Source organism: Eschrichtius robustus, chromosome 11 (assembly GCF_028021215.1).
Source record: "Eschrichtius robustus isolate mEscRob2 chromosome 11, mEscRob2.pri, whole genome shotgun sequence".
Lineage (NCBI taxonomy): Eukaryota > Metazoa > Chordata > Mammalia > Artiodactyla > Eschrichtiidae > Eschrichtius > Eschrichtius robustus.
The window spans coordinates 47,961,443-48,105,621 of NC_090834.1; the positions used below are offsets into that span (position 1 = coordinate 47,961,443).

The 144,179-nt window shown below is 39.4% G+C and overlaps 1 protein-coding gene across 1 annotated transcript; it reads left to right on the forward strand.

The window, feature by feature from the left end:
• The first annotated feature begins 22,560 nt into the window (after positions 1 to 22,560).
• RAB38 (RAB38, member RAS oncogene family) lies at positions 22,561 to 85,283 on the forward strand. Its single transcript, XM_068555534.1, has 3 exons — positions 22,561 to 22,799; positions 45,639 to 45,919; positions 84,479 to 85,283. The coding sequence occupies exons 1-3, from the start codon at positions 22,598 to 22,600 to the stop codon at positions 84,629 to 84,631; spliced, it is 636 nt and encodes a 211-aa protein (XP_068411635.1). The 5' UTR covers positions 22,561 to 22,597; the 3' UTR covers positions 84,632 to 85,283.
• Positions 85,284 to 144,179: the final 58,896 nt, after the last annotated feature.

Consider the following 144,179-nt stretch of genomic DNA (forward strand, 5'->3'; position numbering starts at 1 on the left):
CTGTAGAGAGCAACCAGACATCCAAAATAATAATCACAAAGGGCTAAAAACTAAAAAAAATGGCAGCGCAAAACATTTTAATGGAAGACAGAAAAGCATGAGGATTTACTAAAGTTTCTAAAGCTATTTATTTATCTAATTGACCATACTTGATAAAAAAATTACTATTTGGATCTATTTCATTTTAACAAATAATTATAATAGGTGAATAATGAAAATAAATAGGTTTGTTTGATTCTATTTGCTGTATCTTCATCTTGAAATACAGTATACATTTTAGTGCTCTAGAAATTGAGTATATCATATATTATCATATATTACATGTAGCATTTTATAAAGGATATTTTTGTATAATTTATTTGTTGACTATCACCCCAAATTCAATCTTTAATTAAAAAAAACTTAGTCTTTATCAAAATGTGTGAAATGCTTTGATGCATTCAAGATAAGGAGTGCTAAGTACTAAGTATAATTAGATGTAGAAAATTTGCATGTGCTAAAAATTATGTTCAAACACCACATTGATTTTTTTTTAAATTCACATTTTGGATGAACTCCGAAAATATATGAAGGATAATTTATATAGCTCAAGAAGACTATTTTTATTACTCCCTATTTAATTTTGAAAAAAAAAGCAGAGGTTTTATGATCTTTTGGAAAGGAAATGATATTTTCTTAACATGTCATTTCCTGTGATACATCACTTCCTACGTAATATGTTAAAAATAAGAAAAAAACTCATTAAGACTCTAGTGATGTTATATTTAACAAGCTCTATTTGGGTTGAAAAGTGATAATTTTCTAAGCTTCATCTTAGATACACTTTTAAGGGACAGTGATCTGATTGTTTGGAAAAAATGTATTTCATAAGGTTTGAAATGAAGGAAATCACCATTATGTAAACAAGCAGAATTAAGAAATCAAGGTATATATATAGTATTGTTATAACTGTATTTATATATCTACATATTACATATACATTCCAAAAATAGAAATTAATAATAAAAAAACATGCAATATAATGTTGGCAGTGATTGTGTTAGATGATGAAATTATGGCTGATTTATTTTTTCTACTTTCTATATTTGCCAAACTTCCTGAAAAATGCACCTATATGAATGTATAATAGAAAAAGAAAAATAGCTACTATTTGTCTCAGAGAGTGGTGAATGAAAATTCAACATTTAATGTATGTATTAGCAGAAGCATTTATGATTTGCTAGTAACTCTCCAAAAATAAATTTTCTTTTTGGTAATTATATTTTGTTCCTTCAAAAGGTGGACAATAGTATGTTACAGATTTGTGAAGAGAAGTTCAGAAAATTATTACTATTAAGCAATAATAGTTCATATTTTTTGAGTACCTACTAATTTAATGCATTAAAGTAGTACTCAGAACAACCATATAAAGTAGCACTATTTTTATCTCCATTTTACAGGGGAAGAAACTGAGGCACAGAGAAGTTAAGTGTCTTGCCCATGGTCACACAGCTAATAAATGGCAGCAGCAGAATGAACCCAGGTGGTTTGGCTCCCGGGTCAAACTGAACCGGTATCCTCTGCCTGCTCGTACCAAATGTCTGCTCTGTGCTCTGAAGTTTTGATTTTGCATCATTGCTTAATGGAAAGGATGAATACTTCAGATCTAGACGGTTCTGGGTTTAAATCCCAGTTCATGTATTTACATGTACTATATTTTTGGAAAAGGGATCTAGCCTCTCAACCTGGGTTTCTTCATAAATAAATGGCAATAATGGTACTAGTCAGCCATAAAAAAGAATGGGCTTGAATTACATACTGGATACAGACATGAGAAAATCTCCAAGACACATTGTTAAGTGACTTCCCCACGATTATACAGGTAGTGAGTGGTAGAGCCACAGTTCAAACTTAGGTCTGCTTGAGGCAAAAGCAGCATGTGTTTTAAACTTACAGAGGAGCTGGAGAATCAATTCTAGTTGGCAGAGTTCAGTGATGCTTTCTTAGGGGAAGTTGAATTCTTTTTGTCTTTTAGGTTTATAGTATGAGCTATAGAGTTCTTTTAGCCCTATAGCATAAGCCTTATATTTAGTTCTACAGCAGAGTATTGGTATTCAGTCTTATAGCAGAGTTCTTTTCCTGTTATAGTATGGGCAATAGGAGTACTAAGAAGTTATAACTTACTTTTGTATAGAGATCTCTTCAATTTCCTAAACGATTGCTTAGTCGTTTATCTGATTTGATTTTTACAGCCAGGGAGGATGATAATATTCATCAGATTTTACTGCTAAAGAATCTGAGGCTCAGAGAGATCCAATGATAGCTCAAGGTCACACTCCATGTGAGTTATAGAGCTGAGACTAGACCCAGTAATTTGTCTTTTTCAGTGGAATTTGAAGAAACATGAATGCAAAGTTGAGAGTTACCACTGGCCTCCCAACTTAGTATGCCCCAGGGATCTGTTATATATGTTTCCTTCTTTCAGCCGAAATGACCGTTACTTTCCTTGCTGGGACCCATAAATATAACCTTTTTAATAATGCTTGTCAGCCCAGTGTTCCAAATCTTGTTTTTCCTGGTTCTGATAACTTCTCTGTATAATAAATGCCAGGCAGCACTAGCTAATTAGCAAACAGCAGACAATGCACATTGATACATAACTCTTATTCTTCCAAGGCCCCTATTTACTGCCAGTGACTTGTGACCTCACTGTGAACCCAGATGCCATAAAGCTACCACTGTGATTGGGGTTAGAATACATGTAATCTTCTTAGCCTTAGTTGAAACTGTGAAAATCCCTTTCATCTTCAATTATTATTTATTTGGCCCATTACTCTAGAGGGCAAGGGGCTGTCTAATCCCCCAGGCTGAGCCTCAGGAGTCGGTTTTAGTAGGAAAGAATGCCAGCCTTGCATACCAGGAGCTTGGAAGACTGGGCCGTGGAGCAGAGAGGCCATGACCCCGATGGGCCTGGAGATGGGGAAGCTTCAGGACCTTGCTTGTCTGATGGATATTTTCCAAGGGAGCTCCTTTAAAAATGACTCAAGAAAAGTTCCTGGCAATGTAAAATTTTCCTAAATGGAAGAGAATTAACAAACTGTAAAACCTTTTGTTAAAATAACAATGATACATAAACTGAGGTGCTAAGAGTGACCAAGGAGTCACTGGTTCAGGGGATTCAGCTGATTGGAAATACTTCCTTCCCAAAGGATCTCAAGTTGGCAAAGCCAAGGTGTGCTCATTGAAGATGCACAGACTCTATCCCGGAACAGCTGAGAATGTTGGAAGATGTGTTTAGCAAGACCATATGCCCAGATTGAATTACCTGGGAGGAACTCAGCTTTAATGAGTCAGTGGTAAAGGCTTGGCTGAAGTACTGTTTCATCAAATGGAGGAAGCAGCAGCAAAAAACCCAACACTTGTCCTATGGGGCCTGGAGTTTTAGAGGTGTATGGCCCTGATCTTCCGGAGACTTCTGGAGGTCCTCGTGCCATTTTATTTTTGGAACTTATCATGGAATTGTCAGCTTCAAGAAATCTAACAGGCAAGTCTGGGGGGCCTCTCATCCTCCTTGTGTCTCTGTTCTCTATAGCATAAGCCCATTTGTGCAACAGTATGCCTTACCTGGCGAAGATGATCCCACCTGTCTAGATAAGCATCTCTTCTCCAAGGCTCACTGGCTGAAGGAGGCTGGCACCAGTCAGTATGACTTCTGACTCAGGAACCCTGCTGCTGACAAAGATCTGGAATCCGAACGCTGATCAACAGAAAGATATTTCCAAACAACTTCACTGGTTAGACTTAGTCTAAACAGACCAAAGCTAAGAGTTTTTTGTTTGTTTGTTTGTTTTTTTGGTAAGAACAACAACAAAAACAAACTCCCACCTTTCGCCATTGTCACATTTTCTGTATTTTCTTTGAGTTCTTCCTAACCCAACTTTCTGAAATAAAGATGGTCATTTGATGCTGGGGGTGGGGGGGGGGGGTTGGTGGGCAAGGGGTTATTGGGGAACAGCAGAAACAAGTCACTTTTTCCTGCCTCCCAGCTTGCCCCAAGTTAAGTTTACCTCAATGAAAGGGTCTTCCAACAATAATACAATTTAAGAATTCCTGCTCCCCACAGGCCATCTATTACCTGTTTCACAGAACACCTAGGTTATTGCTGAGGCCTGGGCATGTTAGGGCTTGCACGCCTATACGCAACCTACAATTCCAGTGCTGTTTAAACACTTCCAATGTGGTGCACTGGTGGGTGGGAAGTGCTGGGTAGTAAATTTTCCAATAATTCTTAGGAAGCTGCCATGAGATTGCCATGGGAAATCAACTTAATTGATCAAACTGTATATTTATGTTTTAGGAAGCTGTCACATTTCTTAAAAAAAGTAGGTAAATAGATCTAAACATCTCTTGGAAATCGACTAATAAAATACTCTCAATGGAAGACTTGGAAAAGCAAGCTGAGGAAATCCTCCAGAAAGTAGAATAATGAGACAAAAAGAACAAAACAGTAATTGTAAAAAGTCTTAATAATGCTGGTCTAGAGTTAGATTAGTTTTAAAAAGGCAGAAAAAAATGTCTAAGAAATAATGTAACAATGCTTCTGGAAAATCACGTGCATGAGTATCTAGGTGTCAGAAATTACTTAGTGACTTAAACAAAGGTATATTATGTAAAATTTCAAAATGCCAAAAGCAAATAACAATAAATAGTAAATCCTAAAAGATTTCCAAAATAATTATACATTAATTTTCACCAATTTTTAAGTCAGTATATGTATATTGTAGAGAATTTAGAAAAGCATAAAGAACAAAAATCACCAATAAGTCTATCATTCATATTTTGTTAAGTTTCCTTCCAGCTATATGTATAATCATGCACATATGTTTGCAAAATAGGGATGAATATATATATGTATATATGTATATGTACATATTTGTTTCATATGTAATTTTATACTTTGCTTTTACAAAATAATGTTATATTCTAAACATTACATGGCTCTAAATATTCTTCATAAACATGACGTTTAATGGCTGTAAATATTAAATTTTATGGATATGACATTGTCTTTTAACCAATTTTCTATTCACTGGTACTCAGATTGCGCTAAAAATAGTGCTGCTTTAAATAGCTAGTGCATAGATCTTTGAAAGACTGATTATTTCTTTAGGATGGATTCTTACAAGCAGAGTAATTGTTTAAATGGCATTAACTATTCGTTGGATAATTATGCCTATATTTAGGACTCAATGCATATGGCCAGGTTATCTTTGAGAAGGTCTGAACAATTTAGAGAAGATATTCAAAGGGGGTTGCAGGGGCGTGAGATGAAGTGACCAGGTTGACTTGGGAGTTAGTAGCAGAGTCACAAATGGAACACAGTCCTTAAAACTTCCAGTCCAGCAGACTTTGGACCCCCCGCCCCCTTCCCATTGCTTTCTGTAGAAGCTGGCAGCAATGCTCAAGTTCCTTGTAGAAAAAGACAGGCAGCATATAGCACCCAGGACTCAGAGTGTTTGGCAGTAATATAAGACATGGTTTCACATCGTTCGTATTTTCCATTGTCATTAAAACATTTACTGAGAGTCTGTGCCAGTCAGGTTGTAACCGAAAGTGGGGTCCGGCTGCTCGCTGCTCAAAAGCCAATAAAGAGGCCAGGTTGGTTGACTCCGGAGGAGGACCTTCAAGATGATGGAGGAGTAAGACATGGAGATCACCTTCCTCGCCACAAATACATCAGAAATACATCTACATGTGGAACAACTCCTACAGAACACCTACTGAACGCTGGCAGAAGACCTCAGACCTCCCAAAAGACAAGAAACTCCCCCACGTACCTGGGTAGGCAAAAGAAAAAAGAAAAAACAGAGACAAAAGAATAATGATGGGACCTGCACCTCTGGGAGGGAGCTGTGAAGGAGGAAAAGTTTCCACACACTCAGAAGCCCCTTCACTGGCGGAGACAGGGGGTGGGGGGGGCGGTAAGCTTCGAGCCACGGAGGAGAGTGCGGCAACAGGGGTGCGGAGGGCAAAGCGGAGAGATTCCTGCACAGAGGATCGGTGCCAACCAGCACTCACCAGCCTGAGAGGCTTGTCTGCTCACCCGCCGGGGCAGGTGAGGCTGGGAGCTGAGGCTGGGGCTTTGGAGGTCAGATCCCAGGGAGAGGACTGGGGTTGGCTGTGTGAACACAGCCTGAAGGGGGCTGGTGCGCCACAGCTAGCGGGGAGGGAGTCCGGGAAAAACTCTGGAACTGCCTAAGGGGCAAGAAACCATTATTTCGGGGTGCGTGAGGCGAGGAGATTCAGAACACGACCTAAATGAGCTTCAGAGATGAGGTGTGAGCCCCGGCTATCAGCGCGGACACCAGAAACGGGCATGAAACGCTAAGGATGCTCCTGCAGCCACCAAGAATCCTGTGTGCAAGCACAGGTCACTATCCACACCTGCTGTCCCGGGAGCCTATGCAGCCCGCCACTGCCAGGGTCCCGTGATCCAGGGACGACTTCCCCAGGAGAACACATGGTGCGCCTCAGGCTGTTGCAATGTCACGCCGGCCTCTGCTGCCACAGGCTCGCCCCGCATTCCGTAGCCCTCGCTCCCCGCAGCCTGAGTGAGCCAGAGCCCCCTAATCAGCTGCTCTTTTAACCCCCTCCTGTCTGGGCTAAGAACAGACACCAGAGGGCAACCTACATGCAGAGGTGGGGCCAAATCCAAAGCTGAACCCCGGGAGCTGTGTGAACAAAGAAGACAGAAAGGGACATTTCTCTGTGCAGCCTAAGGAGCAGCTGATTAAATCTCCACAATCAACTTGAGGTACCCTGCATCAGTGGAATATGTGAATACACAGCGGATCATCCCAAAATTGAGGCTGTGGACTTTGGGAGCAATTGTAGACTTGGGGTTTGCTGAATGAGACAGACTAGTTTCTGATTTGTACGTTTATCTTTTTTTTTTTAATGTTTTTTTTATTTATATTTTTATTTATGGCTGTGTTGGGTCTTCGTTTCTGTGCGAGGGCTTTCTCTAGTTGTGGCAAGTGGGGGCCACTCTTCATCGCAGTGCGTGGGGCTCTCACCGTCGTGGCCTCTCCCGTTGCGGAGCACAGGCTCCAGACGCGCAGGCTCAGTAATTGTGGCTCACGGGCCCAGGTGCTCCGCGGCATGTGGGATCCTCCCAGACCAGGGCCCGAACCCATGTCCCCTGCATTGGCAGGCAGACTCTCAACCACCACGCCACCAGGGAAGCCCCCTATGTTTATCTTAGTATAGTTTTTAGTGCTTGTTATCATTGGTGGATTTGTTTATTGGTTTGGTTGCTCTCTTCTTTTTTTGTAAATTACTCTTTTTTTATTTGAATAATTTTGTTTTATTTTAATAACTATTTTATTTTATTCCTTTTTTTTCCTCCCTTTTCTTCTGAGCTGTGTGGCTGACAGGCTCTTGGTGCTCTAGCCGGGTGTCAGGCCTGAGCTTCTGAGGTGGGAGGGCTGAGTTAAGGACATTGGACCACCAGAGACCTCCTGGCTCCATGTAATATCAATCGTTGAGAGCTCTCCCAGAGATCTCCATCTCAATGGTAAGACCGAGCTCCACTTAACGACCAGCAGGCTCCAGTGCTGGACACACTATGCAAAACAACTAGCAAGACAGGAACACAACCCCACCCATTAGCAGAGAGGCTGCCTAAAATCATAATAAGTTCACAGGCACCCTAAACACACCACCAGACGTGGTCCTACCCACCAAAAAGACAAGATCCAGCCTCATCCACCAGAACACAGGCACCACTCCCCTCCACCAGGAAGCCTACACAACCCACTGACCCAACCTTAGCCACTGGGGACAGATACCAAAAACAACGGGAACTACGAACCTGCAGCCCAAGAAAAGGAGACCCCAAACACAGAAAGTTAAGCAAAATGAGAAGATAGAGAAATACACAGCAGATGAAGGAGCAAAGTAAAAAACCCACCAGACCAAACAAATGAAGTGGAAATAAGCAGTCTACCTGAAAAAGAATTCAGAGTAATGATAGTAAAGATGATCCAAAATCTTGGAAATAGAACGGAGAAAATACAAGAAACGTTTAACAAAGACCTAGAAGAACTAAAGAGCAAATAATCAATGACGAACAACACAATAAATGAAATTTAAAATTCTCTAGAAGGAATCAATAGCAGAATAACTGAGGCAGAAGAAAAGATAAGTGACCTCAAAGATAAAATAGTGGAAATAACTACCGCAGAGCAGGATAAAGAAAAAAGAATGAAAACAATTGAGAACAGTCTCAGAGACCTCTGGGACAACATTGAATGCACCAACATTTGAATTATAGGGGTCCCAGAAGAAGAAGAGAGAAAGAAAGGGACTGAGAAAATATTTGAAGAGATTACAGTTGAAAACTTCCCTAATATGGGAAAGGAAATAGTCAATCAAGTCCAGGAAGCACAGAGAGTCCCATACAGGATAATCCCAAGGAGAAACTTGCCAAGACACATATTAATCAAACAATCAAAAATTAAATACAAAGAAAAAATATTAAAAGCAGCAAGGGAAAAGCAACAAATAGCATACAAGGGAATCCCCGTAAGGTTAACAGCTGATCTTTCAGCAGAAACTCTGCAAGCCAGAAGGGAGTGGCAGGACATATTTAAAGTGATGAAAGGGAAAAACCTACAACCAAGATTACTCTACCCATCAAGGATCTCATTCAGATTCGATGGAGAAATTAAAACCTTTACAGACTAGCAAAAGCTAAGAGAATTCAGCAGAACCAAACCAGCTTTACAACAAATGCTAAAGGAACTTCCTTAGGCAGGAAACACAAGAGAAAGAAAAGACCTACAATAACAAACCCAAAACAATTAAGAAAATGGTAACAGGAACATACATATTGATAATTACCTTAAATGTAAATGGATTAAATGCTCCAACCAAAAGACATAGACTGGCTGAATGGATACAAAAATAGCACCCATACATATGCTGTCTACAAGAGACCCACTTCAGACCTAGGGGCACATGCAGAGTGAAAGTGAAGGGATGGAAAAAGATATTCCATGCAAATGGAAATCAAAAGAAAGCTGGAGTAGCAATTCTCGTATCAGACAAAATGGACTTTAAAAGAAAGACTATTACAGGAGACAAAGAGGGACACTACATAATGATCAAGGGATCAATCCAAGAAAAAGGTATAACAATTGTAAATATTTATGCACCCAACATAGGAGCACCCCAATACATAAGGCAAATGCTAACAGCCATAAAAGGGGAAATTGACAGTTACACAATCATAGTAGGGGACTTTAACACCCCATTTTCACCAATGGACAGGTCATCCAAAATGAAAATAAATAAGGAAACACAAGCTTTAAATGACACATTAGACCAGATGGACCTAATTGACATTTATAGGATCCTCCATCCAAAAACAACAGAATACACTTTCTTCTCAAGTGGTCATGGAACATTCTCCAGGATAGATCATATCTTGGGTCACAAATCAAGCCTTTGTAAATTTAAGAAAATTGAAATCATATCCAGTATCTTTTCCGACCACAATGCTATGAGACTAGATATCAATTACAGGAAAAATCTGTAAAAAATAAAAACACATGGAGGCTAAACAATACACTACTAAATAACCAAGAGATCACTGAGGAAATCAAAGAGGAAATCAACAGATACCTAGAAACAAATGACAATGAAAACACAATGACCCAAAACCTATGGGATGCAGCAAATGCAGTTCTAAGAGGGAAGATTATAGCAATACAATCCTACCTCAAGAAACAAGAAACATCTCAAATAAACAACCTAACCTTACACCTAAAGCAATTAGAGAAAGAAGAACAAAAAACCCCCAAAGTTAGCAGAAGGAAAGAAATCATAAAAATCAGTTCAGAAATAAATGAAAAAGAAATGAAGGACACAATAGCAAAGATCAATAAAACTAAAAGCTGGTTCTTTGAGAAGATAAACAAAATTGATAAACCATTTGTGAGACTAATCATGAGAAAAAGGGAAAAGATTTAAATCAACAGAATTAGAAATGAAAAAGAAGTAACAACTGACACTGCAGAGGTACAAAGGATCATGAGAGATTACTACAAGCAACTCTATGCCAATAAAATGGACAACCTGGAAGAAATGGACAAGTTCTTAGAAAAGCACAACCTTCGGAGACTGAACCAGGAAGAAATAGAAAATATAAACAGACCAATCACAAGCACTGAAATTGAGACTGTGATTAAAAATCTTCCAACAAACAAAAGCCCAGGACCAGATGGCTTCACAGGCGAATTCTAGCAAACATTTAGAGAAGAGCTAACACCTGTCCTTCTCAAACTCTTCCAAAATATAGCAGAGGGAGGAACACTCCCCAACTCATTCTATGAGGCCACCATCACCCTGATACCAAAACCAGACAAAGATGTCACAAAGAAAGAAAACTACAGGCCAATATTACTGATGAACATAGATGCAAAAACCCTCAACAAAATCCTAGCAAACAGAATCCAACAGCACATTAAAAGGATCATACACCATGATCAAGTGGGGTTTATCCCAGGAATGCAAGGATTCTTCAATATATGCAAATCAATCAATGTGATACACCATAATAACAAATTGAAGGATAAAAACCATATGATCATCTCAATAGATACAGAAAAAGCTTTTGACAAAATTCAACACCCATTTATGATAAAAACCCTCCAGAAAGTAGGCATAGAGGGAACTTACCTCAACATAATAAAGGCCATATATGACAAACCCACAGCCAACATCGTTCTCAATGGCGAAAAATTTGACAGTTTCTATGGAAACACAAACTACCCCGAATAGCCAAAGCAATCTTGAGAAAGAAAAATGGAGCTGGAGGAATCAGGCTCCCTGACTTCACACTATACTACAAAGCTACAGTAATCAAGACAGTATGGTACTGGCACAAAAAGAGAAATATAGATCAATGGAACAGGATAGAAAGCCCAGCAATAAACCCATGCACATATGGTCACCTTATCTTTGATAAGGGAGGCAAGAATATACAATGGAGAAAAGACAGCCTCTTCAATAATTCGTACTGGGAAAACTGGACAGCTACATGTAAAAGAATGAAATTAGAACACTCCCTAACACCATACACATAAATAAACTCAAAATGGATTAGAGACCTAAGTGTAAGGCCATACACTATAAAACTCTTAGAGAAAAACATAGGCAGAACACTCCATGACATAAATCACAGCAAGATCCTTTTTGACCCACCTCCTAGAGAAATGGATATAAAAAAAAAATTAAAGAAATGGGACCTAATGAAACTTAAAGCTTTTTCCTTTGCACAGCAAAGGAAACCATAAATGGGACGAAAAGACAACACTCAGAATGGGAGAAAATATTTGCAAATGAAGCAACTGACACAGGATTAATCTCCAAAATTTATAAGCAGCTCATGCAGCTCAATATCAAAAAATATCAAAAATGGTCTGAAGACCTAAATAAAGATTTCTCCAAAGAAGATATATACAGATTGCCAACAAACACATGAATAGATGCTCAATATCACTAACCATTTGAGCAATACAAATTAAAACTACAATGAGGTATCACCTCACACTGGTCAGAAAGGCCATCATCAAAAAATCTACAAACAATAAATGCTGGAGAGGGTATGGAGAAAAGGGAACCATCTTGCACTGTTGGTGGGGATGTAAATTGATACAGCCACTATGGAGAACACTGTGGAGTTTCCTTAAAAAACTAAAAGTAGAACTACCATATGACCCAGCAATCCCACTACTGGGCATATACCCTGAGAAAACCATAATTCAAAAAGAGTCAGGTACCACAATATTCATTGCAGCACTATTTACCATAGCCAGGACATGGAAGCAACCTAAGTGTCCATTGACAGATGAATGGATAAGGAAGATGTGGCACATATATACAATGGATTATTACTCAGCCATTAAAAGAAACGAAACTGAGTTTTTTGTAGTGAGGTCTATGGACCTAGAGTCTGTCATATGGAGTGAAGTAAGTCAGAAAGAGAAAAACAAATACCGTATGCTAACACATATATATGGAATCTAACAAAAAAAAAAAGATTCTGATGAACCTAGGGTCAGGACAGGAATAAAGACGCAGATGTAGAGAATGGACTTGAGGACATGGGGAGGGGGAAGGGTAAGCTGGGACGAAGTGAGAGAGTGGCATTGACATATTTACACTACCAAATGTAAAATAGATAGCTAGTGGGAAGCAGCCGCATAGCACAGGGAGATCAGCTCGGTGCTTTGTGACCACCTAGTTTGCTTTATTTTGGATGCCAGCAACCGGCGGGGATGGTGGATGCCTGTCCAAAGGCCAACTCCCCCCAAACCCTTGACAATCAGGGGGCAAGAGCTTTTATAGACAGAGGGAGGGAGCTACATGCAGAAACAATACAGTCAGCTCTGACAGTCATCTTGAAACTGGTCGTCAGTGGTTTGACCAGCGTCATCTTGATTGCTTAAGGTACAGTTAATATTCAGTTCCAGGGTCGGTTTGTTTCCATTTCTCTGAGGGCAGTTCTCGGAATTGTGGCAGCTTATGTCATGGCTACAGCCTGGTCATCATGTAGTTAACTTCTTCCACCTGGTGGGGGTTTCCGTGTCTGTGAGACAGGTCACAGGATACGGCTCAGAATATTACCTATAGCACTTAAGGAGGAGCTAAATGTCCTTGACTTTGCTTAATTACTAAACTATTTTTATTTGGTCTCCTTTGACTGTTTTCCTTCGTTTCTGCATTTTCTCACTTCTCTGATTAAACTTATTCTTTGACTAAAGTTTTTCCACAAAAGCAGGCTGAGGACTTGGGGTGGGGGGGAAGGACCATAGGGTCCTGCTCTGTTTCAAGGACATTTAATGCAGCCTAGCCTGAATGACAGAATGTGTCTTGAGCCCACAGGTGGGGCATGGCACGGGCTGTGCCAGGTGCTGGTAAGGAATCCAATTAGCAGGATGTAGACTGGGAAGAAATCTACAAAAAGAGTGTGTATAGGACATAGACAGTGAGAGGGCATATATATAAACTGCTATTACATAGGTGTACTTGGGAGGGAGATGACCTCTTCCTGTCTGACTCAAGGAGATTTATCATTTAGGATTTGCTTTGGCTGCATAGAACAGAGAACGCAACTCACCAAAGGGTTATACCTCATTGTAGTTTTGATTTGCATTTCTCTAATAATTAGTGATGTTGAGCATTTTTTCATGTGCTTTTTGGCCATCTGTCTGTCTTCTTTGGAGAAATGTCTATTTAGGTCTTCTGCCCATTTTTTGATTGGGTGGTTTGTTTTTTGGATATTGAACTGCATGGGCTGTTTGTATATTTTGGAGATTAATCCCTTGTCGGTCACTTTGTTTGTAAATATTTTCTCCCATTCTGTTGGTTGTCTTTTCATTTGTTTGTGGTTTCCTTTTCTGTGCAAAAGCTTTTGAGTTTAATTAGGTCCCATTTGTTTATTTTTGTTTTTATTTTCATTACTCTAGGAGGTGGGTCGAAAAAGATACTGCTGCGATTTATGTCAGAGAGTGTTCTGCTTATGTTTTCCTCTAAGAGTTTTATATGCAGCCTTACATTTAGGTCTTTAATCCACTTTGAGTTTATTTTTGTGTATGGTGTTAGGGAGTTTTCTAATTTCATTCTTTTACATGTAGCTGTCTGGTTTTCCCAGTACCACTTATTGAAGAGACTGTCTTTTCTCCATTGCATATTCTTGCCTCCTTTGTCATAGATTAGTTGACCATAGGTGTGTGGGTTTGTCTCTGGGCTTTCTATCCTGTTCCATTGATCTATTTCTGCTTTTGTGCCAGTACCATATTCAGAATGGCCATCATCAAAAAATCTACAAACAATAAATGCTGAAGAGGGTATGGAGAAAAGGGAACCCTCCTACACTGTTGGTGGGAATGTAAATTGATACAGCAACTATGGAGAACAGTATGGAGGTTCCTTAAAAAACTAAAAATAGAATTACCATGGGATCCAGGAATCCCACTCCTGGGCATATACCCTGAGCAAACCATAATTTGAAAAGATACATGGACCCCAATGTTCATTGCAGCGCTATTTACAATAGCCAGGACAAGGAAGCAACTTAAATGTCCATCGACAGAGGAATGGATAAAGAAGATGTGGTACATATATATGATGTAATATTACTCAGCCATAAAAAAGAATGAAATAATGCCATTTGCAGCAACATGGGTGGACCTAGAGATTATCATACTAAGTGAAGTAAGTCTGACAGAAAAGGACAAATATCATATGATATCGCTTATATGTGGAATCTAAAAAAATGGTACAAATGAACTTATTTACAAAAAGAAATAGTTACAGATGTAGAAAACAATCTTATGGTTACCAGGGGGGAAAAGGGGGAGTGGGATGAATTGGGAGATTAAGATTGACATATACACACTACTATATATAAAATAGATAACTAATAAGGACCTACTGTATAGCACAGGGAACTCTACTCAATACTCTGTAATGGCCTATATAGGAAAAGAATCTTAAAAAGAGTGGATATATGCATATGTGTAACTGATTCACTTTGCTGTACGGCAGAAAGTAACATAATAGTGTAAATCAACTATACTCCAATAAAACTTTTAAAAAAAGAAACAAAGGGTTAAATAAGATAGAATGTATTCCTCTCACACATAAAATAAGTTCAGAGGTTGTGAGTGGAGGAGTGCCCCACTGAAGTACTTTATTTTTAATGACGATTGAGCTGGGAATGGTGACAGGTCCAAATAGGGAAAATAGAGTGAGGGAGATATACTTAGGAAACAGCTACTTGATGAGATGTCAAGAAGGACTGAAAAGAACAGGACAGGATGAATGCGAGAGATTCTGGAGGGAAGAATCAGAGAATTGGTGTCAGAGTGGAAAAGTAGGGCACAAGCAGGAAGGGGAAAAAATGACATCAAGGTTTGGGAGGGCCGCATCTTTGGGGGAAGATAAGTTTCCTTTCAGGCATAAGGACCTTGTGGGGAAGGCTTCGATCAGTTTCTTGAGAGCTAAGCCTGGGCTGCTGTGGCAGTCACTCCAGGACAGTGTAGGGACCTCGTGTGAGGTTCTGGAGTGTCAGCCTGATTATGCCGCCCGTGAAATGGTGCTTTGGTTCTCTCGGGAAGGCACACCTCTCAGCACTGATAAGATAAGTGGAATCAGGATGAGAAAAGGTTGGCTGGAAAATTACTGAAACCTAAAACACTGACACTCTGTATCTACTGGAGAGACCTAGAAAAAAATCATTATGATGATTGCTGGGAATCCTCCTCTAAGACCCATTCAGTGCACATTCTATTTTTTTTTTTTTTTTTTTTTTTTAGTTTTGTTTTCTTCTTTTGAAAACAATAATGTTACCTGTAAAAATAAAATGAGAAATATAGAAAGGTAGAAAAATATATAATAAATCAAAGCAGTAATTTTATCATACAGAGATCATCTCTGATAACATATTGGTGTATGATTTTCTATATCTTTGTGTGTGTGTGTGTGTATGTTTGTATAATGGAAATTACGTATTTTATGCCAAACTGGGTATGTATTTTGTAATTTTTTTTCCAATTTTAAAGTGCTGTGAAAAAACATTGTGAATATCTTTCCAGGTAACTCAATATTTTTCTTAAACATCATTTATAAAGGTTGTATAATATGCCATCACATATTTAAAACATTGTAATATTTAACCTGATACATATTTAGAAAGTGCCTGTTTTTTTCCAATGATAAGCAACATTGTAATATGCATTCATGAAGTTAAATTTTTATAAATCTCTCTCTCTCTAATGATTGATTATCATAAATTCCTACAGATAGAATTTTTAGGTCAAGGGGCACATACATTTTTAAGGTTTTTTGATACATATAACCAAATTTCTCTCTAACAGCTTTTTCTTAAATTATAATCCCACCAGGATCATGATAGTGTCCATTTCTTTGCATCCTCATCGATATTGGATATTTTTAGTATTAAAACGTATTTGTCAATTTGAAAAGTGAAAAATATCTCATTATTGTTTAACTCTTCTACTTCTGTTACTGTGAAAAATATTTTTTACATTATTATTGGCTATTTGTGTGGCCATTTGTTTATTTGTATCCCTGTTCCTTTATCTATTTGGATATTTTAAAATATTTTACAAGAGCTTTTTTTTTTATATATATAGTGTATTCCCTTTTTGCCTGTCTCATATGTCAGACATTTAAGCAGACAAAAATCTTCCCCATTTTGCATTTGCTATTTGTCTTGCTTCTGGTGATTTTATATATATGTGTGTGTGTGTGTGTGTGTGTGTGTGTGTGTGTGTGTGTGTGTGTGTGTGTATATATATATATATATATATATCTATCTAAAATGCTTTTCCTTTTTATGATTTCTTCCTTTTGCATAATGCTTAAAAATCCTTTGCCCACAATAATATTGAATGGATATTCACCTCTATCTTCTAATAGTACTTTTAGGGAGTAGAAGAAATGCACTAAGGGATCTGAGATAGAATCAGAAGACTCAGGCTGCTGGGATGTGTGGCAATAAGGAGGCAGGAGTCAAGTATGACTGAGTTTCCAGGCTTGGTAGACTTTGGAGAGGGTGGGACCAATGACTAAAACCAGGAATACAGGAAAAGGAACAAGTCTGTTAGGGTAGATAATGACTTCAGCTTTGCACATGTTACATTTGAGATGTCCTCCAGAAAGCCTGGTAGAAATGCCCAAAAGGCAGCTGGAACAAGGGTGTGAAAAGCATGATTGAGGCTGGGGTCTTAAGTACAAATATAGAAATCATCAGCGGACACTTGATAGTTGAACAGCATTTTCTTTTCAGTGCATATCCTGGGCCAAACACTATGCCGAGCACTTCACTGCATTACTTCCTTTAGGCTTCTGACAACTTTAGGAGGTAGAAATTATTATCCTCATTTTATACACGAGGGGACAGGCTTACAGACGTTAGATTACTTTACTAAGGTATTACACCTGGTTAGTGGTGGGCCTCAAATGTGAAATCAAATAAGATGGTCTGACTGCTGAGTTTAATCTCTAGCCCGGTTTTCTCTGCTGTCACAGGAGTGGATGAACTCAAGCAGGCAAAGTCGGAGTCCCAAGGGTGGAGAATTGCTCTCTGCAGTGGTGGGCAGCAAGGAAGGGGAGAAGCCAGTGAAGGGATCTGAGAAGGAGATGGAGAGATGGAGGGCCAGGTGTGCACATGGTGACTGACACTCTAATCAGAATGCCCACAGTTTGATGACAAGGGCTTATATTTTATGTATTCCTGTAGATAAATGAGACCCCACTCCTGACCCTGACCCTCATAAAATCTGTCACAGTGCTTTATGCCGAAAATATTTCTTGATTGGACCCTGATGGTGTGTCAGTAACTTTCCTGAGTTATCCTCTGAGCGAGAGACCGTACCAGTCGCTGTGTCCCCACTTGTTATGAATGAGGGGCTCATTCGCAGGAGAATCTCAGTATTATTAAGCTATTGACTTCTCTGAGAGTAACAGGGGTAGACTCCTAGGTTTATACCCTCTACACATGCTGGGTAAGATCACTCCCACGAACGAATAGCATGCCGCTTTTTACTTGTGCTGCCCTTTTGCCTGAGTTGTTGAATGAGTGTGAGATATATCCTTGTAACTTTGAATCATACATTTTTCTTTTCCTCCTTTATTAGATATTTCCTTACATACTTAGGACTTTGTAAAATATACAGTCAATCCTATTTCCTTACAGCCTGAATATTTTTAGCAGTTTAGCAGAAACAAAGCTGGAGTAGAAGTCTGGGCCTGGATTTTACCACATGCAAAAGGAATGTGTTAGAGTAGGAAAAGCATAGATTTAGGAATTAGGAGTTATAATTTTCATGCTGTCACTTTTGGGCAAATTATTTAAACTCTTTGAGCCCCATTTCCTTTATTATAAAGTGGGGATTTATACTAACAGAGTGATTGTGAGGTTTAAATAAATTAGCCAAGATAAGTGGCTTGGCACCCAATACAAGGAAATTGAAACTCTGAGTTCATATAGAATCATTTTGCTCCATGTTCTTCTCAAATGCTTGCCTTTTGCCCATTCCATAGCTCATTTCCACTCATTCATGTTAGGTGGGTTAGGAGGAAAATGAGTCCTAACTCACCGCGTCTGTCCAATGCAAATCTAATGTGTGCAGCTACGGTACATAATTTTAGTTGTTGATAAATCTATTGCTGGAAATGATTTAGGGCATAATCTGGTTTTCTTGGTTCAGACTAATGGAGGGTTCAGAAACTCACTTGCAACCATTTTCTGATGATAATCAATAAATATCCTATTACAGCTTTTCTTTCTGGTGAAAAAGTCCAACATCAAAATTCCTGTAGACTGAAATGTACTCATTTCAAGCACTTCCCATACAGAATCCATCTTGGCCTCTTTCCAAATAATCTAAAAAGTGGTGTGTACTTCCAGACAACAGCTGCACCTCTGAATCAATACTGGATGTAACTCCCGTGGCAAGTTAGCACGGGTTTTAGACAAGCCTACTAGATAAAAGGGGAACTCTTTGAAGATAACAGAGAAATGAGCTTCAGCCTTAACTTGGCAGAACTATTTATTAAAATAGTGATTTAGGAGATTTTTCAAATGCCACTCTCAGTTGTAGATCTCATTTGAGAACTCTAACCCTCTGCTTCAGGTATGAACATTCTTTAGGACAGCCCTGGCTTGTTCCTGTGGTTTGGTGTAATTATTAATAGGGCCCCCTTTCACTTTCAAGAATCTTCGTTTGGATGATAAAAATTTATGGTCTCCTCTCACAGGCCTTTTCAGAGTAAAGTCCATCTTTTTGAAGACTGCATTAATCTAAGAAAAATTACCTTACCTGTCCTACAACAGAGTATTTGGCACTCTGTCTTACAGTCATTTAAGTATTTCTTCAGAACAATAATTAAGAACTACATAAGCTAATGAATAACTCCTTATGGCTCTCATTGCTGAAAGCAAATAAGGTAACTTCATAGGGGCTCACCTTACACAGCTGGTCTGGGAGGGAAACATGAGGATTTCAAGTTTATGTTTGCAAATCCACTTCCAATGATTTAAATTAGTTTTTCCACTTAATATGTGTGAGTATATGTCCCCACACTGGACAAAAAGGAAACGGAGTCTTAGAGAAATCCGACTCTGTGCCGTCTGGAATACCATTCATCCTTGAATTCTGAGCCTTTGTCGTCTCATTCCCCCTTTAGAGACTTGGGTCACCTGCCTTCCTGTTCTTCAGGAGAGGGTCTGCTGTGGTTTAGCAATTTGAGGGTAGTAAGATTGTCAAAACATCCCCGGAGATGCTTTTTAGAGTTACTGCGGAAAGCAGGTTTCCATGGTGCAGGGCGGCTGCTGGGAGGAGGAGCCACATGGCACAACCCCAGGTCCTTTCTCTCTGGAGAGAAGGAGAGCCGCCTTGTCAGGATAAAGCTGGGCATCCTTGCGGACAGTCTGAGGCAGATGGAGTCGCAGGCTGAGACAAATGGGTTCTTGTGAAGCCTCATAATCTGGGAGTAGAGGGAGGATAGGAAGACAAGGATGGTCTACCTGTTAGCTAATGCCCTTTTCATCTAAAGAAGCTCTAGCCTGAATCTAGTTTATATTCTATTCCCACCTACCTGCCTTCCTGTTTGCAACCTAGCTCTGAGTAAAGGAAATAGGTTCAAAGCAAATCAAGGGAGCACAGAAAGGTTTGCCTTCCAAAAAAATGTGCTTGGAGAGCCCTTATTTTGGGGGGAAAATATACAGCAGCTGAGGAGAGAAGAGAGCCATGAAACCAGAAGGGAACTATGGCATAATGTTTGCTTTGAAATGGCCCTTCCACAGCCTTTCTCCCAAATCTCCTTAAGTGGGGCTGGGGGGGGATGGAGTGCAGTATAGAAAACTCCACCTCTCGGGTAATGGTGCCTTGGTGGAGGTGGTTAGAAGGCTGGGGTATCACTCTTGCCGGAAGATGTCTAGAAGACTCAGAATTCTGATATTTTAGAGTCAGAAGTACTCCCCAGAGATCTTGCAACCCAACTCCCTCATTTTACTCAGGGTCTTTCAGGATTTTACTGAACTGCTAGCCTGGGGTGCTCACCAAGCTGCTTTAGTCTACAATATTTAAGAATTATAAACCGAGAGTCATTTCTTCCCACTGTGAAGCACTGTCATGAGACCTAAATGAGTGACTCTGGAAACAAACTGCAGTACTTCCTGCCTAGTCAGGGAGCTCACTCACCATGCTTGGAGACTGTCCCCAGAGAGGCGGTGAAGGAAAGCTGAAACTTCAGGACCCAGTCCTTAGTTTTGCATTCTTTTGCTTAAAGAGTCCCCTCCCCTCAAGTGTATAAGCTTCAGGTCCCAGAAAACCTGAATTTTGGGCTGCCTGCCCCACACAGTAAATCTAAGCATCTGATGCTCCAACAGGCTCCTCATCAGAAGACGAGACCAGGTGAGTGAGGATGACTCAGCTGGACCGGCTGGGAAAACATGCTGGGGCCTGTGAAGAAGTTGGATCAGGCATAGCGTTGGGAGCTGGCTCACATGATGTCTCAAACTTCCACCCCCTCCTTGCTTCGACCATTAGCTTCTTTGCTTTCTTTCCTTCTTTCTTTCTTTCTTTTTTTTGTTAACTTGTGAAAGCTTTACTGTTTTAAATTAATTTTTAAATACAGACCCAATCTCTAATCAACGTACAATGAATGATCTAGTTTTTCCATTCTGGGGGGTCAATTTTGTTAGTTGTGTTTTTCAAGGAATTTGCCCATGTTGCTTAAATTTCAAATTTATTCACAGAAAGCTGTTCATAATATATTTTCCTTATTGTTTTATGTCTATAAAACTGATACTGACAATTTGTGTTTTCTCAAATTAGTTCTTGATCAGTAGTACTAGGTGTTTGTCAGTTTGTTATTTTTTACAAGGAACCACCTTTTGGCTTTGATGATTTTCTTTTTTATATTTGCTTTTAATGCCATTGTTTTATACTCTCATCTTTATTTTTTATTTTATTCTACTGTTAAAAATATTAGCTTCTTGCCCAGACCAAACTTGTCTTTCAGATCTACAGAACCAGGATTTTAGATCTGGTGGGGTCTTATTTTGCCATTACCCCAAATTTTTTGCAGGCTCTCAAAATGGCTTAGGCACCTCAGGTTCCTGATCCGCCCACCCGCTCCCATCGTGAAGCCTCAGTGTTGGCTAATGCTGTAAGTAGATAGACTACGTGGTCCACTTATTAGATATAACCGGCCTGGTGTGTCCCTGTGTGGGTAGAAATCAACTAATATATTACAAATTGTGTTTATTTTTCATTTGTCTTGTCTGTCTCTACTCACAAGAAGGTTAAGCTTTTGAGACTAGGAATCTCTGTCTGTATTATTCCTTATCATCCCAAGCACAAATATATATCTGTTAAAAGAATAAATGGGAAAAAAAAAAAAAAAACTCTTTCATACTGAAAGATTTAAGTCTGAATCTGGCTTTCTCCTCATTAGCTGTTTGACCCTAGGTACGTTACTTAAAATGTCTAGGCCTTGGTTTCCTCATTTGTAAAATGGGAAGAATAATGGTATCTATTTTTAAGACTGCTGGGTCGATTAGGTGACATATGTATAAAACCTGGCACATAGCAAGTGCTGGATAGATGCTTGCTAGTATTATTATCACGTAAAATAATCTGACTAGTTGTTTAAATTGTCTTTCAATGCTGCTCAGAGCTTTTAGGGTAGGAGAGGCGGAGGCTAAAAGCATGGATGCCCTCAGCATTTACAGCCCAATTATCCTCCTGGTTAGACGATTACTAGTTGAATAGGTGTGAAGGTGCTCAGTGTTCACACTCCCAGGCTGCTGATAGGTCAGGATTACCATTACCAGATCGCCAAGGAAGAAAGGAGGCTGGGGCAGCTCAAATGACTTGCACAAGGTCACTCACCTCGAAAACCAGGGCGTGCCGGACCGAAATCCAGCTCTTATGCCTCTTGAAATTGTATTACCTGCTGCCTTGCCTCCACGCTCTCTCTGCCATATGGGATGGTGGCGGGGCCCATGGCCTCAAGAGCCCTGCGTTCACCTAGGCTTTTTACTACCGTCTCGGCAATTCACTTAATTTTTTGACGCTCTCGCTTGCAAAACTTGGAAAATAAAAACCACACCTCCAAGCTTTGTCGCCAAGATCACAGGCGAGAAAAGCACTTCGGAAAGATCACAGGCGAGAAAAGCACTTCGGAAACTGTAAAGTGCTGTACGAATAACCTCTGCAAAAGGCATTTGCCTTGAGGCCCCCTAACTTATCGGGCCCGGGAGTCGCTCGGGTCTCCACCCCTCTCCAAGGCCGCGCGGCGCGGGGTAGGAAGGAGGATTAACCACCGGGCTTCTGTCTGGGCGTTTCTCCAGGCGGCCGCGGAGGAGTTCCGCCCCTCGTCCGGTCCAGTCCCGCCCCGCCGCCTCCGCTCTCTCTCGCCCGCACTCGCGCTCCGCTAGTCTCTCCCGCCCAAGGCCCGGCTGCGCTTCCCCGGCCCGCACTGCATAGCAAGGCGCGGCTGGCGGGCCACCAGGATGCAGGTCCCGCACAAGGAGCACCTGTACAAGCTGCTGGTGATCGGCGACCTGGGCGTGGGCAAGACCAGCATCATCAAGCGCTACGTGCACCAGAACTTCTCCTCGCACTACCGGGCCACCATCGGCGTGGACTTCGCGCTCAAGGTGCTCCACTGGGACCCGGAGACCGTGGTTCGCCTGCAGCTCTGGGACATCGCAGGTGAGCAGCGGGGGAGGGGATCGGGGGCGGGAGCGCTTCGCAGCGGGTCTCCAGTCCCGGGGCAGCGGCTTGCGGCCAAGTGGGAGACCCAGATCTCCTGGGCGCTGCGCCGCAAGTGACTTTTCCCGGTGGGCTGGAAACTTGGTGTCAAAGAAAACAGTTTCTCTCTCGCGCGCAGAAATTTCAAGTGCATTCACTGGAGATTTGGGGCTGTTGCTTTATCTCCCTCTCACAGCCTCCCCTGGGATCTCTCGCCCCAGCGCGGGCCTCCCGGGGGACCCAGAGAGAGACTACCGGGAGTTGCATTCAATTCTTGGGCACGGGCAGCTCATTTTCCGGGCACGGGCAGTCCCGCCGGTGACGCGGCCCTGAGTGTCCTGCCCGCCCTTCTGTGCTCGGGCCATCGAGGGGAAGCCCCTAGACCGGTTCACAGCGGGAACCAGGAGAGTTCCAGGCTAGAGGAGTTTCCCAATTCCTGTTAACAATCGCTCACTGCATTCCAACTTTTGCTACCCCCCTTCTCTACCCTTCAATCAAGCAAGTTGGAGGTTCTCTGCTTTGAGAAAGCCGAGGAACTTTCTGTGTATGTATTGGGGGTAAAGTATTATTTCTCTCTCTCTTTCTTTCTGTCTCTCTGTCTGTCCCTCTCTCTCTCTGGCTCTCTGTCGTCTATGAAAAGGAGACTGAGTATATATTTTAGGGCCATTTTTGTCTAAGGGTCTATGACATTAGCCACAGATTTCTTGATTTGTCTCTAAAGTTTTCACTGAGAGGTCTGGAAAATGAGAAGCATCTTTACAATGTTTGAAATCAGAATTTGATTCCTAGGGTTTGTACCAGAAGTTAGGCCTTCAGTCTAAGCTTGGGGTATAAAGAGTGAGTCCTTGGACGGAGACTCTTGGCAACCTGGGCATGTCCAACCCCTCGTTACGGTTACTGGCCCTGCCACTCACTCACCTGCTCAGTGGCTCCAGAGAAGTCCCTTCAGCTCAGCTGCATCCCTGTTAAGTTGGAGACTGGTTGGACAATGACAGCTCAGGAATCTTCTTCCTGCTCAGAAGTTTTAAGGTCCTCTGGGATTCCCTGTGAACCCCTTAAAATGGTCCACTTCACTTCTGCCTATTTCATAGTCTGTGGCACTAGGAACCTTTATAAGTGCTGGACCCAAACTGGCCACTTCTCTTGCAGAAAATAGGTTCATTTCAGCTGGTGCGTTTGACTGGAAACTCTTTATCATGGCCTGAAGCGAGAACAAATGTGGAAAATTTTCGAAAGGGCGTTTCTGGTTCTGGGGACTCCAGTACCTCTTTAATCATGAGCTGCCAGGTCTTATGATAAAACTCTTGGCATCTGAACAGATTCATGCCTTTGGTGTCATTTTTAGCAGCTCTAGTAGCACAGGGGTTATCAGAGACAAGAAGATGTCATTGGCCACTGTCTGATTGGGCTTTATACCTAGAAAATCCTCTATGAGTCTGTGCATTTTGTTGCTGCTTGTTTTAGTGTCTGACCACTCTTCCGGCTGCATCAAAGTCTCTAGGACCCAGGTTTAGAATTAGCTTACTGTTTGAAAGGAGATGGAGCTGTAATTTAGATTTTTATGTGAAAAGCAAATAATGACGTGACCTCAGACATGTTACATTATGTCTGTGGGTCTCAGTGTCCTCACCTAACAGGGACAATAGTAGGGTATAGAGATGAAGAGCCTAAATTCCAGAGTCAAACTGCTTCTGTCTGAATCGCTGTTTTACCCCATATGTCCTGGGCGATTTTAGGCAAGTTCCCTAACTTCCTGGTCTCAGTTTCCTTGTCTGTAAATAGATAGAATGCTTTCTCTCAACAAAGGAGCAAACAAGAGATGAACAACCAGCAAATGCTAGCTAAACCCATTAGTACTTACTACCTAGGAGAGCTGCATGCATTGTTGTTACACTAGCTACCAATTTCTTTGCATGTGTATAAATGCTAGGCAAGAAGGACATGATATAAATGTGCTAATTAAACCCTATTAAATGATAATTCCTAGTAAATGATGAGCACATATAATCTATTCTAAACATCCAGCACTATTTTTCAGCTTTACCCATATTACAACATGCCGTCCTGAGCAATTTCATTCCCAAGCTTAGAAATACCTCCTGAGCCATGAGTCAGTTCTGAAGTTGCCATGGAGGCTATAGTCGCAGAAGTCTGTGTAAATAAAAAATCTGAGGAGCCTTGGAAAGTCGGTCCTATAGATACAGTGGCGTGCACCGTCTCTGTAGGGAAGCTTTTTTTTCCCGGAACTCTGATGTTCAGTGCTAACCTGTCTTTGGCAGCCTCCAGCTCAAAGGCCCTGTGGGCTGAGTTAGAAGTTGGGCAGCAGGCAAAGCTGGTTGGGGGGAAGTTGGGCCATTGTGGGAAAGGGTGACTGGAGCTCAGTAGTGACATGTTTCAAGCTGCGTAGCTGGCCCTGTGAGGAGTGAGTTCATATGGAATCCAGCCTCAACTCGCCAGCCAGACTTCAGTCAGCTAAGTGTGTCTTATAGCATCTTCAGATCAGCCTGTCTGTCTAACCTTGGGGAATGCTTCTCTGTCTCCTTTGTGCTCACTTCTGGTGTGTGTCTGAAAAGAACAGGTCGTGAAAGCTGGGGGACTCGCTTTGAGATTGCCGGGCGTGTGGATGAGGTAGGGGGGACATGCCCTGTCTTGGTAGGGTATCACATCCATCTGCTAGAGAGGGAATTTTTGCTCAATTAGACTTTTAATATCCATTTGGTTAAATGCCGAGTAGGGTCCTATTTGTTCAGCTAATTCCCATGATGTGTGTCTTGTGGCCACTTAGACAGGCCAGTCTGCTCCTGAAAAAAACTCCAAAAAGTACCTTTCAGGGCTTGTGAAGTAGACTTTTTTTTTTTTTTTTTAACATCTTTATTGGAGTATAATTGCTTTACAATGGTGTGTTAGTTTCTGCTTTATAACAAAGTGAATCAGCTGTACATATCCATATATCCCCATTTCTCCTCCCTCTTGCGTCTCCCTCCCACCCTCCCTATCCCACCCCTCTAGGTGGTCACAAAGCACCAAGCTGATCTCCCTGTGCTACTCGACTGCTTCCCACTAGCTATCTATTTTACATTTGGTAGTATATATAAGCCCATGCCAGTCTCTCACTTCGTCTCAGCTTACCCTTCCCCCTCCCTGAGGGCTTGTGAAGTAGACCTTTAAACCAGGGTGATGAATCCCACAAACCCCAAAGGGGACAGCAGTTGCCCTGTATCCCAGTGATTCTACCGTAGAGGAGCAGCTGAGTTAGCTCTGGGTTCAGAAACTCTTGATAGAGTCAGAGAAGTTAAGTCACTTTGCCCAAGGCCACCCAGCTAATAAGTGGAAGAGCTGGCTTTGAAGCAGGTCTGTCTGATTTGGAATCAAGCCATGCTCTTTATAACCAAAGGCCTGTGAGCGCCTGGTGCAGAGGTGGCCCACTGGGGTGATGCTTTCTTCCTTTTTAATGGCACTGCTTCTTTAGTAGATAGATTATCCTTGCCTTCTCGCTCCTATTTCTAACATGTTTTTGGATGTTAATCAGTACCACTGTGCAGAGAGTGGAAGGAACTGGAATGAAAATCTATTTCTGAAAATTTGATTCTTGGTTATAGGGTTTTTTCACTTTATAGAATTATCAAAAAAAAAAAAAAAAAGAAAGAAAAGTTCACACTTGAGACTCTCCTTTCCTACTTCTCTCCAAATCCTGATGCTATGATTACTCCATCAGCACTTTCAAAGAGAACTACACAATTTTGTCTAGAACTCTTGATGTGCTTTGGGAACTGGCAACTGGAATTAGGACAGTGATAGTAATAGTAGCTAACATCTTTTAGGCATTTATTCTTACAATTGTCTGTGCATATTTAATTTTTAATTTTCCAGTAAAATAGTTGGTTAAATGGTAGTGCTGGAATTTAAAACTTGGCCATTGAATCCAGCACCCAGGTTCCTAACAGCTTTGCTCTACTTCCCACAATTTAAAAATAGAATATTTTAGAATACTAATTAGAATACTAATAAATATATTATTATTTTTTCTATCCATAAATTATGGATATTCTAAAACTGTAATACTTGACATTGGGCAAATCATGAAACCTTGCTGGATCTGAGTTGCTCCATCTTTAAAATGGCAATTGTTTCATTTTCCTGTGATATCACATATTCATGCTGTGTTTTCTCTTGCAGTCTCTATCAGCTTTAATATAGTCTTACTGTGCCCAGTTAGTATGTGGCAGCTTATTCCAACTTCTTTACTTACTAGCTTTGTGACTTGTGCAAGTTACTTAACTTCTATTCCTTGGTTTCCTGTCAAAAAACTGGGGACAATAACAGAACCTGTATCTTAGTGTTACAAGAATGAAATGAGTTAATTCATATAAAGCTGTGCCCGACACATTTGGAACGTTGGCTATTACTCTCGTTGTTTTAATCGTTATTACAAACTACTTTCACATACATTTTCCTGCTTGATCTTCCCAACGTTGCTGAGGATATTGACAGAGCAGGTAGTGTTTAGCCTATTTTATATGAGATCAAGAATCAGAGACCCAGGGTCACAAGAGCTTGCACGTGGCGGAGGAGTATAGGAACAGCAGGTCTGTTTAACTTCATCTTTTATGCATATATATGAGAGAAATGACCAGGTCTGTTGGTCATCAGAAAACCCGATTCTAGACTTAACAAATACAGTAGAAAATAAATTAAGTTGGCAGGTAATTAAGAGAATGCTTCTTCCCCATGTGAAAGTTTCACTGCAAGACTCTCCTAAATAATAAATTCCCCTATATAGCTAAAACAAGATCCAGAAAAATATTTCCCTGCAGGGCACATCTATACTAACTTTCCCCACCTAAGCTGTGTGACAAAGAAGCATTGGAGGACATTAATTATCCAACAGGCAGAGTGACAGCGGCAGGTAGCCCGGGTCTAGAGTCAGGAGCCTGGAGACGCTGACTGCCCACGCCAGTGGCCGTGAGATTCAGCTGGGTCACACTGGTGTGTTGTTTTAGTGTTTGTAAAGCGCTTCCACATTGTGAAATTCAACTGAGGGAAGGGTTTGGACTTGAGCATCTCTTCAATATCTATTTCTAAAAGACTAATTCTCCAGGAAGTTTTAGAAGAAGGGTTTTAAATATCCACGTAATTAGATCTAAAAATGTAGAAAGAGCTAAATCTGGCAACCACTGTGTCAGGCCAAAAAGTAAAAACGCATGGCAAGTCTGGGCCACTTTCTGGTGGGCACTTTATTGCCTTGTTTCTAGCCTGGCTAATTATAGATTTTCTAAATACCATGTGGGTTAACATGCTATGTGCTTACAAGTAAATAGTATGTACACTGAAAAAAACAGTGAACTTTCAAAGTGAGGTGAGTGACGGGTGGGCAACACACCTCAGGGCTTCTTGCAGGGAGGTCATTAGAATCTCCATGTGTCACAGACACATGGGCATTAGGCCTGTGGGACAAGTCCCCTCATCTAGGCTTTAGAGGACTAGTTCCTCTAGACAAGAGGGTGCATAGCAGCCTGACCAAGGAAAGCTAAGTCATTTGAGAGAACGAGGGAATGCAGGCGGCAGCTCCTATGTGTTAGGCACTGTGCTAGGTGAGGGGAAAACAAAGAAGGCTAAAGAACTGAACAAGACTTGATTCCTGACCTCAAAAATTTCACAGTTTAGTGGGCATGACAGCACAAAAGCAAATCGTTGTAACGGTGAGTAAAGTGTATTGATATAGGTAACTCCAAAATACTCTGGTGATGCAGACGGGGTCCTGTCCACACCACATCCATCCATTCGCTGAGATTAAACCTGAGCAGGCTGAACAAAGCCTCTAGCTAGTGTGATCTTTCCTGTGTTCTTACCTAGCACCAGTTACTCCCTGTGAGGGACTTCAGGGCCACACGACCTGAGACAGAAGTTCATCCTCTGGCCCTCTTTAATTCTGTCTCCTTCTCCTGGGGAGCTCATGCATTCCTGAGGCTTTAAACTCTATGCTTATAACTCCAAAATTGTGCTTATAACCTTGCCTTCTCACAAGCTTCAGACCTACAATTTTGTCTTCCTGCCGGACATCGCCTTTATGATATCTCATATATATTGCAAGATCAATATGTCATAGCCAAGTTGTATAAAAAAAACAAGATTGTTGGTTTTTTCTATTAATAAAGTAATATATGCTCAATGTAGCAAAAATGGAAAGTGCAAAAGAAAACAACAACAACAAAGGAATACAAGCAGAGACTATCTACCATCACACCATCACCCCTTTTAATGAAAGTAGTAAAGGATGCTATTTGTAAACCTCAACTAGACATATCTCTCCACATACTGGTCTTCCTAGTTTATGTGAACTATACTACTTTTTACCCAGTCACTAAGACTTGAAACCTCTGCCATCTTTTCTCCTTCTCTTTTGAGCCACACATGCTATCAATCTCCATGTCAGTTAGTGATTATGGCTCTCCTGTCACGGCCTTAGACCAGGGACAGCACTATTATTATGTACCTGTCTTGCTGTCATAGCCACCTGGCTAGTTCTAGTCTCTTCGTCCTCCAGTTCTTATGTGTACTAAGGTCAAGTTTATCTTCCCACTTTGGTGGTTCCCCATTGCCAATAGATTATAAACATCGTGGTGAAAAGAATTAAAGTGGTTGGGATGAGGTGATTGGAGGGGTGATGACTAGAAGGAGGACAGATTCTAGGTTATAGCTATAGAGTGAGGAGTTCATGGGCTCCTAGAAAGAAGAAGTAAGTGGAGTCCTTGAGGCCTGCCCAGGTCAAAAGGAAACCCAGGATCTGTCTCATTCTGGCTTTGTCAGAACACAGGTACTCTCACTGAGGGTCAAAATGGTACTTAAATATTTTGCTCTATTTTACTGCATTTCATTTAAAAGTCGTTTTATTTTTTATTTATTTTAATTTTTTAATTTTTATTTTTTTTAACATCTTTATTGGAGTATAATTGCTTTACAATGATGTGTTAGTTTCTGCTTTATAACAAAGTGAATCAGCTATATACATACATATATACTGATATCCCCTCCCTCTTGCGTCTGCCTCCCACCCTCCCTATCCCACGCCTCTAGGTGGCCACAAAGCACCGAGCTGACCTGCCTGTGAGATGCGGCTGCTTCCCACTAGCTATCTATTTTACATTTGGTAGTGTATATATGTCCATGCCACTCTCTCACTTCGTCCCAGCTTACCCTTCCCCCTCCCCGTGTCCTCAAGTCCATTCTCTACATCTGCGTCTTTATTCCTGTCCCGCCCCTAGGCTCTTCAGAACCTTTTTTTTTTTTTTAGATTCCATATATATATGTTAGTATACGGTATTTGTTTTTCTCTTTCTGACTTACTTCACTCTGTGTGACAGACTCTAGGTCCATCCACCTCACTATAAATAACTCAGTTTCACTTATTTTATGGCTGAGTAATATTCCATTGTATATATGTGCCACATGTTCTTTATCCATTCATCTGTCGATGGACACTTAGGTTGCTTCCATGTCCTGGCTATTGTAAATAGTGCTGCAGTGAACACTGTGGTACATGACTCTTTTTGAATTATGCTTTTCTCACGGTATATGCCCAGTAGTGGGATTGCTGGGTCATATGGTAATTCTATTTTTAGTTTTTTAAGGAACCTCCATACTATTTTCCAAAGTGGCTGTATCAATTTACATTCCCACCAACAGTGCAAGAGGCTTTCCTTTTCTCCACACCCTCTCCAGCATTTATTCTTTGTAGATTTTTTGATGATGACCATTCTGACTGGTGTGAGGTGGTACCTCATTGTAGTTTTGATTTGCCTTTCTCTAATGATTAGTGATGTTGAGCATCCTTTCATGTGTTTGTTGGCAATCTGTATATCTTCTTTGGAGAAATGTTTATTTAGGTCTTCTGCCCATTTTTGGATTGGGTTGTTTGTTTTTTTGATATTGAGCTGCATGAGCTGCTTGTATAGTTTGGAGATTAATCCTTTGTCAGTTGGTTCGTTGGCAAATATTTTTTCCCATTCTTAGGGTTGTCTAAAAGTCATTTTAAAACCTCCGGATTTGAGAGTTGTAAGATCTTGCCTGGGAAAATTTATTCATTCACTTGATAAGCATAAGGTTTTAGAGGGGAATGAGATGGACATTGGTATGGAATCTGATATTCTGGTGGAGCATAAAGATATTTAAAGAGAATCATGGAGATAATTATTGACTGTTTTGATAAGTGCCCTGAAGGAGAAATGTCAGGTGCTAAAGGAGGTCAAGTCATGGCATCTGCCATAGCCATGGTGTGGAGGTGAGGAGACGTGGTGAGGGCTGTGGGTAGTCCGGCATTGCTGGAGATTACAATGTAAGGAGGGAGGTGGTGAGAGGGAACAGCAGTCAAATTAGGAGAGGATATATTTGCTTAGCCAATGGTTGAGTGATAGTTCCTTACATTTATCAATTTATCAAAGTAAACTTTGCAGTTTAAACAGCACAGTGATTCTGCCAAACGGGTCATATTATTTCCAGTTTTATAGGTGAGGAAACTGGGCCAAAGGTAAGTAGAACATGGTGCCTGGTACATTATAGTTGCTCAGTAAAAGTGGTTTGGCGTTAAATAGCCAGTGGGGTTGGACATTAGAGTCATTGCTCACCTGAAAACATTTTGAAGAGAGTTGTCTTGTGGTAGGTTTAGAGCCCGATTTCTCCCTCTTCTGAGAATTCACTTTGGGAAGCCCTGCTTTCAAACCATTGAGAACCCTTTTTATTTTTTTACTCTCTTTGATTCTGGGATGGATATTCCCAGATGGATATGGTGGCTCCTGGGGTGGAATTCGGGTTTATTCTATCAAGGGAAGATCCTCATCTTCCAGGTGGGTGTACTAGAGTAGTCTCCATCAACTTGGCAAAGTCAAGTCTGAGACTCTACCCTGGGGTTCCAAATTATTGAGTTCCACTATTTTTTTTCAGCTGTTTAAGAGCTTCGTTGAGAAGTTATATTATCTTAAACTATTCATGGAAAATAACACAGGTTTTAAATTTCACCATTCCCCACTCCCTTTAGTTTTCTATTCTCACATATTAATCAAATCCTGTCTTTTCTACCTTGACAAATAACTCTATCTTATCCCTCCTTTCAGTAGCCATGTCTTCTTCACAACTTACCTGAACTACTGTAGCATTGTCCTAATGCTCATCCCTCCCTCAAGCTTTCCCACCCATCAGCTTGTAATCTACAGAGGTGAGGCTTCTTAGCACGGCATCATTCTCCAGTTAGGTGTTCTCCAGTCTGGCATCCTCATCACTTTCGGAATGAAAGACTAAACATTTTAGCATGAAATTCACGGCCTTTCATGATCTGGCCTCTGTCACCCATTCCAGTCTCATCTCTCATATGTATGATTCTTGACCATTCTGGATAGCGTATAGTGCCTTCAGTTCAACTACCTTTCCCTTTATACTGTGGCTCATACAATTGCCTCTGGCTAACTACACTTTCCCTCTTCTTTACTTAGATAGCTTCTATGGGTCCTCTGTCCCTTATCCATCTCACCTCCTTCAGGAAGTCTCTTTAGAGTCCCTGTGACTGAGGGAGATACTGTTTGTCTGCTCTCATAATATACCATGCTTACTTCAGATTAGAAGTCCTCTACTACTGCATTGGAATGCTTTTTCCTTCCAGCTGTAGCCCTAGTACTTGATACTAGTGGGTGCTTAATGAGTATTTGTTCAATAAAAATTTTCAGTCAACTATTTCATCATTGCTCTAAAAATTTCTTTAATAAACAAAAGAAACTTTTTGTTTATGAACAAAATAAAAGTTTTTTCATGCTTGAAAGACTAATTTTATGAACATTTACATATGAAAAATGCATACATTTTAGAATCGATAAATATGGTGATCACTTTTCTTAAGTTGGCATTCATTTTATTTTTCACCATAAAAACTGGAGAGTGACCTTAAAGACCATTCTTAAAAACTGTGCTTCTTCATTTAATAAAATCTTCATAATTCAGAGTAAAATGTCATTCATTTGGAGGTCAAATGACCAAACTGTTTTTCTTTATGATTGTTGGATAGATTAGATGAAGTAATAAAGGTAATTTTCACAGAGTTAAAACCTTGAGGGTTCATCAAACCAAATCCTTCATTTTACAGATGAGGAAGCTATGCTCTGAAAGGGGGTTCGTATTAGTTTCTCAGGCTCAGAGAGCTAGTTAGTGGTAGAACTAGAACCAGAATACAGGCTTCTCTGGTTTATTAATGATGGGATTTGAAGAATTAAAAACTTCTTTTTGAACACCAGATGTCTTGCTGTTGTCTCAAGTACTGGGGCACAAAAAAAATGAACTTAGCATTCATCCAGCTATGAGAATTCATGCCATAAAGAAGAGAGGATGGTGGTATGGAATTGGGGTGAACCAAAGTCACCCACAGTTTGGCTTCAAATGACATGCCTAATATAATTTCCCCCAGTGCTCCCTTATGAGGCTTCCAATGTGGCCATTTGGACTCCTTGCTCTTATTCACACCCTGTGTTTGTTTCCTCTGTGCCTTTGCTCCTGCCCTTCTTGCTAGTTCACATGCCCTGTCCTTTATTTCAACATATCCAAAACCTACTTGATGTTTAAGACCCACCTGAAAGGGCAACTCCGCTACAAAGATTTCCTTAATTCTCTCCTTCCAGTGGTAACCTCTTCCTCCCTTGAATCCGACACAACTTTACTCCCTTCTGGCACATCTCCCTTCAGCAATTCATTAGAGTTATGTTGTACTTCTCCAGATATCCTTTCTGATTTTTAGCAGAGCTTGACACAATTATTTGTTACGCAATTTAATGAAAAGACTGTGGAGTTAGCAAAGAAGTAGAAAAGGAGAAAGTACTATGGAGGAGGAGAAAAAAGCAAAAGCAGGTTTTGGATGCAAAGGGAAGAGAGTTCAGGAAGAGGATAGTCAATCATTTCAAATGTCTGGGAGAAATCAGAATTATTACTTTTTGCCCCAAGTCGCTATTTTTTGTAGTCTGTGTTATCCTGATACATGATTTAACCTTTCTTCCTCATCAGCCTTACATACATCTGCTCTCTCAGGAAGAACAATGGAAAACTTAGCTTCTTGTGTACTCCTCAGCCTATTGGAGACCAAGAAATTATCTACAGTGTGAGGGATTCAAACACATTTCAATCTAATTTGTAGGGTGAAGTTGAAAACAAATTGATTTAAATTACTTGTTGGGAGGACTGTTTTCCCCCTGCAATATAACGTGTTATTAATAGCCACCATTTATTGGGTGTTAGGCATGGTGCTGTGCATTTTTATGTATCATTTTATTTACTGCTCACAAGGAACTGATCTGTAGGTACTGTTACTAACCCTATCATAAAGAGGAGAGAGCTATGCTTATACAGGCTAGAAAACAGATAAACGCTCAAAACTTTTCAAAAGTCACACAGAAGGTAAGAGATGGTGCTGGGATATGAACTGAGATTTGTCTAGTTACAAATTCTATTTTGTAACCACTCCACTCTACTATTTCCTATTGTGTAATATAACATTGCAATAGTTTTCACGTATCATGGATTAAGTTGCATTTTGAAGATGCACGTTATTTATTTTAAAGGAATATTTATTATTATTTTTAACCTTTCTACTTTGGACAGGGCTAAGAATTGGATGAGTTGAGTTCTTTGCACACATCATTGCTTAGACTATGTCATTGGTTTGGCTTAATAAGAACCATACTAATATACTACTTTAGACAGGAAAACCACAGTGCCTAAGGGACACAGTCTGTAGTTTGAGAATTAAAGATAAGAATGGCTATGATGCTTGATGTTATTGGAATAAAAAAAGTCTTGTACGGTGGTAGAGGGGTGTGTGTATGTGTGTGTGTGTATGTTTTAAACTTAAAGAAAACGATCCTCCAGATTAGACTTGGGTGAGGGTCTCAAACTTCCACAGTTCACAGAACCTTTGGCGTCAAAGTAATTTTTTCAAGGTGCCTCTAAGACAATAGAAATACCTAAAAGCTCTGTTTATTAAATAGTTAGCACCAAACAATTTAATAAGTATTACAGTTTAATAACTTAATAGCCCTTTGGAAAAAATGGAAAACAGAAATTAAAAGAAAATGATTTTTATTTCACTTTTAATAACTATATTTATTATTGGCATATGCATTGCTTTGGGCCATGGAATAGTATCTCAAAACTTTGAGTCATAGTGGACACCCCCACCCTCATTTCCTGTTTCTCATTGATTTTCACATGACTCTTGCTTTTTATCCCACAAACTGCAAAAACCCCAGCTTCAAAAAGATATGATCACATCAAAGGGAATGTAGTACAATCTAATGTTAAAATTTTGAACTGCCTCTAGCTAGTCGTTCCTGAGGTGTCTGATTTATCTTGAGCACCACTGTGCTTGCCTTAAAATTTAAAATTATCTTGTTGTAACCCTGTGAGTTCACTGAGGCACCCCCAAAGCACGTTGGCACACATTTGGGGAATTTTACCTCTGAAGGAATCTGGAAATTCTTTAAGAGTGAAACCCTTAGAGTCCAGGGTCCCTTGTGAGTTATTTATAAAAGTATCTTTAAAGGTTACTTAGAGGTGATGGCTCAAATGGTAAGTAATTCAAAGATAGCTTTTTATTTAATGCATTTGAGCTTGTAATTCAGTGGACGTAGTTTTAGGTTGTTTGCTAGGTATTTGTTTAGGTTGTAATTGGTTTAATTAAAAACATGAGATGCTGATCCTTCTATCTTGATTCTTGCCAACCTCTCTTCTGTGGCGTGGTTTCATTCCCTCCCTCCATCCAGTATTGGACACCGCATTACTATATGATCTTGTTTCTTCTCTATCCAAGTGAGTTATTTCATTTAAACTGAGTAGTGTCAGACCCTAGTCAAAAATAATTCTGAAAAAAAATCTCCTGAGGTACTGGGATACTCATTTTCACACACACACACACACACACACACACACACAGCTTTAAATTTAAATATAAATTTAGAATTTAATGAGAATATTTCCAAAGTTTAATTTAAACATAGATCACTATAACCCAGCCACCCTTGCTATCTATAATGCTATTGCTTATGGACCCTAAGAAACCAATTGTTACTTTTTATGCCATCCTATTCTCTTGCACACTCTAGCTAAATTCAATACACTGCATCTGGCTTTACCTTCTTGTTAAATAGAGACAAGACTTGCGTATAAGACGTGACAACCAGTAGTAAGATGAAATGAGAGCCACTGTTTCTAGGGGAACTAAAGAAATTGTGGAGAGGCAGTTCTGAACTGGGGACAGATTTTTTTCAGAGTGGATTTTAAGAATGAGCAGGGGGCTTCCCTGGTGGCGCAGTGGTTGAGAATCGGCCTGCCAATGCAGGGCACACGGGTTCGAGCCCTGGTCTGGGAGGATCCCACATGTCGTGGAGCAACTAGGCCCGTGAGCCACAACTACTGAGCCTGCGCGTCTGGAGCCTGTGCTCCGCAACAAGAGAGGCCGCGATAATGAGAGGTCCGCGCACTGCGGTGAAGAGTGGCCCCCGCTTGCCACAACTGGAGAAAGCCCTCGCACAGAAACGAAGACCCAACACAGCCAAAAATAAAATAAATAAAATAAATAAAGAAGTATTCTGCCTAAAAAAAAAAAAAAAAAAGAACCCATTCACTAAGTTATAATTATAAAAAAAAAAAAAAAGAATGAGCAGGAGTTTAGTAGGCATGGAAAGTAAATGAGTTGCATTAGAGATCTTGCTTTATTCAGTCCACTCCTCTCCCTGCTGGGGCTCCCTCTCACAAATAAGAAATCAATATTAATTGCTACTTTATTATGTAAAGAGTACTTGTATTACCAGTTCCATTTTATTTCGCAAGACCATTGTGAGCACTGACAAAGAGGCTCTCAGAGTGCATGTGCTATGGAGAGATAGGGGACAGTTTTGGAGGAATTCAACAGTGGGCTCAAGGAGTCTACAGTGTAACCGGGGACAGGGTCTGCGGAGGTTTGCAGCATGTAAAAAGCAGTACGAGGCAGGGCCTGATTGAATGGGCGAGCAAGTGATACATTCAGTCAACACTGTGTGAGTATAGGGGAGGAAAGAATTGAGCCCGGGGCCAAGTAGTCAGAAAAAGCTACAAGAAGGTAGGGTTTGGTACAACCTTGAAGAATACGTAGGATTTAGTTAGGCAGAGAATCAGAGGTAGGGTATGTTCCAGTGAGGATGGGAGTGCCATGGAATGAGTGTGAACGAAAGCAAGAGGCAGAATTTAGCAGAGCCTAGCAAGCCATAGTTTGGGGCAGGACCCTGACCTCAGTCTGAGGATTAGCCTTTAACTCGTAGATTGAGGTATGCAACCTTAAAAATCCCATAGGAGCCCAGAGGGTAAAATAAATGAACTCTTTTCTCTACCTGGCCAACATTTGTTTATCTTTCGAGGTCCTCTCTGAAAAATCTGTTCTCACTTCTGGACCACGCAAGCTACTGCTCCTTGTTTCCCTACGAAATGGGCACAAAACTTCCCCTTAATCCTGGCTCCCATTTTGTTTCTCCACAAAACGTCACATACAGCTAGATGGATGTATTAGGAATGAGGCCAAGTGTGTTAAAGAGTATTTTGATGCAAAGAAACAATCATGGGATCCTATGTAACCATCTATAAGAGACTTAGCATAAGAAAAATGGATCAATGGCAATGATTTATTTTAAAATAAAACTATATAAATTTCATTGAATTCTAAATATTTTGTTAGAATTATTTTAATAAAATGGATATAGATACATAAATTTAAATTTAGAGCAGTTTTTTGTGGTATCTAACAATGTCAAAGGAATAGTATCTCAGCCAGCTTTTTCTCTTTAACATTGAGTGTTTGGTACTGATCAGCGCAAATGAACTTGACAACATTATTCATATAATGCAGACCCTGGATTTCTGAATATTCTGAGTTTTTAAGACATTCCAATATTTGTATTTATCTTCCAATTTATAACTGTTGGGAAATAGCTCAAATTGCTTTAAATCTTGTGTGGGTCACATAACATGTTAGCCGCCTAACCTCCAAATTTTGGCATCTGTTTTAGGCAGTAGTGGGTTTAAGTAGGCAAATGATAGCGTGAAAAGAGGGCTTTGGATGGTGAATCTGGCAGAGGTGTACAGAAATTAAAATACAAGGTAAACCTCCGGTCCTGACCCCCCGCCCTGGAACTTCAGACTCCTATATCCAGCTGCCTATTTGACGTATCTATGTAACAGACATCTCAAACCTAACATGTCAAAGTCCCAATCTACTTCCACAAAACCTGTGCCTCCAAAAGGTTACTCCATCTCAGCTAATGGCAACTCCATACTTTCAAAAATTCAGGTCAAAAGCTTGGGGATCATGCTTGAATCATCTCATAATTTATAGCCCACCTGTCTTCTCTATCTCCAAATATATCTAGAAAACAACCAATCTGGACCATCTTCACCACTACCACTTTGGTCCACATCATTATCTCTTGCCTGGATTATGGTTTCCCTACTTCCGACCTTGACTAAGTCATTCCTCAATGCAACAGCCACAGTTATCCACTTGGTTCTGTCAGTTTATGTTTCTCATCTGCTCACAATCCTTCAGTGCTTTCTTCTTTCATCCAGAATAAAAGGCAGCATCAGTATAATAGCCTGAAACCGTCTACAGTCTGGATCCTGTGATCTGCCTGCCTCATCACAGGCTACTCTTCCCCTTGCTCAGCCCTCTCCAGCCAACAGTCTCCTTGCTGTTCTCCACATGCTGGCCAGACACATCTGTGCCTCTGCATCTTTGTACTTGCCGTTCCCTCTGTCTAAAGCCCTCTTCTCCTAAACATCCATATGACTTGTTCCTTTACCTCTTTTTAGTCTTTACTCAAATGATACCTTCTTAGTGAGCCATCCTTATCCATCCTGCTTAACTTTACCCTCGCCTCCAGCATACCCGTTTCTCCTTTGCCGCTTTATTTTTCTCCGTAGTACTTTTTACCAGATAACGTAGTATTATATGTATCTTACTTTTTTGTTTACTGTTGATCTCTTTTTACTAGAATGTAAGCTTCATGAGGGCAATGATTTTTAATTGTTTTTTCTTAGTTGCTGATTTTTTCTAGTTGCATGTTTCTAGTGTCTGGAAATTAATTGGAGTTCAAACTTTTTTGTTAGATGAATGAAAGAAATGAGGTGAGATGAGACAAACTTAAAGTGATTTCACTGGGAGTGGAAAGATAGTGATGATTGCTAGTGACATGGCAGAGGATGGCTCTTAAAGACTTGTTAAGCCTGCCAGTAATCATCGGGAGGGAGTAAAGTATTAGGGGTTATTTCTTAACTCAGCAAAGAGGTCTTACTGAACACTTACTGGGCACACAGAGCAGTGTTTGTCATGGGGCTGCAGAAACTTGGTCTGGCTAGGGAGAGAGGTTGGCAGTTTTGTAGGGGGAGATTACACAAGGTTAATTCTAGAATAGAAGCCTAGATGACTTGGAAAAATGGTGATCAATTGACACTTTTCTATCGCTGGTTTGGCAGAGCAAAGAAGTGAGGAGAGAAGATGAAAAAGTTTCAGAACCACTGCCAGAGGGTCAGATGGGCTCTTAAAAACTGGAGAAAACCTTTCTTACCAGGTTGTCGACCTGACTCTGATCCTAGTCTGTGGGTTTCCCTGAGCCTTTAAAACCAGCTTATGCCACTATAAGTTCAGTGGCCGTTTGATCATCATAGCAATTGGATAGTTTTTTTTTCCTTCAGATCTTTGTTCAAAACTCATATTTACTTTTGGTTTTATTTTCCTGCTTTTCAGACCATTACTGTCTAGAAATAAAGAGCATGCCTTGGTGGTACTTTTAGCTCTACTGATTGTGCCATGACCCCAAAAATATATGTTTAGAATAGAGTAAACTGATTCCAAGAGATTATTTCTTAAGAGGATGAGAATGATTACAAAAACATAACATTCCAGTCTGAAACTCGTTGCAACAGATATGCACATATAACCCTGTTAGAATAATGTTAATTTTCTCCATCAGTGAACATCTATTGATTATTTGCTGAAAACAAGAGCAGAATATAAAGTGCATCAGTATGTGGCATTGGCTCATGAATACAAGACAACGCTGTAATTTAGAGGAAGGAGGAATCTTAATTTCAGTTTATTTCTACTATAGTGTCGTGAGCTACACCATATCCAAAAAGTGGAGAAATAGGCCGCGGATTTACAACCTTAAAATGTGACCAGCCTGTTTTTCAGGTTTTTCCAATGCCACGTTGGAGAGAGAAGCATGAAGACACAGCATGATAAGAGTGAATGGAATAGGATAAAGAAAATGCTATGGGGTCGTGAAAAAGGGAGCCATGGTTCCAGCTGGCAGGATGTGTGAGATTTCAGGGCACAATGATAGGCTGCATAGGATTTGATTGAAGGTGAGAGGGGAGATGGGGAGGCAATTCAGGCTTTGGGAACAGAGCTGCAAAAAGGCAAGAAAAGCCAGGGAGTAATGCAGGATGTGTTTCAGGAAGGACAAGTAGTCCGGTGTGGCTTGCCTGTGGAGCACTCTGAAGGAAGGGACAGGAGAGGAGTTTGGAAGGGTGGTTGGAGCCAAAGGCTCCAAATGTGTAGTCTTCATAAAAGTGTAACGTAAGAGTCATTGGAGGGCTAAAAGGGCAGAGCATCATGGTAATATTTATATTTTGAAAGTGGATTCTGATAGAAATAGAAGTTTTAAGACTTCATCTAGGGAGGGCTTTAAAAAACAGTTTCCTGGGTCCCACACAAAACCAGTACAATAAGAATCTCTGAGGAGGATGCCCTGGGAATGGGTGGTCTGTAAATAGCTCAGATGATTTCTTTTTTTTTTTTTTTTGGGGGGGGGGGTTTTAATTCAAACAGAAAGTCACAAAAATTATAATCATCCTCATCAGTTCACTCAGTCCCATGTAATTAATTCTTTTTTTCAGCTCAGATGATTTCTTTCCCCCCCCCCCAGCTCTATGGAGATATAATTGACATATAACTTTGTGTAAGTTTAAGGTGTACAACATGATGACTTGATATATGTCTATATTGTGAAATCATTACCACAGTGAGGTTAGTTAACATCTTTATCACCTCACCTAATTAGCTTTTTGTATATGTGTCTGGTGAGAACATATAAGACTTAGTCTTTCAGCAACTTTCTATTATGTAATACAGTATTGTTGACTATAGTCACCATACTGTACATCAGATCCCCAGAATGTATTCATCTTACAGCTAGAAGTTTATACCCTTTGACCAACATCTCCCCATTTCTCCCATCCCCTAGCCTCTGGCAACCACTGTTCTACTCTCTGTTTTAACGAATTTTGACTGTTTATGGCTTTTTTAGATTCCTCACATAAGTGAGATTGTACAGTATTTTTCTTCCTCTGACTTATTTCCTTAACATAATGCTCTCATAGCATTTGCGCATGTTGTTGCAAAAGGCAGGATTTCCTTCTTTTTTTATGACTGAATAACATTCTGTTGTACATGTATATAGTTGGTCTTCCGTATCTGCAGATTCCACATCTGCAGATACAGAGGGTGGGTGTACTAGGTCATTTTATCAGGGACTTGAGCACCCTAGGATTTTCGTATCTTTAGTGGGTCCTGGAACCAATCCCCTGTGGATACTGAGAGACGACCGCAGCACATTTTCTTTACCCATTCATCTGTCGATGGACATTTAGGTTGTTTCTATGTCTTGGCTATTGTCACTAATGCTGCAAAGAACATAGGTGTGCAGATATCTCTTCAAGGCAGTGATTTCATTTCCTTTATAGATACCCAGCAGGTGATTTCTTATGCTGCCTGAATGGCAACTGTCTAAAAACCTGTGTTATACTTACATTTATTTTAAGGGAGAGAGGGAGTGACAAAAATTGAGATGCTGAGAGCCCCAATTAGGAGCTTTCAGCGGTCCAGATGAGGAGCAATGAGGGCCTGAAGTGCATCAGTGGCAGTGCTGATGGAGAGGAGGGGGCAAAGTCAAGAGCCCCTTTTGAAATGGAAGTGTCGATAGGATGTTGGAGACCCTTTGGATATGGGGATGAGGAAGGCGTTGGAAGATGACTTGAAGGTACCACTCTGGGTGGCAGTGTAGATGGTGATGCTGTGAACCAGCGTGGGGAACACAGGAGGGATGCGAGGTAGAGAGCTGGATGCCTGCATACTGGGGAGGTTGATCAAGCGGGGTTGTCAGAGGTAGTAGTGAATTTAGTTTACATATCCATTCCAGTTCTTTATTTTTACCAATGAGGAAACAGAGGCTCAGAATGGTGAAGTGTCTAATCTGAGGTCACAGAGCTAGTTGGTTAATAGAAAACCCTCTTGTTGTTTTTATGCCGTCTAGAAGGTACACTGCTTGGTTGTGCCCGCTGAGAGCATCTGGATAGTACTAATTACCAAGTGAAAAATATTAAATACACACTATGGCTATGTTGCTGGTGTATGTTTTTAGCTGAGTCCATGACACCAAATGGGCCACTTCATGCAGTTGGAACAGAGGACCAGATGTTGATTTAATGGTGGTATCATAGGGGTAGAAGGCATGAAAACAGAAAGGGGCTGTAGGGATAGGCCAGGATAACTTCATTTTACAGATGAGAAAACTGAGTCTCAGGGAGAGAAATTTAGTTGTCTAAGACTGCACTGGTAACGAGGGATTAAAATGAAGATGCCCTGTCTTCTGACCCATCAATTTAGTGCCTTCTGTGGGAGGTTATCCAAATTATTACCACAAGCTTTGTACTAACGTTTGTGAGGCAGTTGATTGCTCTGTCGTTTAATATCCCTTGAGGCTGAGAACTGAATCACGAGCCGCATCTACATGGCTATGGAGTGTGTGCTTAGAGACTACAAGAAATGGGGACCTACGTAGTGACCTGTATCATTTTTGGTCCATGCATCCAGTATAACACTTCTTAGTTTCGAAGTTCCTCAAGGACAAAAATTCTGTATCTGCAGCACAAAACACAGAACCTGGATCGTATTATTCAGTAAATGTGTGTCGAATCAGTGATTTAACTCCAATGGCATTTTTTTGAACTACAGTCTTTTTTTTTTTAAAGTAAATCACCTATGATAGTTTCATCAGGTCTGTACTTTGTCCATATGTAGGCACTCACGAAGAGTCACATGGTTCTCATTCTTTTCTTAAGAAACAGCAGACAGGGCTGTCAGCTGACAAAGGCAGGATAAAATGAGTGCTGGAAAGGCCCTGGGCTGAATGTGACCTCTTGCTGGAATGCCAAAAATACAAACTTTCCAAGTCTCCTGGCCCAGTGACCTCAATATACAAAGGTCTTTTCTTTCTAGAAACAAACTTTTTTCTTCCTGTTTCTGATCTGACACACATACCCTCACAAACTCAAACACACACACACACAATCCCTGTGAAGGTGTAAGCCTATAGTGTGCTTTTTTGCATAGTCTTAAAAATGACCTTTTGCCGTATATTTGAAATGTAAAATCTTTCTTCTTGAGGGCTGCCTTACTCTACTATGAAAACCCCTGGACAAGCAGATTATTGAATAACCCATGACTTTGCCCTTCATCTGATTAGTTCCCTGAAAGGGATCATAAGACATCCTTAAAAAGCCTAGAGGCCTTCAGAGTTCTGAATGATAACAGAGGGCCTTTTTCCCCTATCTTCCTGAAATGTCATGGCCACCCTGATCAGTATCAAAGGGAATCACTGTATGCATAAGGAACTAAAAAAAAAAACAGAAAAAGGAAAAGAATGAAATTAAGAACTCATTGGAAAAAATGAAAGTTCATCTGTGGGTTTTGTGTCATATGAGGAGTATTATACCACTTTCTTTCATTGACTAGATGACTGTGGGAAATTTTTTTAAATGCTGGTATAACCCATGTAAGAAATATTTTCTGATGGACATGAGCTGGCCCAGACAAAGTGTTCTTCTTTCCAGTGATACATGCTTGAGCACACAGGCTCACACACTAGGATAGGAAGCCTTGACCTTCATGCATTTTCAATAAGTGCTTATGGATCAGTTCCTCTTACAATCCGCAATGCTAATGCCAGTGTGAACATGACCTACAAAAGAATTCGATAACTTGAATTAAAACTCACCGTCACAAAACCTTGAACACAAACTTAAGTGTAAAGTGTTCTTAAAGGTTTGTTGACCTATATGTTCTTAGATACATGCCAGTTTCAGCATTTTATTTTTTTAAGATAAGTTGGCTTATTCAATACACACTTAACTTTGTTTTAATTTTTAAAACTTCATAAGACTCTGAACACAAAGAAATTCCCAAATCAGAATTAAAAAACTTTGGTCATACACTTCGGGAGTTTTGGGTTCAGAAAATATAAACCCAGTCTTCAACAGCTCCTGTCTTCAGCAACTACTAGTGGATAGACTTACAAGCAATAGGATTTTGTTCATTTTGGTTGATCAGCTCAAATTCCTGTAGTTTTCTTTCATAAACTCTGGTCTAGAACTCTGATTTCACTACCTTTGTCATATTGTCTTTCATAATTTTTAACATGCTGAAGAAAGGGAGGGAAAACTCAAGTACCAACGAGTTGTAAGGGACTGTGCTGGATGTTTCACATGTGTTAATTCAGTTCATCCACATAACAACCCTGTGAGGTGCATATTATTACTGCCATTTTGCAGATGAGGAAAGCTAAATTTAGTGTGTTTAAGAAATTTGCCAATATTCATTTAGAAAATTAAGAATCAGAGCAAAACTGATTCTAGCTGATTGGTCTAAGACTAATCCATTTATTTATTTCTTTGTTTGTTTATTTCTATGTCAGAGTGCTTTCCTTATCCCATAGACTGTAGACTAGTTAAGGTTATGGGCCCTCAGGTTCACTGTCATAATCCTAGCATGTAGCTCAGAGACTGGCATTGATGCGTAAGTATGTGTTATCTGTTCAGTTGAGTTGAATGGGACACTCCTGGTATATAAACCTGGGGGAGAGATAGTATAAGACTATGGCTCAGTGGTTGAGAGTATTCAATGTTGGTAAATGACTATGGGCTCTGGATTCAAAAAGCTCAGATTTGAATTGTAACTTCTTAAGCTTACCATCTGTATAATTTGAACAAGTTACTTAGCCATATTGGTCTCAATTTTGTCACTTTAAAATGGGGCTAATAATTGTACCTTAATGATTATTTATGGGAATCACATCACTGATGGTTAGTGAACATACAATAAATGCTAGCTATTACTGTTATCCTTGATTGACGTTGACTGTGGATGCCTTTGTAACATTCTAATCTATCGTCCCACTAAAATGTAAGCTCCATGATGGTAAGGATTTTCATGTTTTAATCATTGTATCCCAAGTATTTAGAACAATGTTGTCCAATAGAACATTCTGTGATAATGGAAAAGTTCTATCTTGGAGTGTCTAATACTGTAACCACTAACCACATATGGTCATTGAACACTTGAGATGTAGCTAGCTAGTGTGACTGAGGAACTGAATTTTAAATTTTATTTAGTTTTAATTAATTTAAACTGAAGTAACCATATGTGGCTAGTGGGATACTGTATTAGCACAGTTCTGGAATGTTACATGGTGCACAGACATTTCAATAAATACTTATTAAATGAATGAATCCCCTCGGGACTCAAAGATCAAAAACAGAGCTGCCTGACTGCATATTTAGTGCATTCTTTAAAGATAAGCAATGAAGCACTTTACTGAGTGGTCTGCTCATATGAGGTCTTATTAGGTTCCCATATATGATTCAGTTTACAACTGTAATGTGTTTTTGATTTCTATTTCTTTTTGGTGATAGGTCAAGAAAGATTTGGAAACATGACGAGGGTCTATTACCGAGAAGCTATGGGTGCATTTATTGTCTTCGATGTCACCAGGCCAGCTACATTTGAAGCAGTGACAAAGTGGAAAAATGATTTGGACTCAAAGTTAAGTCTCCCTAATGGCAAACCAGTGTCAGTGGTTTTGTTGGCCAACAAATGTGACCAGGGGAAAGATGTGCTCATGAACAATGGCCTCAAGATGGACCAGTTCTGCAAGGAGCATGGTTTCGTAGGATGGTTTGAAACATCAGCAAAGGTAATGTGACCTTAAAGGATAAACTTATTGTAGGCAAGATTCACAAAGAAAATGGCATATAATCATCGTCATTATCATCATGTTAACAGTATGTGTTTGTTTAGTGATTTATAGTTCCCAAACTGCTTTAAGCTCTTTCTCATTTCAAGGGGATGAGTGGAACTATTACCCACAAGTTAAGATGTCTTTGGCTAAGGCAGCAAAGCAACTTATGCATGATCACATTGATAATGTTTAATAACCATGTTCATTTATTGAGGGCTTATTTTGTGTCAGGCATGCTTTTTGTGCATTTTCTCATTTAGTCCTCACAGCAACCCTGTTAGGTGAGTGTGGTTTTAGAGTCAATGAAAGAAATGGGCCTCACATTCAGTGTCACTGCTTCATTCAAGTACAAATTAGTTTACCCCAGCAACACTTATTATGTTCTTCTGTATGCTGGGGATTGTGCTTGGCCCTAGAAATGAAAAGATGGCAAGAACACAGAACTAGCACACTGGGAATACTGGAAGAGTGGAGTGAGAGAGTAAATGGCAAATACCAATGTGAAGAACATAGTGTGGCTTGGTACTGCTCACTCTCCTGGGTGGTAGAGGAGTAGCAGGCAGTGGGGGCAGAGTCAGGGCTGGAAGATGCAGAATCCAGTGCGGCATGGTGAGGGGTTTTACTCTTCCCATTAGGCCCCATGCTGTTATCTGACGTGTCGGGGGCACAATTTTTGCTCTACTCCCTCTTGTCGCTGTTTATATTTTTGTATCTCAGTATCAGAGAGAAAAATAGTATCATCATAAATTTTGAAAAATTTTTTAAAAAGCATGAATTAAAAGTAAATGGTTTACTACATCTTTCTGAGATTTTCTGTGCGCATATAAATATATATGCACATTTTACATTATTAAGATTGCATTCTGCATAGCTTTATATCACGATTTTTCCATTTTTATTTATTTGTGGAACACACATATTAAATACATGTGGGAGCGCAGGCACTGCGCTAGTTGTTTGGGATTCAGCTGTGAATAAGATAGGCATTGTCTCTGCACTTATGGAAATTCACACTTAGGCCTTGTTGTGAACATTTGTGCGCATCACTAGAGAATGGTTGGAAAATATAGCTTGAATGGACATCATTCAAATAGGCTGTGGAGGAGCCTCTGACTGGTTTTACAGAGGGCAGAATGCTCAGATTTGCCCTGGGGACTATGGAAAGGTAGATTGGAGACAAGTAAACCTGGAGACAGAACCACGTGGTAGTTATTGAATTCTTACGGGAAAATGACAAAGCCTTGAATTAAGGTAATGGCTTTAGAGATTACAAAGAAAAACCTGACATGAGAATATCACTAAAGTGTAAACACCAGCAGGAGTAAGCAGCCACTTGGGGTGGGAGGTGATGGAGAAGGAGGAAAAGGTGGTGGTGCCTCTTTATTTTGTCATAGTTGGGATGTTCCTTTGTTTCAGCTGTTTCATGGAGAGTCTCAGTGCCTGCCTTCCCTCAGGGCTATCTCTAAATTGGCCTTATGTTTAGAAATGTTTACTTCTCAGTTCCTTGTTTTCCTTCTTGAGGCCCCAGTGTGCTTGTATGTTTTTCCCCTTCTTTCCTTTTAAAATCCTTTTGTTTCCCCTGTTTTTTTAGGATTTTTTTCCCTTTGATTCAGGACACAGTATCTGTCATTTTCTACTTCTTGGCTCTCGTTGAACCTTTTTGGTTTGTTTGAAAAATTTATTGTTGTAAAGAGAGATTGGTCAAGCAACATTCGCAGATATGATTAAATTATAGAACTTTAAGAAATATTACATTTTTAATAGACTGATTCTTGGGTGTTAGTCCGGCTTTTTAAAAAATTCCATAATCTGGGTGAATTCATCCATTCACCTATTCCTTAGCCCCATAATTTGAAGCCTCCAGGCACAGGGGTAAAAGAGTAGAATTTTGGAGAACTCCTTTTCTTAATTGGTTATCTTACATCTGGAGGGCAGTCTATATTGAATGGCTCATTTATTTTTTATTTTTTAATTTTTCTTGGAGTATAGTTGATTTACAATGTTGTATTAGTTTCTGCTGTACCGCAAAGTGAATCAGTTATACATATACATATATCCATTCTTTGTTAGATTCTATTCCCATATAGGTCATTACTGAGTACTGAGTAGAATTCTCTGTGCTATATAGTAGGTTCTTATTAGTTATCTATTTTATATATAGTATATAAATAGTATATATAGTGTGTATATGTCAATCCCAATCTCCCAATTTATCCCCTTCCTTCCCCCTTGGTAGCCATAAGTTTGTTTTCTACATCTGTGATTCTATTTCTGCTTTGTAAATAGGCTCATTTGTACCATTTTTTTTTAGATTCCGCATATAACCAGTATTGTATGACATTTGTCTTTCTCTGTCTGACTTACTTCACTCGGTATGGCAATCTCTAGGTCCATCCATTGAATGACTCATATTTATATGAGGAGGGGAGTCTTCCATCATTCATTCATTCAACAAATGTTATGGAACACCTGTGATGTACCAGGCACTGGGAATAGAGAAACTTACAAAACAGACAGAATCCTGACTTCATGTATAGCAGTAACAACAAAACATAAGTAAAATCTGGGGTGGGGGGGGGGGGGCGGTGGGTGGCGGATGGATAGCCAGTAAGTGCTAACAGGAAAATAAAAGGAAGGAAGACACCTATAAATTTGTGGGGAGGGTTGAAATTGCTTGTGGGACAAAGGACGTTCTGGACATTTTCTTTCACCTCACTCTGACATTCCTTGCACAACAATTACAGTGTCAAACTCTGCTTAAGGGCATGATGTTCACTAACTTAAGGCCTGGCTGACCCGCCATGTACTTAGATACTGGATTTCTAATCCTCTAAATCCCTGCAAGTGTAAACTTTGAAGAGAAGCTTTGTATGGAGAGAGGGTGGAGGGAATTTCACAAGGCTAAAGTGCACTGAACTGCTAATATGACCAAGAGGGTACAAGGCCTCATTGTGAAAGGTAGAACCCACATTTCTCTTTCCTCCAAACATACTACTATTGAAATTGTCCTTCTGAATGTCTTAATAATGAAAATGGCTTCCCGGTGCCAAGTTAGTATTCAAAGTTGACACCTAGACACGCAGGAACAATACTGCAGCATTGACAAGCTGGAGTGTCAAACGGTTCAAAAAGTCTTTTTTGAAAAAAGATCTCTGATAAAGCTCTACTTACTTTCTGAGGATAGTATTTCAGCATGTACAAAACAGAGGCCCAGATCAAACCGTCTGCCTGAAGCTAAGATGGCAGCATTTGGAGACAGCTACCAATTCATTTGTTGATTACCTTTGGGATCAGGGAACATTTCCCATAAAGATCTTTCTCTTAGAAAGTGAATCTCCTAACAATGAAAGTCCTCTTGAGTGACATCATAGTCGGGCTGGTGATAAACACCTGGTTTCCTTTTTTTTACGTTTCCAAAACTTCTAATGAGCCAAAGTCCAGAACGTCTGGCTTTGTCCTCATGGGCACATCCTGGAGAAATCCTGTGGGTATATCAGCTCGGCCATACCTGAAGCTGAAACTAGCAGGGTGTTGAAGGAGTTTGTCACTGAGACCAGCCTCCTTCTTGCTGCTGACCCCACTGCCAAGGGAAATTTACCCTCTTGTGCTTCAATCTTCTAAAGAAACTTTCCCCAAGAATTTTCATGCCTTGTGCTGTTGCTGGAATAATCATGGTAGCCTCTGGCTGTGAACTAAGAAAGAAAAAATAAAAAATAAATGTATGCTAGCATCTCTGGTTTTTCACATCACCTCTTCAAATATTAAAAACCAAAGGAAAGAAAGAAAAAGAGTCTCAAGTCAGATTTTCTTTAGTTTTCAACCTTTGCATTCTTTCCTTTTCTTAGCTGTGTTTAGTTGAATTCTGCCTGGGGATTCACTAGGGCCAGGAAATATATATCTGGGGTGATCATATGTCCCATTTTATCGAACATTCCTTGTTTATGCCTGTGGTCCTAGCATAATTATTAATAACCCCCCCATTTCTGGTCTGTAATTTAATTTATATGGTCAGCCTATAGAGCTCTGATACATCTATCTCACTGTTCACATCATATTTAACTCTAATCATGGCTCTTTTATGCATTCCTGTGCCCAAGCTCAGTCTTTATAATATGTTTTGGCAGATTTGTCTATTTAGAATGAGGGCCCTGGTCTGCTCTTGTTGGTGCATTCCCAAGATCGAGAATCCTGTCTTTCGGGTCCATCTCAATGGCTGATGGGACCCCGAGACCTTCTGGCCCATTTACCTGGTGCTCTCTTGGTGCCCATTGCCTGAATCTCCACCAGCTACTTCCTTTGGATTCACTCCATGGCCACATCCAACTACCTTTTAGAGTTGTTGTGAGATTAAGTGACAGAATGTACGTGGGGTCCCTGATGTGTTACGTCTGATCCCACCACACACACATACCACATTATCGCTGTCACCTGTCCCCACAGCCCATCTGCCGGTCTGGGTGTCCCCATCTGTACCTGGCTCTGGTGCACACAATACATGCACTCAGAGGAAGGGTCTGTTCCTATATCTCAGCCCTTCCCAGGCTGCTCCATCCTGTTCTTATGCTGTGGTGGTTCCCATGTGGTTGTGTTCAGAAACAGGACACCAGGAAAATGCCAGTGTAGATGGGAAGTAATGGGGCAAGTAGGATCTACCCAAGCGGTGATGAGAACAACAATCACAGAGAGAACTGCAGTGCCCTCTAGTCATGTAGCCTCCACCTCATTGCCCTACTCCAGGCAGATTTCCTTGTCTGTTTCTACCCTATTTATAGTGACTTTTAGGCCCACCCTCCATCTCAGAATGTTCTAAGATCAATGGGTGCCCTAGAAGACACTTTCTAACATTAAACTCTATTGAAGTTTCGTCTCTTCCCTGGAGCTAAAAAGAAAGATGTTGATGTGTGTCCTGCTAAGGGAAGGAATATACCCACTGGTGTGCTCTGTAAGAAGTTATAGTTTCTAGAGGGAGGAGTAGGTGTTTCACAGTGTAGTGGACATTTTTCATGTGTTTTGGGTTTCCAGTAACTGTTAAACACATTTGCTATCTTTGGGGAACTTCTAGCCATGGGAGGCTCACCTCCCCAGGAAGAGTCCATAAAACTTTCTTCCTCTGCTTTATTTGCAGCTAGGGCACAGGCATATGACCTAGATTCCACAGATCATACTGATTCAGAAGTGAGCAACTAGAGGAAGAGGCTGCAATGCAGAACCCATTTTTTTTAAAATTTTTATTTATTTTATTTATTTATGGCTGTGTTGGGTCTTCATTTCTGTGCGAGGGCAAGCAGAGGCCACTAGTTGTGGCAAGCAAAGGCCACTCTTCATCGCGGTGCGCGGGCCTCTCACTATCGCGGTCTCTCTTGTTGCGGAGCACAGGCTCCAGACGCGCAGGCTCAGTAGTTGTGACGCACGGGCCTAGCTGCTCTGCGGCATGTGGGATCCTCCCAGACCAGGGCTCAAACCCGTGTCCCCTGCATTAGCAGGCAGATTCTCAATCACTGCGCCACCAGGGAAGCCCCAGAACCCATTTTTTTTCTGGGAAGGGTGGTGGCAGAAAAGACCTCCATCCTTGGGAGATAGCGGAGTGTGCTGAGTCCTCTGCTTGACACAGAAACAGGATCACTGCTGGCCCCAGGAACAGTTGCATTCAGGTTGAGCTCCTCGGAGATTTGCAGATTACAGGACCTAGTGCTCAGTGGTAGCTGGCAGCAGGGGCCTCATCACGCCTGTTCTATGTAGGATCTGAGTTTCTGGAAGCTTAGGCTCGATCCGGTTTCTCTAGACTACTGTTTCTGTAGCCTACTGAGTAATTCTGCAAGCTACCCAACATCCCTTGAATCAATGATTTCATGTTTAGCCAGCATCGGCTTCTGAATCTTGTGACTGAGAATCTGGATTAATATACACGGTGAAATGCATTTAAGAAAACCAGCTTCACTGTCCCCCTTGCTGTAGGACTTCTCAGGCCTTTGATATCCTATGTGCATTCTGAATCTCCAGTAATAAAATTGGCTATGTTTCTTGCTGTTTGCTGTACGTTAACTTTGTGTAGAGATTTTTACGTGTATGAACTCATTCAGTCCTTAGCATGATCCTATAGAATAGGTTATTATTTTTGTTACCATTTAAAAAAAAGTTGAGACTTAGGTGATTTCCCTAAAACCATAGAGTTACTACCTTATTTCTTTGATTCTAACTTATGCTTTTTGTTCCTTCCTATGTTAACATTTCAGAATCAAGGTATGTCCTCTAGTCAGTGTGTATCTCTAAAATGATGGTGTGTCATTCATATAATAGTTTTTTCACTATCTCCTCCAAAAGGGGACCATACCATGCAGCAGTTTGTAAATGTTTTTGGCCACATAGAACACTTAACAAACTAATAGAACACGCTTAGGAAATACTGGCCTAGAATTATCTTTTAAAGGGAAAGTTTTCTGTCTTCCATTGTTTAGTGAGCTTTTTCCATTATTATTATTATTTTTAAATTACTATGAAAGCTAAAATATGCAGCAGTTAAGTAGCTAGTTTTCTAGAAGCTGCTTGAAGGGTAGGATCACACATCATTTCTTCTTATAGGCTTTTAGAAAATATATATAAGCATTTATACAAACTGGAAATGCATAGATAATTGCACTTGAGTATGGGTAGACAGTTATTCTAAGTCCTTTTTTAATCATTTTTTTAAATCTTTTCATTTTTAAGTTGGGTAGTAGGCCATTTCTGGTTATTCCCAATTTTTAAATGTCAATCCATGAAAAAATTCTTGATAGTCACTGGTGCATTCATTGATTCAACACAATTTGTATTGAATGACTATTCAGGTCTGTGCTGTGAACAATGTGTATTAAGCCTTTTCTGGATTCAGAGCATACTATTAGGTGCCTGTTCCTCTTAAAATTCCAGAATTCCCTAAGGAATTAGCACATTTTAAGGGAAGTAGTTAGGCCACGTTTTAGGCATCCATCTCCAAAGACTTTAGATGGGGTTGTAGGATGTGCCTCCCCTGACTTAACTGGGACACAGCACGTTTAACCTTATTTTTTTAGCCTATCTGCTTAGAGCTAGTTGTACTTAGGATCATAAAAGGAAGGGCCCAATCTAAAAATGCAAAATCAGAGCAAAGTTAGAAGGTATCATTAAAGGAAATGATGGCAATGGTTAATAGTCATGATCATTTCATATAATGACCACTAGTCTGTAGTACAACTGTTTGAATCATCGTTTTTGACAGATTCTTAATGCCCTGCATGAAAAATGGAATCATTTCTTGAAATTGAGCGTAGCTTAAGTACAAGAGTCTCAAATTCAAGCAACTCACCTGCTTAGGAATCAGTATAAATTAAGAATAACATTTTAATTTTTATCTTTAGCTAATTGGCTCTCCAGAGGTTTTCTAGGTCTATGCTAATAATTTGCTAGATAATATGAGATCCAATTATGACTAAGACATTGTAGGAAAATAGAAACAGACCCTCAGAGGCTATAACCACAGCTTGGTGTGCAGGAGGCAGGAGTTGCATTTGTCATCCTCTCCTGCATGGTTCACATTTTCATTACCTACAGCGCAGGTCCTTCCTGTTTCGTGCTTAGACAACTTTAAATAGTCTCCAGACCTTGCTTGTGGTAGTCTGTACAGCATGGTGCTAAAATCTCAACCTACCCAAGGAATCACTTGATTTCATCACAGTCTAGTTCAAGAATCTTCTGGAAGCTCTACTTCTTGATTCAGATTTAGACACCTAAGAATGTAAATTGATACAGCCACTATGGAGAACAGTATGGAGGTTCCTTAAAAAACTAAAAATAGAACTACCACATGACCCAGCAATCCCACTACTGGGCATATACCCTGAGAAAACCATAATTCAAAAGGAGACATGTACCACAATGTTCATCGCAGTACTATTTACAATAGCCAGGACATGGAAGCAACCTAAGTGTCCATCGACAGACGAATGGATAAAGAAGATGTGGCACATATATACAATGGAATATTACTCAGCCATAGAAAGGAACGAAATTGAATTATTTGTAGTGAGGTGGATGGACCTAGAATCTGTCATACAGAATGAAGTAAGTCAGAAAGAGAAAAACAAATACCGTATGGTGACACATATGGCATCTAAAAAAAAATCATGGTACTGATGAACCTAGGGGTAGGACAGGAATAAAGACACAGATGTAGAGAATGGACTTGAGGACACGGGGAGGGGGAAGGGTAAGATGGGACAAAGTGAGAGAGTAGCATTGACATATATACATTACGAAATGTAAAATAGGTACCTAGTGGGAAGCAGCCGCATAGCACGGGGAGATCAGCTCGGTGCTTTGTGACCACCTAGAGGAGTGGGATAGGGAGGGTGGGAGGGAGACGCAAGAGGGAGGGGATATGGGGATATATGTATACATATAGCTGATTCACTTTGTTATACAGCAGAAACTAACACAACGATGTAAAGCAATTATACTCCAATAAAGATGTTAAAAAAAAAAAATTTAGACACCTGAAAACAGGAGTCAGCAAGCTCTTACCTGTGGGCCAAATGTGGCCTGCCCTTATTTCATAAATAAAGTATTATCAGAACACAACCATGCTCATTGGTGCACATGTTATCTATGGGTGCTTTTCCATTACATCTGCAGAGTTCAGTAGTTGCAACAGAGGCCCGATGGCTTTCAAAGCCTGAACTCTTTACCATCGATCTGGCCATCTATTCATTGAAGTTTGCCACTGATGTCTTACAATAGCATTAGCTTCTCTTTTGTGCTTGTGGCTTTACATGCAATAGCTCATCCTTGAAACAGTCTTGTAAGTACTTCTATTAGTCCTGTTTTACGGATGAGGGGATTAAAGTTTAAATTGGAGAACATAAATGACTAGCTAAAGATCTCATAGTTGGTAGGTAGTAAAGTTGGGATTTCAAGCCAGATGTGCTCAGAGTACACCCAACCACCATACTGCACTATGTATAGCCTTTTCCAATCTGGCCTAATTATACAATAACTATTTATGGAGGAACTGATACACGGTTGACCAGGGATTGGGATAGATAGATAGATAGATAAGATAAAATGTAGCCCGGTCTCTGAAAGTTTAAAGTCTAATGACAGATACAGAGACATGTAAATAGGTCTTCCAGGAAATGTAAAAAGTAGAGCAATTCACCTGGAATCATTGAAGGGACTGAATAATGAAGGGGCCTTTTCTCATATGTACATTGCCAGCCACTTGCCTTTCCCTCTGTGCTTTCCCTCTGTGCTTTTGTCCTGATATTCTCTTTGTATGGACTGTACAAGGCAGAGGCAGTTGCCATTCTTTGTTCATATTGTTTTGTCCAAACACATCCAGCTCTGGGTGTGAGACAGGAAAGGGAGAAACCCCCCTGGATTTAGCAGTAGGGAGTCTTTAGTAATTAATCATCGGTGGGCTCAAAGATAAGACACCTTACTTTCCAGATATCTTCTACCTCACAGAGATTCATGAGAACAAGCCTACAAGGAATCTTTGTTTTCGGACAGGATCAAGACAGAGTTCATCCCTCCTCCAGAAAAGACCAGGCCCAATAAGGCACAGGCATATTTTTGTTAAATGATTGTTTTTAGTATCATTTAATTGTGGTTCTTAGCAGGGGTGATCTTGTCAGTGTCTAGAAATATTTTTGGTGGTCATAACTGACCGGGGAGAGGAGGTGCTACTCACATCAAGTGGGTAGAGGCCAGGGATGCTGCTAAACATCCTACGGTGCCCAGCACACACCTTCCAACTCCCACTCCTCCAAAGAATGATTTGGCCCGAGATGTCAATAGTACTGAGGCTGCGAAACCCCAGATGTCATGCTTCATGTTAGAATTTTCTAAATCCTCTAAGCAAAAGGCACTAACTGAATAAAAGTTCCTGTTAGTTAGTTGGCAGTTTTAAGAAAAATCAAGTAGGGTGGTCTTTTGAGTTTTGTATGTTTACCAAGTATGCAGTTGTATGAAGAAAGTTAGGAGTTAATTCTTGCCAAATGATGACTGTTGTTAGATTGTGAGATTGTGGGTGATATTTTTTTTTAAGTTACTTTTTTGTTGTTGTTTTTTGTGTGTTTGTTTGTTTGTTTGTTTATTTATGGCTGTGTTGGGTCTTCGTTTCTGTGCGAGGGCTTTCTCCTGTTGCGGCGAGCGGGGGCCACTCTTCATCGCGGTGCGCGGGCCTCTCACTATCGCGGCCTCTCTTGTTGCGGAGCACAGGCTCCAGACGCGCAGGCTCAGTAGTTGTGGCTCACGGGCTTAGTTGCTCCGTGGCATGTGGGATCCTCCCAGACCAGAGCTCGAACCCGTGTCCCCTGCATTGGCAGGCAGATTCTCAACCACTATGCCACCAGGGAAGCCCTGTGGGTGATTTTATCTTCATGTTTCTGGTTTCCAGTTTTTAAAAAATGTGATTATGTTGCTTTTACAATGACAGAGATAAAATTATAAATAAAGATATAAACAAATAATGAAAAAGAAACTGTGGAGTCTTTGGGTTCAGGCTTCTCTAGTCTATTAAGGATTCTCTGCCCGAGGGTTTGATGCTAAGGGACATGGTCTGACACAAGGCAGAGTTTTGCCTTCTCTGTTCCCCACCCACCTAATACTTTAATCTCTGAATTTTAGCATTTCCAGTACTCATCTCCATGCCTTTTCACACGCATGAAAGGATCACCTCGATCCTTCTCTGGTCTTCGCCTTAGGAAATTACAGATTTTCCACATCTTTGTTCTCTTCCTACCCACGCCATATAGCCTCTACAGATTTCCTTAAGGGACTTCCTCTCTCCCACCTACATGTCTGGGGCACCAGCTAGGAGATAGCTAACTGTTGGGCCGGCTTACATGATGTGGCTCAGCCCTCTCTTCTGATGGATGGGCATTGCTTAGAGAGATGAGGCAGGGTGTGAGTCGCTCTGAGTGATTGTGTCTTTCTGGTCCCAGAAAAACAACCCTGTCCTCAGCTGGACCCAGGCTCTAGGATCACCATGGATTTCTGAACCTGAGAAAAGGCCCTGAGAAGCACGGAGGGGCACTTTGGCAGAGTATGGCGAGTGTGGGCTTGGATGCCATGTAGATAGGGGTCAGGCTCTTGCCTCAGACCCAAAGCTATGTGGCTTTGGGCCAAACCCTTAATCATGCTGAGCTTCCATTTCTCATATGAAAAATGGAGATAATACTCTATGGGGTTGTTATAAGAATCAGTGCTAATAAGCGTGAAATGCCTGGAAGATTAGTATGCAATAAATGACTGGTCTTTCTAAAGAAAATACGCATGCATGCAAAAATTGCTCTCAGTTTCATGGGCTTCCCAGACAATCCTGCCCACTGAAGCATGGACCCTGTTCTAGAGCCAGCCCATGTGCCTTCAATCGCTTAATTCCTCTCTAATGGTATCTTTAGAAAAATGTGTTAGAATTAGGGGATTCCTGGAGAAAAAGTTCTATTCAGCTAGAGCAGGAATTCTTTGTTGGCGTAGAGTGTCAGAACCAGGATGAGGGGACCAAGGGAGCCTTTCCTCCTCAGATTTTTGCAAAATGCCTCTGTCGATGGTACACTGCTATCCCTCCATCCCCTTTGAGGATCACTGTGTGTGATGAGAGATGTTGCCCCTGGGAGTGTGTTGCTCTTCTGCATGGTCTGGAAACAGGAACCAAAAGCAGGAAAAATGATGAGCTCAGTTAGAGGAAATTGGAGACTGCAGGGAGGGAGGTATAAGCTCTATTCTAAAGGACAGAAGAAGAGTTCAGAAGGACTTGATGAGTTTCCTGGTGCTAAGAAAGGGAACCAAAATTAGAGGCAGGGAGAGTCTGACGTCTTTGTAAGATTTCCATGTTTGCACTTTTTAAAAATCCTGTTCTAGCTCCCCATCATAATTATTTCTGTAATAATCTTTTAAGGAAAAAAGGCCTATCTTTCAGAATTTCAAAGACGGGAGGATACTCCTGAGGTTCTATCCTATCTTGAGCTTAATCTGCAACAGAGGTGAGCTGTATGGAAAAGTGTAGGTGAAGGAGGATGGAAAAAGCAAGTAGAATCCTGGTGCCTTCGGGAATGAAAATATTGCCTGGGTGCAGTGGAGTGCAGATCATGACGGAATATGGTCTCTGGTCTTCACTAGTAGACCACGGTTCCCATTCCCAGACTCAGGGAATGATTAAATACAATCAGACTCTGCTTCTGGAGTCAGATTTCTTCCTGGATCTCTACCTGCAGCCATGACTTCCTTCCCAAACTTCAGAGTTCCATGTCCCTCTGGATCTCTCCCTGGATCTCACCTAGACAACTCTTCAAATCCAATATGTTGGAAACTGAATTTATTAGCTCTTCTGCAAATCAGATCATCTGGTTAGGAGACCTTACATCCAGCCAGACATCCAAGCCATATACCCATAGAAACAGGTTACTCATCCTTCAGAAACCCCAAGTTCCTGAGCAGAGAAACCCCCATAGTGAGGCTCTTCTCTGCCTCTCCAGGTCTATCCCTGGCTACTTCATCCCTCCGTTCATCCCCTAGTGATACCAAACTGCATCAAGTTCACATCTTGGAATTCCCCCTCCCTGGAACATGCTTCTTACACTTATTCACCTGTCTTTCACTCTTCCCCTGTCTTTCACTCTTCCTTCAGAACTAGGCTCAAGCATCATCTGTTACTGGCTCTCAGGTAGTCTCTCCTATCTCTTGCCACATATGTTAAACTTCTTTCTTTATGGACCTGGTCCCTTTTTTTTTTTTTTTAAGGAGAGAGGGACAAGGCTTCGTTTTTGCTTTGTTTTGTTTTTTATTTATTTATTTATTTTTGGCTGTGTTGGGTCTTCGTTTCTGTGCGAGGGCTTTCTCCAGTTGCGGCAAGCGGGGGCCACTCTTCATCGCGGTGCGCAGGCCTCTCACTATCGCGGCCTCTCTTGCTGCGGAGCACAGGCTCCAGACGTGCAGGCTCAGTAGTTGTGGCTCACGGGCCTAGTTGCTCCGCGGCATGTGGGATCCTCCCAGACCAGGGCTCGAACCCGTGTCCCCTGCATTGGCAGGTGGATTCTTAACCACTGCGCCACCAGGGAAGCCCTGGTCCCTGCGCTGCACTGTGAAATCCTCCTGGTTACACACCAGCACGTTGGCTTGTACATGGTGGGTGACCACATGGTCAGTGTTTATTGGATGGAACAGAATGGTTTGCAGCACTGCTTTTCAAGCACTTATTCAGAAGATTCCTTTACCGTATTATACTTCTCCCTGCCCCTTGTGGGGTATTTCTGTCCTTAGAGAACTGTGCAGAAGCAGAAAAATTAATTTACTGCTGTATTTCCCAGGAGGACTCCACATTATGTAACTCCTTTTATCCAGAAAGCTCTCTAGACACTTTGCACAGCAGGGAGATTACAGTGCCCCACAGTGTGAAGCGGGAAGTAGAGAAGAAAAATGAAGATGAGGGAAGCAGTCTTCCTTAGTGCTTTGGGCCCAAACTGGGAACTGCAGGATTCTTTGCTTGGTGATTCCACATAGCATGCTGCAAGAATCTGCCATCAGCCTGTAGATTTCATTAGCCAGCATATTCCTCCCTCACACCCGAGAACCAGAACTTAGCGGTTTCCTCCTCATTGAAATTCTCATAATCTTGTTTTACATGTACCTCTTGTTTCAGCTACTGTCATTTGAGCTGCACACAATATCATATTTGTCCTTTGTTTAAACTAATAAACAGAGTTCCAGAGAGGCTCTTCAATGATATTCATTGCAGAAACGAGGCCTAGACTTCAGATCTAGTCTAGAACTCTATACAATGATGTGATTCTTGAACAGAGCTGTACATCAGGAACACCTGAGGAGCTTGTTAAAATGCACTACAGATGCCTCGACCCTACTCTCGGAGACGTCTGCAGGGGCATAGATTGTTATGTTTTTGCAAAACAGTCCTTTGGTGATTTTGATGTGCACACTGGTTAAGATGCATTGTGTTAGACTTTGTTAACTCACTCACTCATTCATTCATTTATTCATTCCTGGTGTATTCCTTGAATACCTACTGTGTATTCAGGTAAGCACTTTGCTAAGCACTGAGGCACTGGTGATAAAGGGCACAGTTTCTTCTCATTAAGAAGTTCTCGGTCTCCTGGAAGAAAACCCATAAAAATGAATAATTACAATACAGTAGGAAGTTCCATTAAAACTGGTGGATTCGCCACATGACCCAGCAATCCCACTACTGGGCATATACCCTGAGAAAAGCATAATTCAAAAAGAGTCATGTACCACAATGTTCATTGCAGCACTATTTACAATAGCCAGGACATGGAAGCAACCTAAGTGTCCGTCGACAGATGAATGGATATAGAAGATGTGGCACATATATACAATGGAATATTACTCAGCCATAAAAAGAAACAAAATTGAGTTATTTGTAGTGAGGTGGATGGACTTAGAGTCTGTCATACAGAGTGAAGTAAGTCAGAAAGAGAAAAACAAATACCGTATGCTAACACATATATATGGAATCTAAAAAAAAAAAAATGGTACTGAAGAACCTAGGGACAGGACAGAAATAAAGTCGCAGACGTAGAGAATGGACTTGAGAACACGGGGAGGGGAAGTGTAAGCTGAGACGAAAGTGAGAGAGTGGCAGGGACATATACACACTACCAAATGTAAAATAGCTAGCTAGTGGGAAGCACCCGCATAGCACAGGGAGATCAGCTTGGTGCTTTGTGACCACCTAGAGGGGTGGGATAGGGAGGGTGGGAGGGAGACGCAAGAGGGAGGGGATATGGGGATATATGTATATGTACAGCTGATTCACTTTGTTATACAACAGCAACTAACACAACAATGTAAAGCAATTATACTCCAATAAAGATGTTTAAAAAAAACCCAAAACTGGTGGATTCTATAAGAGCTGTGAGAGCACTTGAAGGAGAAGGTGTTACCTCTACCTGAGAATGAGGCAACTTCCTTGATATTTGATCTGAGTCACCCAGGCTAAGAGAGTCCCCAAAGGAAGATCCAAGGGGACCACTGGGAGGAGCTCCTTTTTAACAGGTTTGTGCAGAGGTGCATGTGGAAGCCACCTTCAGGAATCTGTGGGTGTCTTAAAAAGCAAGGGCAAGGCTTTTCATCTTTTTAAAACTTTTTTATTGAAATATAGTTGATTTACAGTGTTGTACTATTTACAATAGCCAAGGCATGGAAGCAACCTAAGTGTCCATCAGCGGATGAATGGATAAAGAATATGTGGTATATATATACAATGGAATATCACTCAGCCATAAAAAGAATGAAATAATGCCATTTGCAGCAACATGGATGGACCTAAAGATGATCATACTAAGTGAAGTGAGCCAGACAGAGAAAGACAAATATCATCTTTATCCTAAGATATCTAAGTAAGAACATGTCACTATTGCAATTACCTAGCTTTATTAGTCATCAGAAAATTGTCAATACAAGACCACAGAGACTTACTATTAAGAATAATAGTAAAAATGTGTATTTATGAAATACATTCTTTTTTTTTTATTATTATATTATTTATTTATTTAATTTATTTATTATTTTTGGCTGTGTTGGGTCTTCATTGCTGCACGTGAGCTTTCTCTAGTTGCAGCGAGCGGGGGCTACTCTTCGCTGCGGTGCGTGGGCTTCGCATTGCGGTGGCTTCTCTTGTTGTGGAGCACAGGCTCTAGGCACACGGGCTTCAGTAGTTGTGGCTCACGGGCTCTAGAGCGCAGGCTCAGTAGCAGTGGCGCACGGGCTTAGTTGCTCCGCGGCATGTGGGATCTTCCCGTACCAGGGCTCAAACCCATGTCCCCTGCAGTGGCAGGCGGATTCTTAACCACTGCACCACCAGGGAAGCCCTGAAATACATTCTTAACTCTTCTTACCAGGCCTTGTTTTAAGTGCTTTATTGAATCATTTCACTTACTTCTCACAAACCATTGTGAACTAGGTGCTGTTATTATGTCCATTTTATGAATTAAGGAACTGAGGCTTAGAGAAGTTAAATGATTTATGCAAGACCATATGGTTAGCCAGTGGCAGAGCCAGAATTAGAACCCAGATCCCTCTGTTTGAAGTTCCTGTTATTTTTTCACTTCCATATGTTTACATAATAGTCTAATATTGCTATTCCTTGATGTGATACATTTAGACATACCCACTGATAACCCACTATACTAAATGAGGATTTACCTTTCTTACTTGACTGCTAACTCCCATCCCATTTTACCAGTAGATTTCTATCACTGCTTGTAGTTGAATTATAACAAAAATCATTGCAAGTATCATGAGATAGGAAAACATTATTCACTCACATAATTTGCCATCTTTCTTCCTTAGGGTTTTTGGAAAAATGTCCACCATATTATCTATTCTATCGAGACTACTTTTGTCCTGGTGGCCTCCATTCCAGAGTCCTCTATTTTCTTCATCCAATTTGACTGCCCTGGAGCCCCAACTCAGCTGTAATCCTGGGACTTTTCTTTGTCATTCTCCTGAGTAGGATAGCTTGCTGCCTGGGTCCCAGTTTTATATTCTTGTTTTACTGGAACATAACTTCCTGCAGCTGCTTAGGAAGAGCTGAATGGGCATTTCTGAGTCCTTGATCTTCAAGAATGTGTATTTAACCCTCACAGAATTTTAACTGTTTACATGGGTATAGAATTCTAGGTTGAAAATGATTTCCGCTATGCCTTGAAGGCATTGCTCCATTGTAGTATAGCATTTAGCATTGTGCTTTAGACGTTTCAGACCATTCTGGTTCTTAAAGCTTTGTATGTATGCTGTTTTATTTTTTATGGCAGTTTTGGGGATTATCTCTTTACCCCTGGTTATTTCTTTGGTAGTTTTCCCCCCTTCCTATTTTTGTTGTTGTTGTTGTTGTTCTTCTTCTTCTTCTTTATAGAACTCCTACTTTGGTGTAACTTTTTGAATTGAGTCTGTGAACCTACTACACTTTTTTTGTCATATTTTCAGCAGTTTGTAATTTTTATTTTATTCTTTATATATTTTGACTTAATTCCTATTCTTTTATTATAATCTTTTATTTCAGCAATCATAGTTTTAATTTGGAAGAGATTTCCTATTTGCTGATGGTTCTTTTTTGTAGCATCCTATTCTTAGTTAAGAATGTAATAGCTTCCTGTATTTGTGAAGATACCAATTAGTTTCTTAACGGTTTTTTTGGTTTGTTTCTCACATTACCTATTTCATTAGTTATTTTTCAGCCCATTTCGTTCTTCTCCTTTATGTTGATTGTTCCCCTTAAACATCTGATGATTCTTGGAAGAACATTCATGTTTAGAAACAAGACCATCAAAAGCAGATACCAAGCTCTGTGTGTATAAGTAGGCTTGTTGATTAGAGGCTACGTTGATTACTGACTAGTGGGTTTCACTTTAGGTTAGTAGTCACTGGGGACTCCTAGATGTCAGCTCTCAGAGGTCTTTTCTCAACAGAACTCTTTTCTCTGCTAGGGGTGGAGATGTAAGAGTTCTGTGAGGGGAAAAGTAATAGCCCAGCTGCCATATTGACAGACTTCTAATTAATTCCTTTTTCAATCCCATACCACCCACATGGGGAAATTACTTGGTATGTCTTTAGTCTCAAGTCTTTTCTCTTTGGTTTATTAAGAAGTTAAACCAGTATTTGAATTGGGATGTCGATGCCTAGCTGCTGGTATTCTACGTGGAAGTATGGGGAAGGCATGTGGTTGACATTTCCCATTCTGACCTTCAACTAGTCCTCCTGATTTCAACCACTCCCAATATTTGAGTCTTGGGACTCTTTTGGATTCTGTGGGAATTACTGAGCTCTCTGATTGTTCATATCTCCCTCTACATACCCTATAGACCATGCTATGTACATCCTAGTAAATCCACTACTCTCCATTACTTTCAGATTTCTAAAAATGTGTTGAAATCTCTTGAATACTGGTGCACATTTCCTCATTCTTTTAATTCTTGAGATTCTATTTGAAATACTTTGCTTCTTTGAAATCATTTTTTCAGAATTTTGGTAAAGAAAGTAAGTAAATATATTCCCTCAGTCTGCCGTTGTTAACTGGAAGGTGCCCATGGTCTTTGACCTTTTGCTAATTGTTTATTTCTGACTCAATCTTAGTCATTATATAATTTAATTCATGACAGTTTCTTTTAAAATTAAGGTTATTTTATCTTCATTTTAAATGTGGAAACTGAAGTACAGCAGGATTTAAGTCACTTACCCAAAGGAGTACCAGAGCTAGGATTTAAACTCAAGTCTGATTGATTCTGGATCTAGCTGGTGCTTTCTATCCCAGCTTTCTCCTTCTAAAAGAAAAACCATGGGCAAAGGCTCTGTCTCCTCTCTCAAAACCATTGTCAGAACCTTCTGGAAGGGGTTGCTTCCTTGTTTCAGGAGGGATTTTGTTAATGAGACATGTTTGCTTTCTCCCTTCTTGTGCTTCTTCATTTTCTTCAGGGTTGATTTTGTTTGTCCCTGTTTTGTGGTCCTTCACCTTCTTTGATGTCTCTTGTGTGCCATCTCTGAAGCACCCTTAGATTTGTGGGCAGCAGCCCTGCCTTTCCAAGGCCTTGTTTCACCTCTGTTTGCTTCACTGACTAGTGAGGTATTGATTTCTTGGGAGAACTTGCTGGGATTGGCGGGTGGGAATCAATAGCCCATTAGACATAAGTGGAAAGCAGCAGCAGCCGTTCCTCAGCACTCTGCTCACTGACCTAACACGCTGGGGTGCTGGTCAAAGATGAGGTTAGCCTGACGTGTCCAGGGGTATTCTGAAGTGATCAGATTATTCTAGGAACAATGTAGCAAAGCCACTGACAGAAAAATCAAGAGCTTTAAATCCATGTCCTTGAACTAAATGAAGTGGAATCATTTTTGAGAATAAATTCGCCTGTCACAGGTTGCTTCAGGGGAAGGAAGTTCTGTTGAGAACTTTTCTAATTCTTGGGTCACTTTGAATTTTCTAGTGTAGGCACAATCTTTGTGAACCATAAGGCAAGTCATTTAGCTTTCATGTTCTTCAGGGTTTCCAAAATGAAAGAGAGGGTGGGTGTCAGCAGTGGATGACTAGCATTACCTATGCAGTGTGTTTCTGAAACATTGTGTGTAAATCCCATTTTTAAATGCAACCTCAAGGGGCTCATTATGGCAGCTCTCCCTGGGTGAGTACCTTTGAAGAGGAAGAGTTCCTTTGGAAAGAGAATTATCACTGTCTGTTTTATCTGGTTATAAGTGTAGTTCTTATGTTTCAGATTTTTGTAAAGAAGGACATACACAAGCAGTAAATTCAAATTAGCAAAATCTGAAGAGGTCTTGTGTTACCACTGTCATAGAAACCCATACTCAGTTCCTCAATTATCATGTCATTATGTCTTCTACATTGCATGGAAACACAGGAAAATTAGATTTGGAGAGTACTTCCAAATCATCTTGTCTAACTTCGTATTTTATTGTTTCATTTATTCATTCTTTAAAGAATCATTGAGTAACTCTCCTCCATGTGACAGACGCTGTGTTAGGCAGGAGGGCTCTACCTGGACAAAAAAGATAAAATCCCTGCCTTCTTGGAGCCTGCGTTGTAGTGGTGGAGACAAGTAATAGAAAGATAAGTAAGTGTGTTGTATAGTTTGTCTGGTGGAGCTAAGTGCTAGGGAGATCATTAATGCAGGGAAGGAGTCTACAGCTTAAGTGGCATACATGCATGGGATCGTAGGGAGGAATTCACAGAGAGGAGAGCAATTTTAGACAGGTGACCAGGGAAGGTTTCACTCAGGTATTTTTAAAATTAAAGATTAGAAAGAGGGACAGTATTGAGTCATATAGATTCCTGGGAGGGGAATGGTCCAGGAAGAGGGTATAGCACAAGTAGAGGCACTGTGGCTGTGCTTTACTAGGATGACAGAGATGAGGCAAGAGGTGATGGGGTCCTGTTCAGTCTTCAGAACATTGTAACCACTTTGGGTTTTGCTCTGAATGAGAAGGGAAGACGTTGGGTGTGATCAGAGATATGATTTGATTTAAACAGTCATTCTGGTGGCTATATTGAGCTTGGATTATAGTGGGAAAGGTTGGAAGCAGGAGATTAGCTAGGACTCTATTGCATATCTAGAGAAGAAAAATCGTGGGAAGTAGTCAAACTCTACATGTATTTTTGAACATACAGCAGACAGGATTAACTGACGATTTGGATGAAGGTTATGAGAGAAAGAGAAGATTTGGGGATGGCTCCACAGTTTTTGTCCTGAGCAACTGGAAAAGTTGAGTTGCCACTTTCTGAGCTAGGGGTCCTGAGATGTGGATGGGTCCATGGGGAGAGAGATCAAGACTCAGTTTTGTGTATGTTAAAATCTGGAAGACATCTAAAAGCAGATGTCAAGTAGGTAGTTGTATATGATTCTGGAGTTTAATAGAAAAGTCCAGGCTGCAGGTAAGAGGACCAAGGACTGATCTCTGGGCACTCCCAACATTTAGACAAGAAAATAAGGCCACAGAGAGAGGAAGGTGTAGAGGGAATACATACTTCGAAAAAGAGAGTGGACTCTTCTCAGTGTAGTACAATCCTAATAAGATTACATTTAATTAGCCTGAGTTTTCATCTTCTTTTCCTGTGCTACTCTTCTGAGTTAGTACAGTGGGAAGATGTTGGACAAGGAAAAAAAACAAAAAAAACAAAAACCAGATTGCACAGCATTGGTGCTCTCTCTGTACATATATCATCAAAAATTAGATTTATTCACTGTGTTTCTGCTAGTTAGTGGGTCTGAAAATCAAAGTAGGCAAGTAAGATGACTAAGTGATTGTCTCCCTCTATGCTGTGAACAGTGCACTTCCTTTTAGGTATCTAAGATATGATTGGAGCATGGCTTTCACTAGGTTTTAGACTGGTTGGAGTTATTCAAATCTAACTAAATCTAAATTTAAGTTTCAGGTCTATGAAAGCACCAGAATATTTAGAAACCTTGTAAATTAAATTCATCATGTAGATTGAAAGTCTGCTGTTGTTATTTGCCAAGAATGTTCAAAATGATAATATTTAACATTTGTAGAGTACTTTCAAATTTAGAATGTTTCCAGCATCTACTTATTTGGCTTTTGCAAATGCCCAGCACAGAATGATTTTTCACTCTTTTGTAAGCCTTCGCTTTGTTAAGAGCTCCTGCCTGTTGTTCATGTGAAATGGCTTTAAGAACACTTACCATCTGGTTCTCCTACCTGGATATTCTGTAATCTGTCCATATGCATTTTTTTAATGTAGTGTCCAGATCTGTTGACAACATACCAGACGTAGAAGCATGGTATAATAAGGCTTTAACTTACCTTGCCTAAGTCACATTTCTATTTTAGATAGTATTGTACTGTACTAATTTCTTTGAACAGCTGGATCAAACTGTTGACACATGATACACTCATGGACATCTAAAAGTCCCCCCGTTTTTTGCAAATAATAGACTGTCAGATAAGGTCTTAAGCATTTAAGCTATTGGTAATTTGAACCCAAGTGTAGGATTTTATATGAATGTCTATTAAATTTTATTCTGAGGCTTCAATCTATGATTCCAGTTTCACTTTTAATCTATTATTTTGCTTATCAAAGTAAAGGAAGGGTTATGTCCATCTAAATTTGAAAGAGACTCTAAGAACAATGACAGCTGTCTGTTGGCTGGGGGTTGCTTTTAGGTTCTAGAGGCTGACCTCAGCTCCTAGCCATGTGGCCTTTTCACAACATGGCCTTTATAGTTGGCTACGGTGGAGTCTTATATAAGGTAAAGTAATCAAGGGAGTAACAATTCCATCATGTTTACAGGTCCCATCTACACTCAGTGGTCATGTACCCCAGGAGGTAGAAATCTCGGGGACAGCTTAGACTTCTGCCTGCCGTAATGGTTTCTAGGCAGTAATAAGTTTTCTGGAAAGACTGAGAGCAAAAGGCATGTAACAACTGTGTCTGCCCTCCCCCTCTTTTTTGAAGTTCAGAAAATAAGTTTTACTAGAAGCCCCACCCAGTTGACTTCCGCTTATATTTCATTAGCCACAACTACCCTTAGCACAAGGAAGCAAGGAAAATAAAATTTTGGTTACCTACAGACAATCAGGATTCCGTTAGAAAGGAAGAGGAAATGTTGCACATTATGTAAATAGAATAGCCAGGGCAGGAATGGAAATGCCAAGTGGAGAAAACAAATCTTGTCTAGTTTAGGAGAAATGGAAGTTAATGAAAAAAATCACATAAAAGCTCCCACACAGGATTAATCACTGTTAACATTATCATATTTCTTGACTACATCATATTATATGCAGCTTTTAAATTTATCATGAGAACTTTTTCATGGTAAACTCTTTGTAAATGTAATATAATAACTGAATAATGTTCCATCTTAAGGATACACCATAATAACTCTTATAATTAATCCCCAGTAATTAACCCTACCTTTGGGTAGCTTTAAACTTTCACTATTATAAATAATGTCATGATGCATACTTTTTACATAAAATAGTTTTTACATTTAAGATTATTTTATTAGGCTTTATTCTTAGTAGAATTACTGGGTCAAAGGGAATGGACATTTTTATGGTTCTTATTACATAACTTCATATCTTCTTTCCAAAAAGATGAGCTGACTTATACTTGCCAACAGTGAATAGAAGTGTTTGCATGAAAACACTCTAAAATCCCAATTTCATCATCATGTCAGTCTGTTTCTTATCTTTATATCAAAGAAAAATTTGCTAAGTATGCCTTTTTTGACTTCCTCCAAACTTCTGATAAAAAAATGGGGTTAATTCCTCATGAGGTCAGAGGTTTGAGCTATGTGCCGCTACCTAAGAAACTATTCTTGTTTAATGTAATTAAATAATTAGTAGTCCTCAGGCACCATTTGAGACAATTAAATTAACCCATTTTCCTTTGGAGCCAACCTTGTCCACAGGACATTATGGGGGCATTATACTAAACCTAAGATGCAAAAGGCAGTGTTCTGATCATTCAATCTGAAATCTTTCTTACAGGAGAAAACGAAGTTAGTTTGCTGTGTTAGCTCTGCCTTCTCTGGGTCATCAGTTTGCCTCACACCACATCCTTCAAGCATTAGTCTTTCCCTTTGTGATAATACTTTGCTCTGAATAAACCCCAACACCGTCTTCTTCTGCCTTTAGCACCTTCTGCAGACATGTCCTTAGACTTGGTTTGAGCTTCCTGACCCAAATTGGGTGAGTTCAGACCACCCTTGAATCTGTTCTGAGTTCACTTCCCTTCTCCTTCTAGCTTTTAGACGTGTTATTTTTAAACCTGATCTTACCTGAGATATTCCTGTAGTCAAACTGTTTTCTTAAGATCTCTTTCCTGTTTCTTTTTCGTTGGGTTACTCATGATTGTATAGTTAGAATTTCTGTTTCTGAGCTTCCTGTCCTTGTTTTTTTCTAGATTCAATCTTATGGATAGTTTTTCATCTGTGAGGAAAACCTACATAATTTTCCATTCATTCTTACGTATTTCTATTTTACAGTTCATGAAATATTTATAGATGTTCTCTTTCCTTCCTGTTGTATGGGTAAAATAAAGATATTAGGACTTCCTACACTATTCATGGTTCAAAATTAATCACTCTCATTTTCTTTGTTCTGCACCTTTGAATGTGAATATTAAAAAATACATACTCCTTATGAAGAACTTAGAAAATAACCAGAATTATAAAACAGAAGATTAAAATGATCTGTAATCAAACCACCAATTGATTTCACTTTTTAGCATTTCGTCTGTTTCCTTTCTGATCAGAAATGTGTATATATTAAAAAGAATTCCATCCTATCCCTTTTAAGCCATATTTATCCTTAAAGTGTCAACCCATAGAATTAGCTTATTAGCTACAGACCTATAGCTACATATACATAATGCCAGAGGGAGGAGGAAGAAAAAAAAGTAAAAGGTACCCAGGTCAGCAAAAAGAGCTAAATTGTCTTCAGAATAATATTTTATGATGCAAGAAAGCATGTAATACATCTTAAGTAGTTCTCAGGAACAAAGTCAATATTTTTAAAGTTTACATTTGAACCAGAAACATCCTTTATCTGGAAAAGTTATTGTCCTTTTGAATCTATTTAATTCAGTAGAATTCTATTAAAAAAATAGAAAATCAGAACTGAGGTTAAGTTTTAAGCTCCGAGAAGCCTCTTTTGTTCCCTTTTTTTTTCCAGAAAAAATTATTAAGCAACTACTTTATGCCTTTCTGAAGAGGTACTTCTTGTCAGGTCATTTATGGTTCAACTTTGCATTTCTCTTTTTGTATGTCCAATATAAGAGCCTCAGTTGTCCACTTATTCTGCATATGTTGAAGTTATCAGATGCCACTAGATATATATCTGTTTGATAATGCACAACTTTGTGGAAAAATATTTTTCTATTCCTTTTATAAATCATTGCTTGTATCTGTCTAACATGTTAATGCATATATCTGCATTGTTGTAGATGATTGCAAATGTCCATAAAACGATAATAGTAAATACCACTGAGGGTTTCCTGATTTTTGCAATGATTCCTCCCTGGCCAGTTGTCTGCTCTTACTCCCACCATTCCCCTTCAGCTCTCCCTAAAGGTGGTCCGAATGTAAGTTTCCATCTCCTACATATTCTGTCTCTGAAATCACAGAAATTGGCCAATAGTGTCTACATGACCTAAATGGGGTCCCTTCTAGTACCGCTTCTCTCCTGGACTCAGAGTTGCTTTAGTCTCTAGCATGAACGCGTGACTGAAGCCAAACTCATTAGCGTTCTCCCCCAGGATTCCTCCAACTGAGTTTGAGGGTAAGAGGCCTTTTCTCTTGGGTGGCAAAGGTGTGAGGATGTAAGCCCAGAGGCTGCTATCTAGGCAGCTCTCTCCCTTTTTATATGCAAAAAGCTGCTGGGCAGATAGAGAAAATGAAGCTGACCTGATGGTGTTTCAGAGTCTAATTTCATTTCCTAAGGTTCTTGGTGTGGCCTTAATTTTTTAGCAATTCTGTTACCCCTGGGAGCTGCCCTTCAGAGGACCTAGGCAATTCAATGAGTTTCTGATTTTTGCAAACAAAACCTTACGGCTCATCACGTAGATGGAACATACTCGTTCTAGTAAATGACTGGTTAAATAAATGCCTCATGCTTAAACTTTCAATGTGAGAAATCTTTCTCATTAAAAGAGCATTATTCTTAGGACTCTCGCGAGTTTAACTACATTAGTCAAGAGCTGGAGATAGTCTCAAGAGTCACCTTCAGTCCTGTTTGGAAAAAGGCAGAGTATAAATTCTCTCCTTGTGCTCCTGATGAAACTGAGTCAGAGAGAAGACTTGATCTGTTTGTAATGACTGAGCTAATTTGTAGCAACATCAAGGCTAGGTCTCAGGTCCCTTAATTCTCTGTCTAAAGCTGTCCTGAGTTTAAGAGAACTTCCCTACAACAGATTTCCCTATAATAGAGCAGCTTACAATGTGTTTTTTGTGATTTTTAATCGGTATTAGTCCATTTTTCTTTCCCTTTTGCCAGCCAGTTCATTCATAAGTTACTTGTTGAGCAAGTACATGCCAACAGGCCCTGTATCAACTGCTGGTAATATTCTAAGTGCATAAAAGTGCCACTTCTGATTTCAAGAATTTTACTGTCTGGTGAGAAGGTAAATTTCTAGAAATCATTGCAATCATTCATGATTAAAGTTGCTATAGGAAACCACTATGGAAGCACCTAAGAGAGCTACCCAACCCTACCCAGCTCAGGTTGGGGTGGAGCATTGGTCAGAGAAGACTCACCAGAGGGGATAATCTCAGGACCTTGTCATTACCAACCAGGCTCTTTGGTTACAACTTGGTTATGAGCATGATCTCACTCGGCTCTGTTAAAGTCATGTTAAAAAACAAAACAAAACAAAACAAAAAAACACATGTACTTCATTTCAGGCGAGGCTCAGAAAAATGGAAAAAGGCAAAAATGGAGGTAGCAGTACCTAGGTAAGGAGTAAAGAAATCCACAAGTATGATACTAAATCAGTTAATAAGTGTCTCTCTCCACCCACCCCCACAACTGCCATCCACACCACTCCCATTTATCCTACCACCACTCCTGACCAAAAGTTGCCGAACTGTGCGAAGAGGAGCACCAGCCCTGTGAGACAGAGCGTGAGATCAGTGTTCTGTGATCAGATAAGTTGATGAAACACTGCATACTCATTCTCTGCTTGGAGATGGGAGGGGGAAAGGGGAACAGCTCGCTTCTTGCCAAGCCTCCCCGCCCAAGCTGCACCTGCCTTTTCTTGACTCACGTGTTACTGTTGCAGGTCTTTCTCTTGTGCTCCCAGTTCTGCCCTGTTGCTTTGGTTTCGCTCATGTCCAACCCCCATGATGCTAAAGTTCCTCTCCATTTAATGCAAGAAGTTCCATCACGTACCGCATTCTGTGACTGTCTGGGATTCTGAGTTAAAGAAACATTTTGATAAAGAAACATCTTGAATTATTTTTAATTCAAGAAACATTCTGAATTATTTTTAATTGTGATAAAGAAACATTTTGAATTATTTTTAACTTAACATTCCTAAAATTATTTAACCATAGATGCTTTTCTTTTTTTCCTGTACTATCTTATGAAACTTCGGAACCTGCTTTGAGATATCTTACTTTAACAAAGAAGGATGTTTGTCCCTCCAAACACTCCCATATAAAACTTTAATAATATGCAATGTTGTTTTATTTCCTAAGTGTTGTATTTTCTTTTCAGGGCCTATTGTATGCCTACACTATTGCTGAGTTCTTTTAAATATCTCATCTCATTTTATACACATTCACAACAACCTTGTGAAGTTGGCATTATTTTTATCACAGATTATAGGTAAAGAAACTGAGGCTCAGAGAGAGGTTATGGTGACTTCCCTGAGGTTACCCAGCTAGCACTGGCAGAGCTAGGATAGTACTGAGTCTTTCTATTGCACCTTTCCTCTTCAATAAAGAAATATACAAACAGTAAAATTTCAAATTGACTAAAAGATTCTAAAACTGGGGAATGTACCTGAATTTCATCCAAAAATTCAAAGCAGGATTCAAATGAAATCCCTGTGAATCAGGTAGATGTCAGCAGCTGAATACCTCCAAGTGAGATGTGTTTGCTCTGGATGGGCAGAAGACCTGAGATAGAGATGGAGTAAGAATAACCCAAGCAACGCACATTGAGGGGATGGCCTGAGGCTTAGTTTGGCTGGAACCTAGCCAAGTAAGGACAGTCAGTGGAGATGAGAGAGGAGAGTTAAGTTGTGGCCGTGCTGGTTGGCCCTCAGTGTAGTGGTCTGCATTGATTCTGAGTAGGAAAGGTGAGGCAGCAAAGTTTTTTGAGCTGGGAGTAGGGATGAGGTATGGCCATCACTACACTTTAATGAGAGTAGTCAGGAGACAGTCTGGCAGGAATATGGAGGACAATTGCCATGGGAAGAAAATGGAGGCATGTGATCAGAGAAGAGATTACACAGGGCCTGACTCAGGGTGAAATGTCAGAGTGATTGTGAGAAAGGAGGATATCACCATCATCATCATGAAGCAGAGGTGGAAAAGGCCTGGGCTAATAAGATAATCACAGCATGGCTGACTCCACAGTGTATGAAAACGCAGAGTGTAAAGACTTTGATGAATAGTGCCTGGTCCAGGGAAAGTGCTCAATGATTATTTGCTGAATAATGAATTATTTCATTTAGTTACATGATATTTCGATATTACACGATAGGAACTTCAGATTGATGTATCTCCTCTTTTTTTTCCTATTACAAGTTTGTAGAATGAAGAAAAGGATAGTGTTATTCCACATCAGGAAGAAGAAAATTATTTAGCACATGCTAACTACTGCTTCAGGGAGGTTGCCCGGGCTAAGAATGACTTGATATCTGACTGAGGAATTTAGGAGTTAGACAACAGGGGTTAGAAGGGAGGAGTAGACATAGATTCTATGTCTACTAGGGTTGGGGCCAGAGTTCTGGTAGCTAGCTAGCATCATGACATTCTAAATACAAAAAGGTGACTAAAAGATGAATTTGTTTAGTTTTATCAACACATTCACTTTTACTCATAGTTCTTTTTCTATATGTTTTCACCCAAGATAACATTATTCTAACAACGGTGGCAGAATGTTGCCTACCATATCAGTAAACAAAGGATGTTGCACCCATCAAACCATCACATTACAGCTGCCCAGACAGTGAGCCCTGAGGGACTTCAGGATAGAAAAAGGACACCCCCCATCTAGCAGTCAGACACTGCAGCCGCCCCTGAGTGTCCACCCTGAGGAGACTCAGGATGAGAAAGCACAGGATACTGGCCCCAGATAGCTGAGATGCATATCAAAGGAATGATTTCAGTGAGCCCAGACCCTTGCATCTTCCCATACATAGAAAAACACTAAATTCCTTAACTTGAGATATCTGGTTTTCTTTAACTAACAGTAATCTTTTGATGTTCTGACTACTTGATCTTTGTTGCAAAAATTCCTATGTATCCAAGCTCCTCCTTTACCTCTTCAGAACGGTCCCTCGGAGCTATCCAAGAGGCTGTGTCCCAGGCTTAAGTTTTGTCCGCAAATACAACATAATTCTCAACTTTTCGGTCAACAGTACTATCTGGAAAAGCAATGATTTCAAACTCTCTGCTGAAAAGTTAGTTGAGGGCTGGGCAAAAGGATCATATATAAAGAAAAAAACTAGCGAAGTAGTTAAGCTAGAATTGACCTTTCATTCAGTTTCATAAAGTTCTTAAGAGGAAAAGATGATATTAAAATAATTGTATATAATATAGAGTCATAAAAATACATAATGTTACTCAGCTTCTACTTATGCCCCCAATAAGATATTTCTAATCTTGGTAATTCTGTCAAGTGGGTGTTATTCTCTCTAAATTGTAGGTGAGGCCCAGAAAAATTAAGCATTTGTTTAAGTTCATCTAGTTATTAAAAAGCACAGGTCACCTGAAATCATTTTTGAAGCAACAAGATATGAAGAATTATTTTTAAAAGAGTGAAATCAGTACTCCAACGTAGGTCCACTCAATTGCAAAGCCTTTAGCAGTTCAGCTCAAGTTTTATAAGCTGGTTCAGTCAGTCTTCCTTCGTTTTACCTAAAAAGAATGGTGTCAAATCATAGCTGGAAAACAAGATAAGAACAAGCAGTTTGACTTGTGAAGTAAATTCTGTTGTGAATATGTTTTCCTTTTCACTCCCTACAGAAATCACCCACATCTGAAATTATTTTTAGGTTGAAACCTGAACCTGTTACTCTTCTGAGGGCCTCATTGATTGGTTCATCCATCCATCCATCCATCCATTCATTCATTCGTTTGTTCATTTGTTCATTCATTTACCCAGTATATTCCAGGTGCCTACTGCCTGCAGGCACTGCGCTAGACACTAAGCCACAGCAATAGGGCCCCCCGGAGCCCCCTGTGCTGTGAAGATACAGACAAACAAGCTGTTACATATTGACCAGTGATAGATTCCCGAATAGAGTGGTGCTGGTCGCAGTCTGGGGGAGTTAGAGGCAACTTCTTATGAGAGGTGATCACTGAAGAATGACTTAAAGGGAGAAGGTGAAGAGAAGCAGACACAAGAAGGGAGCATGTATTCATCTGAGGATGTATATGTAATGTCTAAGTGCTTCATCTGTGTGTAACATTTAATTCTAACACGTACCCTGTGAAGTGTAGTTGTCATTAACCTCATTTTACAGATTAAGCAGGGAAGTCTCAGGATTTGGACTTGCCCTTGGTCCTGCGGTAAGTGGCAACCAAGTTTCAAAGCTTGACTCCAAAGCTCATTCTCTTTCCATTACTTCCTGGGACAGCAATGTTCTAGTCTCAGTTCTTGGATTTGGCACATAGAGGTGTCAGAATGAAAGCATTTAATCACAGTAGAAATGAATTGTAAAGCGTACTTTCTTCTCATAGTTAACATTCCATAAATATGACTTTGGATTGAGTAAGTCCAGCCAATACTGTGGCTAAGTAGGTTATCCTATATGTGTTTCAGTTTCCTAATCTGTAAAATAGGTTAATAGTATACCCACCTCCCATGGTGTACTAAAGTTAATGAGATTATTTATATATGAAGCGTACATGCATAGGACCTGAGTGAGGGTTCCATAGTAAGTGTACAATAAATGCCAGCAATTATTACTATTAATATTTTGTGTCTAGTGGGCCATTTATCTTCTCAAACTGATGAATGAGAAAGTATTTTGACTGAAGGCTTTTGTTTTTATTAATAAGGTTTATTAAATCAGGCTAAATGATAGTTTTTACACTTATGTTTATTCTTTACTCTCTTTTTGAGATGAGACTTCAGTCTTCATTCCTTCAGCAAACATTTATAGAGAGGATTATGACACAGTAGGATAAGACCAGGGGCTCTGGGCTTGAGTCTTGCTTTGTCATTTAATAGCTCTGGAACTTTCTGGGGTCATAGTAGTGGCTGAGCATGGGCTAGAGAATCAGGTCCCAAAAGTTTGACTTGCTGGCTGTGTAGCCCTGGGAAAAAATTTTAATCTCTCTATACCTCAGTTTCTTCACCTGAGTTTTCATGAGGACTGACTTAGTTAATACAGTTAAAGTACTTAAAAGTTACCTGGCCTATAAAAAGTTATCAACAGGTATCAGCTAATTTTGGTAACATTGTTTAGAGTTCTTGTATTACACTAGGCTCTGTACTGGGAACCAGGAACACAAACATAACGACAACAGGCAGTTATGAGCCAATGGTAAGTGCCAGGTGGGTAGAAAGTGCCAGGGAGCACTGAAGATACATTTCAGAGTGCTGAAAGATGGCTACTCAGAAGCGATAATGTTTCTAGAAACAAAGGGTTGTGCAAGCAGCAAGAACTAAGAGGTAGCCTATGTGATGCTAGGCAAGTCACTTTCCTTCTCTGTTGCCTTAATTTCCTGATGCATCAAAGATAGCAGGTTTAATTAGTGATGTCTAATTTCCCTCCTTCTTTAATATTGGGTGGTTCTCTCTAAGTTTGGAGATTCTCTACGGCTGAAGTGGGGTTCCAGATGCTGCTGGAGTGGTGAGAAGGAGATAAGGGAAGAGAGTTTTAAGGAAGGTGGCCCTGGGACTGTAGAGAAGAGGGGGAAAAGAGGGTGTGAGATGGACTTTGAAATCTAGTGTGTAAAGGACAGGGGCTGAGCTAGGGCAATGGTGGGGATGGGGGAGGCATTGTCAGAGGGACACAGTCTTTGGAGTTGATTCTGTGAACTTTCCTCTTCCTTCTCCATATCTCCATGCTGACAATGGGACTCTATCCTGCGTTGAAATCAGAGACAATATGGCTCCATCTGTCCTTCCCAGTGCCCATTAGATAGACTGAAGTCTGCTAGCTTTCAGATAATAGGACATGATTAGGACGTAGTTTGTCTGAATCACACTCTCCATGTCTGTCTTCCTTTCATGGAGAAGTGTGACAAAGTGCAAAACCATGGGCTCTGGATTTAGGTAGACCTTCGCTTGGGCACTTACCAACTGTTGGCCAGAGACTCTAAGACATCAGCAAGGAGAAGAGGAAGAGAAAATATAGAACCTTTGAGGATTGGATTGGGAGCCCGATTTTGCCCCTTACTGTCGCTGAGACCTTGAGTCTGTCATTAGCTTCTCTGAACCTTACTTTCCTGTTCTGTCAAATAAGGGCAGTACCTCCCACCTTGACTTTATTTTGAAGATTAAATGAAGTGCCAACTTCTGAGAACAATGTCTGAGATATAGGACTCAGTGTGGAGGCGCCCCAGTAGAAGCTCATGATTGCCAATGGGAGGAAGCAGTTACCCAAAGGAAAGGAGGAGTGATATGGGGGATAAGGGAGGAAAAAAGTGCTATACAGACAAAAATAAAGGTGTCCACTGTGCTTTCCCCACATTAGACTTGAACTACAGTAAATGAGAGCTAGCAAAAGGTTTGGCAGTTATGTGCTCCATAAACAAGTGCTGAATCTTCTTAGAGAAAGTATTTTCAAAACACCTGTTCTGTGTGAGACTTCTTACACTGGTGTTATTATCTAGTGGGCCACCTTCTCTAATTAAAATTTCACAGGGCTGAGGAATTTAGTGCCCTAACCTCAGAGCTTCTGATAAACTTGGTGTTATGTTGGAGGCTGACGTATTTGGAAAGATTACGGGAGGATGAATGCTCTGCCAGCTTCTAACTAGGCAGATGTGAAGGTTTTCTGCTAGAAGGTTTTTGCTGTCTGGCACCGGGGTTCAGAGATTAAATAATTTGCCACCAGACAGATGTTCTGAAGAGCTAATTTAAAAACTGACACGTACCCAAGACCTCAGATAGATTTATATGCCTTCTTCTGTGGGAAGATCAGAATCATCACAGCTTAAAATCACTGTATTAAATGTTATTTCCGGAGAGTTCACAATTGAAATAAAAAGGAGCATCTTTCAAGACATTCTTAATTATATGAGTGCGTCTCAAATCTGGATGCACATTTTAAAAAATTTTTATTGGAGTATAGTTGATTTAAAATGTTGTGTTAGTTTCTGCTGTACAGCACGGTGAATCAGTTATCCATATATATATACTCACTCTTTTTTAGACATTTTCCATATAGGTCATAGTATTGAGTAGAGTTCCCTGTGCTATACAGTAGGTCCTTAATAGTTATCTGTGTTATATATAGTAGTGTGTATATGTCAATCCCAATCTCCCAGTTTATCCCTCCCCACCCCTTTCCCCCCTGGTAACCATAAGATTGTTTTCTACATCTGTGACTCTATTCCTGTTTTGTAAATAAGTTCATTTGTACCATTTTTTTAGATTCCACATATAGGTGATATCATATGATATTTGTCTTTCTCTGTCTGACTTGCTTCACTCGGTATGACAATCTCTAGGTCCATCCATGTTGCTACAAATGGCATTATTTCGTTCTTTTTATTGGATGCACATTTTAAAGAAGTGGAAGATCTTTAAAAAATACTTATGCTGGGCCTCATCCCAGATCAATGTCTGGGAGGAGGGTCCTGGTAATAGATTTTTTTGAACTCTCCAAGTGACTTGAATATGCAGCCAGGACTGAGAACTACTGATTTAGAAATAAAATTATTTTAATATCTGTTTTAATCCTTGGAGGTACAGTCATGTAATGTATGGAAGCAGAATAGAAAGTGCAGTCAGGGCGCTCTTGGTTGGAATGACAGATTGACCAAGATCTTGTTCCGCTCTGGTTAAGTTACTCAACCTTGTTAAAGGTTAAAGTTTCCTTACCTTTAAAATGTGGTTATTAGTTCTTTAATAGATTTTTGTGAGGATTGGATGTGAACAATACCTCATAAGTAAAGCACCTGCTATATGCCCAGCTGGGAGTAGACACAGTAATACTCTGGTAGTTACTACCATTTGTTTTTACTAAAATGCTTTGTTAGGCATTTTAAGCTTATTTCTCAGGCATGCTTATTGATATAAATTAAATGATTCTGAGCAGAGACATAAAGATGAGCACACATCAACCTAAAGTAGTCAGCACAATAGACCATCTTGTCATATTGCAAATATGTAAATAAATCACAGTCAGATTCAGTCTAAGTGTACGTGTCTTGAAAGCCATAGGATGTATAATTTACCTTTACAGCAAAAGATGTTCTTGGAGGTGTTGTTACAGCTCTCTAGAATAAACATCAGTAAAAATTCCCAGGTAGTATTTTGCACTTATACCAGCAGCTCTGTTTCTTAACAGTCACCTAGAAAATGTGGGCTTGGCTGTGTCTGCTTGGCTGCCAAGTAGCACAATCAATTATATTGGAATCTAATTGCCCAAAAGTTAGTTCTGTATTGCTGTTCCTTCTCCTAGTCTAAATCTTGACTCTGACTTCTGTACAGAAAGACAGAAGGACCAGCAACGCAAAGTAGCCTTGCCTGAGGCCCTGACTGCAACTTCTTACCCTTTTAATGCTGGAAACACACACCCTGCCCATGCTGTGTTCCTTTATTTATTTGGGGGAAATATTTAGGGGGACTTGAGATAAGGGGATCCAAGCATGTGCCCTAAACACTATACATCTTGCCTTTTTGTAGTGAGTATATAGTAAAGATCACGGCAAATATTAGTGTTTACTGTTCTCCCTGGACTCACACCTGGCCCTACCACTTACCAGTGTGTGTCTTGGGGCCAGCCACTTACGCCTACTCAATCTCAAGTTTCTTCAGCTGCAAAGTGAAGGAATAGAATACACACATTATCATGTTCTCCTGATAATTAAATGAGGAGAATATGTAGATAACATTTATTGAATGTATGCCCTATCCCCTTCACTGTTCTAAGTGTCTCACATGTTCTAAGTATTAACATGTATTAACTTAAAATTGCCTATAAAGTAGATCTCTTGATTCCCTTTTTACAGAGGAGGAAACTAAGGTGTGGAGTGGAGTGGTTGAAACAGTTTGCCCAAGGTCACACAAGCAGAAAGTGGGAGCTGAGATTAGAGTTTGGCTTCAGACCTGTCCTCTAGACACTATGCATTGTACCCTTTTGTAGAAAGCATGTGATCAGTATAAGTACTTGCTCCTCTTCCTGGCTTCCTCTTGAAGGTTCCAATCTGAAATAGGTATGCCATGGCAACCAGCACCACGGTACACATGATAGGTATTTCCTAAGTGCTCACTGAAAGATTAAGTAATTAAAAAGAGTGCTAAGGGTCCATATAGTTTTGTCTAGTATGGGATTGTGTTTATTGACACTTCAGTTGCAAAAAAGCCTCAGTGACTCTATCTGGCCAACTTAGCATTCAAGGCTCTACAGTAACCTGGCTCCAGATGCCCTTTCCAACCTTATACCTCTGCTGTTTACCTTGCTAGTACAAGCTCAGTCAAGGACAGAGCTTATTTTAACCTCTTTATCTTTGTATGCCTCATACTTAGTGGGACTCTAAATAATATTAATTGAATGACTGTGACTCAGTCATCAGGGACTGCTACCCTGTTCCTGTATAAAATCTAAAAGCAGGTACAGCCATTCCTTGGTTCTGATGGTTTCCTTGGTCCAGAACCCCATCCTACATAATCTCCTGCCTTAGTCCTAACACCAGCTAGCCTTTACTCAGTGGGTTAAAGGTCACAGTTTCACCAGCATCATCTTATCTTTTACTAAAATGATCCTGCTAGGCTGCCACTAATTGGGCTTAGGTTTTAGTTGTTTTTCTCATAATGATGATGGATTTTCATTCATTTGTCCACACTGCACCCTCTTCGTTAGTAGATTTTGCCAATTTGTACATTAATGAAAGAAAACCCTATTTAACTATGATGTTAATATTTGAGTGGAGGTATTAAATATACTACCGTCAAATCTAACTTGTATGTGAAGGAAGGCCCTTTTTGATGCTTAAAACTTGCTTTATGAAAGAGAAGGGGACTAAGATTTATTTTGCACCCATTGGGCCTAACCCTGTAGTAAGAACTTTTATTTGTTATTGCACTTGATTTTCAAAACAGTCTTGAAAAGGAATATAGCTTGGTAAGAGCCAGGCTTTGATGTCAGAAACACCTGGGTGTGAGTTCTGGCCCTCAGACCCATCTGCTGCATGCTTTTGTGGGGGAAGTCTCTTATTCTCTCTAAACTTAAGTTTCCTTACCTGTAAACAGATACGATGATGTCCTGTGTTTGGTATTTGGGGTGAGATGTTGTTGCTCGTTCCCCAACACACAAGCAATAGCCAAAAGAGAATCAAAGTATATGTTTATTAATGGCTAGGAAAGCACCTTCAAACCACCCAAACGTAGAGCTTCTTTAGTGAGATGTGCTGGCCCTAGAGGCCAAGGCCTGGGAGGCTAAGTGAAGCTACACTTCCCCACTTTCCTTGAATAAGACGCAGTGGAGGACCATGGACCAGGCTTCTAACTGATCACGTAAACAAGCGGCTGGACCCGAGAGCAAAGCATTGACCTGGGTCTGTCCCAAAGATCCAGACTCTGCCTACGTCAGATTACTTCCTGGGAGCAGGTAGTTTAAATGTGATCCCTGGGCCTGATACTAGGAAGAAGAAGAGTGACAGGAGGCATGGTGAGCATGGGCAGTGGGAAGAGGGCAGAAGTATGTCTACTCTCTATGGACGGGTTTCCATGGCATAAGGCAGATACTTCAGCTGAAGGGAGAAAGGTCACTCTCACCTCTATCCCAACAATAACGACAAAATAAATAATAACAAAAAACTAATCCTTGTCTTACAGGGCTTTAAATGGGTTTAAATAAGATTAGGTATATGAAGTGCCCAGCACTGCGAAAGCACCAATAACCCCTACATCCCATAAAGAAAAGCAATTTTTTATTAGATAAGTATTCTCATGGAGAACGTCATATAGATGAGGAAAGGGAAGCTCAGAGACGTGAATTCTGGTCTGGTATAAAAACGAGTAACAACAACATCACAAACAAACAAAAAAGCAACCAGAACTTCACCTTGTTTCAGATTTAGAAACCCTCAGAGGAATTTTTATTAAGGCTCTGTAAATGGGAGAGGTTTGTTGTTTCTGGAACTTGAAAAGTTACCGTAAGCTTTCATAGCAAGTGAACTCAGGGTTGGGCTTGAATGATTGGAAATGTGCTAATGACTATTTACAGCTAATTGCATTAGCCATAGATACCATTTGGAAAACATCACTACCTCTTACATTTTCCATGTAATATGATTTCATGCAATACATTTTCCATGTAATATGATTTCATGCAATGATCTCAAAATATATCAACAACGCTGACATACATACAAAAATTAGGGATAAGTAGTTATACTTCAGATTGGACAACAAGGCCTTGGGGCAAAACAATTTGACAAAAATGTCCTTCTCTCTTTCCATTGAATATAAGGAGACACATCAGAGAAGTTCTACAAATTGTGATAAAGACAGTCAAATCTGACTTTACAAGAGATCAAGGTTTTTTGTTTAGTATATTAGTAGTAAATATTCTGTATTTCTCAGTTTTCTGACTAGCAGAGAAAAGGCAACTTAATCTATAGTTACTGAATAAACTATATATATTTTTTTGACCCGGTAATCTCATTCTTTTCCTATAACTCTACTGAGATATAATTCACATGCCGTACAATTCACCCCTTTAAGGTGTACAATCCAATGGTTTTTAGTATACCCAGAGTTGTGCAAGCATCACCACAACCAATTTTAGAACATTTTCATCACTCCAAAAAGAAACGCCACCCACCCTGCATCCACTAGCAATCACTCCAATTCCCGACAATCACTTTCCCCACCCGGCCCTAGCCAACCACCAACAATCTGTTTTCTGTCTCCTTGGATTTGCCTATTTTGGACATTTCATGTAAATGAATCGTACAATATGTGGTCCTTCGTGACTGCCTTCTTTCACTTAGCATGATGTTTTCAAGGTTCATCCATGTTCTGCTATTGCAAAATATTCCATGTTGTGTGTATTCCATTCTTGTTCATGAGCGTCCTCAGCTTTTCCAGTTTTTCTTTTTTCTTTCTCTTCTTTTTTCTTTTTTTATTGGTTATGAAAAGTTCTACAGTAAACATTCTTGTACATCTTTCCTGAGGCACAAATGCTTTTATTGCCATGGAATGGATTCCCAAGAATGAAACAATATATTTTAGATTCAAAGGTTTGCTCCATATTTTCTCCAAGTTGAAGCTTAGTTCATTCTTGAAACTAGATGCATATTTCTGATTTCATATTTTTCTTTGAAGAGTTATGTCCACCTGGATTGTCTAAGTAATGTCACCGTAATAAACAACCCCAAATCTCAGTGGCTTAAAGTCATAATTCTCATTCATCCTACATGAATCATCATAGGATACTTGGCTCTTTTTGAACCTCATTCATAGACTTAGGCCAAGAGAATTTCCATCTCTGTGCTTTCCATGTTTGCAGAAGCAGGGAGAAAAGAACATGGTGAAGTGAGCATTGTCTCTTATTGCTTCTACATGAAAGTGAAAGTGAGACACATCAGTTATCCTCCCATTTCATTGTCCCATGAAAGTCACGTGTCCATGCCTAACTTCAAAGAGGTCAGAGCAGGGCACTCCTACCATTTGACTGGAAGGCAGAGAGCCAGAAGTACTTGTGAAACCACTAATGACTGCTGCAAGAGGTGTCTTATTATTCCTATTTCACATCAAGGTCACAAAGGTAGTATATGGCAGAGTGCAATTATGAACCTAATTTAGATTGAAGACCTACTGTGTCTTCTACAATATTATGCTATAATGTAAGAGTATGTAAAAATAAGCAAATTGCCCTCTAATTTAAGTTCAGTCTACTAAGTGAGCCCACCAAACACTATTCCTCCTAAGTGACAAAACAAATACATATTTTACTTTTGTGAAGGACTGAAGAGTAAAGTTCTAAGAGGTAATAAATGAGAGTGAAGGGAATAGAAAGAGGATGCATGGATAGGGTTTAGGAAGAGATATTTAAATACTGCCTTTTTGTCTCATATAAATCTCTGCCATAGCATCCTTGTAGAATATTGAATAATAAGAGCTGTTTTTTCCCCTTAGGAAAATATCAACATTGATGAAGCTTCCAGATGCCTGGTGAAACATATACTTGCGAACGAGTGTGACCTGATGGAATCCATTCAGCCTGACATCGTGAGGCCCCATCTCACATCTCCCAGGGTTGTCAGCTGCTCCAGCTGTGCTAAATCCTAGTAGGCTCCTGTGCTGGCATATGATGGAAGTGATCCAATCATCTCATGAATTGTGTCTCAGTTCCTACCATTTTGGGCAAATATCAGGATAGGGATACACCTGGGGCAAGCCAAAGATCTATGCCTGTATCTTTCCTCTAAGAGAAATAGCTAATGTTCTTTTTATGTTTTTCTCAGCATCAGCACAGTGTTTACAAGCTTTTAAAATATTTAGTCTGTTACAAAATTCTGTCTTGTAGCTGACCATAATTGTGCAGGGCCAGAGTCGGCCTGGTTATTTGCTTCTTTGAGTCAGCCAGGGCCTCAGGTCTGAAAGAGAAGGGGGAGAAGAACAGACTAGCTGTCAAGTTAAGCATTGGCTTTCACTTTGCCCCTGGTGTCTTTGTTCATATTTCAGTACATCCTCTGCTGGTCTGACAGGCCTACTAAGTAGAAACAGTATTTTCTCCAGAGATGACCTCCATTCTCAACAGACCTAAAGTTGTCTCTGATTTAGCTCTTCAGAGTCATGTACACAGGCTTCCTGTGCTTTTGTTGCTTTTATTGTCCCTTGCCATGCCCTGAATGTTGGTTTAACTGAAAACTTTATGAAAAGACTGCCCCTGGTATGTGCCTTTCTTTTAGCTTTCTGTGACTCAAGCTGTGGGACTCTTCTGTGCGTGTAATACATATTATATATATTTTCACAAGTGAAAATAAAACATTAAAAGATGCTGTTTCCTTATTTCTGCAAGTGCTTTAAGTTTCTTAGTATTCTAAACTTTTTTTTTTTTGACTGTGTGTCCATAGTTCTCAAGGCCCATTTCTAAAATTTAATTTCAAAAAAGAGATGCGAAATATGCACTTAAAGGAATGGTACTGTTAAAACGGAGATGAATCCAAAGCATCTATATCTACAGTTCACATTGGCGTTTAGGTCAGGAAAGCAAGCAGTACATATACACATTTTTGGTTAAGCAGAGGAATATATCCTCATATATTCTGGTCAGGAAAGGTGCCAAGCTAATCAACATACAGAGAAACAACTAAAATATGCATGGTGATATCTTGCTTTACACAATGGCTGTGGTGCAGGTATGCTGCAGGTAGCTACTACTGTTTAAAGGCACTATTTTTCATTAATATTCATAATGCACTCACAGGAGCTTTGTAACCAATGTTTTTGGGTGTCCTCTCCATATTATCTTGGCGGTCATTGTTTCCATAAGTACCAACCACACAGCTTCCTATTATTTGTCTCTGTGACCCTTTCCCGAAGGGCATTCTCTGGCCTCTGGAGCCCTTGACACAAGAGGCAGGCAGGCCAGTGAGTTAATGTCTCCAGAGCAGCCCAAAACCAATGATAGCAGGGACTGGGGGATGAATACCTTAGGTTCTTTGTCTCTTGGGAAGACCAGTTCTGAGGCATGCTCTATGCATCCTCTTAGACAACCCCAGTGGCACTAATAGTCCTTGGTTCCCACAGGGGAAACCTTCCCACCTGCTGCATCCTTTATTGGCTTCATTTCCTTCTTTCCTCACTTCCCCACTCTTCTACTGGTGCTTCCTAGGTCACTTTCCAAATAAACTACTTTCACTCAACTTCTGTTTCAGGGTCTTATATGGGAACCCAAACCTCGCCTAAGCTAGTTGGGACAGAGGTGGTTTAGGAAACAGATCCTCAATACCAGCGTTTGAACTGAGTGATTCACTACCAGATGGTAGCAGGGACCCCCTTGCTGGTGGATAATGTAGGGGAGCTAATCCCTGGCAGGCTACAGCGCCATAATTACTAAGACTCTCATGAGGTGGATTGGGATAGAATGCAGACAGAAGTAAAATCCTATTGCTCTTGTATTTGAAAGACATGAGATTGCAGAGTTAACTTCCATAAAACTCCATAGGGAAAAAAATTACAGACTTGGGTCAGCCAACACTCAACTCAAGATTTGGTGTAAAAGTTTAAAGACCTCCAAGCAACAATCAAAATGACCTTCGTTTCCTTCAGCTACAGGATAGACCATGCTGAAAATCGGGACTAAGATTTAATTTTAGGAAAAGTAGAGTTATAAAGGAGGCCGAATTCACAGAGCTAGCAAGTCTTCTCCACTATAATCAGGATCTGTATAGGGAAAGAGTCAGACACTGAAACATCGGAGGAGATATTTGGGTACATGCTCTTAAGAGTCTTGAACCCAGAGAATCTTCTGAAACTCTGCTCCAGAAAAAGAGGCCCTTACCCTTTCCAGTGGGAGAACAGTCAATTACCATGTTAAAGCCTCACCTCAGTAGGATGTTTTATATAGTGATACTTCCCTTCTCAAGCTCTGCTCCCATCTCCCCTCATTGCTTCTGGACAAATAATTAGGATCAAGTCTCAGTATGACTTGAGTGGAAAAGTATGATCTATGTTGTAGTATGAAATGGATGATTAATCAAGTGAACTACAGAACCTGGCTAATAAATGCTAATAGGAATCTGGAAAACATTCAGAGGAATTGGTCTTGAGATGCTAGATCAGGGAGGACAGAATGTAAGACCAGATCATTATTTCTGTGAGAGCACTCTTTCATGAGTTAATTTTTAACATTCTGGCAAGTATACCTGGAGCTGATCCCAATGTGCTACTGGAATAGCTCCTTGAAGCTTGGAAAGGATGTTGGTCTAAAATAAATGATGTGAAGTTGCCAGAACTACCTTGGCAAAGCACTGGAGAAGAGTACCAAGGTCTCAGAGAGGTGGGCATGTTATAATGTATTTATTCCGTAATGTCAGAGAAACTACAGGTTGATTATGTTTCCCAGGAGAGTCCAGAAGACACTCCCTTCACTAAAGCAATAAGGAATGTCCCCAGAGAGGTATGGCAGCTTCAGTGAGAAGCTTAGTGGTGACTGGTCTCTGTAGACCAGGTTTGAGATTGTAAATATGTTGTTGTGTTTTGCTGGGAATGACACCCTACATGGTTAAGGTTCAAGATGTGGTTGTGCTGTTAAATGATGTTAGTATATGTAGTGCTGAGTCCTGAATAGCGAGCATCGAAAGGTGGAAGTAGGAGTGAAGCCTCCCACTAGCTCTTTAAATAATCCACTTAAGAAAATGGGCTTCCCATCCTACTGTATAGCCCAGGGAACTATATTCAATATCCTATGATAAACCATAATGGAAAAGAATGTGTATGTATTATATATGTATAACGGAATCACTTTGCTCTACAGCAGAAATCAACACAACATTATAAATCAACTATACTTCAATAAAATAAATTAAAAAGAAAAAGAAAGTGGCCTTCCCCTTTTTACAACTTCCAGTTCTGCAGAGTTAGAAGTCTTGCTATGTCTACCAGGGCACACAGTAAATCTACAGCTTCAGCTGCTGCCTGATTCTTCTTGGCTCTTATGCCCACAGGCCAGCAGTCAGAGAAGGCAGTTACTATTACAGACAGGGGTAATTCATCCTGATTATGAGGAGGACATAGGGTTGCTGTTAAACAATGGAGCAGGGAGGGATATGTCTGGAAATCATGCAACTCACTGGCCTGCCTGTTGATGCGTCCCTGGTGAGAAACAAAAGGGCAATGGCAACAACAATATCTTGATGAGGACAAGTAACCAGGGACTCATTCTCTCAGGGATAAAAGGCTGAGTTATTGCACCACACGATGAACCTAGATGAGAAGCAGTTTGGTTGAGGGCATGGAGGTAATAAAGGAGGGAAACGACAAATATCGATTATGGTTTCAAGATTAACTACAACAGTTGAGACTATAGGCCTCCTCTTGTAAGTTCTCTCTGTCTTTCTTCCTCTCTCTTGTGGAACTGTGACAAGTGACCTCCTAAAATAATCAGTGAAAGGACAGAATGAACTTAACCTGCAGCATGAGTGAATCTGGGTAGTGCGAGGGATGGGCTATGGTAGGCCATAGCAAAGGAAGTGTCCGTGTGCCCTCAGCGTATGGCCTCCATCGCAATCCCCTGAAATCCCCTGCAGCTCTGCCTTAAAATGTTCTCTGGGTGCATGAAGCATATTTGTCTTGCGTGCTGGACAGGCGGGAGTGCTACAGAGTTAACACCTCCGGGAGCAGCCTCATCTGAGACTGACATAAGCTGGTAGATAAATACTCCAGGTTCCTCACCCCTCAGCTAGGGTGAATCTGAGCCTTGCTCTAGTCACTCAGAGATTCCCCAGGGGGCGGGGTTGAGGCAAAGTTCCACACAGTGGTAACCTGCTCATTATCACACCCTTTTTGGTTTCCTTTCCTTCCCTGTCTCACTTCTCTACTCCTCTAGCAGTGCTTCCAGAGATCACCTCCCAATTCAGAGATTTTCACTTTTGATTGAGTTACAATTACTGGTCGCTTTTAAAACATCTGAGCATCCGGACAATAGCTCTCATTACCATGGAATCTCTAGTCAGTGAGATTGGCTTTTCTTTCTAAACATATACTGAAATGTGATGTCTAAGATACGTATGGTAAGATCAGAACTAAGTATCTTCTAACCGTCACCTATCACAGAAAGTTGTTATGTATACAGTCTTGAAAATGAATACTCATTGATTCAGTGATTCCTTAACTCCCTCAACAAACATTTATTGAACAATGACTATATTCCCAGCACTTGACTAGGCACTGTTGTGGAGATATAAATGACTAAGTCATGATCTCAGAGCTTAAGGTGTTATGATCAGGTAGGAGACTCAAACATGTAAACAATTTGCCATGTGTCAAGAGAGAGGTCAAATGTTCAAACCAAGATTTCTCTTCTGAAAGCATGATTTGTTTCTAAATGTGGTGACTGCAGCTCCAATTGTATTTAAGGAAGTAGAATATATGTTCCTACCATCTTCTTCCTGGAACACTGGGATCTAGCCATTTTGGACTACTTTGTTCAGCTACCTCTTCCTACTACTTGTGGTATTCTTTTCTTTTCTTTGCCTGGAAATCCACCCATTCTTTAAGGATCAGCACCATGGCACGGCCTTACAGCCTTGTTGATCTTTGTAGGTAATACCAAGTTTTTCCAACTTGCACAGCTCTTGATTGATTCAATCATCAAACACTCACATGCTGCATTATAGTGATACATCAACTGTTATTTATAGAACACATACTATGGGACAATCACTGATGTATAACTTTACCTTTATTATGTCTTTCAATTCCTTCAACGACCCTCCATGAAAATACTCATCTCCTCAATTTATATATGAAGAAAGTGAAGTACAGAGATATTGAGCAACTTGGCAAACAAAGCTCATGCAGAAACCAACCGGCAAAGCAAGGATTCCAACCCAGCAGCCTAATTCTTCAAATGGGTGACATATCTAGTGTGCAAATAAATAGGAATAAAGCTATGCCAAGGAAAAAGTAGGGCCACAGGAGAAAGCAGTATGAGGTTCTTGTTTCCCCCATTGCACTATGGAGTATAGTCCTGGCTTTATTCCAGAGGAGGAATCCTAGGAGGTCCCTTTATACCACTATTTTCATCTGCCTATTTAGTCATCACTTCATTCATGTCTTGCACTCAGATGTTGGAACTAGCATTATGCATGTGTTTAAATTCAGCTGCATCTCAGCTTTTTCTGTCTGAAAATATTCTTGTCTTTCTGGGATCTCCAAGCACCATAAACTCCCCAATATTATAAGAGAAAAGAGCATGAGAAATCCCAATTGACAGGTCAGAGGTGCTGATGGACTAAGCCAAAGCAACTCTCAAAGATGAGGGCAAGTAACTCTGAGAAGCATATGTACATTATTTCACTGCATTGATGAGTCTGAAATTTCCTATTTCAACAAATCAACTTATCTTGTTCGATTTGATTGCTTTTTCAGAATATTAATCCCCAGGCACAAGCCTTAGTATAGTCCTAAGTGCAGTGTTCTCACTGAAACTGTTATGGTAGACATAAGACTCTGGAATTCAAAATTCCAGCTGGCCCAGATTATGCTTTCTATTAGGACAAAATTTGCTTTCAGAAGAATTTAGAGAAACCTGATGAAAGTTCTTTTTTTAATGTGAAATATCAAAGAGTTGCTATTACTTGTAATACAATACAATGTGTTCTGCTTCGTCTTGAACTTTTAAGAAGTTACCTTATGCCAGATGTATAACATCAATCAATTTGCATTTATTGAACAAATAGCTATCAAATGACTGCTCTGAGCAAGTTGCTGTGTTTGGTGCATTTAAGTAGATCACATGTCAAGGTCTCTACTAAAGTGCATAGTGCTTAATATATGTTAGTTTCTTTCCTTTCTCTGTGTTAGTTGTTGTCATGGAAACATGAGGAATAAAAGTCATGGGTCTCTGCTCTTTAAATTTGCTCTTTCCTTGGGGAGAGGGAGGTGGGTTAACAAGACAAGCAAAAGATACCTGTCTAGATCAAGAAAAGAAGGTTGTTTCTGTTTCTACTACATAGCAGTCTTCATTTTTATTTTACTATTATAATAAATGTTAATAGTTATCATTTATCGCTCAGTTCTATATTATATCTTTTCCAAACATAATGTCATTTCATCATCACTACCACCCTATTGAGGGGAGAGTGATTTCACATTTTATGGGTAAGAAAACAGAGTGATAAAAAACAATATCCACACGTATTATGTGATTCTGGCAGGATTCCTAGTCAATGTATCTGCCTTTTTTGGTCTCCTAATCAAAGGACCTCATTCCTCCCGACTAAAGTGACAGATCTAGAGATAAGCTTGTGATCCAACTGAACCATGCAGAGTCCTCTCCTGTGCCTTCCCCCATTCCCCACCAACACTTTAGGAAAGGGAGCCATAGGAAATGGCCATTATTTTCTTACCCCATGTGACATGCGACAGTTAGATGGGCACACACCAATACACAGAGAGATGAAGAGGCAAGCTTGAGAGAGAGAAGGGCAGGGAGAAGTGAAAAAAAAAACAACCCATGTGACTCAGATGGGACTTGGTCCAGCTCTATGTGATTCCTGATTTAACTTTAACTTGCTAGTTTACATGAAGCAATAAATTCCTCTTTGGTTTCTTTGTTCGTCTGTTTAAGGCATATTGAGTTGCTCCTCTGCCACTTGAAATTCAGACTCTACTGACTAATACAGCCACACAATTAAAAGTGGAGTTAGATTTGTACCCACGTGTCTCTGTACATGGTCCTCAAAGTCCATGTTTTTTTAACCATTTTTTTATTGGGCTATAACAGATAAGTTTTATGTATACAGTATTATATTTTTATTTCTGTATACACTACAATGTGCTTATCACCAAAAGTTTAGTTTCCATTTATTATCATACAGTTGACCCTCATTACCCATGCCCTCCCCCCACCCCCTTCTTCTCTGATAACAACTATTCTGTTCTCTGTATATATGTGTTTGTTTTGTTTGTTTTGTCCATTTATTTTTAATTATTTTTAGATTTCACATATGAGTGAAATCATACTGTATTTGTACTTCCCCATCTCCTGATTTATTTCACTTAGCATAATGCCCTCAAGGTCCATCCATGCTGTTGCAAATGGCAAGATTTCATCTTTTTTAAATGGCTGATTAGTATTACGTTGTATGCAGAGTATTATATTGTGTCTGACACATCTTTATTGATTCATCCATTGATGGGCACTTAGGTTGTTTCTATATCTTGGCTGTAGTAAATACTGCTATGATGAACATAGGGGTACAGATATCTTTTCTTTTCTTTTTTTTTTTAATTAATTAATTAATTAATTTATTTTTATGGCTGTGTTGGGTCTTCGTTTCTGTGCGAGGGCTTTCTCTAGTTGCGGCAAGCGGGGGCCACTCTTCATCGCGGTGCGCAGGCCTCTCACTATCATGGCCTCTCTTGTTGCGGAGCACAGGCTCCAGACGCGCAGGCTCAGTAGTTGTGGCTCACGGGCCCAGCCACTCCGTGGCATGTGGGATCTTCCCGGACCGGGGCACGAACCCGTGTCCCCTGCATTGGCAGGCGGATTCCTAACCACTGCGCCACCAGGGAAGCCCCAGATATCTTTTCATATTAGTGTTCTCATATTCTTTGGATAAATACCCAGAAGTGGAATAGCTGAATCATATGGTAGTCTTATTCTTAATTTAAAAAAAAAAATTTATTTATTTATTTGGCTGCATCAAGTCTTAGTTGCGGCACGCGGGATCTTTCATTGCGGCACGCAGGCTCTTCGTTGTGGCGTGCGGGCTTCTCTAGTTGTGGCACATGGGCTCTAGAGCGTGCAGGCTCAGTAGTTGCAGTGTCCGGGCTTAGTTGACCTGCGGCATGTGGGATCTTAATTCCCCGACCAGTGATCGAACCTGCGTTCCCTGCATTGGAAGGTGGATTCTTAACCACTGGACCACCAGGGAAGTCCCTATTCTTAATTTTTTGAGGCAAATCCACAGTGTTTTCATAGTAACTGCACCAATTTACATTCCCACCAAGAGTATATGAAAGTTCCTCCAGATCTGTAAAGTGTATTCACAATAATAACTCCCACTTAAATAGGAGATTTTTATAAGCATTGGAGGCTTTACTTCAAATATTCTCAAATATTCTCTTAGTAGGGAAATATGTAAAGACATGACTGATAGAAGAACGATGTTTTATGCTAACAGTAACTAAACAGTAACTCCAAAATAAATAGGTAAATAGTGACAAGAGGTTTAGAGAATAAAAATAAAGCTTACAAATGCTTTTTGGTAATCGATGACATTGTGAAGTTACTGTAGAGGAAGTTCTAATAGGCATATCATACCACACGTAGTATTTAAATTAATGTTTAAAAATTAATACTAAAATGCTCTTTTTAAAAAGTTTCTAATTTAAATTAGGAATTTGGGATTAACAGATACACACTACTATATGTAAAATAGATAAACAACAAGGACCTACTGTATAGCACAGGGAACTCTATTCAATATCTTATAATAACCTATAATGGAAAAGAATCTAAAAAAGAATATATATACATATATATATATACACATGCATATATATAACTGCATCACTTTGTTGTACACCTGAAACATTGTAAATCAACTATACTTCAATAAAAAATTAAATTTTAAAAAGTGCTTTAACCAGATGGTGTTTTCAATCAAGAATCAGGAGATAGTTATTCCTAAAATTCCATAAAGTTGTGGGAATCTCTACTTTAGCGAGAGAGAGAGAGAGAGAATACTGAGAGGGATCCAAAAAAGATGGAAAATAAAAATTTTGTGAAAGTGCAAAACAGTGTGGGATCATGGAATCTCCCAAAAGAAGCATCAGAAGGAATTTGATAAATGACTTAAATCCCGGTTAATTTTAAGAAAAGTGGTATTCAGCTATCCACTTTGTCAAAGGAAACAAAATGAGAGGACCAAGGTTAAGCTACATTCAGAAATGCTTTTTTTGAACGTAGTGCACAACGAACCACAGAGAGTATATAGGGGAACACAATCACTTGAATAAGACAAGTAAATGAAATAATGCTAAATCATAGGTACTGAAAAAATATCATAGTGAAGTATTTAAAATACTATTTATTTACTACTTATTTTGTACCAACTGCTGTACATATGCTACTTAATCTTCATAGCAACACCACAAGACCATCATTATTAACCCAATTTTATTTTTAAAATTTTTATTGGAGTATAGTTGATTTACAATGTTGTGTTAGTTTCAGGTATGCAGCAAAGTGAATCAGTTATACATATGCATATATCCACTCTTTTTTTTAATATATATTCTTTTCCTATATAGGCCATTACAGAGTATTGAGTAGAGTTCCCTGTGCTATACAGCAGGTTCTTATTATCTATTTTATATATAGTAGTGTGTATACGACAAACCCAATCTCCCAATTTTTCCCTCCCCCCCTTATCCCCTGGTAGCTATAAATTTGTTTTCTACATCTGTGACTCTACCTCTGTTTTGTAAATAAGTTCATTTGTACTCTTTTTTTTGATTCCACATATAAGTGATATCATAAGATATTTGTCTTTCTTGGTCTGACTTACTTCACTCAGTATGACAATCTCTAGGTCCATCCATGTTGCTGTAAATGGCATTATTTTGTTCTTTTTTATGGCTGAGTAATACTCCATTGTATACATATACCACATCTCCTCTATCCATTCATTTGTTGATGGACATTTAGGTTGTTTCCCTGTCTTGGCTACTGTAAATAGTGCTGCAATGAACACTGAGGTGCATGTATCTTTTCGAATTATGGTTTTCGCCAGTTATATGCCCTGCAGTGGGATCACTGGGTCATATGGTAGTTCTATTTTTAGTTTTTTAAGGAACCTCCATACTGTTCTCCATAGTGGCTGTACCAATGTACCTTCCCACCAACACTGCAGAAGGGTTCCCTTTTCTCCACACCCTCTCCAGCATTTATTGTTTGTAGATTTTTTGATGATGGCCATTCTGATTGGTGTGAGGTGATACCTCATTGCAGATTTGATTTGCATCTCTGTAATACTGATGTTGAGCATCTTTTTATGTGCTTTCTGGCCATCTGTGTATCTTCTTTGGAGAAATGTCTATTTAGATCTTCCATCCATTTTTTGATTGGTTTTTTTAATTTTATTTATTTATTTTTTATTGAGCTGCATGAGTGGTTTGTATATTTTGGAGATTAATCCCTTGTTTGTCACTTCATTTGCAAATATTTTCTCACATTCTGTGGGTTGTCTTTTTGTTTTATTTATGGTTGCCTTTGCTGTGCAAATGCTTTTAAGTTTAATTAGATCCCATTTGTTTATTTTTGTTTTTACTTTCATTACTCTAGGAGGCGGGTCACAAAAGATCTTGCTGTGGTTTATGTCAAAGAGTGTTCTGCCCATGTTTTCCTCTAGGAGTTTTAAAGTGTCTGGTTTTACATTTAGGTCTTTAATCCATTTTGAGTTTATTTTTGTGTATGGTGTTAGGGAGTGTTCTAATTTGATTCTTTTACAAGTAGCTCTCCAGTTTTCCCAGAACCACTTATTGAAGAGACTGTCTTTTCTCCATTGTATATTCTTGCCTCCTTTGTCATTGATTAGGTGATCATAGTTGCGTGGGTTTATCTCTGCGCTTTCTATCCTGTTCAACTGATCTATATTTCTGTTTTTGTGCCAGTTCCATACTGTTTTGATTACTGTAGCTTTGTAGTATCTGAAGTTAGGGAGCCTGATTCCTCCAGCTCTGTTTTTCTTTCTTAAGATTATTTTGGCTATTCAGGGTCTTTCATGTTTCCATACAAATTATAAAATTTTTTGTTCTAATTCTGTGAAAAAGTGCCCTTGGTAATTTGATAGGGATTGCATTGACTCTGTAGATTGCCTGGGGTAGTATAGTCAATGTCACAATATTAATTCTTCTAATCCAAGAACATGGTACATCTCTCCATCTGTTTCTTTCATCTTTGATTTCTTTCATCAATGTCTTATAGTTTTCTGAGTACAGGTCTTTTGCCAACTTAGGTAGGTTTATTCCTAAGTGTTTTATTCTTTTTGTTGTGATGGTAAATGGGATTGTTTCCTTAATTTCTCTTTCTGATCTTTCATTGTTAGTGTATAGGAATGCAAGAGATTTCTGTGCATTAATTGTGTATCCTGCAACTTTGCCAAATTCATTGATGAGCTCTAGGAATTTTCTGGTAGCATCCTTAGGATTTTCTAGGTATAGTATCATGTCATCTGCAAACAGTGACAGTTTTACCTCTTGTTTTCCAATTTGGATTCCTTTTATTTCTTTTTCTTCTCTGACTGTCGTGGCTAGGACTTCCAAAACTATGTTGAATAACAGTGGTAAGAGTGGACATCCTTGTCTTGTTCCTGCTCTTAGAGGAAATGCTTTCAGTTTTTCACCATTGAGATTGATGTTTGCTGTGGGTTTGTCATATATGACCTTTATTATGTTGAGGTAGGTTCCCTCTATTCCTGCTTTCTGGAGAGTTTTTATCATAAATGGGTTTTGAATTTTGTCAGAAGCTTTTTCTGCCTCTATTGAGATGATCATATTTTTTTTTTTAACATCTTTATTGGAGTATAATTGCTTTACAATGGTGTGTTAGTTTCTGTTTTATAACAAAGTGAATCAGTTATACATATACATATGTTCCCATATCTCTTCCCTCTTGCATCTCCCTCCCTCCCACCCTCCCTATCCCACCCCTCTAGGTGGTCACAAAGCACCAAGCTGATCTCCCTGTTCTATGTGGCTGCTTCCCACTAGTTATCTATTTTACATTTGGTAGTGTATATATGTCCATGACACTCTCTCACCCTGTCACATCTCACCGCCCCCCCTCCCCATATCCTCAAGTTCATTCTCTAGTAGGTCTGTGTCTTTATTCCCGTCTTGCCACTAGGTTCTTCATGACCTTTTTTTTTTTTTTCCCTTAGAGTCCATATATATGTGTTAGCATACTGTATTTGTTTTTCTCTTTCTGACTTACTTCACTCTGTATGACAGACTCTAACTCCATCCACCTCATTACAAATACCTCCATTTCATTTCTTTTTATGGCTGAGTAATATTCCATTGTATATATGTGCCACATCTTCTTTATCCATTCATCCAATGATGGACACTTAGGTTGCTTCCATGTCCTGGCTATTGTAAATAGAGCTGCAATGAACATTTTGGTACATGACTCTTTTTGAATTATGGTTTTCTCAGGGTATATGCCCAGTAGTGGGATTGCTGGGTCATATGGTAGTTCTATTTTTAGTTTTTTAAGGAACCTCCATACTGTTCTCCATAGTGGCTGTATCAATTTACATTCCCACCAACAGTGCAAGAGTCTTCCCTTTCCTCCACACCCTCTCCAGCATTTATTGTTTCTAGATTTTTTGATGATGGCCATTCTGACCGGTGTGAGATGATACCTCATTGTAGTTTTGATTTGCATTTCTCTAATGATTAATGATGTTGAGCATTCTTTCATGTGTCTGTTGGCCATCTGTATATCTTCTTTGGAGAAATGTTTATTTAGGTCTTCTGCCCATTTTTGGATTGGGTTGTTTGTTTTTTTGATATTGAGCTGCATGAGCTGCTTGTAAATCTTGGAGATTAATCCTTTGTCAGTTGCTTCATTTGCAAATATTTTCTCCCATTCTGAGGGTTGTCTTTTGGTCTTGTTTATGGTTTCCTTTGCTGTGCAAAGGCTTTTAAGTTTCATTAGGTCCCATTTGTTTATTTGTGTTTTTATTTCCATTTCTCTAGGGGCTGGGTCAAAAAGGATCTTGCTGTGATTTATGTCATAGAGTGTTCTGCCTATGTTTTCCTCTAAGAGTTTGATAGTGTCTGGCCTTACACTTAGGTCTTTAATCCATTTTGAGTTTATTTTTGTGCATGGTGTTAGGGAGTGTTCTAATTGCATACTTTTACATGTACCTGTCCAGTTTTCCCAGCACCACTTATTGAAGAGGCTGTCTTTTCTCCACTGTATATGCTTGCCTCCTTTATCAAAGATAAGGTGACCATATGTGCGTGGGTTTATCTCTGGGCTTTCTATCCTATTCCATTGATCTATATTTCTGTTTTTGTGCCAGTACCAAACTGTCTTGATTACTGTAGTTTTGTAATATAGTCTGAAGTCAGGGAGCCTGATTCCTCCAGCTCCATTTTTCCTTCTCAAGATTGCTTTGGCTATTCGGGGTCTTTTGTGTCTCCATACAAATTGTGAAATTTTTTGTTCTAGTTCTGTGAAAAATGCCAGTGGTAGTTTGATAGGGATTGCATTGAATCTGTAGATTGCTTTGGGTAGTAGAGTCATTTTCACAATGTTGATTCTTCCAATCCAAGAACATGGTATATCTCTCCATCTATTTGTATCATCTTTAATTTCTTTCATCAGTGTCCTATAATTTTCTGCATACAGGTCTTTTGTATCCTTAGGTAGGTTTATTCCTAGATATTTTATTCTTTTTGTTGCAATGGTAAACGGGAGTGTTTTCTTAATTTCACTTTCAGATTTTTCATCATTAGTGTATAGGAGTGCAAGAGATTTCTGTGCATTAATTTTGTATCCTGCTACTTACCAAATTCATTGATTAGCTCTAGTAGTTTTCTGGTAGCATCTTTAGGATTCTCTATGTATAGTATCATGTCATCTGCAAACAGTGACAGCTTTACTTCTTCCTTTCCAATTTGGATTCCTTTTATTTCTTTTTCTTCTCTGATTGCTGTGGCTAATACTTCCAAAACTATGTTGAATAATAGTGGTGAGAGTGGGCAACCTTGTCTTGTTCCTGATCTTAGTGGAAATGGTTTCAGTTTTTCACCATTGAGGACAATGTTGGCGGTGGGTTTTGTCATATATGGCCTTTATTATGTTGAGGAAAGTTCCCTCTATGCCTACTTTCTGCAGGGCTTTTATCATAAATGGGTGTTGAATTTTGTCAAAAGCTTTCTCTGCGTCTATTGAGATGATCATATGGTTTTTCTCCTTCAATTTGTTAATATGATGTATCACGTTGATTGATTTGCATATATTGAAGAATCCTTGCATTCCTGGAATAAACCCCACTTGATCATGGTGTATAATCCTTTTAATGTGCTGTTGGATTCTGTTTGCTAGTATTTTGTTGAGTATTTTTGCATCTATGTTCATCAGTGATATTGGCCTGTAGTTTTCTTTCTTTGTGACATGTTTGTCTGGTTTTGGTATCAGGGTGATGGTGGCCTCGTAGAATGAGTTGGGGAGTGTTCCTCCCTCTGCAATATTTTGGAAGAGTTTGAGAAGGATAGGTGTTAGCTCTTCTCTAAATGTTTGATAGAATTCGCCTGTGAAGCCATCTGGTCCTGGGCTTTTGTTTGTTGGAAGATTTTTAATCACAGTCTCAATTTCAGTGCTTGTGATTGGTCTGTTCATATTTTCTATTTCTTCCTGGTTCAGTCTCGGCAGGTTGTGCATTTCTAAGAATCTGTCCATTTCTTCCAGGTTGTCCATTTTATTGGCATAGAGTTGCTTGTAGTAATCTCTCATGATCATTTGTATTTCTGCAGTGTCAGTGGTTACTTCTCCTTTTTCATTTCTAATTCTATTGATTTGAGTCTTCTCCCTTTTTCTCTTGATGAGTCTGGCTAATGGTTTACCAATTTTGTTTATCTTCTCGAAGAACCAGCTTTTAGTTTCATTGATTTTTGCTATTGTTTCCTTCATTTCTTTTTCATTTATTTCTGATCTGATCTTTATGATTTCTTTCCTTCTGCTAGCTTTGGGGTTTTTTTTGCTCTTCTTTCTCTAATTGCTTTAGGTGCAAGGTTAGGTTGTTTATTTGAGATGTTTCTTGTTTCTTGATGTAGGCTTGTATTGCTATAAACTTCCCTCGTAGAACTGCTTTTGCTGCATCCCATAGGTTTTGGGTCGTCGTGTCTCCATTGTCATTTGTTTCTAGGTATTTTTTGATTTCCCCTTTGATTTCTTCAGTGATCACTTCGTTATTAAGTAGTGTATTGTGTAGCCTCCATGTGTTTGTATTTTTTACGGATCTTTTCCTGTAATTGATATCTAGTCTCATAACGTTGTGGTCAGAAAAGATACTTGATACGATTTCAATTTTCTTAAATTTACCAAGTCTTGATTTGTGAACCAAGATATGATCTATCCTGGAGAATGTTCCATGAACACTTGAGAAAAATGTGTATTCTGTTGTTTTTGGGTGGAATGTCCTATAAATATCAATTAAGTCCATCTTGTTTAATGTATCATTTAAAGCTTGTGTTTCCTTATTTATTTTCATTTTGGATGATCTGTCCATTGGTGAAAGTGGGGTGTTCAAGTCCCCTACTATGATTGTGTTGCTGTCGATTTCCCCTTTTATGGCTGTTAGTATTTGCCTTATGTATTGAGGTGCTCCTATGTTGGGTGAATAAATATTTACAATTGTTATATCTTCCTCTTGGATCGATCCCTTGATCATTATATAGTGTCCTTCTTTGTCTCTTGTAATAGTCTTTATTTTAAAGTCTATTTTGTCTGATATGAGAATTGCTACTCCAGCTTTCTTTTGATTTCCATTTGCATGGAATATCTTTTTCCATCCCCTCACTTTCAGTCTTTATGTTTCTGTAGGTCTGAAGCAGTTCTCTTGTAAACAGCATATATATGGGTCTTGTTTTTGTATCCATTCAGCCAGTCTGTGTCTTTTGGTGGGAGCATTTAATCCATTTACATTTAAGGTAATTATCGATATGTATGTTCCTATTCCCATTTTCTTAAATATTTTGGGTTTGTTATTGTAGGTGTTTTCCTTCTCTTGTGTTTCTTGCCTAGAGAAGTTCCTTTAGCATTTGTTGTAAAGCTGGTTTGGTGGTGCTGAACTCTCTCAGCTTTTGCTTGTCTGTAAAGGTTTTAATTTCTCCATCAAATCTGAATGAGATCCTTGCTGGGTAGAGTAACCTTGGTTGTAGGTTTTTCTCCTTCATCACTTTAAGTATATCCTGCCACTCCCTTCTGGCTTGCAGAGTTTCTGCTGAAAGATCAGCTGTTAACCTTATGGGGATTCCCTTGTGTGTTATTTGTTGTTTTTCCCTTGCTGCTTTTAATATGTTTTCTTTATATTTAATTTTTGATAGTTTGATTAATATGTGTCTTGGCGTGTTTCTCCTTGGATTTATCCTGTATGGGACTCTGTGTGCTTCCAGGACTTGATTAATTATTTCCTTTCCCATATTAGGGAAGTTTTCAACTATAATCTCTTCAAATATTTTCTCAGTCCCTTTCTTTTTCTCTTCTTCTTTTGGGACCCCTATAATTCGAATGTTGGTGCGTTTAATGTTGTCCCAGAGGTCTCTGAGACTGTCCTCAGTTCTTTTCATTCTTTTTTCTTTATTCTGCTCTGCAGTAGTTATTTCCACTATTTTATCTTCCAGGTCACTTATCTGTTCTTCTGCCTCAGTTATTCTGCTATTGATCCCATCTAGAGTATTTTTAATTTCATTTATTGTATTTTTCATCGTTGCTTGGTTCCTCTTTAATTCTTCTACGTCCTTGTTAAATGTTTCTTGCATTTTGTCTCTTCTATTTCCAAGATTTTGGATCATCTTTACTATCATTATTCTGAATTCTTTTTCAGGTAGACTGCCTATTTCCTCTTCATTTGTTAGGTCTGGTGTGTTTTGACCCTGCTCCTTCACCTGCTGTGTGTTTTTTTGTCTTCTCATTTTGCTTATCTTACTGTGTTTGGGGTCTCCTTTTCACAGGCTGCAGGTTCGTAGTTCCCATTGTTTTTGGTATCTGTCCCCAGTGGCTATGGTTGTTTCAGTGGGTTGTGTAGGCTTCCTGGTGGAGGGGACTAGTGCCTGTGTTCTCGTGGATGAGGTTGGATCTTGTCTTTCTGGTGGGCACGTCCACGTTTGGTGGTGTGTTTTGGGGTGTCTGTGGCCTTACTATGATTTTAGGCAGCCTCTGTGCGAATGGATGGGGTTGTGTTCCTGTCTTGCTAGTTGTTTGGCATAGGGTGTCCAGCACTGTAGCTTGCTGGTCGTTGAGTGAAGCTGGGTCTTGATGTTGAGATGGAGATCTCTGAGAGATTTTCGCCGTTTGGTATTACGTGGAGCTGGAAGGTCTCTTGTGGACCAGTGTTCTGAAGTTGGCTCTCCCACCTTAGAGGCACAGCCCTGATGCCTGGCTGGAGCACCAAGAGCCCTTCATCCACATGGCTCAGAATAAAAGGGAGAAAAAAATAGAAAGAAAGAAAAAAAGAGGATAAAATAAAATAAAATAAAACTATTATAATAAAAAATAAGAAAAAAAAATTAAGAAAAAATTTATTAAGAAAAAAATTTTAATTTTTAAAAATAAAAAATATGAAAAAACTTATCAAAAATTTTTTTTTAATTTCTAAAAATAGGAAATAAGGAAAAAATCATTAAGAAAACATTTATTAGGAAAAAAAAAGAAAACAAACAAACAAACAAAAAAAACGGACGGACCTAACCCTAGGACTAATGGTGAAAGCAAAGCTATACAAACAAAATTTCACCCAGAAGCACACACATATACACTCACAAAAAAAGGAAAAGGGGAAAAATTAATATATCCTGCTCCCAAAGTCCACCTCCTGAATTTGGGATGATTCGTTGTCTATTCAGGTATTCAACAGATGCAGGCACATCAAGTTGTTTGTGGAGCTTTAATCCGCTGCTTCTGAGGCTGCTGGGAGAGATTTCCCTTTCTCTTCTTTGTTCATACAGCTCCCAGGGTTCAGCTTTGGATTTGGACCCGCCTCTGCATGTAGGTCGCCTGAGGGCGTCTGTTCCCCGCCCAGACAGAACGGGGTTAAAGGAGCAGCTGCTCTGGCTCACTCAGGAGGGGGGGAGGGAGCGGTACGGAGGAGGCGGGGCGAGCCTGTGGCGGCAGAGGCCAGCGTGACGTTGCAGCAGCCTGAGGCGCGCTGTGCGTTCTCCCGGGGTAGTTGTACCCGGATCACGGGAGCCTGGCAGTGGCGGGCTGCACCGGCTCCCGGGAGGGGCGGTGTGGAGAGTGACCTGTGCTAGCACACAGGCTTTTTGGTGGCGGCAGCAGCAGCCTTAGCGTCTCCTGCCCGTCTCTGTGGTCCGCGCTGATAGCCGCGGCTCGTGCCCGTCTCTGGAGTTCGTTTAGGCGGCACTCTGAATCCCCTCTCCTTGCGCACCGCGAAACAAAGAGGCAAGAAAAAGTCTCTTGCCTCTTCGGCAGCTGCAGACTTTTACCCGGACTCCCTCCCGGCTAGCACTGAAGCCGGAGCCTCAGCTCCCAGCCCCGCCCGCCCCGGCGGCTGAGCAGACAAGCCTCTCGGGCTGGTGAGTGCTACTCGGAACTGATCCTCCGTGCGGGAATCTCTCCGCTTTGCCCTCCGCACCCCTGTTGCTGTGCTGTCCTCCGTGGCTCTGAAGCTTCCCCCCTCTGCCACCCGCAGTCTCTGCCCGCGAAAGGGCTCCTAGTGTGTGGAAACCTTTCTTCCTTCACAGCTACCTCCCACTGGTGCAGGTCCCGTCCCTATTCTTTTGTCTCTGTTATTTCTTTTTTCTTTTGCCCTACCCAAGTACGTGGGGATTTTCTTGCCTTTTGGGAGGTCTGACGTCTTCTGCCAACGTTCAGTGGGTGTTCTGTAGGAGCAGTTCCACGTGTAGATGTATTTCTACTGTATCTGTGGGAAGGAAGGTGATCTCCGCTTCTTACTCTTCCACCATCTTGCCTCGTCCCTGATCATATGGTTTTTATTCTTCATTTTGTTAATATGGTGTAGAGAGTCAACCCAATTTTAGAGGTCAGAGATATTTAGAGACTCTTCCCAGGTCACATAGCTGGCAAGTGACAGAGCCAGCACTCAAACAAGACTGGCTGACTTAAAAGACTTTGTTTCACCATGATTCTATGTGACCATAGTTTAGATGGCACCAATTTTTAAGATTGTATATTTATTTTGTGTATGTATCAGTTAAGGTTCAGTAGAGAGATAGTCATCATACAGTAAACAAGTAATATTTAATACAAAGAATTATTAGCTAGCAAAAAGAGATTAATTAAAGTTAAAAATAACCTTAAATAATACAGGACTAGCAGGTGCAGGGTAAAGCCACCACTTCTGTGGCTGAGGAAGAGCATCCGAAGAAAGAGAACATTTGTCAGACCTCCCCACTTCCCGCCCTTGCCCTTTCTGCCTTGTGAGGTTGCAGTGAGAAGTGGACCATCAGTGAGGAAGTGGGCTCTCACCAGATGCCGTTTTGGATGACACCATGATCTTAGGCTTCCTAATCTCCAAAACTGTGAGAAATAAATGTTTATTGTTTACAAGCCACCCATTTTACGATAATTTTGTTATAGCAGTGCAAATGGACTAAGACACTGCCTAATAACTTTCTCTCCTTCTTCCATGAGAATATATATTTTTGCTGGGCATTTGGACACTCAGATAAATACATTTTCCAGCCATCCTTGTAGGTGGGCATGGCCATGTGATAAAAATTTGGCCCATATAAAATCAACAGAAATTATGTAGGTAATTTCTGAGTGTTGTCTTTCAAAGAAAAGAATGTGTTTTTCCCTTCATCTCTGGAATGTAGACATGAAGTGGGGAGCTGGAGCAGTCACCTTGAACTCCAAAATGGAAGCCTCATATGGAGAAGAGAAGAGTAAAAAGATAGAAGGATTCTGGGTCCCAGGTAATGTTGACTTGCCCTAAGAATCGTGAACCACCTACCTGAGTATTGTTAGAACAAAGGGAAAAATTCTATTCTGTTGAGACTATTCAAGGTTTCTGGTAAACTCTAATATGTGTTCTTATAATCCTCTGCTTTTTCTAATCTTTAAAATTGAGATGATGATAATAGTACCATACTTGACTGTTCTTTCTTGTAAAGATTCAACTACAGTAACAATAGCTGTGTCAGATGTTTACATGACATTTACTCTGTGCCAGGTACAGTTCTGAGTGCTCTACTTGTAGAAAAACATCTGGCACATAGTAAGTGCAGATGTTTGCTATTGTTATTTTCTCACTTTCTCCATGATCCCCAGGTTAACCACTGCAATTTATATTTCATTCTATTTTCTCTGAATCTCATGGGGAATTATAATTGTCAGTGTCCAATTATTTCTATATGGGAAGAAATAGAAATAGTTATATAAATAAATAATGTAGCTAAAAATATGACTATAAATCATATAATTTAAAGAACAGAATTATATATATTCTTAAATTTCTTTATTGGTCACCTGATAACCAGCTGTTGAAAACATTAGCGAGCTTGTGTCCATGGGAGTCAAAACATTTTTTGCTGTATGAAAGATAGCAATCTCTTTATAACATATTGTCTCTCATAATGAATATTAAACATATGTATTATAGAAAATAAGTAAAACTAATATAAAAGTCATGAATGATTCCACTACCCACAGTAACTAGACTTTTTCTCTGCCTACATGGATTTGTTTTGAATATGATGTTTTGTGTCCTAAATTTCTTCTCTTAATAATTGGTAGTAAATACTTTTAATTTCATTAAATATTCTATACAGCATACATTTTGAGGATGAATAAATATTCTGTTGTATTACTATATATCATGTGTTTTTTTAACCAAACCATTAATGATGGACATTTAAGTTATGTCAGTAGCTTTGCCTTTAAATAGTGCTACAAAGATAAATTTTTATGCACACCCATGATCAGTTCCTTAGAATAAATTCCTAGGAGTGAAATTGCTGAATCAAAAGTTAAGCAAAAATTTAAAGCAATCTTAAAATTACTTTTGGAAAGTGTACACCAATTTCTACTCTCATCAGTGATGTTTTGAAATACCCAAAGGGCACAGTAAGATATGATCATATCTCCTATTTAAACTCACAAGCATAGCAGATCCCCTGCAGAAGGTCTTCCAACATATTTGGGGGAAGGGTGGTAAATATATGAAAAGAAGAGAAAGCTTTGCAGACACGAAACACATGATGTCAGATTACAGCAATGTCACTTTCAGTTGGAGGAGATCAGATTAAATTCAAATGTGAGTCTCTTCTCTCCCCCTCTTCTGCAATACCCTTGAGAAAGATAAATTTGCTCCATCATAGTCGAAGAAAAGTGTTATGGCAGTAAATAAAAATAAATTTAAGAGAAAACAGGATTTCCTAAGAACTATTTTGTCTACTTGAAAGATAAAACCTGGGGGCTCTTGCAAAACCTGCTTGCCCATAATATCAGTATTACTAAAATGAATAAGTCGTCTTTGTGCTTTATAGTTAGTGTTATAGTACATCTATGCTACCAAAAGTGCCATTACAATTTTGACTACTGAATTATCTTAGTTTGTTTTAAATCCATGGCCATAAAAAGTACTTCCCAAAACTACTGAGGTTGTTCATACCTTAACTTTGCAAAAACTAGAATTCTAATAACAGAATAAATACAGACATGACAGTTTCCTCCCCCGAAATGCTCAGTCTTCTATTTTAATTAAAAAGGGAACCAGGTTCTTTGATATATTGCATTCGTAGAACATAAAATATGAAATATCAAGGACTATTGTGCTATGGATTATAATTTTAACATGCCATTTTAAAGTACTTTCTTATACTATTTTCTTATTTTTTTAAGGTTACATGCCATCTCATTCCCCTCTTTCATTTCTTTTGTTCCCTCTGAAGAACGCTAGACTCCCATAAAAGAGGCATTGCATAACTGCTTTTTAATTTACTTTGACCTTAAATCAGAGTTTAGGACATTTGTCAGTACTGTGTTATCCTCATTCTTGGGGATTTGGGTTAGAGGATGGGGTGGGTTTATTACCTTAAATACTTTCTAATAAAACAGTAAGAATAAAATTCCTAATCATGGAGTTGCTGAATGGATTGAATGAGATAATCTATTTGAAGTAGAGTCCCTGAAATCTTGAACTAAGGGAATGTTAACTATTATTATTCTGATATGAATTAAAAGTCAAATTATCACAAGGAAAAAGTCATACCTTGACCCTATGTGTCAAGGGTCTGTTCTGTGGCAACGATATATTTAGATTTAGAGAGATCAGACCTCATCACTCTTGTTCTAAGAGAATGTCAAGCACTACAAGTGTTGGAGGAGGCTCATCTGGCATATCTTAATGTATGCCTCCATTCATTAAGCTCCCTAGATGGAAGCTCTGTGTTTGTGAGGTGTATGTGTGTGTATGGGTATGTGTACCTGCACGTGTGCCGCTGTATTGTGTTTTAATTCAGCTATGCCTACACTTTGGATTAGTTTACTCGCCTTAGGAGATTCTAATTGATAGCAATGGAATGTTAATGTGATTTAAACAGAATTTCCACCTGTGTCCATTTGAAGGTCTCTTTCTCCCTCCCTTCATGTGATTTCTGGGATGTCACACACACACAAAACTGAGAGACTCAAGAGGAGGTAATGAATTCTGTGAAAATTGAAAAACAAAATAATATAACAAGGAAAAGGATTTCCTTGAACTCTAGAGCATAAAAGTCACTGAATATTTAATAATAAACCAGCCTTCATTTTAATCCCAGAGTCTATTTTTCATCATGTTATTGCACTTTTATATATTACACATTATCAGTTTGCATAAGAGAAAATTGCATAGACAAATTTCTTATTCTATTGAGATTGCATTTGATTTTTTTAGATCTATTTGGTTTTTAATAATCATTAAAACAAATAGAAATTATTAAAGAGCTTTATTTGAAACAAAACAAACACTTAGGGAAGCATTTTCATTTCTATTGTTGCGCTCTGCTCAATTAAAAACAACCACCACAAAAAGATGTAGGAGAGAGTTAGCTTCTCTACAAAGAATCTATTTTCTTACAAAAAAATTTTTTTTAGTATCATGCCTGTTAAGAAGACACAAATTGAAGATGGACTATTTTTAAACAATGTAGGGGTCTGTTCTGTTCTCTAGGACATGATGGAGATGCTAGGAATAAATACAATGCATAGGATGCCCTGAGTCATTAACTGCTAAGTCAGAATTCTAATAGGAACAACCTACTGAGGTCAGCTAAAAAGTACACTAATGGCCCTGGCCTTGGGGTTGATTCTCTTGTTGCATCCCAGAGGTGCTTTTGTAAGACATTAGTAAAAATAGAAAATCCAACCTTCTTTACACATCATCCCCCAAAACGAGGTTGCTTTAAAAACTCTGAGTGAAAATGTCTTTAGGTTTTTATCCAAGCCATTCATTTTACAGATGAAATTGAAGTTCAAGGAGGTTCAGTGACATATATGAGGTCATGCAACTAGCTAAGATATAGAATGATGGCTAAAAGCTACATCTCCACTGTTCCACTAATAATATCTCCTGCCATTGAGAGTATGTTGGGTACCAGCCATTCTACTAACATTAGTTTACTTAAGTGGCATTGCAAACTTGCAATGTAGATTTAAATTCATGTTTGATAAATATAGGAACATAGGCTTAGAGAGGTTAATCACTTGTGTGAGGTCACACAAAAGTAAAAATGGGTTCAAATCCAGTTCTGACCCTTAGCATAGAGTCTTTCTGGTACTCTGCCCTATCTCCTTCATAACAGCCCCTTGATTCCATCCTGCTCTCTCTAGTATTGAAATAATCTTTCATTGTGCTCCTGGCTGGTTTGCTGTGTACCAAATTTCTGATAAGAGGTCAGGCAGACACTATCAAATATGAATGTATATATGATACCTATATATAAAAAACATACATACATATAAAACATATGTATTATACAGTAATATGTATTATATATAATATCCATATCTGCATCTCTAACATAGCTGGTCTATACTGGCTCAGAAGGGGCTCCAGGCAAATTCCAAATGTGCTTAGCCATTCTCCTTGGTAAATCAAATTGAAAGGAAAGTTGATGGCTGCGTAGAGGGGCTGACTTCGCAAAAGAGGGTCCTGAGCAATAAGGTACTGATAAAGTGACAATATTTTGTTAAATGCTTTTCGTATCTTTATTCAATCTTCACAAGCAATTATTTCTTTTTCTTACATAAATAACTTATTATTCATCTCTAATCACAATAGAATCAATTTCAGCATAACAGTATTCCAAATATCTACATCTTGGCATCTTAAAGTTAACAATCCTAGGTATCATCATTTAGAAGGCTTAATATGCTCTAACATATTTAAAATATTTTTTGCTTGTTTCTTTTTTTTTTTCAGGTTTATTGAGAAATAATTGACGTACATCACTGTATGTGTTAAGGGGTACAGCAAAATTGTTTGATTTACATATGTTGTGAAATGATTACCACAACTGTTTTAGTTAGCATTCATCATCTCATATAGATACAGTAACAGGGAAAAAATTTTTCCTTGTGATGAGAACTGATAGGATCTATTCTCTTAACAACTTTCCTATATATCACACAGCAGTGTTAAGTACAGTCATCTACGTTGTACATTACATTTCTAGTACTTATTTATCTTATAACTGGAAGTTTGTACTTTTGACCACCTTCCTCCAATTTCCCCTCCCCTCCCACCTCTGGTAGCCATAAATTTGATCTCTTTTTCTATGAGTTTGGTGGGGATTTTTTTGGGTTTTTTTTGTTTTTTTAGATTCCACCTATAAGTGAGATCATACAGTATTTGTCTTTGTCTGATGTATTTCACCTAGCAAAATGCCTTCAAGGTCCATTCATGTTGTTGTAAATGGTAGGATTTCCTCATTTTTTTAATGGCTGAATAATATTCTGTTGTATATGTATATCAAAACTTCTTTATCCATTCATCCATTGACGGACACTTACATTGTTTCCATGTCTTGGCTATTGTGAATAATGCCACTATGAAATGGATGTGCAGATATCATTTCAAGTTAGTGTTTTCATTTTCTCAGGTTATATTCTGGGAAGTGAAATTGCTGGATCACATGATAACCACTTATTTCACTGATAAGAAAATTGAGGTCTGAGATTCAAATGTAATTAAGATATCGGTTATTCAGAAGCATAATCAGAACTTCTCCTCCTCCTTCAGAAGCCCATCACTCCTTTTCTAATTATTCAGGCCTTCTATTAGTGTACGAATTTCTTTAAATTTGGACGTGGTATAGGTTGGCTATGAAAATGTAGAGCCAACAGAGGGAATGAAAGGATGAAGGAACTCAAATCCTTTGTGTAGCATTTCATGGATTTGGTCCTAGCGTGCTCATCACATCCCCACTATACCTTCATGAGTGACAAAGCTGAGACCACCGTGCCACCCTCAGTACTGTGAGTGGTCACAGCACCCCTGAAGCATCCTGGCTGTGCCCTGCGGAGGGTTCTGTCCTCCATTCTTGGTTACTCATTTCTCTGTGTTCCTGCAGAACAAGGCACTTATGTTATTCACAATCAAAGATGGTTTTACTTTCCAAATACAGACACAGTGTTTTTTTCCCAACAGTTTATAAGCTGTTTGGGGGCACAGATGGAGTGCTGTGTTTCTTCTGTTCTTAGCTCACAATCAGGTAGGTGCTGAAAGTATGTTAATTGTCTGATTGAGTTTGCCCAAGCTGTGCATCTGGAATTAGACCTGAAGCACTCTGATCCCTATAGAGTGACAGCCACTTCATGGGGGTATTGACGGATAGCCTGGAAAGCCATGGGAATGGGAATAGAAAGAAAAGTGTTCTTTATGTGTAAAACCATGTCTGTTTTAATTTAGACAGTCCAGTATTTGAGGTTTTTGTGTAGAAAATGAATTTTTAAAACATCTTTATTGAGGTATAATTGCTTTACATTGTTCTGTTAGTTGCTGCTGTATAACAAAGTGAATCAGCTATACGTATACATATATCCCCATAACCCCTCCCTCTTGCCTCTCCCTCCCACCCTCCTTATCCCACCTCTCTAGGTGGTCACAAAGCACTGAGCTGATATCCTTGTGTGATACAGCTGCTTCCCACTAGCTATCTATTTTACATTTAGTAGTGTATATATGTCCATGACACTCTCTCACTTAGTCTCAGCTTACCCTTCCCCCGTCCATGTCCTCAAGTCCATTCTCTACATCTGCATCTTTATTCCTGTCCTGCCCCTAGGTTCTTCAGAACCCTTTTTTTTTCTTAGATTCCATATATGTTCATTGCAGCACTATTTACAATAGCCAGGACATGGAAGCAACCTAAATGCCCATCGACAGATGAATGGATAAAGAAGTTGTGGTACATATATACAATGGAATATTACTCAGCCATAAAAAGAAACGAAATTGAGTTATTTGTAGTGAGGTGGAGGGACCTAGAGTCTGTCATACAGAGTGAAGTAAGTCAGAGAAAAACAAATACCGTACGCTAACACATATATACGGAATCTAAAAAAAAAAAAAAGAAGAAAAAAAAAAGAAAATGAATTTTTTAAACATGGGGATCCAGGTCTTATTCTTTAAAAAATTTTTTTCTGTTTAAAATTTTCACAGGTAAAATTCTGTTTTTTATTTTAAAAATACAAAATAACAGACAAAAAGAACAGACTGCCCCCACCAAAAAAACCCACCTTCATCATATTCACACTACTGAAAGATATACTCTGTTGATATTTTGATACATATATATATATATTTCTAGACTATTTTCTATGTATACACATTTTTCTTCTCTTTTAAAAAATTTAAGAACTTAGTATCAAATTATATATACACTGTCACCCTAAATAACAGGATAATTTCTTCTATGTACAGAACCTTTTATTAAAAAACAGTGCTCACCCCCTTTCTTCCTTCCTTCTTTCTTAACTTTCTTCCTTTCTTTACTTTATTATTTTTGTTGTAATAGAATTCTTTCTTCAAAAGCAATTTATTTATTCAACAAGTTGTCAGCAGTATGGAGTTGCTGTGGATAAAGCAGTGAGTAAAGCAAAGTCCCTGTTCTCATGGAGGTTGCATTCTAATGGTTAATAATGAACAATATGCAAATAAATATATATGTTAGATGTTAATGAGTTTCAAGGAAAAAAAATAAAGACACATAAGAGGGAGACAGAATGTTTGTTGGGGTCCCATTTGTATAAATTAGTCAAAGAAGTCTTCTATGATGGGGCAACAATTGAGCAGAGATCTAAGCAGAGTTTCTAAGAGAAACTAAGCCATGAAAATGCCTGAGAGAAGAAAATTCCAGAAGGAAAGAATGGGAAATGCAAAGGCACTGAAGATTTGCACATACTTGGAGTGTCTAAAAAACCCTCAAAGAGGCCAGTGTGACTTGAAGACACTGAGCAAATGGAGAACAGTAGCATATGAGGTAAGAAAGGAACTGTGGAGAGAGAAGAAGATATAGTACTTTTTACCTTGACTTTTAATTGGAATAAAATAGGGAGTGATTAGATGGTATTGAGAAGAAGAGTGACATGATCTAATTACATCTTAAGAAGACCCCTCTGGGTGCTGAATGGAGAAGAGTTTGTAGGGTCAGAGATAAGCAGAGAGACCAGGTAGGAGATCACTGTGATTATCCAAGGGAGTGATGATGTTGGCTTCAGAGTGGCAGTGGAGGAAGATTTGAGAAGAAATAAAAAGATGTGAAATAATCAAAGAAGAAAGGAAGATGACTTGATGAAAAAAATATATAATCGTCTGCCAGCACAAAGAACTCATTTGAAGTTGGCGGTTATGAATTTAAAATGAGATCAGCAAGTATAGTTGCTTCTTTTTCTCAGTCACATTCTACTATGCAGGTTCAGGTTCAAGTAGGAAGAGATTTAGATTCAACCCGAACTGGTGATTTAATGAGAAAGTACAACCAAGGAAAAGAGGCAAAATGGAAATGAGAGTGCATGTAAGAGAGTTAATTTAGTAACTGACAATGGAGTTTAAGTGGGTAAGGTGGAAAGTGAAGACGTGAGGAGTTGAGGGACAGTAAGGAGGTGGTACTATAGGTACAGATGGGGTCAAAGGATTGTTGACGGAAAGTGAAACCCATTACTAGTAACGGCAGGGCTAGGGAAGACCTCAGAGGTGAGTGGCTGAGGTAGGTAGAAGGACAAGATCATTAAAGAAGATGAGGTCCATGATATTAGAAAATTTATCCATGTGCCTACTGAAATCACACACAAAAAAGATGATAGCACAGGTGTAATTAGAAAATGGTGGCGAGCCACAGGATAAAATCTTTAAATAAAGAGGAAGAGCGTTGTTTTGGAAGTTTTGTCTCTCCAGGAAGGGGAGAGAATAGTGGTATGTTGGAAAAACACTCAAGCTGGCTTCTTTCATTGACTCATTCACTTGGTCTTTATTGAGTCCTCCAATGTGTCAGGCAGTGGAGATGTCAAAAAGTATGAAAGAAAGATTCTGCTTCCCCAGGCTTCTGACTAGTGAAAGAGACAGAAAACAGATCATTAAAGCTGTGTTCTATGTGATCATGAACATGCGATCACTAGTCATGAAAACAATAACGAGAGAGTTGGGGGAGTTGGAGTTGGAAAAACCTTCTCAGGTGAGGTAGCAAGGAGCCCTTTGAAGGATAAGTGTATCTTTCAAGACAGATAAAGAGGTTAGGACATCTGGCAGAGACAGAAAGTGTACGAAAATGAAGTGAAATGTGAGGGGAGAGTTAATTGGCAGGTCACTTCCTGTGTAAGTAGTATAGAAGCTGTCAAGCTGGGTCTGAAACACGAGTCCAAACCATGGTAAGGATGTCTTATGTTGTAAGCAGTTGGAGTCACCATCGGTTTTATACAAAGGAGTGACCACCAGGTCTAGATTTTGGAAAGCTCTGCCTGTCGTATGGAAGATGGATTGAAAGCAGCACTGGAGGTGGAAGACAAATTAGGATGTTATTATAATAATCCAGGTAAGAATTGGTAAGGGCCTCAGTCAGCAAGAATAATGGCTGTGAGTGTGTAAAGTTGCAGCAGATATTTTTTTAAAGTGTATCATTAAATGTTTTTCAGTAGATCCACGAAGTTGTCTGACGATGACTACAATCAGCTTTAGAACTCTGTCAATACCCCTGAGAGAAACCCCATAACCATTAGCGGTCACCCCCAATTGCTACCCCCCTCCCCATTCCCTAGCAATCACTAATCTACTTTCTATCTCTGTGGATTTGTCTATTCTGCACATTTTTTATAAATTGAAACATACAATATGTGGTCTTTTGTGACTGCCTTCTTCACTTAGCATTCATGTGCAAGTCTTTTTGTGGACATATGTTTTCAATTCTCTTGGATATATACCCTAGGAGTGGAATTTTTGGCTCGTACAGTAACTTTATGTTTAACTTTTTGAGGTACTGCCAAATTCTTTTCCAACATGGCTGTACCATTTCACATCCCCACCAGCAATGTATGAGGCTTCCAATTTCTCAACATCCTCATCAACAATTCTTAGTCTCTCTTTTTGACTATAGCTTCCCTAGTGGATGTGAAGTGGTAACTCATTGTGGTTGTGGTTTGCATTTAACTGATTTCTAAGGATTTTAAGTATCTTTTCATGTGTTTATTGGCCATTTGTATATCTTCCTTGAAGAAATATCTATTCAGATCATTTCACCATTTTAAATTGGGCCCCTTGTCTCTTTATTATTTAATTGTAAAAGAGTTCTTTATATAATTCTATATAAAAATCCCTTATTGGATATACAATTTGTAAACATTTTCTCCTATTCTATGGATTCTCCATTTACTTTCTTGACGGCATCCTCTGAAGCGTAAAACTTTTTTATTTTGATGACATCTGATTTGTTTATTGTTTCTTTTCTCTTTTGTGTGGTTGATCTCATATCTATGAAGGTCTTGCCTAACTCAGGGTCCTGAAGATTTATTCCTATTCTTTTTTCCTAAGAGTGTTTATACTTTTAGCTCTTATGTCTAGATCTATCATATATTTTTAGTTAGTTTTTGAGTATGATGTGAGTACAGCATCCAGCTTCATTCTTTTGCATGTGGATGTCCAGTTGTCCAAGCATCTATTGTTGAAAAGACTATGCCAGCACTTGATTTTGCCTGAGAGACTAAGCCCCCACTGAGGGTGACCCCTAGAGCTGGGACTCATTGCATAACCAGCCTCCATGCACTCAGAGGCCACGCCCCTCTGGTGGCTTAAGGGGATGCTGTTGCAAGGAAATGTTGGAAGAAAGAAGAAAGGGGTTAATGCAGCGGTCCCTGACCCCTGGGCCATGGACCGGTACCGGTCTGTGGCCTGTTAGGAACTGGGCTGCACAGCAGGAGGTGAGTGGTGGGCGAGCGAGCAAAACTTCATCTGTATTTACAGCTGCTCCCCATCGCTCACGTTACCGCCTGGGCTCCGCCTCCTGTCAGCATTATGGTAAGTTGTATAATTATTTCATTACATATTACAAGGCAATAATAATAGAAATAAAGTGCACAATAAATGTAATGTGCTTGAATCGTCCCAAAACCATCCCTGCTGCCAGTCCGTGGAAAAATTGTCTTCCATGAAACTGGTCCCTGGTGCCAAAAAGGTTGGAGACCACTGGGTTAATGGAACAGAAAAGGAAGCACTTCAGAAGTAACCCTCTCCATATTTCCCTCCTCCCTCTGGGTTAGGGGGTTGCAGAGAGCACTAGCCCAGGAGATAAATGAATATGGCAGAAAATGGACACCAAGGTGACCATATAACACTTGGACACATCAGTGGAGCTAGTGGAGCAAACTCAAGCTCCAATGATCTCCTATCCCTTCCGAGATGGAGAAGTTTTCTCTAAGTAGGAGAGGATAGTCTTGGGCCAATGGGATAAAAGTGACCTCCTGGACTGGGTCCTTGTTGTTACTGTTTCTTTTTCTTGTTCCTCTTGCCCGCCCTTATTTGGCCCAATTTTTAATTGTTTGTATTCTGACTTCGGAGTTGTAAGAGTGCTTGAAATACTCTGAACACAAGTCCTTTATCAACTTTATGAATTGCAAATATTTTCTCCTAATATGTGGCTTGCCTTTTCACATTATTTTTAGTGTTTTTGGAAGAGTAAAAGTTTCCAATTTACTTGAAGATCAATTTATAGTTTTTTCTTTTATGTTTCATATGTTTTATAACCAAAGAAATGTTTGCATAGCCCAATTTCATAAAAATTTGTTTTTCTATGTTTACTAAGAGTTTTAGCTTATATTTTTAGACCATGATCTATTTCAAGATAATTTTTGCCAAGGATGTGAGGCAAGAGTGGGGAGGAAGCAAAGCAAGTTTGTGACAAAAATGTCTTTGCTCCAATAGACAATCAAAAGAAAACATTCTATAAGATGTAGTGCTGTACATAGATGATAGAAACCCTGCTGTTTTTGCCTGAGGAGGTGGAAGGTGTTTCATCAGGCCAGGTCAGCTGGTGTCTCTTGGTGGGAAAGTAATGCAGTGGAGTTCCTCTACCAGTGCCCCTAATATACACGAATGTTCATAGCAGCCTTATATGCAATAGCCAAAATCTGGAATCAACCCGGATGTCCTTTAGGTGAGTGTTTAACCAATCTGTGGTTTAGCCATACCATGGAATACTATTCAGCAATAAAAAGGAAACAACTACTGAAACATAGACCAACTTGGATGAATCTTCAGGGAACATGCTGCGTGAAAAAGTCAATCACAAAATGTTACATAGTGTATGATTCCAATTATATAACTTTTATATCTTTTATTTTATTTTTGGCTTGTGGGATCTTTGTTCCCTGACCAGGGATTGAACCCGGGCTCTTGGCAGTTAAAGTGCAGAGTCCTAACCACTGGACTGCCAGGGAATTCCCCAATTATATAACTTTTAGAAAGTTATTTTAGAAATGAAGGACAGATTAGTGGTTGCCAAGGGTTAGGGTCAGGCATGGGAGAGGTGGAGGTGGGAGAGGCAGGAGTGATTATAAAAGGGCAATAGGAGTGATGGATACACGAACCTACACCAGTGATATAACTGTACAGAATTTCACACACACACAAACAGGGGAAATCTGAATAAGATTGGTGGATATATCAATGTCAATATGCTGGTTGTGATATTAACTATAGCTTTGCAAGCTGCTACGGTTATCAGAAACTGAGCAAATTTTATGAGCGATCACTATATATTATTTCTTACAACTGTATGTGAATCTATAATTATCTCAGTACAAACTTCAATTAAAAATGAGAAAATTGAGCTAGGGATTTTAACAACGATTATCTCACCAAAGATATACATATGACATATAAGTACATGAAAAGATAGTTAACATCACTAGTTATCAAGAACATGCCAATTAAAACCACATGAATGTGTTGGAGAGGATATGGAGCAACAGGAATTCTCATGTATGGCTGTTTGAGACGCAAAATGGTACAGCCACTTTGGAAGACAGTTTGGTAGGTTTTTCATAAAGTTAAACATACAGCTGTTATATGAACCAGATATCTCATATCAGGGTATTTACCCCAACTGAATAAAACATGTCTAGGCAAAAAATTGTATGCTAATGTTCATAGCAGCTTTATGCATGATAGCCCCATTGGGAATTGGGAAGCCAATTATCCATCTACTGATGAATCGATAGACAAAGCATAGCTTATCTATAGGATGAAATACTACTCAGCAATATACAAAATGAATGAACTGTTGACAAATGCATCAACATGAATAGATTTGAAAATCATTATGTTAAATGAAGAGAGCCAGATACAAAAGACCTCATACTGTAATGATTCTATTTATACAGCATTTTAGAAAATGCAAAACCATATTGACATGAATCAGATCAGTGGTTACTAGAGGCTGAGATTGACTACAAAGAGACATGGGGACTTCTGGGGCTGTTGCAAATGTTCTATATGTTGATTGCAGTAGCAGTTACATAGCTATATGTATATTTGTCAAGACGTATGAAACTGTACACTTAAGATGGATGAAATGTGTTTTATGTAAGTTATCCCTCAAGAAACCTGATTTTATAACATCTTTCAGAAAACCATGAGTAGATTCTCCTACAATTAAATTGGAGATTTCTGAATGTTGTCTTATTGGCTTAGTTTGCTTTAAATCTCAGAATTGGAAGGGATCTTAGTCATAGATATTTGGGTCACTCTCTTGTTTTACACAAAATGAAATTGAAATCTAGAGAAAAAAGTCTTTCTTAAGGTCTCACAGCTAGTTAATAAGAAGCTTGGACTAGAAACCACTCTCCTGAGTTTCTAATGTGTATTCTGAGGTTCTTCATTATATAGCAGTCTCCTCTGAGGGTACAAACCACGCCTTATCAATCTTTTCTCTTGAACTCTCAGCTGCTCTTTCCACCTGCAGTCACCCAGCCTGGGCCTTTTGTATATGGCACAGAGTGTTGTATTTACTTTTGAATTAATATCAGAGCCTGAGACACAGAGGCTGAGAGGAAGGACACTAAAAGGGGGAAAGGTTACTGCATCATCATTCATTATACATCCAGTACCACAACTTCACTACATACAAATGACAAGGAAGGTGTCTTATCAGTTCTATTTTTTAAATTTTGATTTAATCCAATCAATTTAATTTCAGATATTATATGGGTCAATTCTAGAATTTTCATTTGATTGCCTTTTATAAGATCAATTTTGAGCTAATTTTTGAAATCTTTGTGTCATTCCTTTTCTCTTCCTTTGTCGTGTTAATCAGGGTGAAGTTCCCATTACCTCACTCCAGCAGCTGAATGACTTGTGGGTCTGGTTCTGCTCTCTGATTTAATTATTCTATTGTTTTTAGTCATGCAGACTGTACTTTGTTGGTCTTATTAATTTTTAAAGAATTCTGATTGCCTATTAAAAAATACATAGACTCCAGATGGTGTTATCTTTCACTTTTTTCTTTCTAGGCAGTTGGGGGGGGGGTCTTAACCCAATCACGGGCAGTTCTAAGGAAAGGCTAGGTTGCAGTGCTATTAGGGGTTAATAATTTATCCCGGTTCTCCCTATTCCCTTAGGATCTTCAACTGGGCACCAGATTTTTTTTTTTTAATTTTATTTATTATTTTATGGCTGTGTTGGGTCTTCGTTTCTGTGCGAGGGCTTTCTCTAGTTGTGGCAAGTGGGGGCCACTCTTCATCACGGTGCGCAGGCCTCTCACTATCGTGGCCTCTCTTGTTGCGGAGCACAGGCTCCAGACGCGCAGGCTCAGTAATCTTGGCTCACGGGCCTAATTGCTCCGCGGCATGTGGGATCTTCCCAGACCAGGGCTCGAACCCGTTTCCCCTGCATTGGCAGGCAGATTCTCAACCACTGCGCCACCAGGGAAGCCCCCCAGATATATTTTTTACTCCTTGTGAGTACAGAAATCTCATTTCTGTTTCTGAGACTACCGAAATCCCCGGCTCAGCTCCCCAGACACTTTCCACGTGGGTCTTAGCCCCTGCCCCATGTAGTCTGGTATTCAGCACAAGTCTCAGGGGGAAAGTTGGAAGTGGGTTTGAAGCCCTTCAAGTCTCCTCCAAATACTTTCCCAGTTTTTCTGCGCCCTCCACAGTTTCAAAGCCTGAATTGTGAGCCTCCTGTCTGTGCCCAGAATCAACAAATGTCCCCCAGGGTAAAGGAAGTAAAAGAGGGTGAGTCCATGTGAATGAGGCTTTTTCATTCCAGAATTTCAGTCCCTTTAGTTCTAGTTGCTTCAGAAGCTTTCTAACAGACATTTGCTATATTTTATTGTGTTTTATTTTTTTTAGTTTCTCTTGTCAAGAGCCCTGCCCCACCATTAGCTAGTTCACTGCACCTCAAAATGCAAGTCTAACTCATTGAAGTAAAATTCAACAGGTAAAATGTCTATAATTAAAGCACTTTAAAGAAATTTGCAGAAAACTGACTCTGGGATTCAGGATTTAGAAGCTTAATACAGTGACTTCATTTTTTTACAAATCAACATTTTGTTTACATCTGTATTAGCAATAATATTTACCTTTTTTGTTGACATTTATTGCACACCTGGAAGCATTCCAAGAACATTATATACACAATCTCTTTAATCCTCTGTCAATACCATGATGTGGGACAACTATTCCCATTTTACAAATACTGTTATTGTGACACGGAAAGGTCACGCAGCTATTGAGAGAAAAAGCAGAGATTCGAGACTGAATCTTCTCCCAACCACTAAGTCAAACTACCTCACATGTGAACCATTTTGACAATGAACTGCCTGTTGTGTGATTCACAATTACTTTCCTAATGACATCGTAAACTTCCTAAGACTCATTAATTTGTGGTTTGTCTTAGGTGCAGAGGGTTTCCTGCTGTTCCTGCAGGGTAGCAGAAATCTGCTTTGTATTGGTGCAGGATACTAAACCCTAGAGAATCCCCTGCCCCTTTCCCAAGGTTAGATGGTTTTTTCTTCTGCCACTGTTCCAGAAGCAGCAAGTCTTGCCAGGCCTTGTGCACCTGAGGGTTTTCCATCCCTCCACCACGGGCAGATGGATTTTGCTTCTATCCCTCTCTAAGGAGTAGTATATCTCTGCCTGAGCCCAGGTGGGCTGTGTGTATATGTATGTGCATATGTATGAAAAGTTTTTTTCTACCCCTCTCTCAATGATTTAAAGCTTTTGCCTTCTATGGGGGATGTGTCCTGGAAGACAGGAAAGATTTTGTGCTTATCCTTCAGGGGCAGCCATCGTGACTTGCATGCCTGCACCACCTAGCAGGGCTGTTTCCACTCTCCTGCCCTAGTTCCTTCTTTCTTTTGAGCATCTAGTCAAGGCCCATGAGAAAGAGCTTTTAAGTGTGTACTTGTGAACTCTTCTCGAGTCTTTTGGGCTCCGAGGTATTTTAAACTTTCACGCTAGCCCACATTTGGCCTTGAAAACTTCATTTAAAATTTAGCTGAAGTTTTCTTACCCGTTTTATGACAGCCACTTCTTCCTCACGTATTCTATAAACAGTGACATAGTTCGTGTGCCCTGTCTCTCCTTGAAGGAGCTTCTCACTCTTCGAAATTCAACCCAGGTCTTACGGTCTTGGAACCTCAGCTATCTGATGGGCTTGAGAGAAGTTATAATTTTGTATATTGCTTGTTTTTTTCTGGTTGTTTGGGTGGGGGGAACATTCTTTTTCAGCTTTCTCCACCCAGAGTGAAAGAGGAATTTTTGTCCATTGTACTCATCTTGATATCCTGATGTCTGGTAACCAGAGATGACTACTATGTCGTTTTTTATCTTAATCTTCAGTGTTTTTTTAAAATTCTCTCCCTCTTTCTATCTCTTTTCCTCAGGTGATATTAAAACTTAGGAAAACATTGCCTGTCATATAGAGGACATTCATACTTTTAATTTCTGGAGAAGTTTTTTAAATGGGTCAGGTCCATGTTGCCTCCTAGTGCCCTACTCAAGAGATCCTTATATGAACTGAACTGAATTGCCTCAATATATTTATTTTCATCAAATTTAGAATGAATTTGTGCCAGAGTTAAAGGTGTTTAACTTCAATTGGTCCCCCCAATTTACTGATTTTATAATTCCTTGATATAGACAGCCATATTTTGTTTAGCCAGCCTGATTAAAAAGGTTGACTTGCCATTTTAGGGGAAGCTTATAGTAATATAAAGTGCTGATTTGGGTCAATGTACTTCTGTAATAGCTTTACAAAATTTTTTGACTTTGAATATAGGAAGTGTCACTCTATTTGGTTTTGTTCATATATTAGTTGAATGAAAAGGAAGAAACTTAAAGCTTAAATATAATGACATCTCATAGGGTCTGGAAATCCCTAATTTTCTGTTTCAATCCTAGTTTGCATCCTAGCCTTAAAATTTACTGTTTTAAGATGAGGTTCCTTAAGGTTATATAAGTTGTTAAGTTATTGATTGCTTTATTTCTAGGTCACAACATCAGACAATGCCTTTATATATTAAAGAAATAACAGAATTTTTAAAACAGTTACAAAACACTCAGAGTATAGACGATATATTATCCAAAGTAAATATGACTCAGTTAGCAACAACTAGATATTTTATGCACACCCACGCATGGATTAAAATGTGTATACAATAAGTAACGGTATATCTATCTAGATCTGACATCATACCATAGTTGACATCATACCATATTTTTCAACTTTAGTCTTGGATCACATTCTTTAACCTCCAATCTAAATACTGAGATTTCAGTTGGCCCTTTTGTTGAGTGTTTTGGGAGATTTGGGACCTGTTTTAGCCCAAGTCTTCTTTCTTTTGATAAACAGTGGGAAGATGCTGCCATTTGAAGTTAGACTAAAATTTTAACTCTGATTCCTCAAAAGTAAAGTTGGGAAGAGGGTGGAAATAACCTCTGTGAGGATTAGATGAGATGACGTGTGAAAAGCATGCAGGTTAATATGTGGCCATTTTAAGACTCGATGTTATTTTCCTTTCCATTTACCTGTCTTTAGTATAGGGATCACAGTGGTCTATGAGAACAAGTATAGCTCTAGAGTTGGACAGAGGCTCGAATTCCAGCCCTATTACTTAGTAGTGCTTTGTGATATTAGGAAGCTACCTAACTTCCCTGAGCCTCTAGTTCCCCATTTATTAAGGGGGCGTAAGGAGGAATACTGTCTATCTTAGAGTACTGTGAAGATTAAATGATAAAGTCTTGACACAGTATATAGAAGGCATTCAATGAATGTTAAAGAATACCCTGCTTTTAGATATTTATTCCAACTTTTCTCCTTCCCTTTTCTTAATTTTTAGATACAATTCATCCCCTGTCAATTTGGACCTTTCTCTTCTAGCATCTTCTGTGATGTCAGCCCAACCATAACTTTGTGTAGAAATATTAATAATAATAATTGGTTCAACTTTTTGAATACTTATTAGATACCCAAAAATATTTTAAGCACTTTATATACATTATTTTATTTCAAATTTAGCCCTCCTAAAGCAAAACGTAACTTATAATAAAAGAAATCAGTATGGTGTTTGCCTCTGGGGTGAGGGAGGCAGGAATTAACTGAAAAGGAACCCAAAGGAACTTTCTTCTTTTCTTTTTAATGAACTTTCTGAGGTAATAAAAATGTGCTATATCTTGATGGAAGGTTATATGCATTTGAAAAACTCATCAACTGTACACATTAAATATGGCTATTTCATAGAAGACAAATTACACTGCAATGAAAAATTGAGAGGAAAACTTAATCTTCTTAAAAACATCCTAAGGAATAGAAAATTTTATATCTACTTTTTCAGATGAAAAAACTGAGGACCTGAATGTTCAGGTAATTTCTTTAAGTTCACATTTACCAGTGGCTGTACTGAGGTCAAATCCAGGTATGTTTAAGTGCACAGCCCAGAAACCTAACCAACAGGCTCCACTTCCTCCAGGGAGACTGGCGCATCCTGCCATGTTTTGCAATTCACACTGTATTGTTTTATCCTTAGTAACCATATCACACAGACTAAGACAGAGCAACGTTCTTAAAAATATCCTGACTTCTTATTGGGATATGAGTTACACAAAACTCTAGAAAGAAAACATACCTGTTCCAAAATGTTTAAGTAGGATGATGAGACCCAGGATACATCCGGTGGAATCAGTTTCTCTCCCTCATCAGCATGCATTTCCAAGCATTTTGAGAGTACTAGTTTGGCTGCGATAACCTCAGGCAGCATAATCTGCCCAGGCCTGCTGTGCAGTGAGCCAGCAAGGAGTCAGGAGTATCTCAAAGATGGGGTTTTAGCAATCAAGTAAACCTGTTATCTCACCGTCTGTTAGAAAACATATGTTTAAATTTCCAAATCAGAAATGTCAGCAAAAGTCCCTGGCTGCTTTGGTGATTACAAAACAAAGCAGTCTCCATGTCTGTGCAGGGCTTAGGTCACTTCAGGGTTATTTTCTTCCTTAAATGAGGCAACCGCTTCTAAATTTACAATCACCTTGCTTGATACTTCTCCTACCGACTTCCCATTAAAATGCCTATAAAAAGGTACAGAAAACTGAACCTGAAATGTAAATTTTCAAAAGGACAATTGATCAAATCAAAGGGACATGTGATTCAGTTATACATACATGTATATTATTTTTCAGATTCTTTTCCTTTATTAAAAGATATTAAATATCATTCCCTGTGTTATACAGTAGGACCATGTTGTTTATCTACTTTATACATAGTAGTTTGTATCTGCTAATCCCAAACTCCTAATTTATCCTCCCCCCCCCCCCATTCAGGCCTTTTTAGCTACCCATTTTCTCCCACTACCAAATATTCTATCCTGTCCTCACTTAAATTAGAAAAACTTGTTTATCTACTCTATTGTCTACACCTGTTTCTGAGGCTGCATTGACCCAGGTCAACTAGTTTGCAAACTATCCAATAAGACTGAGAAAATAAATGTGTTCAGATTCTCTAGGGGCATAAAGTATGTGATATTCAAGATTAACTAGATAAAAATACTAGACTGAAATATTCTTAGCCGCAAGTGTATATATTATAGTATAAAATTTTTCAAAAACATTTGAGAACATCATTTAATATAACTATTTAATTTTCTTCAATTTTATGCGATCTTTCTAAAGCTACAATTCACAAAACATGTGCACAAGTCACTTGTTCTACTAAAGATGATTTATGAAAACATGATTCTGTAGTTAAGTAAGATTAGAAGTCAGTGCACCCTATAGTTTTCCTATGAAAACTAACATTGTATGTCAGTAAATAAAAGCTCTGGTAAGTACTGCAGTAAAAGGATCTGTTTAATGCTTAACCACAGTTTCCCTAACTTGCTTGAATACAAAATTTTCTTTTTCAGGCAACACCTGTCAAAATTCCATAGACATCTGTTCTAAATGTTTAAAATACATAGTATTTTGAACATATTGGATTATCACCAAATGGACTTATCATTTCAGTGGGTCCTCCTTGAGGCTCTATATTTCAGACCTTTTTTCTCTTCATGGCAAAACAATTATAATTCCATTATTTATTTTTGTTCTCTATCTCCTCAATATTTGTAACGTAGGTCAGAAACCACATCTCTCTGTTTTCATCATCATGTCTTAGTGCCTAGAACAGTGGTAAATATATAGTAGGTGTTTCATAAATGGATACTTAATTATTTTCTTGCTGGACCCAAATATCTGAAAGCAAAAATGTATTTGGAGTCCTCTTCATAAGAAAGTTATCTGATACAAAGATGCTGCTGGAGTGCCAGTATTGGCACTTTTCCACACATTTGTCAGGAATAATATACATGGAAATGGTAATTCCTCCTTACTTTTGCACTGAAATCATCTTTCCTCATATGATCCCATAATTAGGGAGGAGGGAAAATGTTAAAAAGTGATAGAGGTCAAGGTTGCCACTTATATTAAAATCTTTTTAATAGCACTATCACTATTACTGATGCTACTAGCTGACATTTATTGAGCATGTTGTATGTGACAGTCTTTAAGTCACATGACAACCCTATGAGTTAGGTACTATTATTCTCGGCATGTAACTGCTGAGGGAATTGGAGTTAAACAAGTTTAAATAAAGTCTAACAGCTAGGATTTGACCAACTTCTGTGACTCCATAGTCCTTCTGTTACTGTTGACTTAGGGGAAATCGATTATGTGTGGAATTGTAGAATTTTAACTTTAATTTGTCTAACACTCATTTAACAGGTGAGGCAAATGCAATCCAGAGGAGCTCAGTGACTTGCTGAAGATCACCAACCTCTTTAGTGTGAAACTTGGCCCTAGAAGCCAAAGTTTCTGAATTCTTAGTCCAGTTCTTTTTCTGCACAGCACTTTTATCTTGCTTGGGTTAATTAAGAGCAATTAAATTAAACAGCTACTTTTTAGGGAAAACATGTGCGACCTACCTGCCATAAGGAGCTTAGAGATGCTTCTGGAGAGATGAGATTTACAGAAGAGAAATAATTACAAAATAGATTCAACTGAAGCACTGCAAAGTTAGTATTTAATTGCAAAATCTATTTCTTTAAATATTTTTACTATACTTTTCTTTGTTTATTGAACTTTTTCCCCCTTTAAAATTATATTTAGTAATGGAACTATATGAGGATATATTTATCTGACAATTCCAAGGAGGTGGGAATTTGAAATGAAAAAAAATTCTAGAACAGCAAGATTGAAGAGGGCATTTAAACAGAACAAAGACCCTGTTTTGTCTCATATATATATATATGCACGTATATGCATGTATATATGCATGTAAGTATGTAAATATATATAATTATAGCAAGATAATAAGTAGAAAATGTATCTCATTTTAATTTTTAAAACTTGTGATGGTGAACATGTTTTTCTTATATTTATTGGCCAATTGCATTTCTTTACGTGAAATGCCTTCTTGTATATTTTGTCTAGTTTCTATTGAGTTAATCATCTTTGTCTTTTTGACTTATGAAAGCTCTTTATATTTTAAAAACCTTAGGTCCTTTTCTGTCATAAGTATTAGAAATATTTCTCAAATATTTTATATACTTTCATGTCATTTTCCCCAGTACATTAAACACTTTTTATGACATCTATTTAAATGGTAAAAAAAGATCTTCCCCCACTGGAACTATAAGAATTTTCCAAAAAGATAAAGAAGACTGTTGCAGAGTGGACCGAATCAAGTCATCCTGCAGTCACTAAAATGAAGACTTGCAGCCGTATGAAGATGACAACAGAGTGAGCGTGATCGTTTGCTCTCACGGTGACAGCTCTGCATGACGCCAGATGGGCTCCCAGTGGAGTGACTTGGCAGGTCTTCCTCATGTGCTGCTGGTCATCACAGGAGAGGAAATCAGGCCTCACACCTGTGCTGAACCATTCAGAGGAGTTCTCTAGAGCCTGCAGAAATGTCTCATAGACACAAAGGGCAGAAAAATCTCCAGAGTGGGTTCAGTCTATGAGTAAGCTAGGATAAAATATTATATCATTTGAGTTTCTTTTCCTGTGGGCAATTAGGGTTATGTTTAAAAAAAAAAAAAAAAGAGTGTCTTTCCATTGTCCCAATGTTCCTAATTTGCCTTAGTTAAATATGTTACCAGTTAGAAGCAGCTCTCTTTTTAAGGCAAACACATATTGCAATTTGATTCTTAAATTATTATTAAACAAAGCAATGACTTCATTTATGATACACAAACAGGCTAATGTCTCTAGACATCTGGGGTGTCTTTTCCAAATGTGTATGATTAATATTCTCATTTTACTCAGCACTGCAACTCATGCTTAATTTGCTATTTTCACTTTACTTCTGAAGCTTCTGCCAACTGCTTGCTCTTGGGTCTTTTGCAGCATCTGTGACTGTCTGCCCTTGGTGATCCCATGAATGCCGGTCTGAACCAGACAGAAATGAATGCCCATCCTGGCATTTCCTCTTCACAGCTGCCTGATCTGAGGCAGGCTACTTTATTTCTCTATTTCAGTTTCCTTGTTTGCAATATCAATATCACTAGTTTGTTGTTATAACTGTGATTATTACTATCCATGTTTTCATCACCTCATTATAGGGTATTGATAATGTTGGACAGATCAGTGAATAAACAACAATTCTTTAATAGCTCCCTCCCCTGATAAAGCAAATTATTGTCCCCACAAGCAATCCCATCTTCTTTTCCTTGATTCTACAGGCTTTTTATTAAGCTCCTTAAAGGTAAATGCTTCATGCTTCTTTGCAGTGCTATAGTCCCTAACGTAGTGCCTTATGTAATTTGATCGTTCAATAATTTGTCAGGAGGAAGGACCACTTAGGTTGGATAAATGGTTCCCCTTAGTCTATTGCAAGGCGGTGCCTTTTAATGCAGGGACATTTGGCAATGTCTAGAGAAATTTTTGGCTGCCACAAATGGGGAATGCTACCAGCAACTGGTTGGTATAGGTCCAGGATGCTGCCAAACATCCTAAAATATGTAAGACATGCAAACGACAAAGAACTATCTGGCCCCCAAGTGTTAATAGTGCCAAGGTTGAAAAACCCTGATATAACAGAAAATATGGCTTTGGAGTCAGAGTTAAGTTCCGGTCCCAGCTCAGTTGTTCTCTTGCTTTGCGGACTTGGACAAGTTGCTTGACTTCTCTGCACTCCCAAAGTTCTGTCTGACGTCAAATGTTATAAGAATCTAGATCCAGAAAGTTAGATGGGAGCAGAAATTCTTATTTTAATAAGACCCAGAGATCTTTGTGTTTTTTAAAAATTTTTATTAGAGTATATTTGATTTACAATGTTGTGTTAGCTTCAGGTGTACACAAAGTGAATCAGTTGTACATATACATACATCCACTCTTTTTTAGATTCTTTTCCCATATAGGCCATTACAGTGTATGAGTAGAGTTCCCTGTGCGATACAGTAGGTCCTTATGAGTTATCTATTTTATATATAGTAGTGTGTATGTGTCAATCCCAATCTCCCAATTTATCCCTCCCTCTTTACCCCCTGTTAACCATAAGTGTGTTTTCTACATCTGTAATTCTATTTCTGTTTTGTAGGTAAGTTCATTTGTACCCTGTTTTTATTTTATTTTATTTTATTTTTTAAATAACTTTAATAGCTGCACAGTATTTTTTTTTAATAGTAATCTTTTATTTATTTATTTATTATATTTATTTTTGGCTGTGTTGGGTCTTCGTTTCCGTGCGAGGGCTTCCTCCAGTTGCGGCAAGCGGGGGCCACTCTTCATCGCGGTGCGCGGGCCTCTCACTATCGCGGCCTCTCTTGTTGCGGAGCACAGGCTCCAGAAGCGCAGGCTCAGTAGTTGTGGCTCATGGGCCCAGTTGCTCCGCGGCATGTGGGATCTTCCCAGACCAGGGCTCGAACCCGTGTGCCTTGCATTAGCAGGCAGATTCTAAACCACTGCGCCATCAGGGAAGCCCTGTACCCTGTTTTTAAATTCCACATATAAGTGATATCATATGATGTTTGTCTTTCTCTGTCAGACCCAGAGATCTTTGGATCTTAATAAGACTCAGGGATCTGGCTATCCTTTGGAGACAGAAAGTAGGGCGGTCCTGGTCAAAGTGTGTTTACAGAAAGAGAAGGAAAATGAATATTGTGCTTTCTCCCTTTTGTAGCCCCTCTGAATAACCTTTGCTTTTGCCTTTCAAAGGCAGACCACTTTAACAGAAGCTGAAGCATGCCAAAGCACTAACAGAGAGGATGTCAATTCTGTTCATTTGCTGAGCTCAGTGAGTAACCACACAATTCAAAGTTTGCCTAATTGACTGCATAGAATCACAAAGGCTTACTTTTACCAAGATTATTATAGTGAAGCTAGAGCCTCCAAGGAGACTGTGAGCATCCAGAGAGTCAGGGCACGGCCTTGGGGGGAGGGGCGGGTAGCACATGTGCACCCACTGCAATTCACTGGCCAGTCTTCAAGCTCAGGCCCAATGCTGGCTGGCAGTGAGGCAGGCCAGGCTCTTGGAGATACATCAACCATGTGTCTGGTCTGTGTGTCCAGTCTGTGTCCAGTTGTGTCCAGACTTGCTGACAAAAACGACATGACTTCAGGGATGCATTGACACCCGTGGCACCTGGACAAGCCGTGGGGTAGTTCTGTGGGTGGGACACATTTTCTACACAGAAGGGCCCTGATGAGGAGTCTGCAGTGGAATGAGACCAACCCAGGCAGATGAGATGTTGGAGGGACCGCCGGACCACTTACCATTTGTTTGAGGGTTCAAACAGGAAGGAGGAGTTCCATTTTTAAGGTAAGATCAAAAAGCTCTTTTAAAATAGATTGTATTTTAGAAAAATTTGAAGTATGTGGGGAATAGGAGCCAAGGAGCCTGTCCAAGGGCTGTGTGAGCAAGGATGCCATCTGTTCACTATAATAAACTCAGGAGCAAACATGGCACATAGTAGGTGCTTAATAAACGATTACCAAATGGCCCCACAGAAGCCCTGAAACAGAACACTCTTGAGTGAGTCTAGTAACATTTGCCTCTGAACCCTGAGGGGAACACTCTGGGCAGAGATGAAGGCAGCCTCCTCCCTCGAGGGTATGTGGCCTGTGTGGAGGCCTTTGAGCTGCGTGATTCATAACCATTTTAGGAACATTCCTGAAAGATAATGCCTGTTTCAAAGAAGTGAGGCTTAAGTTTTCACATAAAAGAGGTAACTGCAAAATCAAGTGGATTCCTTTCCTCACGTTAGCAGAGGTACTGCAAGGAAACCTCTATTAGAAATGAATGGAAATTATAAGCCAGAGTGAAATGTAACCAGACTCAACTGAAGGAAGTGACGATTTAGGAGAGTTAATGATTTTTCCCTTCATAGCATGTGTTAATAACTAACATTTATTAAATGCCTACTATGTCCCACACATTGAGCTATGAGTTTCTCCCGCATTTTATTTTGTGCTCACAACAACCCTATGATATAGATTCTATTGTTATCCCCATTCTATAGATGAGAAAATCGAGGCTCAGGGAAGGTAAGTGATTTGCCCAAGGTCCTAGAATTAATAGTAAGCAATTGGGTAAGTATGAGTCTAGAACCTGGATTCTTAACCGCCATGCAATGGCAGTGCTGCAGCTGTACTGTTCAGTGAGCTCGTTCTCAAAGTCACAGATGCTCTGTGCTTATCAAACTGGCTCTGAGAAAACAATGTTTATGCAGGACTATCTAAAGATTATACTGTCCATTTGTTCCTCTAGGTACTGTAGAATCTATTTCTAGATTGCAGATGACCAGCGGGAATGTCCCTAGATTTCATGGTTACGGCCTTTTTGTAGTGTGCTGTATTTACAGCAAGGATGCTCTTGTGGGCATTGTTAATTACACAGTGTCCTCTGAGGCCCCAGAGAAATGATTCTCTGGTTTTAATATCAGAGATGATTGTGCTTTTCCTAATGCCTTCAGTTTGCCTTCCTCATGCCTTCAGTTTGCCTTCCTCTTTTGCACATTGAATCATGTAAATATTCACATTTCCTTCTTTGTTTTGGCTGCAAAAATGTATAGCCACTCACCTGGAAATTCATAGGACCTTGCACTGCAGGTAAAAACATCTGGCTGAGGCAGAGATTTGCCAAGTAATATTTTCCATTTGAGAGGATGCTCTGAGGTATTCCCTGACCTATTGTTTCCATCTCCTGTTAATGGGAAGAGTCATGGTAAACGTCATGCAGAGGGTGAAGGCGGAGAGCAGTTAAAGGGTTCCAAGCACTGAACTAGGATAGGGGGCTATGCAGGAGACATATTCCCTACCCTCAAGCAGTTCGTAGCTTAAGGGGAAAACATGCAAATTTAATTTTTATAAAATTGCATTCAAGTTATAGAAATTCTATAGAGAATTTCTATATAGAAATTCTACATATATTCTATATACTAAGATATTTCTCATCCTTGTCACTAATCATTTTTGAAAGTGATTCAGAAATGTCTTTTCATACCTATCTCAATTCCTAGAACATTTTAGTGGTAATCATATCCTATATATTAATATTATTTGGGGCACTGTGTATTTGTTGCTTTATAAATATAACTATTTAAAATTATTACAATATGGGTGATTTATAAATGATCACATCTAAAGTAATATCCATAGTAATAAACGTCTATAGAGATTTATAGTTTAAAGAATGCTTTCATATTAGCAAATCACCACAGTCATATGAAGTAGCAGTGATCTTTAACCCATTTCATAGATGAAGAAACCAGTGCCCAGAGTCGTTTGTCCAAGATCAAATGGCCAGCCTAGGTCTTTTGCTACATATTATTCCTTGCATTATATCACTTGGGTGAAATTTAGAATCAGACAATCCTGATTCAGGGAAAAAGTTTCTCATTCCAACTGTTTTGTTCCAAGAGCATGATAAACCTGATAACTCCCTGAAATCACTTGGTTCTGTGCCTTTGTACAAGCTGTTCCTCCTGCCTGGAAAGTCTGTTCCCAGATCCAACCTGAAAATCCTACAGACTGGGAGAAAATATTTGCAAACAATGCTACTGACCAGGGATTAATTAAACAACTCATATAACTTAATATAAAAAAACAAACAAACAAGCAACCCAATTAAAAAGTGGGCAGAAGACCTAAATAGACTTTTCTCCAAAGAAGACATAAAGATAGCCAACAGGCACGTGAAAAGATGCTCAATATTGCTAATTATTAGAGAAATGCAAATCAAAACTACAGTGAGGTATCACATCACACCAGTCAGAAGGGCCATTATTAAAAAGTCTACAAATAATAAATGCTTGAGAGGGTGTGGAGAAAAGGGAATCCTCTTGCACTGTTGGTGGGAATGTAAATTGGTGCAGCCACTATGGAGAACAGTATGGAGGTTCCTTAAAAAACTAAAAATAAAGTTGCCATATGATCCTGCAATCCCACTCCTGGGCATATATCTGGAGAAAACTCTAATTTGAAGAGATACCTGTACCCCAGTGTTCATAGCAGCACTGTTTACAATAGCCAGGACATGGAAGCAACCTAAATGTTCATCGACAGATGAATGGATAAAGAAGATGTGGTACATGTATACAGTGGAATATTACCCAGCCATAAAAAAGAGTGAAATAATGCCTTTTGCAGTAACGTGGATGGACCTAGAGATTATCATACTGAGTGAAGTAAGTCAGACAAAGACAAATATCATATGATATCACTTATATGTGGAATCTTAAAAAATGATACAAATGAACTTATTTGCAAAACAGAAATAGACTCACAGACATAGAAAACAAACTTATGGTTACCAAAGAGGATAGTGACGGGGGTGGGTCAGGGAGATAAATTAGGAGTTTGGGGTTAATATATACTCACTACTATATATAAAATAGGCATACAAAAAGGACCTACTGTATAGCACAGGGAACTATACTCAATTATACTCAGTATCTTGCAATAATCTATAATGGAAACAATCTGAAAAAGAATATATATATACGTACATATATGTATATATGTATGTATGCATAACTGAATCACTTTGCTGTACACTTGAAACTAGCACAACATTGTAAATTCACTATACTTCAATTAAAAAAAGCCCTATCTATCTTTGCGTTCAGGTACCACATTCTCTGTGAAGCATACCTGTCTTCCTGAACAAAGTTAGCGGCCTCCTTCATGTTCATTCTGTTCCTTGTATATCTTTCCATTACCAGATTTATCACACGAGGATGTCCAGTGAGATTTCTGTCCACCCAGGTATGCTTTAGCAGCTAGAGGGCAGAGAATATGTCATATCCGATAGGTGCTCAGTGAATCCTATTTGAGCTGAACTATCAATAGGGTTTTTAGCCTTCAAACTGTGTTTGAGGCATTCTCAGATGATATTTATTACCCTTTTGCTTTTTTCTAAAATTCATACTGATATTCCAGGTGACCTACTTGCTTCACCGAGGTGTTTCAAAGCCAGAAAGTTGAAGTATTATGTATTTTATTTCTCCATCTAATATATAAAGCTTGGAGGCTGTTGGAATGCAGAAAATTACCCAGTGATATAATTAACTCAGAGAGATCTGGTTTTATCCTGGCCTGGTTCTTCAAGCCTTACAGAACATGATGAAGTTGGAAGGCCTTTCAAATGAATGTTACTGCCACTCCAAATGCAAGGAAAGTGCCTCCTTCCAAATACCCAAGCTTTCAGAGATGCGGCCTGGTATGTGCGAGACACTTTACATGCAGTAATTCTTCCAACAGTCATGTGAGGCCCTATTATATCTTCATTCTCCACAGTTTATGAAAGCAAGGTCAAGACAGAGGTATAATGACCTGCACACATACAATGGGAGATGTGAGATTTATGAAGAGTTCTGATTTCAAAATGGGTGCACTTTATACTATACCACGTGGTATAGGATACTTGCTCTATGAGAAGCAATGACATAAATAAGAATGCTTTTCTCATTTAGTCGTTCATTCAGATTTGTTTTTCCTGACCAGTGGCTTTGTTAAGCATTCTCTTACAGTGCACCTGGTTGAAAACTAAATTGGCTATTTGTCCTTGGCAAACCTCTGTGTAATTAAAGCTTTTGATAAAACTCATTTAAATTCTCAGGCTTGGTTTCATGGCCCCAACCTCTTGATCTCATTTGGTTTTAACTTTTCTTTTCTTTACCATTGTGAGTGAAACTCCACTTTTCTCACTGGACACCACTGTCTGGTGACTTTCATGTTTGTTTGTGTGATGGATTTTTCAGAGGTAGTGGTGAGAAGCATATAATATTCACATTAACCTCCCCCTCCCTTTTTCTTTTGTCAGCTAAAGGCCCAGCAAGTAAAGAGACCCCACACACTGAAGGCATGCCATGCTGATTTTCGGAGAGGTGGCCTCAATTTCTTTTAGGCCACTGCATATTTTCAACTATCAAAAAAGCTGGCTTTGAGGGAAATTGCCTGAGCATAGTTGTTAATGCAGTATTGATAGATCAGTGTCAGGAACTTCTGAGAATGGAGGAAATTGCGAGGGCCAAATACTAATACCCTTCCCTGGATATTTTTAAAAAGAGCAAATCTGTTTGGAAAGTTCAAATGCAGACCTCACGAAGCACATGAATGGGTCCAAATCAGCTTTTGAGTAAAGAAGACCTAGGTTTGAAATCCATTTTGCAGCAGTCGTTATATGATTCATTAAAATCTATTAAAATTTGTGATTTTATATGATTTTAAATATATTTTAAATATATGATTTTATGATTTTTAAATCATATAAATTTATCAATTTATATGATTCATTAAAATCTATTAAAATTTATCAAACTGTGTAGCAAAAACTTGCAAGTTTTTCGCTATTATTTCATCAACTATTTTTTTCAGCACCAAACTTTTCTCATCACTTTCTGGGACTCTGATGACACAAATATTAGACTTTTTTATTGTCCTGCAGTTCCCTGAGACTGGCTTATTTTTTCTTTTTCTTTTTTTCCCCAATATTTGTTGTTCAAACTGGGTTATTTCTATTTATCCAGCTTCAAGTTTTCTGGCTCTTCTCTCTATCCTCCTCAATTCATTTCCATTTCACTGTTGAGTCCAACTAGTGAATTTTTTATTTCTTATATTTTCAAGCTTTATTGAAATATAATTGACACATAACATTGTGTAAATTTAAGGTATAGTGAATTCTTTATTTCTGTTATTGTATTTTTTAGCTTAAAGATGTCTATTTGGTTCATTGTTACATCTTTTAATTCTTTGCTGAGACTTTCTATATTGTCATTTGTTTCAAGAGTATTCATGATTGTTTGTTGGATTGTTTTACAATAGCTGCTTGAAAGAGCTTGGAAGAGTGTCAGATAACTCCAACATCTCTGTCATTTTGGCCTTGACATCTGTTGATTTTCTTTTCCAATGTAAGTTAAGATTTTCCTTATTCTTCATATACTGCCTAATGAATAGTGTTGATATTTCGTTTCAGGTAGGTTCAGGCTGCAAGTCAATCCCGCCTTCTGTGGGATGGTCCATCTGTGGTTCTAATGTCAGTTAAGTTTTCAAAGCCTTTGCTTCTGTCTGTCCTGTGTACTACACCTAGTGGCCAGTCTGTGTCCTGGGCAGTGGTGTATCTTGGTTCAGTACTAAAGATTTTGGTTTGCTGGTGAGCATCAGAGCTATGCCTGCACAACTTGGGGTTTAGCCCAGGAGTTTATATACAATTTTCATAGGGTCACTTTCCTGAGCTCCTCTCTATTCATCTCCTTGGCAGATTCCAGTTTCATGGGGCTCACTTTTCTGGTCCTCCAGCGAGAAAGCTGAGGTTTTAGTTACCCCACCTTACTGCAGGGCCGGGACTAGGGTGAAACAAGTGAGGTACATGCCACAAGTGCAAAATTTAAGGGGGCACCAAAAATCAATAATAAAGTTAAAGAAAAATTTAATGTATCATTTTAAAAAATCAAAACTAATGCAAAAATTCATAATGGACAAAATATTACAATTTTAAATAAAGACAGGCTCTGGCTCTGCACTTTATAACCCTGCATCACTCATCTCACCTTAATTCCAGCCCTGCTCTGCTGTGTGTTTCCACACCTGGGCCTCCACCTGACACCAAGTGGCAGGAAGAGTGGTGGAAAAAAATGGTGAATACCACAGTTTGGTGGCACTGTGAATTCCGGTCTTCTTCCTCAGCCTGTCTGCTATCATTTATTTCTCAGGGCCCTAAAGCATCTGCTCTATGAATTTTGTCCAAGTTTCATAGCTCTACTTAGTGGGAGAGACAAGGTGGAGGGTGCTTACCCCATCTTACCTAGAACCAGAACCAGAGAAGATTCTTCTTAAATTGCTATAATGAGCGAGGTAAGAGTCAAGAGATAGACAAAAGAAGCAAATTCTAGGGAAAAAAACAGTAAAGTTTAAAAAAACAATTCTGTCACATTATTCTTCCTAGTAAATCTTTGAGTGCTTGAAAATAAAATTAACTTTGCAGACTTTCCAGGAATTACCCAATGTGCTCCTTTCTTTTCTTTCATCACTCAGGGGAAAGTACATACATGTGTGTGTGCTTGTGTGCGTGCACATAAGACAGACATGTATACATTCACGTTCCAGAGAGAGAGAGAAAGAGAGAGAGATGGAGGCGGAGGGAGACAGATAAGGATGCTATAGATTTAGATACATAGAGGTTCCCCATGTTTCCCTCAAAATTAATGAAAGAGAAAATATTAGGATTGAGAACTTCTGAATCCCTGTCTTGGCTTCCTCTTTCCTTATAGTTTTGGGGAAATTATCAGGGGGTAAACCTCTCTCATGGGTACGGTATTTGCGAGCACTGACCATGTTGCAATCTGTCCTATTTATAAGAAAAAAGGACACTTACGTAAAGGGTAGATCATTGGTTTTAAGCAGGTGGATCAAGTTCAGTGCTGTCATTCCTTTAGCTATATGCACATCTACCTTGAAAAAAGCTGAAAAACATATTCATATGCCCTGTTTGAAGTCCTTTGTTCAGGATTTCTGCTTATTTGCTCCTGGGCTTAGGAGTTTTATTTATTGAATCTGGGCAGCTTCAGGCAAAAGAATGTAAAAAGCAGTGCAGAATGTATCCAAATATTGTTTGATCATGAATTTGACTGGAGAATAAGAGTACAAACATTGTTGAATGCTTTTTAACTTTATGGCTGCTGGACATTTTGCGTCCATTGCAATGAAAAAAAAGTTTTTAACCTATATTTTGGCCCAGACAGTGGATTTTTCTATAATTCTGGAAAACCCTGAGACATCCCTCATATACTTTCACCCTTATCTCCTTTCCTGCCTCCATCATGCCAGTGCTGCCTTCTCCCCCTCTTTCCTTCCTTTCCGGAAACACTGATTTAGCACTTTCTTTGTGCCTGTCACTTTACTAGACACCATAGGCTATACAAAAGTGGATGAGATAAACACCGATCTGGCTAGGAAGATCATCATCTATTTGAGGAAACAAGCAGGATCACATGAAAGAGTTGAAACAATCTTGGAACAATATACCTTCAGGAGTAGAAATATCTCAGAGAGATGGTCCTTCTGGATGATGATTTCTGATCTCTTTAGGGTCAGTCTGTGTCTCTCAGATTTGTCACTTTTGCACAGGCCTCCTCTCTTCCAAATAAAAAAATAAATTCTCTTATTACTCATTGTGTGTGTGTGTGTGTGTGTGTGTGTGCGCGTGTGTGTAGTGGGAGAGCTTTTATTTAAAAACGCATGTTACTTGTGTTTCAAGTGCTTGTTGCTACCCCAAATTTAGCTATTGCTTTATTAAGTTGAATTTTCTTATATTACCTTCTGGAGAAACATTTCTGTCCATAGCTTCTGAGCCGAGGCAGGTGATAATTACTCATCATGTAATTAGTCCTGAGTCTTTGGTCAGGCATTCTGAGGGCCACAAAAGAAGACCACCTGAGTGTCCTATTTCCCTGAGCTCTTTCTTCCTTCCAGGCAAAGCTGCCCCATGAGGTCTCAGCTCTCTCCTCTGACTTGTTCTCTAGTGACGACACTATAGGCTGCCAGTATTCTCTCAGGTCTGCCAACCTAGATGGCTTCTGTCTTCTCCCACTAATTAGGGTGAGGAGCAGACAGGGACCTGCCTGGGAATTAGCAGTCTCCTGTGTATATTACCTGGCTTCCCCAGGCATTGTGCCTGGGAATTAACCTCCAGCTATATCATTCAGGAGGGAGGGTTTCCCATGGTGACATCCCCTGGCAGGACCGACGTGGGGTGCTCCAAGGAAACCTGGAGGCTGCTGGTGTCAGCGAGGGATAATGAGTGCAGGAAGGGAGCCCTCAGGAACCTCCTCGGGATACTGCCAGCCATCTCCTGCCCCAGCTTCTCAACACATCCCAAGGAAGCAATTAACACTGGTGGTGGATCAAGGCTGTGTGCTGAAAGTGGCTGCTCTATTTAGCAAGGAGAGGGTCCAGGGCTGTCTCCCAGGCAGAGAGAGCTATAGCTGGGAGACTGTCACCTGGGAAGAAGCTGACTTTTGCCTTCTCCTGGGAAGCCTATGACCTAGGATTTGATAGAAAAAAAATTTTTTTTCTGGAGGAGAGACAGATATTGAACATGGATGTGATGAAAAGACTTTAAAATTTTAGAACCTGGACTAGCTTTTCAATTTGTTTGAAGGGTCTATTATATGTCTCCCTAAAACCCCACTCCCTTCCCTGAGTTATGGGTTTTAGTGGATTTTGTTTCCAGGATTGGGTTCTCCATCTTTATAAGTGGGGAATGACAAGTCCCTGCCACCTGCTGGCTTGTAACAGCTCCCAGCAGAATCAGGGAGGGACGGAGCTGTCAGGTGTCAAGTGAAGGCTGTACTCGGGGATCCTGGAGCCTGTCATCCACACACACCACAGCCACAGAAGGAAGGCAGTAGTATCATGAAAGTCTCAGTAGGAGAAACAGTTTTTGCAAAGTACATTTATCTTTTTTCCTTATCTAGGTGCTGCTTCTGTTGTTGGAATGGGGACTTGGAAACACATTATTTTCAGATTTATTAGTCTGTCATACAGAGTGAAGTTAGAAAGAGAAAAACAAATATCGTATATTAACACGTATATGTGGAATCTAGAAAAATGGTACAGATGAACCTATTTGCAGGGCAGGAATAGAGATGCAGATGTAGAGAACGGACGTGTGGACATGGGGGGAAGGGGAGGGTGGGATGAACTGGGAGATTAGGTTTAACATAAATACACTACCATGTGTAAAATAGCTAGTGGGAACCTGCTGTATAGCACAGGGAGCTCAGCTCTGTGCTCTGTGATGACCTAGATGGGTGGGATGGTGGGGGGAGGGAGGTCCAAGAGGGAAGGGATATATGTATACATATAGCTGATTCACTTCACTGTACAGCAGAAACTAACACAACGTTGTAAAGCAACTATACTCCAATTAAAAAAAAAAAACTAAAAATTTTCTCAATTTCATGGTGCAAGCATGGGTCACCAAGGAGTATTACAATCAAAATAATCAACAACTAAATAATTCATTTAATTCATCATTCATTTAACAAATTTTAGTTGCGCTAATAATATTCCTTGTGCCAAGCCCTAAACATTAAATTGTGAAAGGTTCACTCCTTATATTCAAGGCACTCTGAATCCTTTGGGTAAAACATGCAAGAAAACTTACAATTTTAATCTGATATAATGTGTATTGATTGTGGGCAAAGGCATTATTCAATGATACAAGAGTATAGATGAGGGACACGAAACCAGATGGCAAGAGGTAAGGTCAACTTAGGCAAAGAGAAGAACATGTGCAAGGGAAGAAAATATATGAGTGCAAATGACTTGCTCAGCCACCATTGAGTAGGGGAGCGGCTGTGAGTGGGAATGGAAAGGCAGGTAAGGACCAGTCTTTAAGGACTATACAATGTTAGGGAGTATGGAATTTAGTCTGAAGTTGACATTTATATAAGAATATTAAGCAGATCTAATGGTATTTTCTACTTCACCAGCTTAGAGTACAGGTAAGTTTTCAACATAAGAATAAAAACATCCATAGAAATGTTTTGGGGATAAATTTTGATGACTTCTGTGGAGGGACAGATGTGAATGGGAATGAAGAAGGACTCACAGGGAGCCCCAGTGGTGTCTTCTATATTTATCTTTTTAACAAAGAGTTCTGAAACAAGTTGGCATAGCATTAGATGTGATAAAAATTGATGGGTGATGGGTATTGATTTAACAATAAGTTTAAAAAATACTAAAAGTTGTATCATTTTAGCATTCACATTCACTCAAGTCTCCATTTGTACTACTTGGCAAACATTATAGACTGAACTGTGTCCCCACAAAATTTACATGTCGAAGCCCCAATCCCAAGTATTTCAGAATATGACTGTATTTGGAGATAGAGTCTTTAAACAGGTGATAAAGTTAAAATGAGGTCCTATGGGTGGTTCAGAATCCAATATGACAGGCATCCTTATAAGAAGAGGAGATTAGGACACAGACACACACAGAGGGAAGACCATAGGAAGACACAGGGAAAAGATGGCCATCCACAAGCCAAGGAGAGAGGCCTCAGAAGAAACCAGCTCTGCTGACATCCCAATCTTGGACTTATAGCCTTTAGAACTGTGAGGAAATATTTAGTTGTTTAAGCCATCCAGTCTGTGATACTTTGTTATGACAATCCAACAAACTAATACAACAAGGATTTTAGAGTATCTCTGTTAGGGCTGCCTCAATACCCAGTAATTGTCTAAGAACCCTCTGGGGAATTTTTCAGCCTAGAGTGGCCAGTCCCGCTTCTAGACTAAAAGGGAACTCAAGAATTAGACCTGGTTGCAGGCAGATGCTAGCTTTTTGAGTGCTTTCTTTTGCTGCCAAATGGTACAATTGATAACTAGTGCTGCACTACTGAGTGTTTCCAGATCGACTGCAGCAAAGACGTCTTTGCTGTTCCAGATCATGCTCTCCTGAGCATTCCCTTCATCCAGAGGTGCTCAAGGTTGGATTTAGAAGGTCAGAGTTCTTTAACTTATTTTGAAGTCCCAGCCATTGTCCCTAAAGTTTTCCTCTGGGATAACTTTCCTCTGGGATTGAAATAGGTTGGAATCTTAATATCTTCCTTTCTGGAGGTTCCTAAGTCCCTGTGCACATTTTCCCCATACCAGAGTTCTGCTTATTTAGGATATTAGGTGCCTATTTGATTAATATTTGCCCAAGGGACCTGTTAAGTCAGTCTCTGCCAAATAAATAGATCTGATTTATGATGCTTTGCTGCTCCACCATGAAAAAGAAGCTGAATTTTTTAAAATGGTGAGTTTTCTTGCTTAAGTCTCAGATAATCTCTATAGTCATACAAAAGAAAAAATGAAATGATCAAAGTGCTCTAGTTCCAATATGTCTCAAATTGTCACTAACACTATCTTCTAAATATACAAATAATAGATAAGGGTTATGGCCAAAATGGTGGAGTAGTAAGACCCTGACCTCACCTTCTCCCACGAACACACCAAAATTACAACTATTTGGACAGCAACTGTCTATGAGAACAGCCTGAAGACACGCAAAAGAGATTTTCCACAACTAAAGATATAAAGAAAGAACCACAACAAAACGGATAGGAGGGGCAGAGATGCAGTATAGCTAAGACCCACATCCCTGGGTAGGCAACCCCTAAACAGGAGAATAATCACAATTGCAGAGATTCTTCCCAAGGAGTGAGGGGGTCTGAGTCCCACATCAGGCTGCCCAGCTTGGGGGTCCGGCACTAGGAAGATGAGCTCCCAGAACAAAATGCTGGCAAGCACCATTTTGGAGTCCTCCCTCTAGCTTATTAGGGCCAGGGGCTTACCCACCCGCCAGCAGGCTGGCACCAGCTCTTGGACCCCACCCACCAAGCAGCCAGCCATACCTGGACACAGCTACACCCACCAGTGGGCCAGCAGCCTCTGCCCTAGGTAGCACCTGGCAGCCAACCAGGAGAGGGGCTGGGGAGTGGGCAGCCCTACCTATCAATGAGTCCACAGTAGTGAGCCCAGCCACAACCAAAGGGCCCATGCACGTGCATATGGGGGCACTCATGGAGGATATAATTGGTTCCAACTAAAAAACAAAAGAATAACAAAGAATAAACAAATTTCTTCTCTTCCTTTAAGGTTCGGCTCAAAAATTCACTCTTATTTATGTGCTCCTAAATAAAGTGATTCATGGGGTTTTTTTTTATTCTTTATGATTTTTTTTGTTTGTCTACCCTACTTGTAAAAGTAAAGCCAGGGCCTCTTCCTTTTTCATCTTAACCACCAGAAAGCATAGCAGAGCACCTGCATATAGTAAATAAATAAATGAATGAAATAGATTTGTGGAAAGGACTGCTGATTGCAATGTAGAAGATGTCTTGGATGCGACTTTAATGTTTCACCCACTAAAATCCAGAAAACAAAGTGAAAATGATGAATTATTTAAGCAAAAAATGGTGCATCTGGACTAAATAAATAATAGTGGGGATGGAGAATAACAGATCTTAGAGTTAAACAATTGGCAGGGCTTGGTGTTTAATTGAATAAAATGTATAAGGGGAAGGAAATGATTCCCAAACTGCTGACAGGGAAAATTGAGTAAAAGTTGCTGACTTTTGCTGATAGAACACCAGAAAAAGAACAAGTTTAGGGCACTCAGAATTTTTTTTCAGTACTTACAAGGGTGGTAAAATGTATTGTGCTATTAATGAATTCACAATCTTGTTGGGAGTTGAGACATACATCTAAAGTAATAAAGAAAATTGAAATGGGTTAGAAAAATATATCATATTTATGGGGAAAGAACATTATGGGTGAAAATATACCATCTGCTTCTCAGAGAAGAATAAAAGTCAATGTTGCAATTGCTGTGTGATCTGGAACCAACTACCTCACTACTCTGAGTTGAGTTCCCAAATGGCAATACTAAATATTTTTATTGATTTGACAGTTTGACACAAGGAAAGCTGTTGATAGATTGCCTTGAGATCATTAGGCATTACTGAGGCTTCTTTCTGCTTGGCAGGAACCCAGCTTACCCTGGCTGTACGTAGAGGGAAATTTCTTGGGTTACATAACTGAAAAGAGCAGAGATAGTGGGATAGAGAGGTAGAGTTTCAGGCAAGACTCTTCAAAAAGTACCATTACTAAAACAAAAGAGCAAGTCATAGATTGGCAGAAAATACTTTAAATTTTCCTTTTGTGTAAACACGCACACTATTCTATTTCATGGTTATAATACAATTTGTATATCATTTTACCATATATTTTATGTATCTTAGTGATCTTTTTAGTATCTTTGTGAATGAGTATTCTTACAATTCTTTAATAAGAAGGCAAACAACACAATATACAAGGGCAAAAGACTGGAACCCTCCAATAATATATTAAGAAAATACATCATCATGGCCAAATGATATTTATTCTGGGGATCAAAGAATGACCCAGTATTAAGAAATCTATTAATATAAATTATTATGTTGATAGTTCTGAGGCAAATAATAGTACATGTGTCTCCATTGACATATTTTCCAAATTCAATACAAAAGAGAAACAAGTGAGCTTATTTGTATATAATTTGATAACACATCCACATAGAAAAAAATTAATGCAAGTAACTGGATCACATTATTGTGAAGGTACATCCTTAATAAAATATGTACTAAGAAAAAAAAAGAAATACAAAGATGTCTTGAACTTTACTAAGTTGTATTGGTAGTCATATACTTTAGACATTTTGAAACTATATGATTTGATATAAAACAAATGGGTAAATCTGGAATGGGAAAGGTAAGGAAGAACACTATGGTGTTAGATTTGAATTTTTATTAGCATGGATGATTAAATATATGTAATTAAACCACAGAAAGGGCCAGAAGCAATGTCACATTTCCTCCCAGATCATGATTTCTAAACAGCATTTATCGCCCAAAAGAAGCTGGGATCCTTGGTAATATAATCGAACTTAAACCTTTAGCAGAGTAAGTCCAAAATGAACTTGAAATGTCTTGTTATGGTAGAGAGTAAGAAAAAAAAAAAGAAGTGTCATAAACTGAGGGTACGTATCAAGTGTTTCAAATACAGCTGACCAAAGTATAAAGTTGGTACAACCACTGTGAAACTATCTGTCAGTATTTACCAATGCTAAACATATGCATATCCACGACCCACAGTTCTCCTCCTAGGTATATAATCTTAGGTGAACTTAACACACACCAAAGGCATGAATAAGAATGTTTATAGCAACACAAGGCAAAATTACCTCACATCAGAAACAACCTAGGTATCCAACAATAGCAAAATGAATAAATAATTTTTGGTGTCAAAAATAATGATTTACTGCTACATGTGGCAACATGGATGAATCTCACAGATATAATGTTGAATAGAAACATTCAGACACAAGAGTAGATCTTTATGATTTCATCTATATCAA

What these genes read in the sequence shown, in the direction of transcription:
- RAB38 (XM_068555534.1), top strand. Translation starts at nt 22,598, where the DNA reads ATGCAGGTCCCGCACAAGGAGCACCTGTACAAGCTGCTGGTGATCGGC. An exon ending in GCAGCTCTGGGACATCGCAG is followed by an intron (nt 22,800 to 45,638) that starts GTGAGCAGCGGG and finishes TTTTGGTGATAG; the next exon opens with GTCAAGAAAGATTTGGAAAC. An exon ending in GGTTTGAAACATCAGCAAAG is followed by an intron (nt 45,920 to 84,478) that starts GTAATGTGACCT and finishes TTTTCCCCTTAG; the next exon opens with GAAAATATCAACATTGATGA.